The 139,702-nt window shown below is 53.1% G+C and overlaps 2 protein-coding genes and 3 long non-coding RNA genes across 55 annotated transcripts in view; 2 read left to right on the top strand and 3 right to left on the bottom strand.

Annotated features, from left to right (window-relative positions):
* The window catches only part of EPOP (elongin BC and polycomb repressive complex 2 associated protein), a 3,234-nt gene extending 2,558 nt beyond the window's left edge, over positions 1 to 676 (top strand). The window contains exon 1 of the mRNA XM_008997472.4: positions 1 to 676. This exon is cut by the window's left edge and continues 2,558 nt beyond it. The gene's annotated coding sequence lies outside the window, so the exon portion shown is untranslated.
* Positions 677 to 19,979: 19,303 nt separating this feature from the next.
* LOC144582839 (uncharacterized) lies at positions 19,980 to 22,170 on the bottom strand. Its single transcript, XR_013536289.1, has 2 exons — positions 22,007 to 22,170; positions 19,980 to 21,877 (listed from the first exon to the last, which is right to left on the bottom strand). It is a non-coding gene; the product is annotated as an uncharacterized LOC144582839 (long non-coding RNA).
* A 41,847-nt stretch (positions 22,171 to 64,017) lies between these two features.
* On the bottom strand, positions 64,018 to 65,600 carry LOC144582679 (uncharacterized). Its single transcript, XR_013535912.1, has 2 exons — positions 65,466 to 65,600; positions 64,018 to 64,114 (listed from the first exon to the last, which is right to left on the bottom strand). It is a non-coding gene; the product is annotated as an uncharacterized LOC144582679 (long non-coding RNA).
* An 886-nt stretch (positions 65,601 to 66,486) lies between these two features.
* Positions 66,487 to 138,179, top strand: SRCIN1 (SRC kinase signaling inhibitor 1). Of its 50 annotated transcripts, XM_035301413.3 has the most exons (23): positions 67,691 to 67,927; positions 76,220 to 76,282; positions 93,478 to 93,779; positions 97,599 to 97,697; positions 104,323 to 104,346; positions 108,185 to 108,380; positions 108,973 to 109,171; positions 109,596 to 109,689; positions 110,172 to 111,034; positions 112,080 to 112,172; positions 112,412 to 112,455; positions 112,758 to 112,945; positions 114,419 to 114,594; positions 120,308 to 120,438; positions 120,569 to 120,716; positions 121,001 to 121,247; positions 121,764 to 121,998; positions 123,817 to 123,971; positions 124,308 to 124,460; positions 125,133 to 125,255; positions 129,005 to 129,151; positions 129,389 to 129,459; positions 136,235 to 138,129. In XM_035301413.3, the coding sequence occupies exons 1-23, from the start codon at positions 67,804 to 67,806 to the stop codon at positions 136,257 to 136,259; spliced, it is 3,900 nt and encodes a 1,299-aa protein (XP_035157304.1). In that variant the 5' UTR covers positions 67,691 to 67,803; the 3' UTR covers positions 136,260 to 138,129. The 50 variants fall into 50 exon arrangements, 36 of the variants coding, with proteins under 36 accessions (XP_035157294.1, XP_078230421.1, XP_078230431.1 ...); XM_035301412.3 differs by lacking the exon at positions 129,389 to 129,459 and having other exon boundaries at positions 136,235 to 138,179; XM_035301421.3 differs by lacking the exon at positions 129,389 to 129,459 and having other exon boundaries at positions 135,968 to 138,179.
* On the bottom strand, positions 93,762 to 108,369 carry LOC144582678 (uncharacterized). 2 transcript variants are annotated; one of them, XR_013535911.1, is made up of 3 exons: positions 107,998 to 108,369; positions 103,980 to 104,173; positions 93,762 to 93,890 (listed from the first exon to the last, which is right to left on the bottom strand). It is a non-coding gene; the product is annotated as an uncharacterized LOC144582678 (long non-coding RNA). The 2 variants fall into 2 exon arrangements; XR_013535910.1 differs by lacking the exon at positions 93,762 to 93,890 and having other exon boundaries at positions 100,986 to 104,173.
* Positions 138,180 to 139,702: the final 1,523 nt, after the last annotated feature.

The raw sequence follows: 139,702 nt of genomic DNA, 5'->3' as shown, positions 1-139,702 counted from the left end.
GAGGGGGTGGAGGTGGAGGGCAGGCCCGACTTCTTTCTTTGGATACCCAAACTCGGCCCCTTAAAGAGTGGAAACAAAACAAGCTGCGCTTTGCAGAGGTGGTAAATGAGAGGACTCTTGGTCTAACTGCAAGAGTCCCCTGGGGTTTGAAGGGGCAAGTCTAGATGGGACCTGGGCTGAGGAACCTTCAGCTTCCCCCGGGACACCCCAGCCTCAGGCCTTTCGGGAGTTGTCAGGTGTGATGGATCCGAAGGGGGCAGGGCCAGGGGATTAGGTTTGGGGTCAGAGGTTCTGTTTTCCAGGGGAGGGGTGAGTTAGGCCTGAATCATGCCCTCCATCTAGGAGGATCTTCAGTCTGGGTTAGAAGCCCTTTCTCCTCCACCCAGGTGGGGTCAGGGGAGGTTAGGTCTTAGGTAGACGACAAGTTGAGGTATGAAGGAAAGCTGGGGCTTTTGGATCTGCCGATCCACTGAGGGACCCAGTGCCGCGTCCGCCCCCGCACTAGTGAATAGCATCCCCTCTTCCCCCGAAGGCGAGGTGAGAGAAACAATTCCCAAGCTGGGGAAGGACTTGTCTCCTTTTCTGTGAAAATGCTTTGTAAAAAGTTATTGTTTGCATGGAGCAGATTCTGGAGGAAAACTGTTTTGGACCATAAAAGTTTTGTTTGTCTTAAAAACTGTCTCCTTTCATTTTTCTTTACCCGGGGGTGAGGGTGGGGGTGGGGTGGGTGGGCGTGGGGTGGGCACTACTCTCTTTTTCCTTAACATCTGGCCTTTGTGAACCCTGCTGACCTCCCCTCCCCCTCCAGCTGTGTTGTGGGAGGAGGAGGAAGGAGGGGTGGGGGATTGCCTTCCACCCTGTACTTCGGGGGTCTCCATCTTATTTTGCCCCCCAAGAATGGAGAACGGGAGAAGGCAGACACAAGGGGTGGGGAGAGAATCGCGGTGAAGAGGAGGAGCTGTTAGGAGAAGTCCGGAAAGGCAGACTCCCTGCCTTCAAAGTTAGTAACGCGCTCGGGGTCAGCGTCGGCCCCACCAGCTTGCCTGGAGCCGGGTAGGGGATGATGGCGTGAGCTCTGGGTGGAGGAGGAAGGGCTGGTGGGCATGAAATACCCTTTTTGGACTTTCCTCTCCTTCGGGGCAGGAGGAGATGCTGTGAATTTAGCTTCTTTCCTCCCCGCACCACCTGCCCCCATCCTCATTCCCCCACCCCTGCCAGGCAAGTGAAAGAGTTAAAACTCAACCTGGAAGGGGGAGGGGTGGTGAGTTGAAAAACACACCTCTTGGCCGAATCAGATTTAATTCTAGTTAATTTACAGAATAGGGAACTGCGTTAGTTTCCCAGGGCTGCCATAACAAATTACAACGAACTTGGTGGCTTAAAAAACAGATATTTAAGCAGCTGTGTGCAGTGGCTCACGCGTGTAATCCCAGCACTTTTCGAGGCTCAGGCGGGCGGATCACGAGGTCTGGAGATCGAGATTATCCTGGCCAACTTGGTGAAACCCCGTCTCTGCTAAAGACACAAAATTAGCCGGGCGTGGTGGCGCATGCCTGTAATCCCAGCTACTCGGGAGGCTGAGGCAGGGATTGCTTGAACCGGGGAAAGAGGACGTTGCAGTGAGCCGAGATCGCGACACTGCACTCCAGTCTGGCAACAGAGGGAGACTCCGTTTCAAAAACAAACAAACAAAAACCCCCAGATATTTATTATCTTCCGTTTGCTGGGGCCAGAAGTCCAAAACCAAGGCATTGCCGGGCTGCACTCCCTCCGAAGGCCCTGGGGAAGGGCCCCTTCCGAGCCTCTTGCAGCTTCTGTGGCCCCAGGTGTTCCTAGGCTTGTGGCTGCAGAGATCCCACTCTCCCATCATATGGCCCTCCCCTCTCCTATCACGAGGACACTTGTCATTGGCTTTAGGGCCCACTGGACGGACAAGCCAGGATGATCTTGTCTTGACATCTTAAATCACATTTACAATGACCCTCTTTCCAGATGAAGTCATATTCACAGGTTCTGGGGGAGTGGGGGCTGGGGATGAGGACCTGGACGCACCTTTTTGGGTTCTACCATTCAGTGCACCCCAGACGCTAAGTCCCAGGAAAGAAAGAAACTTGCGTAGACTTGCTGGAGGAAGGAAACGGGTACCAGGTGCTTGGGTTGGAATAGGGAATAGCGCCCTCCCAAGTGAATAGAGGCGACCTGGGGAAAGGGGAAGGTGAGCCCTGGCTCTCCCCAGGCTCTGAGCTTCCAGGGATCTGGGACTCCCTCTCCCCCACCAATACTCTGGAGCCTGAGAGAGTCTGAGGAAACCTGCTCTCCCTCCCGGCGTTCTCAGCTCCTGCTTCTACCCTTCCCCTCCTCCAGTTCGTTGCCCTCTAGGGCTGGCAGCCACCACCTTGGTTTGTCAGGGATGTGGCGGTCGCAGTCTTAGTTCTGTCTGGGTCTCTAAGCTTTTACAGGGTCAGCTGTTTTCTTCTGTCTCAAAGGGTCTCAGAGGGTCTCCTCTCCCTGTGCCTCTGGGTCTCTGCCCTCCTCTTCAAGGTCTGGCAGGACACCGAGAGTAAGCCCTCGCTCGCCTCCCCCTAGTCCAGTCCTGTTTACCGACTCCTCCCTCCTCCTGGGAGCCTCAGCCACCTCCAACCCCTCTACCTCTGGCCTCTTAGACCTTTGTAGCCTGACATCTGCCCCTGAAACCGGCTTTTGTCAAGGTCAGCCAGGACAGCCCCCAACCTCGATTTTAACAATTACCTCGCCGCCACCACTCCTGGACTTCTGCACGGCATGTGAAACTGCTGGACACTCACAAGGGTCTCTCTCCCCAAAGGTCCCGCCTCCGTCTTCCGTCTCCTCCTCCTTTTGCCCTCCGGAAGCTTTAATAAGACAGAGCCCGATGAAGTCTGGTAGTGCCTGCCCTCTGCCCCATCTCCCTGCAGGATTCCTTTTCCTCCGCCAGGTCATCGGCTTGCCCCTGTATGGGTAAGTGACTCCCACATGACTGTCCCTGCCTCCTCTCCCTCCAACACCCCTCCTGAGCCTTGGTCCCGCATCTCCACAGGGAGAACGGCAACTCATACTGCCCTTGTCAAAGACCAAGCTCCTGGTCCCTGCCCACAGCTCCGGGCCCACAGCAGTCTCCCTGGTCAAGTCCACATTCTGGTTACAGCTCTGCCTTTCTCTCATTACTTCCTCTGGACTCAGCACCTCGAATTCTCAGCTGGATCCTCCCATTTAACCCACAGCTATCTATTTCCAGGTCTCCTCCTGCTTCTCCTCTCCCGGGTATCTCCTGCGTCTGTAATCTGCAACATGCTGCAGTGCCCACTACCTCTGGACTGGACTACTCCGCTTCGGTAGCCACCTGACTATTACTAGCTGCCCGTGTCTGGTCTTCCCGGATCCGCTCAGATCAGTTTACCTTCTTACTCCATGGGTCCCCCGATTGTAAAAGGCAGCCTCCTTGGCCTGTCATTTGGAGCCCTCTGTGATTTCTCCTTAACCCCCTGCATCCTATCCAACTTGATTCCCATTACTTTGCTTTATACTAGTGAAGGTGCTCCTGGTCTATCAGGCTGGAATGCACTTCCTTCCCCAGCACCCCTGGCACGTCCCTCCCTGCTTTCTTTACCTTCATTCTCCAGTGCAAAATCTCCTCTCTCCCATGAAGTCTTTTTTGATTCCCTCACTTAGATGTGCTCCATGTCACCTCTAGAACCTCTTCACTCTTCTGTGTCTGGTAGGAAAGGACCATGGAGTGCGGAGGACAAGTGTGGCTTTGGAGCCAGACACTCCTGCTCCCCTCTCTCTCTCTCTCTCTCTCTTTTTTTTTTTGAGATGGAGTTTCGCTCTTGTTACCCAGGCTGGAGTGCAATGATGCGATCTCGGCTCACCGCAACCTCCGCCTCCTGGGTTCAGGCAATTCTCCTGCCTCAGCCTCCTGAGTAGCTAGGATTACAGGTACAAGCCACCATGCCCAGCTAATTTTTTGTATTTTTAGTAGAGACGGGGTTTCACCACGTTGACCAGGATGGTCTCGATCTCTTGACCTCGTGATCCACCCGCCTAGGCCTCCCAAAGTGCTGGGATTACAGGCGTGAGCCACTGCACCCGGCCCTGCTCCCTTCTCTGTATGAAGAACCTGAGTCAGGGGCTGGAGGCAGAACCTTCCTGACCAAAGCTTTCACTTATTGCCTGGGCCTTAACTGAGAGTCATTGACAAGTAACAACCACTTCGAAATCACTCCTGAAATTGTAAAAACTGCCTGAGAAGCCTGGCAAAGTGGCTTGTGTCTGTAATCCCAGCACTTTGGGAGGCCAAGGCAGGGAGAATCACTTGAGTCCAGGAGTTTGAGACCAGCCCGGGCAACATAGGGAGACCCTAACACTATATATATTTAAAAAGCTGGGTGTGGTGGTGGTGTGTGCCTATAGTCCCAACTACTCTGGAGGCTTAAGTGGAACAATTGCTTGGGCCAAGGAGATCAGAGCTGCAGTGAGCTGTGATCCCGCCATTGCACTCCAGCCTGGGTGAAAAAACGAGACCCTGCATCAAAAACAAAAACAAAAAAAGCTTCCTGAGAAGGCACTGTCCAGTGTGCCAAGTCCCCCTACACTGTGTTCGGATTTTCTCTAAGATAAAAGTTAGAGTATGATGATAAAGTGATGATTATTTGTGATTTTTCATGGGTCCGTCTAGTCATCTTGTATCTCTTGCTTCATTTTTTAAGGTCCTGGATCAGTGCCTTGCACACAGCAGACACCTAATGAATACTTGTCCAATGCATTCCACCCCACCTCCGTTCCTTCCAACATCTCCACCCTTGCCCAAAGCATTTTTAAAAAGCCTCATTTCAAGGACTGCACAACAGCTTGGCCAGTGACCCTTGGCCAGAATGCAGTTCCAGAGCTTGTCCACTAGATGCTGCTGTCTGCTAGCACCAGAAGGAGGATGGCCGGCTAGAGAAGGGTGGCGGGGGGAATTCTCCCAAGCCAGGGAGTGACTCCCTGTGCTGAGTCCCATGCTAGAGCCCGAGGGGGATCGAGGTGGAAGAGGTGGTCCCTGCACACAAGGCACTAAAGCAGGGGCCAGGTGTTTTGCAGGAATGATTTTGCTTTCATAACAATAGATTAGTATTTGTTTAGCAGATGAGGAAATGGGACTCAGAGAGTTTAATTAACTTGCTTGAGGTCACACAGCCAGCAGAGGAGCAAAGTTCAGCTCTGGTCTGTCTGACTGGGTTTCCTCCTGAGTGGTTATCATAGCAAGCACTATAGTGGCACTTCCTTGGAAACAGACCTTGTTCTATAGGCTTAGTTGCTCCTGTAATCTTCAGGACACAGTATGAGGTAAGTACTATTATTATTATTATTAATTTATTTATATTTGAGCCGGAGTCTCACTCTTGTCCAGGCTGGAGTGCAGTGGTGCGAACTTGGCAAACTGCCACCTCTGCCTTCTGGGTGCAAGTGATTCTCGTGCCTCAACCTTTTGAGTAGCTGGGACTACAGGCATGTACCACCATGCCTGGCTAAGTTTTGTATTTTTTAGTAGAGACAGGGTTTCACTATGTTGGCCAGGCTGCTCTCAAACTCCTGACCTCAAGTGATCTGCCCACCTTGGCCTCTTAATGTGCTGGGATTACAGGTGTGGACCACCATGCCCGGCCATAGCACTATCATTAGCTCCATCTCGCAGATGAGAAAACTGAGGTTCACTGAGGTTAAGCCCATACAGCTACAGAATTGTGCCCTTCGAGTTTGTGCTCTAAATGACCACACTGCTGCCGTGTTTCACCACCCAGCAGCGACTGGTTATGGGGTGGGAGTAGCCCCCACCAATATGCAGAGGTCCCAGAATTCTGTTCCAGAGACACAAAGATGCAGAGTCTGCCCCCAAGGTCCCTAGAGTGGCATGAGGAAAGCAGGACATGCAGCCCCCTCCTTAGAGTGTGGATGCTCCACAGATATGCTGAGTGACTCAAGCTGAGTGTTGAGTGTTTTATACTCTCTGGGCCTCAGCGTCATCACCTAAAATCAGGGGACTCTGTAACAGTGCCTCTCAAACACAGACTTGCCATCCACAATGAATTGTTGTTTTTTTTTGTTTTGAGATGGGCTCTTGCTCTGTCACCCAGGCTGAGTACACTGGTACAATCTCAGCTCACTGCAGCCTTGATCTCACAGGCTCAGGGGATCCTCCTACCTCAGCCTTCTGAGTAGCTGCAACCACAGGCATGTGCCACCATGCCCAGCTAATTCTGTTTATTTCTTTTTTGTTAAAAACAAATTTTTTTTTGAGATGGAGTCTGACTCTCTTGCCCAGGCTGGAGAGAAGTGGCATGATCTTGGCTCACTGCAGCCTCCGCCTCCCGGGTTCAAGCCATTCTTTTGCCTCAACCTCCTGAGTAGTTGGGATTACAGATGCCTGCCACCATGCCCTGCTAATTTTTGTATGTTTTAGTAGAGATGGCGTTTCACCATGTTGGCCAGGCTGGTCTCAAACTCCTAACCTTGTGATCCACTCAACTTGTTCTTTCAAAGTGCTGGGATTACAAGTGTGAGACACCATGCCCGGCCAATTTCTTTTGAGATGGAATCTCACTCTGTCACCCAGGGTGGAGTGCGGTGGCATGATCTTGGCTTACTGCAACCTCTGCCTCCCAGGTTCAGGCAATTCTTCTGCCTAAGCTTCCTGAGAAGCTGAGACTATAGGCGCATACCACCATGCCCAGCTAATTTTTTTTTCTATTTTTTTTTAGTAGAGGTGAAGTTTTACCATGTTGGTCAGACTGGTCTAGAACCCCTGACCTCAAGTGATCCCACCTGCCTTGGCCTTTCAAAGTGCTGGGATTACAGGTGTGAGCTCTGTTTATTTTTTGTAGATATGGGGGGGGTCTCATGTTGCTCAGGCTGATCTTGAACTTCTGGTCTCAAGGGCTCCTCCTGCCTCAGGCTCCCAAACTGCTGAGAGGTGAGAGCCTGTACCCGGCTCCACGATGATTTCTTACAAAATCACAGCACTTAAACAAATAGAGGTGGAGTTACCTACTCTAAAATATACCGAAATTCCAGCTTGATGATAATTACACATGTACATTACCCGTGTGATTGCCCGCCCGCCCACAGACCTAGATAAGTGACATTTCCAGCCTTTGGGAGGCTGTGCAGGGCCTGCTCCCAGGTGATCCCCTAACCCAGAGATGACCAGCCTGCTGGCCTCGATCACAGAAGATCCATTTGGCTTGTTTTTGACTCTCATAAGAATGGAAGGTATGTTTTGGGGTCTGGCTTCTTTCATTCAACATTATGCATATGGGATTCATTCATGCTGTTGTATAAAGTGGGACTTATTTTATCGCGGTATTATATTTGATTGTATGAATATTCTGTAATGTATATGTTCTCTTGTTGATGAATGTTTTATGTATAAAGCTGTGTGTTACAGTTTTTGTTTTATTTATTTATTTATTCATTTATTTAGAGATGGGTTTTCGCCATGTTGGCCAGGCTGGTCTTGAACTCCTGACCTAATGATCCACCTGCCTTGGCCTCCCAAAGTGCTGGGATTACAAGCGTGAGCCACCAGCTCCCAGCCTTGTTTGTTTGTTTGTTTGTGACAGAGTCTTGCTCTGTTGCCCAGGCTGGAGTGTAGTGGCGTGATCGCAGCTCATTGCAACCTCCGCCTCCTGGGTTCAAGCAATTCTCCTGCCTCAGCCTCCCAAGTAGCTAGAATTAACAGGTGTGAGCTACCACTTCTGGCTAATTTTTGTATTTTTAGTAGAGACAGGGTCACCATGTTGGTCAGGCTGGTCTCAAACTCCTGACCTCCAGTGATCTGCCCCCCTCAGCCTCTCAAAGTGTTGGGATTACAGGTGTGAGCTGCTGTGCCTGGCTTGTATGTCACAGTTTCAAAGGAGAAGGGAAAGGAGCTATTTCTCAAGTGTTAACTGTCTCCAGCAATGGGCCAAGGGCTGGAGATGAGAAATGACTAAAACCTCATATTGCTCTCCTAAGGCTCACCACTTAGCAGGGGAGAGAGATAGGTGAGCAAGAAGCACAAGACAGGCATAGAGGTGGAGACTGGAGAGGTTGAGGGAACGGTGGAGCATGTGAAGGAGAAGGATCTGTCTGAGTTGAGTCTTGAAGGATATAGGAATCCCTGAAGTGAAGGTCCAGAGGCACTGAGGGCGGAGCACGTACAAAGGTGTTGAGCTTTGAGTGGCTGGAGCACAGGGTGCATGTGACAAGAGACAAAGTAGACTGAGGTCAGATCACAAAAGGTCTTATATGTTAGGGTAAGAAGTTGATTCTGAAGACAAGAGGGAGCCCCTGAAGGGTGACCCAATCAGACTGTGGCAGCCATACCCTTTTATTTACTTATTCTTTGTTCAGTAAATATTAGTTAAGAGGCCAGGCACAGTGGCTCCTGGCTGTAATCTCAGCCCTTTGGAAAGTCAAGGTGGGAGGATTACTTGAGGCTAGGAGTTTGAGACCAGCCTGGTCAACATAGTGAGACCCTCATCTCTGCAAAAATAATAAAAAAATTAGAGGGGTGTGGTGGCATGCACCTGTAGTCCTAGATATCTGGGAGGCTGAGGTGGGAGAATGGTTTGAGTCCATGAGTTCAAGGCCGCAGGGGGCTATAATCACACCACTGCACTGCAGCATGGGTGACAGTGAGATTCTGTCTCAAAATATATAGGCTGGGCGCTCTGGCACACGCCTGTAATCCCAGCACTTTGGGAGGCCGAGGCAGGTGGATCATGAGGTCAAGACCATCCTGGCCAAGGTGGTGAAACCCTGTCTCTATTAAAAAAAAAAAAAAAATATATATATATATATATAAAAAATACACACACACACACACACACACACACACACACACACATATATATATATATATATATATATATATATATATATATATATATATATATAGCTGGGCACAGTGGCTCATGCCTGTAATCCCAGCACTTTGGGACCCCGAGTCTTGAGGTCAGGAGTTCGAAACCAGCCTGGCCAACATGGCAAAACCCTATCTCTACTAAAAATACAAAAATTAGCTGGGCGTGGTGGTGGGTGCCTGTAATCCCAGCTACTTGGGAGGCTGACGCAGGGGAATGGCTTGAACCCAGGAGGCAGAGGTTGCAGTGAGCCGAGATTGCACTGTTGCACTCCATCCTGGGTGACAGAACAAGACTCCGTCTCAAAAAAAAATGTATATATATATATATATATATATATATATATATATATATATATTTATGTATACACACGCATATATACATATATGTAAATTGAACATCTACTATGTGCTGGGCATCATGCCAGGCACTGGGAGACAATGGCAAGAAAAACGTAGGTCCTGGCCTTCTCAGGCTTGCAACGGGGGGCAGGGAGGGGCAGGTTGTAATAGATAATCCTGAGATGTGGCAAGTACTGTGGAGAAAAGGAGGGAGAGGGGCCAAGGGCTGTGCCAGAAGGGTTTGCCCTAGTCAGGAAGAGCAGAAGGGGTTTCTCCAGGGAGGCGATGCTTGAGAAAAATGACTAGGAGTCAAGGACAAGGGAAAGGGAGGAAGAGTGCTCCAGGCAGAAGGAGCAGCGTGGGTAAGGGCCCTGAGGATCAACAAACTGAGACGCCAGTGTGGCCAGAGCTGAGAGCTGGCAAGGGAGACGTCAGGGCAGGCCAGATCTTTTTTTTTTAGACAGAGTCTCGCTCTGTTGCCCAGGCTGGAGTGCAGTGGGGTGGTCTTGGCTCACTGCAACCTCCGCCTCCCGGGCTCTAGCAATCCTCCTGCCTCAGCCTCCCTAGTGGCTGAGATTACAGGTGTGCACCACCATGCCCCGATAATTTTTTTTAGTAGAGACAAGTTTTCGCCATATTGGCAAGGCTGGTCTTGAACTCCTGAACTTAAGTGATCCACCCACTGTGGCTCTCAAAGTGCTGGGATTAGAGGCTAAGCCACTGCACCTGGCCAAGATCTTGATGGGCCTCAAGGCCACATAGGATGTTGGCTTGTTCTGAGAGCACTGGGAAGCAGAGCTGTGACAATCAGATTTGTGTTTGGAGAGGATCATTCCAGCATCAGTGTGGATCTCCTGTCCACCTGTGGACAAAAGCAGATGTGAGGAGATTGACTAGGAGGCCACTGTCAAGAGGTGTCCAGGCAAGATGTGACGGTGGCCTGGGCCAGGAGGATGGGAGCTGGCATGGAGGCCACAGGGACAACTGACCAAATATGGTGAGGATGAAACCTAGGGGATGAGTGAGAGAGATGACAAGAGTGACTCTTAGGGATCTGGCTTTAAGTACCAGGGTTTTAGCTGGGCGTGGTGGCATGCACCTGTAATCCCAGCTACTCGGGAGGGTGAGGCAGGAGAATCTCTTGAACCCAGGAGGCAGAGGTTGCAGTGAGCTGAGATTGCGCCATTGCATACCAGCCTGGACAACAGGGCGAGACTCTGTCTCAAAAAAAAAAAAAGACTATTTATATATTTATTTATTGAGACAGAGTCTTGCTCTGTTGCCAGGCTTCAGGCTGGAGTGCCATGGTGTGATCTCGGCTCACCGTAACCTCCACCTCCCGGGTTCAAGCAATTCTCTTGCCTCAGCCTCCTAGGTAGCTGGGACTACAGGCGCGTGCCACCATGCCAGCTAATTTTTGTATTTTAGTAGAGACAGTGTTTCACTATGTTAGTCAGGATGGTCTTGATCTCTTGACCTTGTGACCCGCCCGTCTCGGCCTCCCAAAGTGCTGGGATTACAGGCATGAGCCACTGCGCCTGGCAATCCACGGTGCCTTTGAGGTGTCCAGGTGAAAATGTCAAGTGGATATTTGGGTCTGGTGCGCAGAGAAGAGGTGAGGGCCAGAGACGAACCCGTGTGAGTCGCCTGGGTGTATGTGGGGATGAAGTTGGGAGGCTGGATGTAGTCGCCCAGAGAAAGACTAGAAAGGGAGAAGAGAATAGGGCCCAGGACCTAGCTGGTGAATACTCACATTTCATGATTCCTGGGAGGCTGGTGTGGGTGCTGAGGGGAGGGCAGAGGCGACAGGCCAGGGGAGGCTGTGAGAATCCATTTGGGGTCAGCAGGGAGAAGAAGAGGACAGCCTCGGTGGTGGGGGGTGCTTTACAAAGTAGACTCGGTGACAGATTGAGTGTGGGGTGAGGCAGAGGAGGAGTGTGGCTTGAGTCCCAGATTTGGCCCTGGTGCTTGTGTGGGTTTGCAGCTGAGAGAGGCCTGGGCTGGAGGGAGGGAGGCTTTAGGGCGTCAGACAGGAGTGGACGGGAATGGCCAGGGCATGCATGTGGGGTTAGAAGAGGGCCAAGAACAGAGCCCTGGGGGACATCCATGAAGGGGAGCCAGGTGCCACAGCAGCTCAGACCTGTAATCCCAGAACTTTGGGAGGACAAGGAGGGCGGATCACGTGAGCCCAGGGGTTAGAGCCCAGCCTGGTCAACATGGTCAGATTTTGTCTCTACTAAAAAAAAACAATTAGCCGGGTGTGGTGGTTCCTGCCTGTAGTCCCTCCTGGGGAGGCTGAGGTGGGAGGATCACTTGAGCCCAGGAGGTTGAGGCAGCAGTGAGCCATGATACTGCCCCTGCACTCCAGCCTGTGGTGGGCAAAAGAGGGAGACTCTGTCTAAAAAAAAATATAAAGGTGGGGGCTGGGGAGGAATGGCCAGGGAGAGAGGGGGGAGAGAGGAGGAAGAGACCAGGAGAGGAAGGGGGGGGAAAGAGGGAGGAAGAGAAGAGGGGGTGGGGAAGAGAGGTGGGAGAGAAGACAGAGAGAGGGGAAAGAGAGGAGGGAGGCGGGGAGAGGAGGGAGAGACGGAGAGAGCTGGGAGAGGGAGGGACAGAGTGGGGAGAGAGTGGGAAGAGAAGCGGGGAGAGAGAGGGAGGAGAGAGGGGAGGCTCTGCGGGCTCCGGTGACCACTGCTGTTGTCCACCCAAATCTGTGCCCCGTGTGCCGCCTGGGTAGTCCCTTTCCCCAGCCCCTTTGCCGTCTGGTATTTCTTTTCCACCACTGGGCTCTGAAGGGGAAGGGGTGTGTGCCTCTCCCACTCTCCCAGCCTGGGCTTTAAGACCTTGGGCCTGCCCACCCCACACTCCCTTGCCCTTCCTGCTGGCTAGAACCTGGCACGGTGGTCACTCAGCTTCGGTCCTAAGTCACCAGCAGGGCCCTAGGGGGCAGCACAGCAGCAAGTGGAGGAAGCTGGTGCCTGCTGAGCTGGTGTCTTCACCAGCAACACAGGAAAGAAACAGACTCGACATTCTCGAAGGCTCCGTCTTTTATTGGATCTCTTTGTTCTAGGAGTTTAGTCTCTCCAGGACAACTTAGCTAAGCCAATACAGTTTAGCACAGCCCAACTAATACAGAGAATTCACCTAATGAAAAAATAGCCCAACTAATACAATGGAAAATTAAAACACAATAAAATAAAATATTGGCCTAACAAATACAACTCATCCAAGAACTAAAGGAGGAGAACATCAAGAATGGAGGAAGTCGGGAACCAGGGTGGAATGTCGCACAGAGATGGGATAGGCCCAGGTGCGGTGGCTCACACCTGTAATCCCAGCACTTTGGGAGGTCGAGGCAGGCGGCTCACTTGAGGTCAAGAGTCCGAGACCAGCCCGGCCAACATGGTGAAACCCCGTCTCTACTAAAAATACAAAATTAGTCAGGCATGGTGGTGGGTGCTTGTAATCCCCTTGGGAGGCTGAGGCAGGAGAATTGCTTGAACCTGGGAGGCGGAGGTTTTGGTAAGCTGGGATGGTGCCACTGCCCTCCAGCCTGGGTGACAGAGCGAGACTCCATCTCAAAAAAAACCAAGTTAGAATCTGAGTCACAGCACCAAAAAAAAAAAAAAAAAGAGCCTGCCTGGTGCAGTGGCTCACGCCCGTAATCTCAGCACTTTGGGAGGCTGAGGTGGGCGGATCACCTGAGGTTGGGAGTTCGAGGCCAGCCTGACCAACATGGTAAAACCCCATCTCTACTAAAAATAGAAAATTAGCTGGGTGTGGTGGCACACACCTGTAATCTCAGCTACTCAGGAGGCTGACAGGAGAATCACTTGAACCTGGGAGTCGGACGTTGCAGTGAGCTGAGATTACGCCAAGGCACTCCAACCCAGCCTGGGTGACAAGAGCGAAACTCTGTCTCAAAAAAAAAAGAGCCTGGAGACAGACGAGGTGGCAGCTGCGGGAGTGAGGAGGTAGGAGAACCTTCTAGACAGCTTCCATGTTCTCTAAGAAGTGGGGGAGTGTGTGGTGGGGTAGAGAGCTGAGGAGCTGGGAAGAGTGTGAAGTCCCTCTGGAACCCGGGAACTATTGGAGGCCCTTTCTGGGCTGAGGGCTTCTCCCATTGGGACTCAGCTGCCCAGGTCTAGGAATGCAGCTAGCAGGTGAGTGGGCGCAGGGCGGAGAGCTCTTCCCACTTCAGGCCACTTCAGGCTAAGGAGGGCAAGGACCACAAGAATGAGGCAATGAATACCGCTGGGGATGGATGCTGGGGTATAGGTTAGTCAGGGACTGAAGCTGAAGCCAAGGGTGGGGCCAATAATTCAATAGAAAATTGGGAAGCCTGGAGGGTGTGGAAGTGGGGGTAGGGCAAGGAGCAGCTGAGGAGGGAGGGAAGCAGAGGCCTGGGGAGGGGAGGCTGCCTGCCTTTTGGATTTTGCAAGGACCCCAGGCTGCCCACCTTGACAGCAGGACCTCAGGTGGAGAGACATTCTGGGAGGCTAAAGTCAGAGGCTTGGAAACGTGAGGAGTGTAGGCAGGGAGAACCCCCTGGAAAAGCAGGGCGAGGAGTCTTTTTCTCCCGGTGCTTTCACCCTTCCCTCGGCCCTTGCCTGTCTCTGCTGGGCCTCGGCCTGTTTTCCCCTGGGCTGAGAAACTTCTTATGGAACTGGATGAGCTGCTGGAGGCAGAGGCTATGGGAGAGTTACCGCTCAGACACACAGAGTGAATAGCCTGACCATTTATACTCCCCTCCACATTCCCTACCTGGGAAATTAAGGAGGTATTCAGTGTTTTGTTTCTTTTTTTTGGTTTGTTTTGTTTTTTTTGCCTCAGTCTTATTCTTGTCTGCCAAGCTGGAGTGCAACGGCATGATCTCGGCTCACTGCAGCCTCCGCCTCTGGGTTCAAGCGATTCTCATGCCTCAGCCTCCCGAGTAGCTGGGATTACAGGCGTGCACCACCACACCCAACTAATTTTTGTATTTTTAGTAGAGACGGGGTTTCACCATGTTGGCCAGGCTAGTCTCTTACTCCTGACTTCAGGTGATCCACCTGCCTCGGGCTCCCAAAGTGTTGGGATTACAGGCGTGAGCCACCGCACCCAGCCAGTATTCATTTTAATAGAGGAACAGCTGAGAGAGATTGAGTAGGATGCTCAAGGCCCTGCAGATGGTGATCACAAGACCTTCAATTTGTTGTTATAAAAACAAGCAAGGCGTGGGCGCGGTGGCTCACGCCTGTAATCCCAGCATTTTGGGAGGCCGAGGTGGGCAGATCATGAGGTCAAGAGATTGAGACCATTCTGACCAACATAGTGAAACCCCATCTCTACTGAAAATACAAAAGTTAGCCGGGCATGGTGGCACGCACCTGGAGTCCCAGCTATTGAACCCAGGAGGCAGAGGTTGCAGTGAGCCAAGATCGTGCCACAGCACTCCAGCATGGATGACATTCTCAAGAAAAGAAAAGAAAAAACAAAACCAGAAGGTCGGTAGGGAAGTGAAGTGTCCTCCACCCCTGGTCCCTCCCACAGAGAGTCCTATTGTGAGGAAATAAGCACCCCAGTTCCTTCAGGCAGGAGCCTCTGGAGGGAAGTGGGGAGATGGGGGATCCATTCTTAGGATTTCGGCGATCCTTGATTCCATGGCCGTGGCTATGTGGCATCAGGTCCCTTTGCTGTTTTTGTGGCCCAGAGGGTGGGGACAGGGGAGCAGGAGCTGGATAGAGGATAGGGAACGCCTGTGGGAATCATGTTGGCTTATGAGGGCCTGTATGTGTCTGTGTGGCCCTGTGAAGAGGGAGCTCTGTGTGTGTGTCTGTGGGGGGGACCTTGGGTTTGTCGCTGAGTCAGGAAGGAGTCTCTGGATATGTGTGTGTGTGTGTGCACTGGCCTCAAGTGTGTGATCTGCATTTGTCCCACGTGCGTTGCGTGTTCGTCTCTTGGCTCTGCCCAGCTCTGTGTCTAGGAGTGGGTAACATGTGTCCCCCCGCCTTGAAACAGAAACTAGGTCAGCCTGGAGGTGTGTAGGCAGGAGTGCAGTTAGGGATTGATTCTTCAGCGGCGCCAGCCTGGCTGGGGAGCGATGGCAGGAGTGGGGGAGGGCTGGGAAACGTGCCCTTGCAGCTGGGAGCCTCATAGTTCCTTCCCAACACCTGCCCTGGTGGGAGGGGCCAAAGAAGAGAAAGTGGGGGAGAATCTTATCACACAGGGACCAGGCATCTGGAGAGGGGAGACTGATAGAGACCGGGAGGTAATGGTGTCCTGGCCTGGGGCTAGCTGGGTAGGGGACCAGCTGCTGTATGGAAACAGGTGTCTGGGACTTTGGTCATAAAAAGTGTCTCTTCTTCCCTGGAAAAAAGGCTGGCGTCTCTCCTGCCTGATACCACGAGACCTGCTGTAGCAATATTTCATAGCAATCTAAAGAAAAGGAAAAAAAAGCTGGGCAAGGTGGCACACACCTGTAATCCCAAGTACTCAGGAGGCTGAGGCAGGAGGATCACTTGAGCCCAGGAGTTCGACAGTGAAGTGCACAATCATGGCACCTTTGAATAATCACAGCCTGGGAGACAGAGGGAGACCATGTCTCTTAAAAAAAAAAAAAAAAAAAAATTGGCCAGGTGCAGTGGCTCACGCCTGTAATTCCAGCACTTTGGGAGGCAGAGGTGGGAGGATTGCTTGAGGCCAGGAGTTTGGGACCAGACAGGGAAACATAGGGAGACTGTCTCCACAATAAATTTTTTAAAAACTAAGCTAGGTGTGGTGGCTTGCGCTTGTAGTCCCAGCTCAGCTACTCAGGAGGATGAAGGGGAAGGGCCACAGTGAGCTGTGATCATGCTGTGCACTTCGTCTGGATGACAGAGCAGGACTTTGTCTCAAAAAAAAAAGGAATTCATAGTAGCACCCCTCCCTCCATCCCTTCCTCCTCTACATTAACCTTGGCATAAAGAGAAACTGCGGGTAGCCTCTGAGGGGCTTCTCCCCTTGGTAGGGACAAGGACTGAGGCATCTGACCAGAAGTGGGAAGGAGAGCTGGGTTTAGTTAAGACGAGGTGTGGGTGCCTATTTCTAGATCCTGCCAGGGATGTGGGAAGGGGCAGCCTGCATTGTTTTCTGCATTCCCCTGGGCAAGGACATAATAGGTCCAGGGCGCTCTGCCCAAGGACCGGGCTGCAATGAAAGGACCTCCAGTGCCAGGTCAGAGAATCCTTCCTCCTCTGGGCCCAGAGTGCTCCAGCCAGGGAGACATTGGTTTGCCTGCTTCCCCAGCGCTGAATGCTCCTTGATCTGGGGTCCATAAGCCCCAGCCTCATAACCCAGCGCACTGCCCATATATAATGGGAGCAGGGAGTATAAGTGCCAGGATCTGGATAGGGCCCCCATGCCAAGCCCCTACCCAAGCTCTGTGCCCACCCTGCCTCCAGCTTCCCACTTCCTCCTCCATCTGAGCCTTGCAGCAGCACCTCCTCTCTGGGGCCCAGCCAAGTAGCACTCAGCCCACGGCAGGCAGGCAGGCTCATAGCAGCCGCAGAGCAGCCTTGCTCCCCAGCACCTGCTCCTCCCTCTCCCAGACTCCTCCGGCCCCTCCTTTCCTGTCTTCTGCAACCTGGGGCTTCCACGGAGAGCCTCCCTGTCAGGTCTGGGGCTCTGTTTTGGGTGCCTGGTTGATCCAATTCCTGATAAGCTGTGTCACCCTGACCCAATGTGGTTGTCACCTCCATCAGTTCTTTCTGAGTTCCAAAGTCAGTCCAGACCCCTGTGGCCACTGTGGGTTCCATGTCACTCTGGACCAAAGCAGGCACCACTTTAGTCTAATCCCTGTGGTTCTCTGAAGTGACACAGGCACCCTATTGCTCAGTTCCAGCCCCTTGGGCTCCATGTCACTCCAGGCCCTGTGATCCCTGTCTCAGTGTGGGCTGCTACAGGCTTCCTGACATGCCAGGCTGGGTTCTGTGTTGGTTTGGGCCAAGTTAGGTGTCCTACAATTCTAATTCCATGACAGGCTGGACACTGTGGACAGATACCATCTTGGTCAGCACCATGGACCTCTCCTTAGGCCGGGTGCCTACGGGCTCAGCCTCTGAGCCCACTCTGGACTCTTGTGGGTCCCGTGTTCACCTGAGCCAAAGGGAGCTCCATGTTGCTCTAGTTCCTTGTAGGTCCTTGCCACTTGACGGGGACCAGGGGCCAGCAGCACTTGCCAGCAGTGCAGACTCCCAAATCAGAATCCACATTTGTCAGCAAGATCCTAGAGGATCTCGGCACGTGGTAAAGTTTGAGAAGCACCATCGTCAACTTCATGTCGACCTGAGTCAAGGCAGGAGCCTTACTCAATTGCACGTGAGCTCTGTGACACCTGGGCCAGTGTGGTGACAAAAAACCCATGCCCCCGTGCCCCATGCGAGTGGGGTGTCCTCCCCGTGGACACCCTCCCCAGCAGGTCTGTGGCTCTCCTCTGTCTCTCCCCTTCTTTTCTTCCACCCAGAGGCCTTGCCTCTAACCAACTTCCTTCTCCAAAACCAGTGCCCATTCCCTGCCCAACGTCTCTGGCCCCCTCTTCATAGAATCCAAGCACAAAGGGCTTTTGTCATCCCCCACTCTGAGCCTGGCTCTGGGGCTCCTCCCGACCCTCCCTCCCGGCCACCTCAGGCCACCCCAGCTGGAGGCTGCTGCGGTACTTTTCCATCCCTGCTGTTCTCTGCCTTAGACACACGTTGCGCAGATAGATCCAAAGTCTATATCTATATATACCTCTTACCCCCCCACCCCCGGACGTCGTGCGTCTCGTTTGCCAGGCTGTGGTCGTGCAGTCTGTCGCTCGTTAAGGCTCTGTCTCAGATTTGCATGTTTAATATTTTATCCAGGAAGCGCTTCTGGCTGGGGCTCCGGGAGGTGGTGTGAAGCCGACAGAATGTCAGGCCCCGGAATGGTTGCTCACGGGTGGTGGCGGTGGGACAAGCGTCTGCGGGACTGGGGATGGTGACGCCAGTTCCTGGATGCTTGTCTGGGCTTCAGTGTTGGGGTGAGGTGGCAGGAGGTGGGCTTGGGGAGAACTTGTTGGAGATCAGCTCCCCCAGCTGTATGGACGATTTCCCTTCCTTGAGCCACACAGCTATCAGAAGGAGGGACCCTGAACTGGAACTTACTCTTTAGGTTCAGCAGCTCCACTAGGTCTTAGTCACTTCCGTGCCTGGGGATTTTCCAGGAGGAAGAAGCCCTTTGACTCCCGGGGAAGTGGCCATAACTCATCCTCTTCCTGGTTCACCCTGTACCCAGGATAAACCATGTAGGAGAACAGAGTGGGAAAGAGAAAATGGGCTCCTGTGGTGTGACCTTGGGGAGCCATTGAGCCTTTTTTTGTTGTTGTTGAGGTAGAGTCTCGCTCTGTCGCCTGGGCTGGAGTGCAGTGGCGCAATCTTGGCTCACTGCAACCTCTGCCTCCTGAGTTCAAGCGATTCTCCTGCCTCAGCCTCCCGAGTAGCTGGGATTACGGGCACTCACCACCATGCCTGGCTAATTTTTGTACTTTTGTAGAGATGGGGTTTCACTGTGTTGGCCAGGCTGGTCTTGACCTCCTGACCTCAGGTGATCCACCCACCTCAGCCTCCCAAAGTGCTGGGATTACAGGCGTGAGCCACCGCCTGTGTTGAGCTGTTTGGGTTCGTGTGGGTGACTGGGAGGACCACGAGCATCATCACCTCCACTGCCCTACAGCATGTTAGAGACCTGAGTCCATGGCAGGCACTAGAGAGCACTGAAGAAATCCCTTCTGTTCTCAGATATTTGTAAATAACTCAGCATTCACGAGGCGGAAAGGAGGGGGAAAGATGAGGCTCTGGCCCAAGGGCAGATGGAATTATCTGAAGATGGAGAAGGGGAGGAGCGGGGAGCAGACAGACACAGGCCTTTCATTCTGACCCTTGCCAGGCATGAAATGCCTGATTGTGCTTGTATCCAGAGGGTTTAGTGAGGCCTGGAGGTTGGAGGGAGAAGGGAGAGCCCACTCCATCCCCCAGGTCCCTTGGGAACAAGCTCCCCACACAATTCTGCTGCCGTCTGGTGGGGCTCAGACAGAAAGGGATTCTTTTTTTTTTTTTTGAGATGGAGTTTTACTCTGTCACTCATGCTGGAGTGCAATGGCACGATCTCAGCTCACTGGAACCTCTGCCTCCCCAGTTCAAGAGATTCTTGTGCCTCAGCCTCCTGAGTAGCTGAGATTACAGGTGTGAGCCACTGTGCCTGGCCAGAAAGGGCTTCTTAGCAACGGAGGGGGCATGGCCCCAGGTCCCATTCTACCCACCGCTTGCTGAGTTTCAGCACCTGGAGGTTATCTGTGTAGGATTTCTGGAGTCAGCCTTGGTTGGGGCAGGGGCAGAGGGGAGTGTAAGTGGGAGAGTGTACGCGATGATCCCTCAGTCTGCAAAGGGGCCTCCTCCTACCCCACATAGCTCTACCTTTGCTCCCAGCGTCTCCTCCCCCAGGTGCCGAGTTGGGAAGTTCTTCCTGGGTCTAGCCTCAGTTCCTTCCACAGCCATTACTCTCTGTTCTGCTATCCGGGGGCCAGAGGGCAGGCAGTGTTAGGGATCTTCATGTCCTGGGGTTTGTGCCTTCTGGTCTGATGTGGAAGCCCAGAGGCCAGTCTGCCTCTGTGTAGGGCTGTAGGACCCCACAGGGTCGTGGGGTGTCCCTTATGCTGTGCTGAGGTATAGGATCCGAGAAGTAAAGAGACAAGACACTGAAGAACTGGTGAAGAGCATCTGGACTCGGGAAGCCATGCAACCTATGAGCGGAGATCAGTGAGAGCCCCAAATGCCCAGAAGCATCTGTATTTATTAGGTACAAGCAGGGGGCAGGATCATGAGTGAGATCATCATCTATAGGCTTAGTAGTAGGGCATACATAATCACGTGAGTCACAAGTGAGGGGGCCACCCCATTATGTCACCTGGGCAGAGAAGTGGGCCGTGCACAGTAGGGGGACATGCCATGCACAGTAGTAGAGGGTTGTATACAGAAGAGGGGTCCACTCCCATTAGGTCACCGAGGCAAGGAGGTGGGCTGTGTGCAACAGGTGTCGTGCGCAACGATTCTTACCTGGGGGCTGGAGACTTCAAAGGATTTCTAATAGAAGGACACTGTAAGCCAGTGCAGTGGGAGCTGACATACTTGTGCTCTTCTCTCTCTCTCTCTTTTTTTTTTTTTAAAGTTGGGGTTTCACCATCATGGCGAGGCTGGTCTTGAACTCCTCACCTCAGGGGATCCACCCACCCCAACCTCCCAAAGTGCTAGGATTACAGGCATGAGCCACCACGCCTGGCTCTTCTCTTAAGATATTTATGGGAGGATGATTTGAGCTAGCACAGAAGGGAGAAAAGACTGACAGGGTGTACAGCTGCGGTGACTGGTCACACCAGAGGGTTCTTCTCCCTCGGTTATTTCCAGGATCTCAGGCCTGAGGCCTACTTTCCACAGGAACTGTATGCAAGGTACTACAACTCCTTTATCAGGAGGAGAGGCTCTTGCTCCCAGCCTGCCATGCAGTGTATGCCCTTTCAGGCAGGGATGCCACTGCCTGGGTCTTTGGTTCTTGTCCTGGTCTGGCCGTTTTCCCATGTACTGCTTCTGTTCTGTGACTGCTCTAGGCATTCCTCCTACTACAAACTATTATATGGTTATATGGAAGGATTATATAAATCAGCACTAAATGTGTCAGCACAGCTCTGACTACAATGCCTATATGATTATATAGAAAGATTATATGGGGCTAATTATGATTATATATATAAGCTAGGTATAGTAAGCAGTGAGTTATGCTTCAAGCACTAACTGTGCCTGGGGTCTGCACACTTCTCCTTCCTCAGTGCACCTGGGGGGGTGTTACCCACACCTCTGCTGTTCATTCTCTGCCCACATCCATGGAGCAGTGGGCTGAGATGCCAAGGGATGACCTCCTGCCGCACCCCACCACCCACCAGTGACAAGGAGTTGGGAAGCTTAAAGGGCCCCCAAACAGCCGACGCACCAACCCCTGCACCGAAGCACAGGCATTTTATACGAGGGGGCCTCTGCTCCTCACAATTCCTTCCATCTAGGTCAGCGGCTTGCGAACGCCTTTTGGGACTTTTTGTACACTTGGGACTTTTTGTCAGAAGGATATCATGCAGAAGTGGAGAGAAACAAAACCAAGAACAGCCAAGCTGCCGTGCGGCCACTGCGGGGACGGGGTGGGGGCTGGTTCCACTCCTCCAGCCTCCCGGAAGCTCCTCCCCCTCCTCTCCATCTACATCCCACAGGGGCTTCTCACAGGGCCCTGGGGATCCCCAGTGCTTAGCAGGGCACAGTCAGAAAAAGATCTGCAAAACTGAGTTCCTTAACTCCTGGAAGCTGCCAATCAAAGGGAATGGGGGTCAGCGGAGATAGGAATATAACCGGCAGTCCCACAGGGCCAGCTGGATGACAGGGAAAGAGGAGGCAGAGCGACGCTCAAGAGCAGTCTGCAGACCTGACGCGCTCTGCGGGCTGGGGCCATTCGGTCTGGGGGCGACGTTGATTGGTCCTCAAGAATCTCCGGGGGCGGGACTGAATTACAGCACATGCTGGGGCGGAGGCAGGAGACTCCAGGCCTCAAGGGAAGACCATGCTTAGAGAAAAAGAATTTGATGACAAATTTGAGAAAAGCACCTTTCATAGTGGTTAAAATACACAAATAAGAAACAACCGGCATCCCTGAAGGCATGCCCTCCACCCCCCCATGAGTCTCTTGACTCACCTGAAAGGCTCATAGCCTTAGGGTCTTGAGCAGCGGTTCTTCCCTGGGGGGATTTTGCTCTCCTTCCCCATATTTGGCAATGTCTGGGAACGTATTTGGTTGTTAGGACTCAGGAGTTGCAAATGGTGTCTAATGGGTGTGCGGCTAAGTATCTTACAATGCTCCAGAAAACCCCCTTCAACAAAGAATTACCCAGCTCTAAATACCTATAGCACTGAGGGTGAGAAAGCCTGCCCTAGACTCTAGACAATACCGGAGTCTTTACTGTAACGATTTATTTCCCCAGGTAGAGGGTGTGTTCCTAGAAGTTAGAAATAATGACTTTCCTGCTTGTCTACTGCATCTGCCTCAGCACCTTACACTCAGCAGATGCTTTACAAGTATTCCTTAGACAAATGCGAGAACAAAGGACCTACCTTGACATGGTCAGCAGCACTCCTCTTCCTATCCAGAGCTGGGTTTGCCTTGGCAGAGGCACACGATACATGTCAAGTTTAGTTAATAGGTCTTGCAAGGGATCCTGACCCCAGGCAACCCTGGGAGAAAGCAGGGGAGGGCTCCCACAAAAGTGCCTGAGCTATTGACTTCAAAATAACAGATGCTCATTTCTGATGCAATTTACATCTCATATGCATACTGCTCTGAATATGATTTGCAAGCTGCTCCTTTAAAGTCAAAAGACACATGGCTGGGCATAGTGGCCCATGCCTGTAATCCCAGCATTTTGGGAAGCTGAGGCAGGCGGATCACCTGAGGCCAGGAGTTTGAGCCCAGCCTGGGCAGCATGGCAAAACACCATCTCTACTAAAAACATAAAAATTAGCCCGATGTGTTGGCGATGCCTGTAATCCCAGATACTTGGGAGGCTGAGGCAGGAGAATCACTTAAACCCAGGAGGTGGAGGTTGCAGTGAGCCGAGATCGTACTGTGGTGGCACTCACCTGTAGTCCCAGCTACTCCAGAGGCTGAAGCACAAGAATTGGTAGAACCCAGGAGGCGGAGGTTGCAATGAACCAAGATTGCACCACTGCACTCCAACCTGGGTGAGAGCAAGACTTTGTCACACACACACACACACAAGACAGGATCTCCTGGCCTTGTCTTGCTCTTTCTCTATCGGGACTTCAGTCTGCCCTACCCCTCTTTCTTTGTTCAGTCTCTGGTAAACACCCACCTGTTGGGCCCACATTCACTTAGGTGCCCCAGAGCCTGGCACAACTTAGGAAATCTGTGGATGTTGAGACGCAGAAAAGCAGGCAGGCCCCTTGAACTCCAGCTGCCCTCTGTGGTCACCATCACAGCTTTTAGTGCCTCACATGCCTAGTTTCAACTCAGCTTCTGCCATTCCACAAACGGTATGATCTTGAGCAAGTGAGTTAATCTCTCTGTCCCTCAGTCCCCTCATCTGTGAAAGAGGGACAATAAAATTTACTTCATGGAGTTCCTGTGATGATCAATAAGAAAATCTATTAAAATGGCAGGCATTTGGTAATTTAGTAGGCACTCAAGGAGTGGTAACTGATTTTAATTTTTTTGAGACAGATTCTTACTCTGTCACCCAGGCTGGAGTGCAATGGCACAATCTTGGCTCACCGCAACCTCTGTATCTTGGGCTCAAGCAATTCTTCTGCCTCAGCCTCCTGAGTGGCTGGGATTACAGGCATGTGCCACCACACCTGGCTAATTTTTTTTTTTTGAGACGGAGTTTCGCTCTTGTTACCCAGGCTGGAGTGCAATGGCCCGATCTTGGCTCACCGCAACCTCCGCCTCCTGGGTTCAGGCAATTCTCCTGCCTCAGCCTCTTGAGTAGCTGGGATTACAGGCATACGCCACCATGCCCAGCTAATTTTTTGTATTTTTAGCAGAGACGGGGTTTCACCATGTTGACCAGGATGGTCTCGATCTCTTGACCTCGTGATCCACCCGCCTCAGCCTCCCAAAGTGCTGGGATTACAGGTGTGAGCCACCGCACCCGGCCAATTTTTGTATTTTTAGTAGAGACAGGGTTTCACCATGTCGACCAGGCTGGTTTTGAACTCCTGACCTCAGGTGATCCACCCGCCTCAACCTCCCAAAATGCTGGGATTCCAGGCATGAGCCACCGCACCTGGCCCTGGAGTGCTGTTTATGAAGTCTGGTTTCTCTGAAGTCACTATTACCAGGAAAGAATTGCTTCTCTGAACTTCTTGCTCTACTGGCATGTCCTTAATGAATCATTCTTTCCTTCTTGAAACCCTCTCTTCTCTTGGCTTATCTGCCAGCATCTCCTGGAATCCTCCCGACTTGATGGCTACTCTTTCTTAGTCTCCTTTGCTGGTTCCTTCTCCTCTGTCCTACCTCTAAATATTGGAGGCCCCAGGGCTTGGATCCAGGATCTCTCATCTTTTCTCTTCAAGTGTCTGTGACTTTAAACACTGGGGATTCCTGATCATTTCTGCAGCTTGGAGACTCGTAACTAACAGCTACTTGATATCGCCACTTGGATGTCTAAAAGGCACCTCAAGCCGGGCTTAGGGGCTCACTCACACCTGGAATCCCAGCACTTTGGGAGGCTGGGAGTTCAAGGCCAACCTGGGAAACATAGAGGGACCTCCCATCTCAAAACAAACATTTTTTAAGGGCACTTCAAAATCAGCATGGCCCAACAAACTGCACTGTGATTACTTTTCTGACCCTTTCCCTCTCCCAGACTTCCCTGCTGCAGAAATTGGTCCTGTCATCTACCCAGTTGATCAAGCACAGAAACACAGGATGGATCGCCCTCAGCCCTCTATTAGTTATTTATGTGGGGTAATGTATTGCCCCCAAAACTGAGTGGCTTAAAATAATAAACATTTATGGCCAGGTGCCAAGGCTCATGCCTGGAATCCCAACACTTTGGGAGGACAAGGTAGGAGGATTGCTTGAGGCCAGGAATTAGAGACCAGCCTGGACAAAATAGTGAGATTCATCTCTACAAAAAATTAAACATTTTTGATTTTAAGTAGTCCTAGCTACTTGAGAGGCTGAGGCCAGAGAATGGCTTGAACCTGGGGGGTGGAGGTTGCAATGAGCCAAGATTGTACCACTGCCCTCCAGCCTGGGCAAAAGTGAGACTCTGTCTCAAAACAAAAACAAACTAACAAAAACAAACAAAAAACCCCACAAAATAATAAACATTTATTATTTCACATGAAGAACTGTTGCACTGGGTCAGGATTCAGGGTGACTTAGCTGGGCTGGGGTCCCTCATGAAGTTTATCAAGCTGTCCACTGTGGTGCAGTCATTTAATGGCCTGCCTGGTCTGGAGGATCTATTTCCAAGGGGGTTTTTCCGCCTGCTAAGTCAGTGCTGACCATTGACAGGAAGCAACCATTCCTTGCCACGTGGAGTCTCCACAGAGCTGCTTGAGGACTTCCACAGCATGGCAGCTGGCCCCCCAGAACAAGTGACCTCAGAGAAACAGAGCAATGCGGGCTTCAGTGCCTTTTCTGAACTTGTCTCCAAAGTCACACAGTATTACTTCTACTGTATTATTTTATTATATACATAAAATAAGTATAGGTGTGCACCACCACTCCTGGCTAGTTTTTCTTTGTTTGTGTTTTTAGCAGAGATAGGGTCTTACCATGTTGCCCAGGCTGGTCTCGAACTCCTGAGCTCAAGTGATCAGCCTGCCTTGGCCTCTCAAAGTGCTGAGATTACAGGCACGAGCCATCATGACTTGCTATTTTTTAATTTTAACTTTATTGTTATTATTATTTTATATAGAGACAGGGTCTCACTATGTTACCCAGGCTGGTCTCGAACTCCTGAGCTGAAGTGATCCTCCTGCCTTGGTTTCCCAAAGTGCTGGGATACAGGCATGAGCTGCTGTATCTGGCCTACCCTATTCTATTCTATTCTATTTTTTCTACTCTACTCTATTCATTAGAAATGATTCACTAAATCCAGCTCACATTTAAGAAGAGGAGAACTAAGTATCCTTCCTTCCTTCCTTCCTTCCTTCCTTCCTTCCTTCCTTCCTTCCTTCCTTCCTTCCTTCCTTCTTCCCTCCCTCCCTCCCTTCTTCCTTCCTTCCTCATAGTCTAACTTTGTCACCCTGCCCAGGCTGTGCAGTAGAGTGAACACAGCTCACTGCAGCCTCAAACTCTTGGGCGTCAGTAACTCTCCTGCCTCCGCCTTCCAAGTAGTTGGGACCACAGGCATGAGCTCAAGTGATATGCCTGCCTCAGCCTCCCAAATTGCTGGGATTACAGGTGTGAGCCACCATGGCAGGCCTTTAGTTTCCATTTATTGAGGGGAGACATATCAAATAATTCGCAGCTACATTATAACCCTTCTCCCCATTTGATCCACTGGCAAGTTCTATAGGCACTGTTTTCTAACTATATCTTAAATGAATCACTTTCTTCCATGTCCACTGCTACTATCCAAGTGATCCTTCTGCCTCAGCCTCCCCGGTAGCTGGGACTATAGGCACATGCCACCACTACACCCAGCTAATGTTTTTAATTATTATTTGTTTTTGTAGTGACAGGATCTCGATGTGTTGTCCAGGCTGGTCTTGAACTCCTGGCCCCAGGTGATCCTTCCACCTTGGCCTCCCAAATTGCTTAGATTACAGGAGTGAACTACAGTACCCAGTTGGAAACTGACAATTAAAAAAAAAATTTTACATCCAGCCTGGGCTGGATGTAAATACAATACCAGAAAATACAAAAATGAGTTGGGTGTGGTGGCACATGTGCCTCTAGTCCCAGATACTTGGGAGGCTGAGGTGGGCAGATTGCTTAAGCCCAGGAGGTCAGGAAGTCAAGATTGCAGTGAGCCGAGATTGCACCATTATACTCCAGCCTGGGCAACAGAGCAAGACCCTGTCTCAACAACAACAAAAAACATGCGCAGAATTGTAGGACATGAATCTTCAGAATGAATGAGCTGTGCTTCTGCTTGTGTCTAAGATGGAGTAACAGAGAATCGATTTGCCCTCCCAGCAAAAACAACTAAAAAAACAGACAAAATATTCAGAACGATGGGGTTCAGATATTGGACATCAGGCAGCACAGCCAGTGATCCCAGAAAGAAGAGAAACAAAGCCGCTGCAATTGTCCAAGTCTATCACCTGGAGTGTTTCTACTCACAGTACAGGGCGGAGTAACACAGGCAGAGTCTCATGGGCTACCTGAGTTAAGGAGGTGAAGCTGGGAGACAAGAGAGGCCCAGGAGTTCACAGGGTAAGGTATTAGAAAAGAGTTCTGCATAGGCCGGGCGCAGTGGCTCATGCCTGTAATCCCAGCACTTTGGGAGGCCGAGGTGGGTGAATTGCCTGAGGTCAGGAGTTCAAGACCAACCTGGCCAACATGGTGAAACCCTTTCTCTATTAAAAATACAAAAAATTAGCTGGACATGGTGGCAGGTTCCTGTAATCCCAGCTACTTGGGAGGCTGAGGCAGGAGAATCGCTTGAACCTGGGAGGTGGAGGTGGCAGTGAGGTGATATTGCGCCATTGCACTCCAGCCTGGGCAACAAGAGGGAAAGTCTGTTTAAAAAAAAAAAAAGAGTGCCGCACAGAGAAAGAGACTTCTGAAAATTTGCAGGGGATTCCCACTTGAGTGTTCAGCCAAATACTAATCAGTGCATGTGTGTGAGGAGACCGTCTGAGGCCAGTCAAGCCCACCCAGCGGAGGAGAGTGAATGATTCCCAGACTCACACAAGGCCAGGAATTGGTTATGGTCTTAGAGAGACAAGAGATTATATTTAACAGGGCATCTGATAGTACTCAGAGGGGTTCTGACTCAGCAATGGGGCCAAATTAGCCCTGTCTATTCTGGTCCCACCTAACAAAGCTTAAAAATAAGCCTCAAAGGGACCAAAGTATTGCAAAATAACATCACTTCATCCCAGAAAAAAGCTCAAGAATAGTTATTAGAAAATAAATCTAGTCCAGGCATGGTGGCTCATACCTGTAATCCCAGCACTTTTGTGGGGCTGAGGCAGGTGGATCACTTGAGCTGAGGAGTTCAAGACTAGCCTAGTCAATATGGCAAAACCCTGTCTCTCCTAAAAATAGAATAATTAATCTCGACACTGCACTCCAGCCTGGATAATAGAGTGAGACTTGGTCTCAAAAAAAAAAAAAAAAAAAAAAGAATTAGTCAAGTGTGGTGGCACATGCCTGTAATCCCAACTACTCAAGAGGCTGAGGCAGGAGGATCACTTGAACCCAGGAGGCAGAGGTAGCAGTGAGGTAAAATCAAGCCACTGTACTCCAGCCTGGGGGACAGAGTGAAACTGTGTCTCAAAAAAAATAAATAAATGAAAATAAAGAGCCACGTGCGGTGGCTCACGCCTGTAATCCCAGCACTTTGGGAGGCTGAAGTGGGAGGATCACCTGAGGTCAGGAGTATAAAACCAGCTTGGCCAACATGATGAAACCCCATCTCTACTAAAAATACAAAAATTAGCTGGGCATGGTGGTGGGCACCTATAATCTCAGCTACTCGGGAGGCTGAGGCACGAGAATCGCTTGAACCTGGGAGGCAGAGTTTGCAGTGAGCCAAGATCATGCCTCAGCACATCCATCCTGGGTGACAGACGGAGACTCCTCGAAAAACAAAACCAAACAAAAAAAACAGCAAGATGGTAGATTTTTAATAAACAGTTTAATGATACTTAATAAATTTATACAGTTGTGCAACCTAGGTGGTAGATTTAAACTCAATCAGATTAATAATTACAATAGATGTACACAATCTAGACAACCTAATTAAAAGGCAGATGAAAAGCAACACCCATCTATATGCTAACTACTAGAAGCCCACTTTAAAGAAACAAGGCTGGGCACGGTGGCTCGTGCCTGAAATCCCATTAGTTTGGGAAGCTGAGGAGGGCAGATTCCTTGAGTCCAGGAGTTCTAGACTAGCCTGGGCAACATGGTGAAAACCTATCTCTATTAAAAATACAAAAACTCAGCTGGGAAAGGTAGCATGTTCTGATAGTAACAGCTACTAGGGAAGCTGAATCTTGGAATTTGAGGTTGCAGTGAATCAAGATCGTTCCACGGAACTGTAGCTTCAGTGATGGGAGTGAGACCCTATCTCAAAAAAAAAAAAAAGGCACAAATAGGCGGAAGGTACAAGAATATGCTAACACTAATCAAAAGAATGCTGGAGGCTATGTTAATATAGGATAGGCCATGTTAACATCAGCCAAAACAGATTTCAGAGCAAAGATTACTACAAAGGATGGAGAAGGGCAATTCATAATAAAGTCATTTCAGGCCAGTGTGGTGGCTCACACCTGTAATCCCAGCACTTTGGAAGGCCTAGGCGGGTGGACCACCTGAGGTTGGGAGATCGAGACCAGCCTGACCAACGTGGAGAAACCCCATCTCTACTAAAAATACAAAATTAGCCAGGTGTGGTGGCACATGCCTGTAATCCCGGATACTCAGGAGGCTGAGGCAAGAGAATCGCTTGAACCTGGGAGGTGGAGGTTTCGGTGAGCCAAGATTATGCCATTGTACTCCATCCAGCCTGGGCAACAACAGTGAAACTCCATCTCAAAAAAATTAAAAAAAGAGTCACTTCAACAAGTGCATATAATTCTAAACATTTATTCACCCTAATAATGAAACTTTAAAATACATAAAGCAAAAACTGATAGAACTGCAAGGAGGTATAGACACGTTTACAAGTATAGCTGGAGAATTTAACACTTTTCTCTTAATAATGGATAAAATAAGTAGATACAAATCAGTAAGAATATAGAAGCATAAACAATTATTTAAATGATACTATTCCTGAGACTTAACAGAATTGTGTTAGAAAAAATAAAAAAACCCAATACTGTTAACTAATTTGACCTATATACATAATACATATTTATATTATATATTTTTTCTATTACACAGTTGTGTTATCTGTGAATAATGATTATTTCTTTTTTAATCCTATGTCATATAATTTTCTTGCTTTATTACATTGACTAGAACTTCTAGTGTGATGTTAAATACTAGTGATAGAAACATCTTTATGGCCGGGCGTAGTGGCTCATGCCTGTAATCCAAGCACTTTGGAGGCCAAGGTGGGTGGATCACCTGAGGTCGGGAGTTCAAGACTAGCCTGACCAACATGGCGAAACCCCATCTTTAAAAATAAAATAAAAATAAAAAAAGAAATACCTTTATTTGTTTTCCTTTTCTTTTTTTTCTTTTCTTTTTGAGACAGCATCTCACTCTCACCAGGCTGGAGTGCAATGGCAGGATCTCAGCTCACTGTGGCCTCCATCTCCTGGGCTCAAGTGATCCTCCCACCTCGGCCTCCCAAGTAACTAGGATTGTAGGGGCAAGCTACTACCTCTGGCTAATGTTTGTATTTTTTGTAGAGACAGGGTTTTATCATTTTGCCCAGGCTGGTCTTGAACTTCTGGGCTCAAGGAATCCATATGCATCGGCCCCCCATAGTGTTGGGATTACAGGGGCGAGCCACCTCACCTGGCCATTTCTTTTCTGTGTAATATCCTTATTATGATTTCAATATCAAGGTTATAGCAGCCTTGTAAAATGAGTTGGGAGGTGCTTCTTCTCTTTCTATTCTTGAGTTTACTGTGTAAGTCTATCTCTTTCTTTTCTTTTTTTTTTTTTTTTGAGACGGAGTTTTGCTTTGTTACTCAGGCTGGAGTGCAATGGCGTGATCTTGGCTCACCGCAACCTCCGCCTCCTGGGTTCAGGCAATTCTCCCGCCTCAGCCTCCTGAGTAGCTGGGATTACAGGCACGTGCCACCATGCCCAGCTAAGTTTTTGTATTTTTAGTAGAGACGGGGTTTCACCATGTTGACCAGGATGGTCCCGATCTCTTGACCTCGTGATCCACCCGCCTCGGCCTCCCAAAGTGCTGGGATTACAGGCGTGAGACACTGCGTGCGGCCCTGTCTATCTCTTTCTTAAGTATTAGGAGGAAATTACAGGTGAAGCCATCTGGGCCTGGAGTTTTCTTCATGACTAGGCTTTTTTTTTTTTTTTCCCAGACAGAATCTTGCTCTGTCACCAGGCTGGAGTGCAATGGCACAATCTCAGCTCACTGCAACCTCTGCCTCCCAGGTTCAAGCGATTCTCCTGCCTCAGCCTCCCAAGTAGCTGGGATTACAGGCACCCGCCACCATCCCTGGCTAATTTTTATATTTCTAGTAGAGACAGGCTTTCGCCTTGTTGGTCAGGCTGGTCTTGAACTCCTGACCTCAGGTGATCCACCTCCCTTGGCCTCCCAAAGTGCTGCGATTACAGGCTTGAACCACTGCACTCGGCCTATTATTATTATTATTATTTTTGAGACAAGGTCTTACTGGGCTGCCCAGGTTGGAGTACAGCAGTGACGGCAGCTCACTGCAACCTCCCAGGCTCAAGTGATCCTCCTACCTCAGCAGCCTCAATAGCTGAGACTAGCTAATTTACGTAGTTTTTTGGGTAGAGACAGGTTGCAGTTTGTCATGTTGCCCAGACTGCTCCCGAACTCCTGGGCTCAAGTGGTCATCCCACCTCAGCTTCCTGAGTACCTGGACCATAGGCATGTGTCACCACGTCCAGCTAATTTTTTTTTATTTTTGTAGTGGTGGCTTCTCATTATGTTGTCCAGGTTGGTCTCCAATTCCTGGGCTCAAGCAATCCTCCCGCCTTGGCCTCCCAAAGTGCTGGGATTGTAGGCATGAGCCATCGCGCCCGGCCCATTTTCAATGGTTAATGGAATTCCATTGTGTGACTATAACACTATTTATTTATCCATTGTACTATTGATGGACATCAGGTTTGTTCCAGTTTTTTGGCTATAAATGATTTTTACTGGAACTATGCCTTTATGATTCTCATGGACTTACCTGAGAGGAGAGTTGCTAGATCACAAGGTATGTTTATCTTTCATAGAAGCTGTCAAAGAGTTTTCCAGAAGAATGATGCCAATTTATACTCCCATCATAAATTTTCAGTTTTTCAAATTTCGGCCACACTTCTCGATGTGCAGGATAGGTATCTCGTCGTGGCTGTAATCTGCATTTTCCTGATGCCTGGTGGTTTGAGTACTCACATATTTGTGGGGTATTTGGAAAACTCTTCTGTGAAGTGTATTCAACTCTTTTGCCTATTTTTTAAATTAGATTTTTCACTTTTTAAAATTAATTAACGAGTTGTTTATGTATTCTATGATTTGATTTTTCATCTTTATGGTATTTTTTGATGAACAGAGGTTTTTTATTTTAATGAAGTCAAGCATATCAGTCTTTCACTTTATGGTTAATGCTTGTTGTGTCCTGATCAACAAATCTTTGCCTACCCCAAGGCCATGAAAATATCCTTCCATAATTTTTCTAGAAGCTTTATTGTTTTTATCTCTCACACTGAAGTCTATTTTTTTTTTTTGAGACGGAGTTTCGCTCTTGTTACCCAGGCTGGAGTGCAATGGTGCAACCTCGGCTCACTGCAACCTCCGCCTCCTAGGATCAGGCAATTCTCCTGCCTCAGCCTCCCGAGTAGCTGGGATTACAGGCACGTGCCACCATGTCCAGCTAATTTTTTTTCGTATTTTTAGTAGAGACCGGGTTTCACCATGTTGACCAGATGGTCTCGATCTCTTGACCTCGTGATCCACCTGCCTCGGCCTCCCAAAGTGCTGGGATTAGAGGCGTGAGCCACCACACCCGGCCATAATAATTTTTAAAACTTAAAAAAAAAGTTTAAAAAAATGTATTAATGAATTTGGTTCACTACATATTTTTTTTGTTATTGTTTTCTTTTTGTTTTTTTGAGACAGAGTCTTGCTCTGTCACCCAGGCTGGAGTATAGTCGCGTTCTTTTGGCTCACTGCAACCTCCATCTCCTGGGTTCAAGCAATTCTCCTGCCTTGGCCTCCCTAGTAGCTGGGATGACAGGTGTCCGCCACCATGCCCAGCTGATTTTTGTATTTTAATAGAGATGGGGATTCACCATGTTGGCCAGGGCTGGTCTCAAACTCCTGGCCTCAAGCAATCCACCCACCTCAGCCTCCTAAAGTGCTGAGATCACAGGCGTGAGCCACTGCGCCTGGCCTAATTTGCTATATTTTGTGTAGGATTGTGTATATGTATTTATGAGAGATCCTGGCCTGTGACTTTCCTTTCTTGTACTAACCTTGTCAGCTTTTGGTATTACAGTTATGCAAGTCTCATAAGATGAATTGGGAAGTGTTCCTTTTTTCTCTATTCTCTGAGTTTGTATAAGATGGTATTATTTTTTCCTTAAATGTTTGAATTGCCTCAGTGAACCTACTTGGGCTTGAGGTTTTCTCTGTGAGAAGATTTTAAATTAATTCAACTTCTTTTTTTTTTCTGAGGCGGAATTTCGCTCTTGTTTCCCAGGCTGGAGTGCAATGGCTCGATCTCGGCTCACCGCAACCTCCGCCTCCTGGGTTCAGGCAATTCTCCTGCCTCAGCTTCCTGAGTAGCTGGGACTACAGGCATGCGCCACCATGCCCAGCTAAGTTTTTGTATCTTTAGTAGAGACGGGGTTTCACCATGTTGACCAGGATGGTCTTGATCTGTTGACCTTGTGATCCACCTGCCTGGGCCTCCCAAAGTGCTGGGATTACAGCGTGAGCCACCGCGCCTGGCCCTAATTCAACTTCTTTAACAGATATAGGCATACTGTGATCTCAAAAATCAGAAAATTCTTGTAAAATTTTTAGATATTCCTATGATGCTTTGTGTTTTCTCTTAAGGAATTTGCCCATATTATCTCAATTTTCAAATGTCAATGTACAGTGTTTATAATACCCTGTTATTATCTTTTTAACATCTGTAGGGTCTATAGTAATGTTTCCTTTTTTATTTCTTATTCATTTCTTTCTTTTTTCTTCTTTCTCTCTTTCTTTCTTTCTTTCTTTACGGAGTCTCATTCTGTTGCCCAGACTGGAGTGCAATGGCACGATCTCAGTTCACTGCAACATCCACCTTCTGGATTCAAGCAATTCTTGTGCCTCAGCCTCCCTAGTAGCTGAGATTATAGACACCCACCACCACACCTAGCTAATTTTTTCTATTTATAATAGAGACGGGTTTCACCATGTTGGCCAGGCTGGTCTCAAACTCATGACCTCAGGTGATCTATGCCTCAGCTTCCCAAAGTCCTGGGATTACAGGCATGAGACAGTGCCCGGCCTTTTATTTCTAATATTTATTATTTGTAATCTCTTTCCCTCCTTCTCTTTTTTCCTTGATATTTCCTGCTATTAATTAATTGTAGAAGTCTTTAGTAATTTTTTTAAAATTAAAGATGGGATTTCACCATCTTGGCCAGGCTGGTCTTGAACTCTTGACCTCATGATCCACCCACCTCAGCCTCCCAAAGTGCCGGGATTACAGGTGTGAGACACCGCACCTGGCTGGTCTTTAGTAATTTTAGAGATCTTTCCAAAGAACCAGTATTTGTCTTTGCTGACTTTCTCCATTCTGTATTTGTTTCCTATTTTACTTATTTCTTCTCTTATCTTTAACATTGTGTTCCTTCTACTTTTGGGGAAAGGGGAGTGTTAAATGCTCTTCTTTTTAAAGTTTATTTTAATGGATGCTTAAATCATTAATTTTTGTTCTATGAATTTAAGTCTATACATTTCTCCTTAAGCATATTTTATACAATGTATAAAATTATCATTCAGTGTAAAACACTTTATAACTTCCATTGTTATTTCTTCTTTGACCCCTGCGGCCTATTTAGAGGCCTAGTAATTAATTTCTGAACTTTTTGGGAGAATTGTCTAGTTATCTTTCAGTTATTGACTTCTAGCTCAACTTCACAGAGTCCAGAGAACATGCTACGCATGATTTCAGTAACTGGAAATTCATTAACACTTGCTTTATGGCCCAGCATATGGTCAATTTTGTTCAGTGTCAAAATTGGTACTTGAGAAGCATGTGCCTTCTGTAGTTGTTGGTTTCCTCCAGGTTTTTAAAATAATATCCTATAAATGTCAGTTAGGGAAATTTGTTTAATTATATTATTCAAATCCTCTACTGGCTTAAAAAAAAATCTACCTAACAGCTCCTGGGAGAGGTGTGTCAAAAATCTCTAACTATGAGGCCGGGCGCGGTGGCTCACGCCTATAATCCCAGCACTTTGGGAGGCCCAGGTGGGTGGATCATGAGGTCAAGAGATTGAGACCATCCTGGTCAACATGGTGAAACCCTGTCTCTAGTAAAAATACAAAAAATTAGCTGGGCATGCCTATAATCCCAGCTACTCGGGAGGCTGAGGCAGGAGAATTGCTTGATCCCAGGAGGCAGAGGTTGCGGTGAGCCGAGGTTGTGCCATTGCACTCCAGCCTGGGTAACAAGAGTGAAACTCCGTCTCAAAAAAAAAAAAAAAATCTCCAACTATGATTGGGAACTTTGAGGATTTGCCTATTTCTTCTTTAATTTTTTTTTTTTTTTAGTTCGGTTCTCACTCTGTCACCCAGGCTGGATAGCAGTGGCATGATCATGGCTCACTGAAGCTTTGAATTCCTGGGCTGCAGGAATCCTCCCACCTCAGCCTCTTGAGTAGCTGGGATTACAGATGCACACCACCATGCCCACCTATTTTTATTCTTGTAATTTTTTACTTTTTATTTATTTATTTTTTTTGAGACGGAGTTTTGCTCTTATTGCTCAGGTGAGAGTGGAGTACAGTGGTGCGATCTCAGTTCACTGCAACCTCTGCCTCCTGGGTTCAAGTGTTTCGGTCCCGCCTCAGCCTCCTGAGAGCAGTTGGCCAGGTGAGTGAAACTGGCATCTTGAATTAGATTCATGGCGATGAAGATAAGGAGATGTGAACAAATTAGGTATTTGAGAAGTAGGAAAAATAGAACTTAGTGTTTATGACCAGGCACGGTGGCTCACACCTGTAATCTCAGCACTTTGGGAAGCCAAGGCAGGCGGATCACTTGAGGTCAGGAGTTCGAGACCAGCCTGGCCAACACGATGAAAATACCCCACTCTACAAATATTCAAAAGTTAGCTGACCATGGTGGTATGTGCCTGTAGTCCCGGCTACTTGGCTGAGGCAGGAGAATCACTTGAACCTGGGAGGTGGAGGTTTCAGTGAGCGTGAGCTGAGATCGTGCCACTGCACTCCAGCCTGGGCAACAGAGCAAGACTCTGCCTCTAAAAAAAAAAAAAAAACCTCAGTGATTGCCTTTAGAGCAGTGGTTTCCAACCTTTTTGGCAATAGGGACTGGTTCTGTGGAAGAACAGTTTTTCCACAGATAGTGGGGTGGGAGATGGCTTTACACTTGATCTTAGCCAAAAGGCCGAGAAGTGATGGGGGCTGGTTTTGGAATGGAACTGTGCCATAGCCAACCCAGAGTTAGAACCTAAGCAACGCCATCTTAAACCCTGTACCTTGCAAGCACCAAGAAAACCGTTTGTGTTTTTTTTTTTTTTTTTTTTTTCAAAAAATAAGTTGTAACTGCTGCCCCGTTTCCTTTGTGATAACTCTTTTGCTGCCCCGTTTTCCTTGCAATGACTGCTGACCTTGGTTTCTGTAAATAAAAACAGCTAGCTGGCTGTAAAGTTGATTGTCCTGCATCCCCTCACCCTCTTGGTCTAAAACCAGGATGTGGTTTTTCAGTTTAAAAATCCTGCTTTCCCTGAGCTCCGGGCCACGGGTTGGAGAGACGTGAGTCCTCTGTGGCCGCCGGCAATAAAGACCCTGCAATTTGGCATACTTTTGCCTTGGTGTTAATTTTTTATACTCGATCTGGTATAACAGAACTGTTCCACCTCGGATCACCTATCAGGCATTACTTAGACTCTCATAAGGAGCGCGCCACCTAGATCCCTCGCATGCGCAGTCACGATAGGCTTTCTGCTCCAATGAGAATCTAACGTCGCTGCTGATCTGACAGGAGGCGGAGCTCAGGCGGTAATGCTCGCCAGCCGCTCACCTCCTGCAGGGTGGCCCGGTTGCTAACGGGCCACACGCAGTCCTGGGTCTTGGGGGCTGAGGGCCCCTGCTTTAGAGTATAGAGTGAAAGAGTAAAGAATCCAGGAAGACTCTCCTCTTTCTAGTTTAAGAGTTTTGGTGGATGGCACCACTATTTATTTTGAAAATCCAGGAGGAGAAACGGAACTAAGGGGATAAGCGAATGCCATCAGTTTTGGACTAGCCTGGTGGAGAAAGGCCTGGTGTGCAGTTCAGTATATAGGACTTGAGTTTATATCTGAGCTGGAGATATTAATTGGGACCTGCTAAAATATGGGTGGTAATTAAGGCCGTGGGAGTGTTAGGGAAACAGGCCTAGGACGAAAAACGGAGGAACATTTCATAGTTGGGTTGAGCCAAGGAGACTGAGAGGAAGTAGTCAGAGAGGTTGCTAGAAAGAAACAGTATCCTGGCCGGGTGCAGTGGCTCATGCCTGTAATCCTAGCACTTTGGGAGGCCGAGGGGGGTGGATCACGAGTTCAAGAGATCGAGACCATCCTGGTCAACAAGGTGAAGCCCCGTCTTTACTAAAGATACAAAAAATTAGCTGGGCACGGTGGCGCGCGCCTGTAGTCCCAGCTACTCGGGAGGCTGAGGCAGGAGAATTGCCTGATCCCAGGAGGCGGAGGTTGCTGTGAGCCGAGATCGCGCCATTGCACTCCAGCCTGGGTAACAAGCGAAACTCCGTCTCAAAAAAAAAAAAGGAAAGAAAAGAAAATACATTATCCTAGAAGCTGGGAAGAGAGTGCTTTTGTAAGGGGAAAAATGGGTGACTGCTGTACGCTGCTGAGAGGTCCTATTAGGTAAGGACTAAAACAGGTATGCCACAGCCTAAGGAAGAGCAGTTTGAGTGGAGTTATCGGGGTGGCACCAGCGTGGAATAGGTTATAAAGTAGGAGACGAAGAAATGAAGACAAATAGGCTGGGCCCTGTGGCTCACACCTGTAATCCCAGCATTTTGGGAGGCTGAGGCAGGTGGATCACCTGAGATCAGGAGTTTGAGAGCATCCTGGCCAACATGGTGAAACCCTGTCTCTACTAAAAATACAAAAACTATATGGGCATGATGGTGGGCTCCTGTAATCCTAGCTACTTCAGAGGCTGAGGCAGGAGAATTGCTTGAACCCGAGAGATGGAGGTTGCAGTGAGCTGAGATAGTGCCATTGCACTCCAGTGTGGGTGACAGAGAGAAACTCCATCTCAAAAAAAAAAGAAAGAAAAGAAATGAAGACAAGTATAGATAATGACACTGGTAAGAATAGCCTAGGTTTTGCCATGACAATAAACTACTCCCAAGTATCAGTGGATTGAAGTAGGAATTGGCAAACTTTTTCTGTAAAGGGCCAGCTAGAAAGTATATTAGGGGTCCCAGGTCACAGCTATTGTCACAGACAACAGAGACTATTACCTCTGTTGCAACTACTTAACTCTACCATTGTAGTACAGCACCAGGCAGAGGCAACATGTAAACAAAAGGGTGCAGGTGTGTTCCCATTAATACTTGTTTACAAAACCAGGGAGCTGGTTGGATTGGCCCCACCTTGGCAGCAGGTTGGATTTGGGCTATAGTTTGCTGACCCTTGGGTTAAAGCAACTCTGGTGGTCACTGAAATGTGCCGCTCAGATTTCCTTCGAGGGAACCTCCCACATGGGGCAGAGTGGACTGATGGCCCCCGCTGCTGCCTCGGGCGTCCTTCACCATGTTTGCATTGAGGCCATGTTTCCTGGGGCTGATCCTGGCCACTGGCTGAACATGGCAGGGAAGCAGGGCTGGCCCATTCCTGTGGGACTTGGACTCCTATAGTGGGCAGTCTTGGCTTTGAGACTCTCCCCACCAGCCTATCTGAAAATTTCTTAGAATTGTAAGGCCGGGCGTGGTGGCTCATGCCTGTAATCCTAGCACTTTGGGAGGCTGAGGCGTGTGGATCACTTGAGGTCAGAAGTTCAAGACCAGCCTGACCAACATGGTGAAACCCTGTCTCCAAAAAAAAAAAAAAATAGAATTGTGGTGCAAAATATAAAAATAAATACAAAACAAAAATATAAATAAATAAATAAAGGGGCCAGGAGCTTTGGGAGGCCGAGGTGGGTGGATTGCTTGAGGCTAGGAGTTTGAGACCAACCTGGCCAACATGGCAAAACCCCATCTCTACTAACAATATAAAAATTGGCCGGACGTGATGGCTCACGCCTGTAATCCCAGCACTTTGGGAGGCTGAGGCAGGTGGATCATCTGAGGTCAGGAGTTCAAGACCAGACTGGACAACATGGCGAAACCCCGTCTCTACTAAAAATAGAAAAATTAACTGGACATGATGGTGGGTGCCTGTAATCACAGCTACATCGGGAGGCTGAGGCAGGAGAATTGTTTGAACCCAGGAGGTAGAGGTTGCAGTGAGCCGAGATCATGCCACTGCACTCCAGCCTGGGTGACAGAGTGAGACTCCATCTCAAAAAAAAAGAGAGAATGATGTATTTTGGAGACTCTGAAGCAGAATGGGTGGGAGTGGGGTGAGGGATAAAAAGCTATCTGTTGGGTACAGTGTACACTACTCAGTTGAGGGGTGCACTCAAATCTCAGATTTCACCCAATATAAATCATCCATGTAATCAAAAACCACTTGTACCCCCGAAACTACCGAATTTTTTTTAAAAAGCATTGACCTGGAGGTAACACATACTTCCATCCAATTTTCATTGACCAAACCAAGTTACATGGCCATTCCTAACTTTAAAGGAAGTAGCATCTAGATTTGTGCCTAGAAGGAAGAGACACAGAATATTGACAAACTGTCCTAATGACAATTGCAATCACTCTCTCTCTCTTTTTTTTTTTTTTTTTTGAGACAGAGTCTTGCTCTGTTGCCCAGGCTGGAGTGATCTTAGCTCACTGCAACCTCCGCCTCCAGGGTTCAAGCGATTCTCCTGCCTCAGCCTCCCAAGTAGCTGGGATTGCAGGTGCCTGCCACCATGCCTGGCTAATTTTTGTATTTTTAGTAGAGACAGGGTTTCACTATCTTGGCCAGGCTGGTCTTGAACTCCTGACCTCGTGATCCACCTGCCTTGGCCTTTCAAGGTGCTGGGGTTACAGGTGTGAGTCACTGCACCTGGCCTCTGCAATCACTCTTTTAAACAGTTTAAGGAAGGAGAATGGGAGATGTTGGAAATTGTCACTCTGAAGAGCAGGAAGGGAGTTAATCACTGAAACACAGCCAGGATTGTCAAGCCATGTTCAGGTTCCATAAAACATAGAGGACCACCATTTTCTTTGGACTCAGTCTTCTCAGCTATGGGCTTTTCTCTAGTGATACTCAGCTGCCTGGATGCAGGCACAATGAAAGCCATGAGTTGGATTCATTAATTGTTAAGATATTATTTTATTTTATTTATTTATTTTTGAGACAGAGTTTCACTCTGTCACCCAGGCTGGAGTGCAGTGGCACGATCTTGGCTCACTGCACCCTCTGCCTCCTGACTTCAAGCGATTCTCCTGCCTCAGCCTCCCAAGTAGCCGAGACTACAGGCATGTGCCACCATACCCGGCTAATGTTTCTGCGTTTTTAGTAGAGATGAGGTTTTGCCATGTTGGCTAGGCTGACCTCAAGTGATCCATCTGCCTCAGCCTCCCAAAGTGCTGGGATTGCAGCAGGAGCCACTGTGCCCACCTAGATATAATTTTTAAAATATATTGATGTTCCCTCCCACCGTGAAAGCAAGGATTTTGTCTGTTTTGTTTAATGCTATGGCCTTCTGGAACACTGGTCAAGACAGGTCCTATTTAAATATTTGTTGAATGAATGATTCAATGCTCTTTAGAAGAATTCAGGCTGGGCGTGGTGGCTCATGCCTATAATCCCAGTACTTTAGGAGGCTGAGGGGGGAAGATTGCATGAGACCTGGAGTTCAAGACAAGGCTGTACAACACAGCAAGATCCCATCTCTACAAAAAAAGAAAAGAAAAATTCAAATCACGGCCAGGCATGGTAGCTTATGCCTATAATAGCACTTTGAAAGGCCGAGGAGGGCAGATTGCCTGAGGTCAGGACTTTGAGACCAGCCTGGCCAACATGATGAAACCCTGTCTCTACTAAAAAAAAAAAAATAAATACAAAAAATAGTTGGGCATGGTGGCGTGGGCCTGTAATCCCAGCTACTTAGGAGGCTGAGGCTGGAGAATCGATTGAACCTGGGAGGTGGAGGTTGCAGTGAGCCAAGATCGTGCCACTGCACTCCAGCCTGGACGACAGAGCGAGACTCAGTCTCAAAAAGAAAGAAAGAAAGAAGAAAAATTCAAATCATAAAGATGTGTATAGGATTAAAAGTGGATTCCTGGCCAGGTGCGGTGGCTCAGACCTACATTCCCAGCACTTTGGGAGGCTGAGGCAGGTGGATCACCTGAGTTCAGGAGTTCAAGACCAGCCTGGCCAACATGGTGAAACCCCCTTTCTACAAAAAAAAAAACCCATAAAAATTAGCCAGGCATGATGGTGGGTGCCTGTAAGCCCAGCTACTCGGGAGACCGAGGCAGGAGAATCGCTTGAGCCTGGGAGGCAAAGGTTTCAGTGAGCCGAGATTGAGCCACTGAACTCCAGCCTGGGTAACAGAAAGAGAATCTGTCTCAAAAAAAAAAAAAAAAAAAAAAAAGAAGTGGATTCCTTTGTTCCTTTGGGACAGGTGTGGTGACTCATGCCTATAATCCCAGCACTTTGGGAGGCTGATGTGGGCAGATCACTTGAGGTCAGGAGTTTGAGACCAGCCTGTCTAACATGGCAAAACCCCATCTCTACTAAAAATAAACAAATTAGGTTTGGTGGTTCATGCCTGTATTCCCAGCTACATGGGAGATTGAGGCATGAGAATCTCTGGAATCTGGGAGGCAGAGGTTGCAGTAAACTGAGATCTCATCACTGCACGCCAGCCTAGGTGATGGAGACTGTCTCAAAAGAAGAAACACACACACACACACACACACACACACACACACTGGATTCCTTTGGCTCCCATTGCCACTCCCTTAGGATAACTACTGCTAATAGTGTACATGTGCATGCGTGTGTGAGGGTGTGGGTATGTGTGTGTGTGTGTCTGTCTTTCCAGACCTTTTTATATGCATAGTCTTATAGTAGTTCTACCTGATCCACAGTTTCACCTTCTACAGTTTTAGTTACCCAAGGTCAACCAAGGTCTCAAAATAGGTAGGTGGAATACAAGAAGTATATTGTTATAATTGTGCTATTTTACAAATTGTTGTAAATCTCTTCTTGTGCCTAATATTAAAATTAAACTTTGTCATAGGTTTGTATGCACAGGAAAAAACATAGTACATATGTGATTTGATACTATCTGCAGTTTCAGGTATCTACTGCGGGTCTTGGTCTACTTTAAAATTTAAAATGAAGTAGTATTTCCGTATGGTTCTAAGAAACTTTTTTCCCCTCAAGTAAATATTTTATTATTTATTTATTATTTTTGAGACAGGATCTTCTCTGTTGCCCAGGCTGCAATTGAGGAGTGTGATCTTGCCTCACTGCATCCTCAACCTCCTGGACTCAAGCGATCCTCCCACCTCAGCCTCCTGAGTAGTTGGAACTACAGGTGCCCTCCACCATGCCAGGCTAATTTTTGTATTTTTACTAGAGACAGGGTTTTGCCATGTTGGCCAGGCTGGTCTCGAACTCCTGACCTCAAATGATCCACCCACCTTGGACTCCCAAAGTGCTGTGATTACAGGCATGAGCCATTGCACCTGGCCATGGAGGGTATTTTATTGGTTCATATAACTAAATTCCTAGGGACAGCTAACTTCAAGTATAGCTGGGTCCAGGTGCCTAAACCGTTTTCATAATCTCGCACAAGCACTTGGATTTATTTCCTTTGTTTTGGCTGTATTCTCAGATCAACTCTTGCCTGGGGCGTCAAGATGGCCACACTCCACCCGCTCCTCTTCTCTGGGAGACTGGGAAAGTCACAGGGTGGTCTCTCATTCGGCTCTCATTTAGAACACATGCCCTGCCCTCAACCAATCGCTTTGCTGGAGTTGGGGGATGGAATACACTGATTGGGCAAGTCTAAGTTACAGAACTCATCCGGGGAACTGGGAGGCGGAGCAAGCCCACACAAACGGCTTGCCAGACAGTAGGAGAGAAGTGGTTCTCCAGACAATCTGGGGTGAGGGAAGGGCAGTTGCCGGAATTCTGAAGGGGTGGTAGGTGCTGGGAAAGCTAAAACAACAGATTTTCACTAAAAAGGAGTAGCTTTCTCAAACAAAGGGTTTCTTTAACATTTTGGTGAGTACAAATCCCAAACTGTCACTCATTTTGTATATTCACTTATAATGTTTGAGAGTTCCCTTTTATCCACACTCATGTGAATACCGAATATTATCATTGTATTAATTTTTTTTTTTTTTTTTTTTTGAGACGGAGTTTTGCTCTTGTTGCCCAGGCTGGAGTGCAATGGCACGATCTTGGCTCACTGCAACTTCGCCTCCTGGATTCAAGTGAATCTCTTGCCTCAGCCTCCCGAGTAGCTGGAATATAGGCATGTGACACCACGCCTGGCTAATTTTGTATTTTAATAGAGTCAGGATTTCTCCATGTTGGTCAGGCTGGTCTCAAACTCCTGACCTCAGGTGATCCGCCTGCCTCGGCCTCCCAAAGCGCTGGGATTACAGATGTGGGCCTCCGCTCCCGGCCTAATTGTATTAATTTCTTACTAATTGGATGGATAAAAATATATCTCTACTAGGTGCAGTGGCTCATGCCTGTAATTCCAACGCTTTGGGAGGCTGAGGTGAGAGGGTTGCTTCAGCCCAGGAATTCGAGGCCAGCCTGGGCAATATAGTGAGACCCTGTTTCTACAGAAAATAAAAATACAAAAAATTAGCTGGGTTTTGTGGTGTGCACTTGTAGTTCTAGCTACTTGGGAGGCTGAGCCCAGGAGGTTAAGGCTGCAGTGAGCTATGATCGCGCCACTGCACTTCAGCCTGGGCAACACACTGAAACCCTGTCTCAGAAAAACAAAAAAAGTATAAATTGTCTTGTCATTATCTGTGCCCTTTGTCCTATTGGATTTTCTGACCTTTTCTTACTGATGTGTAGGAGCCTTTTGTATATTAAGGGCAATAATTAGCAGCTAACTCTATCTGTGCTTTAAATACTGCCAAACTCCCACTTTAGCATTCACTATTTTTTTTTTTTTGAGATGGAGTTTCACTTTTGTTGCTTAGGCTGGAGTGCAATGGAATGGAGTCTCTGCTCACTGCACCCTCTGCCTCCTGGGCTCAAGTGATTCTCCTACCTCAGCCTCCCAAGTAGCTGCAATTACACGCCTACCACTGCGCCCGGCTTTTTTGTATTTTTAGTAGAGATGGGGTTTCAGCATGTTAGCCAGGCTGGTCTGGAACGCCTAACCTCAGGTGATCCACCCGCCTCGGCCTCCCAGAATGCTGGGATTACAGGCATCAGCCACCACCCATGGCCTAGCATTCACTTTTTTAACTTTATGATATCTTTTACTGTGATCAAATCTTTTGATATTTATCATTATAGTTTATGAATTTTGTGTCTTATGAAAGTCCTTCTTATCCCCAAATTACAAAACTGTTTTTCTTCTGGTACTGATTTAAAAAACCCTCCTGTATTTCTTCCTGGTGCTTTTGTAGTTTAGTTCTTTGTATACTTAGTTAATCCATCTGGAATTCATTTTATGTATGGATCTAACTTAAGTATTTATTTTTCATAAATGGATAGCCACTTGTTCCAGCACGGTTTCTTTTCCCTGCTAGTTTGAAATGCTGTTTTTATCATGTGCTAAATTTCCATGTGGTGGGAGGTGGAGATTGAGAAATATCTTAAAAGGTAAAACTGAATGAGAGAGTGAGTGGGAGGGATCCAGGGTGACTACTTTTCTTGGTTGAGTGATTGTCTGGAACTGTAGAGTAGGAAGAGGTGCATGAATAGGAAGGCAGGTCAATTTGGGGCATATTGCTTTTGAGGGACTCATAGATATCAAGGACATTTAATAGAGATACATGCCAGGCGCATTGACTCATGCCTGTAATCGCAGCACTTTAGGTGGCTGAGGCGGGTGGATCACTTGAGGTCGGGAGTTCGAGACCAGCCTGGCTAACATGGTGAAACCCTGTCTCTACTAAAATATAAAAATTAGCTGGGTGTGGTGGTGAGTGTCTGTAATCCCAGCTTCTTGGGAGACTAAGGCAGGAGAATCACTTGAACCCAGGAGTTGGAGGTTGCAGTGAGCTGAGATGGAGCCACTGCACTCCAGCCTGGGTGAAAGAGTGAGACTCTCTCAGCAAAACAAAACAAATAATAATAGAAATACACGAGAAGCCTTTATACTAAAATATTCACTACATGAAAAGGTTTTGGAGACTGTTTCTGGACGACATGCTCTATTGTTCTGTTTGCCTACTCATTTACTTGGCTATTTCATAAATATTTGTGAAGTAGGAAAACAAATCCTATGCTTGCTGTAATAATAATTGTTTTCTGGTACATTTGGATTAGTGGCAATGGAAGTAATTCCCACCGGGTCCATTATCCTTACTTTTTACTACTTTTGTTCTTGTTGTTCTTGGTATCCATTTACTTTTCCAGAATTTTAGAATTATCTTTCTTAGTTGCAGTTAAATAATTCCATTGGAAATTTAAACTGGACTTGCATTGAATTTATAGAGTAATCCAGGGGAGAATCGAGAGCTTTTCCAGAGTGTTCTTCCATTTTGAGAAGATGGCATAGCTCTCTCTATTTATTCAGGTCTTCTTGTATGTCCTTGGTACAGTTTATTCCTGGGTATTTCATAGCTTTAATTGCTATCATGAATTAGATAATTGTTTTCTAACATTTTAAAATTAGTTTTTCTTGCTTAAAAAAAGTTATTGATTTTATATATTTTTCTTTTAACTGGCCATTTTACTGAACCTGCTGGTGTGATCTAAATGGCTTCAGTGGAATCTTTGACTTTTCTAACTAGACAATAATGTAATCTGCATGTACTGATGATTTTGTTCTTTTTCAAATTAATTAATTAATTAATTTTTTGAATAGAGACGGGGTTTCATCATGTTGGTCAGACTGGTCTCAAACTCCTGACCTCAGGTGATCTGCCTACCTCGGCCTCCCAAAGTGCTAGGATTACAGGCATGAGCCACCACGCCTGGCTGATTTTGTTCTTTTTGTAGTATTTATGTCTCATTTCTTTTCTTAGACTATTTTATTTGATTTTTGCTTCTTTTTATTTCCCTTTTTATAGCTTTATTGATGAACAATTGACAATACAATAAACTACACATATTTAAAATGTACGATTTGATAAGTTTTCACATATGAACACATCCTTGAAGCCATCAAGTCAAGATAATGAACATATCATCCCAAAAATTTCCCCATGTCCCTTTGCTCCCCCCACTCTCCACCCGCTCCCCTTATCTCTAGGCAACCATTGATCTGTTTTCCATCCCTATAGATTAGTTTGCATTTTCTCAGTGAAATCATACAGTAGATACTCTTCTTTTTCATTTGTCTTCTTTCACCCAGCATAATAATTTTTTATTATATGGCCGGGTGTGGTGGCTCCCACCTGTAATCCTAGCACTTTGGGAGGCTGAGGCAGGTGGATCACTTTAAGTCAGGAGTTTGTCACCAGCCTGGCCAACATGGTGAAGCCCTGTCTCTACTAAAAATAGAAAAATTAGCTGGGTGTGGTGATACATGCCTGTAATCCCAGCTACTCAGGAGGCTGAGGCAGGAGTATCGCTTGAACCCGGGAGTTGGAGGTTGCGGTGAGCCGAGATTGCACCACTGTACTCCAGCCTGGGTGACAGAGCAAGACTCCGTTTAAAAAAAAATTAGCCAGGTGTGGTGGCAGGCACCTGTGGTCCCAGCTACTCGGGAGGCTGAGGCAGGAGAACTGTTTGAATGCAGGAAGTGAAGGTTGCAGTAAGCTAAGATTGCGTCACTGCATTCTAGCTTGGGCGACAGAGCAAGACTCTGTCTCAAAGCAAAAAAAAAAAGAAGACACTGCCAAACTAATTTCCAAAGTGGACGTACCATGTTACATGCCCACCACCAGTGGATGAGTTTCATTTTCTCCTCATTCTCACCAGCGCTTGGTATTGTGCTGTTCCAATAGCAATATCTCATTGTGAAACCATAATTTGCATTTCTCTAATGACTAGTGATGAGTATCTTTTCGTATCCATCTACATAGCTTCTTTGTTGAAGTGTCCAAAATCTTGTGCTTTTTTCTTTTTTTGAAACAGGGTCTTGCTCTGTTGCCCAGACTGGACTGCAATGGTGCAATCGTGGCTCACTGCAGCTTTGACCTCCTTGGCTCAAGGGATCCTCCCACCTCAGCCTCTCTAGTAGCTGAGACTTCAGGTGCAAGCCACAACGCTCAGCTAATTTTTAAACATTTTTTGTAGAGACAGGGTTTCATCATGTTGCTTAGGCTGGTCTGTAATTTCTGGGCTCAAGCAGTCCTTCTGCCTTGGCCTCCCAAAGTGCTGGGATTACAGGTGTGAGTCACTGCACCCAGCCCTTGTGCCTATTTACTTATTTATTTATTTGAGAAGGAGTCTCACTTTGTCACTTTGGCTGGAGTGCAGTGGCACAGTCTCGGCTCACTGCAACCTCTGCCTCCCAGGTTCAAGCGATTCTCCTGCCTCAGCCTCCCAAGTATCTGGGACTACAGGTGCACACCACCGTGCCCAGCTAATTTTTGTATTTTTAGTAGAGACAGGGTTTCACCTTGTTGGCCAGGCTAGTCTTAAACTCCTGACCTCGGGTGATTCACCCGCCTCAGCCTCCCCAAGTGCTGGGATTACAGGCATGAGCCACGGTGCCCGGCCATTTATTTATACTTTATTTCAGATAGGATCTTGCTCTGTTGTCCATACTGGAGCGCACCAGCATGACCATGGCTCACTGCAGCCTCGATTTCCTGGTCTCAAGCAATCCCCCCACCTCAGCTTCTCAAGCAGCTGGAACTACAGGTGTGCACCACCATTTCCAGCGAATAAAAAAACAATTTTGTAGAGATGGGATTTTACTGTATTTCCAGGACTGGTCTTGAACTCCTGGACTCAAGCAGTCCTTCTGGCTCAGCCTCCCAAAGTGCTGGGATTATAGGTGTGAGCCATTGCATCCGGCTATTTTTAACTTTTTTAAATATGGAAGTCTCCTTATATTTCCCATGCTGGTCTCTAATTCCTGACTTCATGCAGTCCTTTCACCTCAGGCTACCTGAGTAGCTGGAATTACAGGTGTGAGCCAGTAAACCTGGCTGTTTTTATTTTAACAGTGTTTTTCATATAGCAGAAGCCCTTACATTTGATGGAGTCTAAGTTTTCACTGTTTCCTTTTATGTTATTTTATCCCAGAAATCTTTGCCTAACCCAGCATCACAAAGATTTTCTCCTATGTTTTCTTCCAGAATTTTTATACTTTTAGGCTTATGTTTAGGTCTATGATCCACTTTGAGTTAATTTTTGTATGTGATGTGAGGTATTTTGTCTTGTATATGGATGTTCATTTGTTCCAAGACCATGTGTTGAAAAGATTGTCTTTTATTTATTTATTTATTTATTTATTTTTGGAGACAGGGTCTCGCTGTCCCACCTAGGTTGAAGTATAGTGGCTCAATCACGGCTCGCTCAGCCTCCACCTCCTGGGCTCCAGTGATCCTCCCACCTCAGCCTCCCAAGTAGCTTGGGCCCAAAGGCACATGCTACTATGACTGGCTAATTTTTGTATTTTTGGTAGGGATGAGGTTTCACCATGTTGCCTAGCTGACCTCAAACTCCTGAGCTCAAGTGATCTACCTGCCTTGGCCTCCCAAAATGCTGGGATTACAGGAGTTAGCCACTGCACCTGGTGAAAAGAACATCGTTCTTCGACGAGATTGCCTTTGCATCTTTGCTGAAAATCAGTTGAACAAGCCAGGTGCAGTGGTGGCTCATGCCTGTAATCCCAGCACTTTGGGAGGCCGAGGTGAGTGAATCACCTGAGGTTGGGAGTTCAAGACCAGCCTGACCAATATGGAGAAACACCATCTCTACTAAAAATACAAAAAATTAGTGGGATGTGATGGTGAATGCCTGTAATCCCAGCTACTCCAGAGGGTGAGGCAGATGAATCACTTGAACCTGGAAGGCAGAGGTTGCAATGAGCTGAGATCATGCCATTAGGCTCCAGCCTGGGCAAGAAGAGCAAAACACCATCTCAAAAGGAAGAAAGAAAGAAAGAAAATCATTTGAATATATATGCATGGATCTGTTTACAAACCTTCTATTCTATCCCTTGATCTGTTTTCCTGTCTTGATGCCAATATGACGCTATCTTGATTGTGCTATCACTTTATAATCATCTCGAAGTTAGGTAGTATAAGTCGTCTAATTTTCCCATTTCTTTTCCAGAATTGTTTTGAGTATTCTAAGTCCCTCATTCGTTCGTTCTTTTTCCCTTTCTTTCTTTCTTTCTTTCTTTCTTTCTTTCTTTCTTTCTTTCTTTCTTCTTTCTTTCTTTCTTTCTTTCTTTCTTTCTTTCTTTCTTTCTTTCTTTCTTTCTTTCTTTCTTTCTTTCTTCTTTCGTGTCTCTCTCTCTTTCTCTTTCTTTCTTTCTTTGAAACAGAGTCTCACTCTGTCACCCAGGCTGGAGTACAGTGGCATGATCTTGATTCACTGCAACCTCCACCTCCCAGGTTCAAGTGATTCTCCTGCCTCGGCCTCCTGAGTAGTTGGGATGTGCCACCATTCTAAATTTTGTATTTTTAATAGAGATGGGGTTTCACCATGCTGGCCAGGCTGGTCTCCAACTCCCAACTTCAGGTGATCTGCCTACCTCGGCCTCCCAAAGTGCTGGGATTATAGGCATGAGCCACTGTGCCCAGCTTCCATCAGATTTTCTACATAGAAATTCATGCCATATGTGAATAATGATCATTTTGCTGCTGCCTTTCAAATCTGATGTCTTTTTCCCTTTCCTGCACTGGTTTAGCTACAGTGCTGACTAGAGGTGATGGGGGCGGACATCCCTGCCTTTTTCCCATGCTGAGACGGATAGCGCTCTTTGGGGAAATTCGCTCTTAGTGGAGCCCTCTATGGTGTCATGGATTCCTTCTCTGTTAGATTGTGCTACCAGTATAATCCGACCTGGTTTTTGTTGTTGTTGTTCTTGAGACAAAGTTTTGCTCTTGTCGCCCAGGCTGGAGTGCAATGGTGTGGCCCTGGCTCACCGCAACCTCTGCCTCCCGGGTTCAAGTGATTCTCCTACGTCAGCCTCCTGAGTAGCTGGGATTACAGACATGTGCCACCATGCCTGGCTAATTTTTTTGTATTTTTAGTAGAGACGGGGTTTCTCTATGTTGGTCAGGCTGGTCTCAAACTTCCAACCTCAGGTGATCCGACTGCCTCGGCCTCCCAAAGTGCTGGGATTACAGGTGTAAGCCACCGTGCGCAGCCTAATCAAACCTGTTTTTGAGCCACTGCACCCAGCCTAATCAAACCTATTTTAAAACCCCAGGATATTTTCTGTGTGATTTCAAAGGGATTGTCCAGGATGGAGGGTAAACATATGTGCTAAGGTAGCCATCTTGAACCAGAAGTCCAGTGTTAGGGTTTTGTCAGGGAAGTGTAACCCCAAAAGACAGAGGGTGGGGATTAAGATGATCTGACTCTAGGCTGACAAGAGAAGACAGTGGGCCAGGTGTGGTGGCTCATGCCTGTGATCCCAGCACTGTTGGAGGCTGAGGCAGATAGATCATTTGAGGTCAGGAGTTCAAGACCAGCTTGGCCAACAATGGTGAAACTCCGTCTCTACTAAAAGTACAAAAATTAGCCAGGCGGTAGTGACCCAGGCCTGTAATCCCAGCTACTTGGGAGGCTGAGGCAGGAGAATGACTTCAGCCTGGGAGGAAGAGGTTGTAGTGAGCAAAGATCTTGCCACTGCCCTCCAGTCTGGGTGACAGAGTGAGACCCTGTCTCGTTAAAAAAAAAAAAAAGAGAAAGAGTAAAGGCAGAAGGGAACTGATAACTGATGGATGGGGACAGCACTTCCAGATCAGTTGATGGGAGATTGAAGAACAGCTGTATGATGAATAATTGAATAAAGGGAGTGGCTGATGCTCCAGAGAGGAAAATGTGTGCACACACAGGTGGTAACAGCGCCCAGATGGGAACAAGGCTGTGAGTACAGTGGAAAGTGATTAGGAATGTGAAGGCCATGGCACTGAGAGACTGGGACTTTGAAATTACCCAGGATATGCTAGGACTTGGGATGTCAAAAGCCTTCAACAAATGAGAGGCAGTACTATGGGCTCAATGGACAAGGCCGCTGTGGGTGGCACAGTGAGGGTGGCACAGTGAGGGTGGCACAGATAAAGCAGAGGCTTTGGCAAGAAAGAAACAGAATGATGTTTTGGAAGCAGCAATGGGGACCTAGGAAGGGCCTGACCCCACCTCCTGATGGTGGCCCCACTTCCTGACCCTGAGGTTGGGGATGAAGGAGATTGAGCAGCTGTTCCTGGAAGGGACAGTGTGAGCTGGGATGGCCACAGGGAGGTGCCAGACTCTTTCTCTCCAGTCCTGAGGTCACAGCTCCCCTGCCTGTGATTCTACTTGGGGACTGGAGTCCAGCCACGGCCTGGAAGTTGGACACACAGTCCAAGGACTGCAGAGCTGAGTGTGCCCAGCGGCCTGGAGGTAAAGATGAGCAGGGGCTTTGGATGCCTTGGGCAAGTGACTTCACTTTTCCGAGCCTCAGTTTTATTAACTCTAAAATGGGGTTTTATTCACGCAGATTGAATTAAATAAAATAATATCCCAAGTGCTTAAGAATGACCTCAACTGTGATTATTTTATGTTCCTAGAGCTAGACCTTGATTTCCTTGTCCTTCTGTGAGGAGCTCCTTGATTTGGGTCGGAAGTACACCTCACCCCTTGGAAGTAAGGAGCTGGAGCCTGACGCTCACGGCAGTGTCAGGGCCTCAAAGGTGTCTCCTGAACACCAGCCCTTACAGCCTCCAATGAGATGCTTGTATCTGATTCAGGGCTGGACCTGGCCAGGGGCTGGGCAGCTGTGAGTCTGCAACAGGACAAGGAGCAGAACTATGGGTCCTGGAAGAGAAGGAACACTCCCTTCCAGAGGCATCAAAGCCCCTGCTCTTCTTTACCTCCAGGTTGCTGGGAAGGGCAAAGGGTGCACCCATCTGCCTGACCCAGATGTGGCTGAAAACAGAGCAGGGTCGGGAAGGGCTTTGCTGGTCTCACAGGGGTTGGAGCAGGGCTGCTCACCATGGAGGCTGGCAGTGACAGTAACACATAGTGGATATACTTCCAACTTCCACAAGTGCCAAGTTGGAAGCTTGTTCTTCCAACTTCTTACCAATTTCTAGATCCACAAGAAGAGAACGCCAGAGTGACTTGCTCAGGCTCCCACAGCCAGAAGGTGGGACTTAGTGGGAGCATTTATGGGCACATTCCCTGTGCCTGTGGCCCATTCTCCTCTCAGTCTTCATGTTAATGTCCACTTTGGGAGAGCAGAAGGTTGTTTCTGTTTCCGGCGGCGCCCCAGCCACTGAAAGATGATCCTGCCCCTAGTAGGTGCTCAATAAACATTTGTTGAATTCGTTGAGCACATACCAGGCAGTGTGCTGAGTGGCTTGTATCTGTGCACTCTCACCAACCCTCCCAGGCCCATTTTACAGATGAAGAAACGGGGAAACACAGAGGCGGAGTGCTCTCAAACATGCCAGATGCCCCCTCCGGGCCAAATACACTGCTAGAGACACAGGGCTGTAAGTTAGAGTAGGTAGGTGTGAGAAGGGATCTGGGTCTGACTTCCGCCTACATCACAAATCAACTTGTGTTGTCAGGCAAGCCACTTGATGCTTTTGAACATGTTTCTTTCTTTTGTTTTTGGAGACAGTCTCAGTCACCCAGGCTGGACAGTGGTGAGATCTCACCTCACTGCAGCGTCCACCTCCTGGGCTCAATTGATTCTGCTGCCTCAGCTTCTGAAGTAGCTGGGACTACCTGCACCACCGCACCTGGCTAATTTTTGTATTTTTTAGTAGAGATAGGGTCTCACTATGTTGGCCAGACTGGTCTTGAACTCCTGGCCTCAAGTGATCTACCTGCCTTGGCCTCCCAAAGTGCTGGGGTTACAGGTGTGAGCCATAGCTCAGCCTCAGTTTATCTGAGTATAGTGGGGGTTGTGGGGTTGCCGTGGGGCCCTGGAGGCCTGGATCTGGGTGGAGATGGTGAGAAGGGGTAAAGGCTGGGACTTTCTTTGGAAGGAGTCGTGTCTCTGTTCTGGGAGGTGATAAGAGATGAAGGGGATGTACTGGGCTCTGGAGACACATAGACCCAAATTCTTATGTCACTTACAAGCTGTGGGGCCCTGGGGATGGGACCAGAACTTCCTGAGCTGCTGTTTCTACCTCAATAGAAAGGGCAAAAGCATATGCACCTCTTGGGCTTGTTATAAGCTTAAATAAGGCCATGCTGCCAAGTGCCTATAGCAGGTGGTGCTTAGTCAACACAAGCGTGTGGGTGCCCCTGGGCCAGCCTTGCCAGGGCAATCCCCTGAAATGCACCCCTGACCTGACCTTGGTCCGCTTGAGCTAGTAAGTCTCTAACATCCCTCTTTCTCTCTCTCTCTCTCTCTCTCTCTCTCTCTCTCTCTCTCTCTCTCTCTCTCTCTCTCTCTCTTTTTTGAGATAGGGTCTTGCTCTGTTGCTCAGGCTGAAGTGCAGTGGTGCGATCATGGCTCACTGCAGCCTTGACCTCCTGAGCTCAAGCAATCCTCCCACCTCAGCCTCTCGAGTAGCTGGAACCACCATGCCTGGCTAATTCTTCCATTTACTTTTGTAGAGATGGGATTTTGCTGTGTTGTCCATGCTGTTCTCAAACTCCTGGGCTCAAGTGATCTGCCTGCCTCAGCCTCCCAGATGCTGGGATCACAGGCGTGAACCACCTCGCCTGGCTGTCACTAATATTCTATGAGAAATTTACTTCTTACATTGGCTTTCTCTTCCCAATCAGGAGAGTGAACTGATTCTCTGCTAGTGACCTGGAGAAGGATGTGGTCAGGGTGTCTGCTGTCCAGAAGACACTCACTCAACCCCTGCACCTCCCTGGGCGACTCCTCCCTGCCCATAGTTAAATGGTCTTCCTGAATCACGTGACCTAAAAGCCTCTGTGGGCACCTGCAGGGCCCACCCGAAGCTCCTTAGCTGGGCATCCACCATTCACAACTCCTGCAACAATAGCCCGCCCCTGCCCAGGCTCTCCTGCTGCCACTGTTCTGGGCAGCCCCAGCCCTCTACCCCGAGCCACACTGGCTCCGGCTTTCCCAAGGTTCTCCCTTGGCTGGGAACACCCTCCACCTCTTTTCCACTCTGCAAAATCCTGCTTTGCTTTCAGATTTCAAGACCCAACTCAGATTTCAGCCACCTCTCCCATAAAGCTTTTCCAGATCCCTTTCCCCAAGACTGATTGCTCCTTCCTCAGTGCCCCACCCCCAGGCAAGCAGGCCGAACTGTCTTAGGGCAGCGGAATGGTGTCCGCAGGTCCCAGCTGTTCTGCTCCCGCTGCTCTGGGAAGAGGACCGACACGGCTGGCCTCCCGTCCCGCCCTATCCTGACTGCTGGATGCCTGGCCCTCCAGAGTCCCCTGTGCATGTCTCCAGCCCCCATCTGGGCTCTGAGCCCCAGAGGTAGCAGGTGTATTCCTCATCCGGCAGGAAGCCTCTGGCTCCACCCCTCTAGGCTGTGCACAAAGCTATAGTACAGATGGGGTGGTTGAAAATATCCGTGACATATTCCAAACTGGCCTACTTTCCTATCACAAGAGTCTGAGACGGAGATGGGCGAGGACAAGTGAGATGGAAGTTTGGGACCTGTTCCCACCTCCTTCCTCCCTCAGTTCAGTTGTTAGGAGAGGGATTTGCAGGCTGTCCCAGCAGTCCCTGCCCTGTTCTGGGGCTGTGTGGCTGTGTTGGTGGGGAGGGTAGCGTGGGGGGATGAGGGGGCAGAAGGCCTAGGGAAGTTGATACAGCCACCAAGAAAGGCGGCCTGGGTCCTACCTGGGAAGCTTCTGACCCAAGAGGCAGGGCAGTGGGGGTCATCTCATGGACTTAAGAACTTGAGGGTCTGGGCTCAAGTCCTGGCTCACCTGTGAGGCCCCAAAGTTTCTTAACTTCTCTGGGCTTCAGTTTTCTCATCAGCAAAATGGGTTATTCATAATCCTGGCTTGCCTCCTTGAAGCCTTGATGATGGGGTTGCTTTGAAGACTCTAAAGCTCTGGACCCTGCCTTAATAATCTGCTTCTCAGCCTCTCCCTGTCAGCGAGGCTCTGCCCTCACATGGCAGCTTAAGTGGTCACCTGCTCGGGTCCTCTGCCTCCCAGCAGGCCTGGCTGGGCCTCCACCTGTAATCCTGCTTGAATGACCTCTGAATAGGGAGTCATCCAGAGTCCTCCCCCTGGTGCCAGGCCTTCATCATCCCTCCTGAAATGAGCTTCACATTCAGAGCTCATTTCAGTCTCTCTTGTGGACACAAAACCCCTAGAGTGTCCCCGGCTTGTCTCCTCCTTCACACACGCAATGATCATTATTTTAGTTTCTCCCGTTTCAAATGAAACATGCTCTCTTTCCCTCTGTTTCTCAAGGTGGGCAGAATTCTTGAGGCATTTTTCTATTTTTTTTTTTTTTGAGACAGTCTTACTCTGTTGCCCAGGCTGGAATGCAGTGATCTCAGCTCACTGCAACCTCTGCCTCTCGAGTTCAGGCAATTCTCCTGCCTCAGGCTCCTGTGTAGCTGGGACAACAGGTGCACGCCACGATGCCCAGCTAACTTTTGTATTTTTAGTAGAGACAGTGTTTCACCATGTTAGCCAGGATGGTCTTGATCTCTGGACCTCGAGATCCGCCCGCCTCAGCTTCCCAAAGCATTGGGATTACAGGTGTGAGCCATTGTGCCTGGACTCTTGAGGCATTTTTCTAACTCTGATGAAGCTGGGCTGCTTCTTCGTCTTTTTTTTTTTTTTTTTTTTTTTTTGAGACAAGCTCTCACTCTATTGCCCGGGCCGGAGTGCAGTGGTGTGATCGTGGCTCACTGCAGCGTCTACCCCTGGGCTCAGTTGATCCTGTCTCGGCCTCTTGAGTAGCTGGGACTAGGAGCATACATCACCATACCTGGCTAATTTTTTTAATTTTTGCTTTTTAGAGGCAAGTTTTCAGCATGTTGCCCAGGCTGGTCTTAAACTCCTGGGCTCAAGCAGTCCTCCAGCTTTGGCTTCCCAGAGTGCTAGGATTACAGGTGAAGCTGAGCTGCTTCCTGCTTTCAGGCCCAAATTTGGATTCTATGCAGGCCCCTCTCTGCCTCTGTTTCTTCAGTTGGCCAAATCGAGAAAGATTGGTTGCTATGGATCCACTAATCAGGGCAAAACTAGAAATAATGATTCATTTGAGACACTTATGGGCTGGGTGCGGTGGCTCACACCTGTGATCCCAGCACTTTGGGAGGCCGAGGCAGGCAGATCACCTGAGATCAGGAGTTCCAGACCAGCCTGGCCAACATGGGAAAACCTTGTCTCTACTAAAAATACGAAAATTTGCTAGGCATGGTGGAGGGAGTTTGTAATCCCAGTTAGGAGGCTATGGCAGGAGAATCGCTTGAACCTGGGAGGTGGAGGTTGCAGTGAGTCAAGATCATGCCATTGCACTCCAATGTAAGTGACACGGCAAGATTCTGTCTCCAAAAATAAAATTAAAAATAAGCAAAATGTATTTTTACTTTTTTTGTTTTTGGATACAGGATCTCACTCTGTCACCTAGGCTGGAGTATAGTGACATAGTCTCGGCTCACTGCAACCTCTGCCTCCCAGGCTCAAGTGATCCTCCCACCTCAGCCTCCTGGGTAGCTGCGAGTACAGGCATGTGCTACCAGGCCCAACTAATTTTTCGAATTTTTAAATTCCCTGCTCTCCACAGTTTTGTTGTATTTTTAATAGAGACAGGGTTTTGCCATGTTGCCCAGGCTGGTCTGGAACTCCTGGGCTCAAGCATCTGCCTGCCTCAGCCTTCCAAAGTGCTGGGATTAAAGGCATGAGCCACTGTGCCCTGCCAGTATTCTTTTATAGTTCTTTTTTTTTTTTTTTTTTCAGATGAAGGCTCGCTCTTGTCCCCCAGGCTGGAGTGTAATGGCACAATGATTCTCCTGCCTCAGCCTCCTGAGTAATTGGGATTACAGGCACCTGCCACCATGCCTGGCTAATTTATGTTTTTGTTTTGAGATGGAGTCTTGCACTATTACCCAGGCTGGAGTGCAGTGGCGTTATCTGGGCTCACTGCAACCTCCGCCTCCCAGGTTCAAGTGATTCTCTTGCCTCAGCCTCCTGAGTAGCTGGGATTACAGGCACCCACCACCACACCTAGCTAATTTTTGTATTTTTAATAGAGACAGGGTTTCACCATGTTGACCAAGATGGTCTTGATCTCTTGACCTCATGGTCCTCCTGCCTCAGTCTCCCAAAGTGCTGGGATTACAGGTGTGAGCCACCCTGCCCAGCCTATAGTTCTTAACATGGCAAGATGTCGCTAATTTTTGGCCCCAGTCATATACAGCAGTTATTGCTGAGAGGGTCGGATCTCCCAGACCAGGTGTAGTCAGGAGTTGAGCAGGGAGTGGGATGGCGCCCTCGCTGAGGGGAGCTCAGAGGGGCCAGCACAGAAGATGGGTGGACACAGAGGAGCAGCCACAGGAGAGGCCAGGGGAGCGGGGTGCGAATTAGGACAGCCATGCCCAGAATCCATGCAGCAAGGTGCTGGACACCCCAGAGGCCAGGAGGCACTGGCAGAGAGGACCACAGCTCTGCCTCAGCTAGGAGGAGACAGACGCCCACAAAGAAAGCTACGTGGGTGTCAGGAAAGCCCAGGGAGTGCGGAGTTCAGCCAGAATATGTCTGTATGTTTGCTCATGTGTGTCAGGAAGGAAGGGGGTGGAATTTGGAAAGGCTTTATTGAGGAAATGGAATGTGAGCTGGGCTTTGAGGCCAGTCAGGTGTCAACAGGTGCAGAGGAAGGAAAGGACAGCCCCATGGTGGGGAACAGTAGGGCAAAGACATGCAGTGTGAAGTGAAGGCACAATGTGTATATGTGTGTGAGTGTGTGTGTTGTGCTGTGTTGTGTTGTGTTGCAGGAAGTAGCCAGAAATAAGGCTAGAAAGATTAGAGGGTGGGGTCATGGAGGCCCTGGAATGCCAGGCTGAGTTTATCAAGTAGGTCAGCATTCTCACCAAAGGTGAAAGAGTCCTTAGGGCAGTGTTTCTCAAACTCTGATGAAGGACTACCCCTGCCTTTTAAAAAATTTCCAATTGAGCCAGGCGTGGTGGCTCACGCCTGTAATCCCAGCACTTTGGGAGGCCAAGGTGGGTGGATCACGAGGTCAAGAGATCGGGACCATCCTGGTCAGCATGGTGAAACCCCATCTCTGTTAAAAATACAAAAAATTAGCTGGGCATGGTGGTGCGTGCCTGTAATCCCAGCTACTCAGGAGGCTGAGGCGGGAGAATTGCCTGAACCCAGGAGGCGGAGGTTGCTGTGAGCCGAGATCGCGCCATTGCACTCCAGCCTGGGTAACAAGAGCGAAACTCCATTTAAAAAAAAAAAAAAATCCAGTTGGGGCCAGGCGTGGTGGCACTTTGGGAGGCCGAGGCAGGCGGATCATGAAGCCAGGAAATCGAGACCATCCTGGCTAACACAGTGAAACCCTGTCTCCACTAAAAATACAAAAAATTAGCTGGGTGTGGTGGTGGGCACCTGTAGTCCCAGCTACTCCGGAGGCTGAGGCAAGAGAATTGCTTGAACCCAGGAGGCAGATGTTGCAATGAGCCAAGATTGCACCACTGCACTCCAGCCTAGGCCACAGAGCAAGACTATGTCTCAAAAAAAGAAAATTCCAATTGATTGTACACCCATATTTTTGTAAAATACAGTAAAAGTGGTCATGTGCCTAGATGTACAGACAATCACTGTAAAGATTTCTCAATGCTTACTCTCCATTTCTGTATTCTTGTGAACCAGCGGCTGGCACTGGTTCGTGGACCACACTTTGAGTAGCTCTGCTCTAGGAGTCCTTGGATGGGCTGCAGAGGTCAGGGAAGCTCACTCATTTCTTGTAGATGGGCACATGTGTTCATTTATCCACAGAGAATGCAAAACTTTTGTTAGGATCTCAAAGGGTTCAGGTTCCTATAATCCCTTGGTGTGAGAATGAGGAGCCATGAAAGGTCTTTGAGCAGAAGGGGCTATAGGAAGCTTTGGAGCAGGGAGGAGCAGTGAACAGCCTGATTCACCCTGGAACTCCTCCCCACCCTGCTGCACCTGGAACAGGCAACCCAGGGCCTGGCACATGGGGAGAGAACTGTGGGGAGAGCACTATAGGGAATGTGAGATTCCAGAGGGCAGGAGGTTCACTTAGGGGTGATTACAACAATCTGTGGTAGACCTGAAATCCCAGCACTTTGGGAGGCCGACATGGGTGGATCACCTGAGGTCAGGAGTTTGAGACCAGCCTGGCCAACATGGCAAAACCCCATCTCTACTAAAAATACAAAAATCGGGTGGGCATAGTGGCACTTGGCTGTAATCCCAGTTACTCAGGAGGCTGAGGCAGGAGAATCACTTGAACTCAGGAGGTGGAGGTTGCAGTGAGCCAAGATGGCGACACTGCACTTTAAAAAAAAGTCTGTGGTAAAGAAAACCAGGGGGCTTTGAAAGCTATGTTTGGAGCAAAGGAGCAGGGAGGGGTGGACCTGCCACTGGGCAGATGGCACGATGTTAGCTGAAGAAGTGAAGCTGAGCTCCTCAGCACAGATTGCCTGTCTGCCACCTGCCTGCAAGGCAGGAACCTGAAAGGGAGGCCCCCGTGAAGTGGGGGTCAGGCAGAGGAAGAGACTGCACGGAGCAGCGTGGGGCCGGAAAACATCCCAGGGCCCTACGAGCATCTTCTGAGAGTCCTCAGGGAAGTGCCCAGTGTTCCAGCACATCCAGAAACGCTGTGACTCACATGGGCACAAGCTCTTGTTCCAAGGAAGATAGGCTGAACTTTTCAGATGGTTCTGCTCATTGAATTCCCTGGCAAACTCCTACTTCCATTTTTACTTTGTTTTTTGAAGTGTGATTTGTATACTATATTAATAAAACTAACCATTATGGAGTGAACAACTCAATGCATTTAGAGCTTTTATAATACTGTGCAACCATCAACTCTACATAGTTCCAACACCCCAAATGGAAACCTCATACCCATTGACAGCATGCTCCATGTTCTCCCATTTCTCTGGGCAAATCTCTATAGATTTACCTCTTCTGAATATTTCATATAAATGGAATCATACGATGTATGACTTTTAATGACTGGCTTCTTTTACTTAGCATGTTTTGGTGAGGGTTGGGGATATTTTTGCAAAGATAGGGTTTACTGCAATGCCCAGGCTGACTTTGAACTCCTGGCCTCAAGGAATTCTCCTGCCTTGGCCTCCCATAGCACTGGGATTATAGGCCTGAGCTATGGTGGCCAGCCAGCATGATGTTTTTGAGATTCATCCATGTTGAAGCATGTATTAGTGCTTCATTCCTTTTTATGGATGAATATCGTTCCATTGTATGTATGGATATACCACAATTGGTGTATCCATTTGTCCACCAAAGGACCTTTGGGCTGTTGGATCACAGGATCATTCTATGTTTAAGGAACTGCCAAACTGCTTTCCATAGCTGCCGAACCATTTCACATTCCCATCAGCAATGCAGGAGAGTTCTCCCAACTTTTGTCATTAAGTGGGGGATTGATATAACCTTGGAAGGCAAGGAGATGGTTATCAGGTGCTAGCAGGGGTAAATCAGATCAGGATAGTACCGGCTCCATTTTCCGTACCTTCTACCATATCTTCTAAGGCTGGTTGGCAGGCCTGGGAAGGCTGCTAGCTGGAGGCAGGGGAGTCTTCTATTTTTTTCCCCAAGACATGTGAATCAGATGGTGAAATCTACAGCCATAAAGTCAAGCTGTATGTGGCCCTGCAGGAGTTGGGCTTGTGGTCCACCTGGGCCACAATGGCTCAAAATATGTCCTCTTAAGGACAGATACAGATTGTACCTTCCTTCTCCTCCCTGCCCTGGCCTTCTTGTCTTCTTCCCTTGAATCACCTGAGGTCAGGTCAGGAGTTCAAGACCAGCCTGGCTGACATGGTGAAACCCCGTTTCTACTAAAAATGCAAAAAATCAGCTGGGCATGGTGGCATGCACCTGTAAGCCCAGCTACTTGGGAGGCTGAGGCAGGAGAATCGCTTGAACCCGAGTGCAGTGGTTCATGCCTGTAATCACAGCACTTTGGGAGGGTAAGGCGGGTGGATCACCTGAGGGCAGGAGGTTGAGACCAGCCTAGCCAATATGGTGAAACCTCGTCTCTATTAAAAATACAAAACTTAGCCAGACGTGGTGTTGGGCACCTGTAATCCCAGCTACTCAGGAGGCTGTGGCGGGAGAATTGCTTGAGCCTGGGAGGTGGAGGTTGCAGTGAGCCCAGATCACACCACTGCACTCCAGCCTGGGTGACAGAGTGAGACTTCATCTCAAAAAAAGAAAAAAAGGCTGGTAGTGGTGGCTCATGCCTGTAATCCCAGCACTTTGGGAGGCCAAGGTAGGTGGATCACCTGAGGTCAGGAGTTCGAGACCATCCTGGCTAACATGGTGAAACCCCCGTCTCTATTAAAAAAAAAAAAAAAAAAAAAAAAAAAGCCAGGCATGGAGACTCATGCCTGTAATCCCAGCACTTTGGGAGGCCAAAGTGGGTGGATCATCAGGTCAGAAGATCGAAAGTATCCTAGCTAACATTGGTGAAACCCCATCTCTACTAAAAATACAAAATATTAGCTGGGTGTGGTGGCACATGCTAGTAGTCCCAGCTACTTGAGAAGCAGGAGAATCACTTGAACCTGGGAGGCAGAGGCTGCGGTGAGCTGAGATCGCGCCACTGCACTCCAGCCTGACAAAGCAAGACTCTGTCTCAAATTAAAAAAAAAAAAGAATGAATGAATTCTCAGGGCCCTCATCAAATCTGTTGAATCTGAGACCCTGGGGCGGTGGTTGGCAATCCCTAGATTAACACACTCTCCAGGCTATTGGGCTTTTCCTTTGAGAGCCACTGCCCTACGGTGAGGGGAACTCCGGCTTCATGAGGGAGACAAGGCGCCTGACTCAAGGAGCTCCTAGTCTGATGGGACAGGTGGATCCCTTGCCATCTGACAGCGAAGAGAGCCTTGTGCTCAGGAAATTCCCGCTCGGAGGGGAACACCTTGGCTTTTCACTCGGAGCCCCTACAAGGGGTCCCTCCCAGCCAGAAGCATCAGGATAAGGTTCTCTAGAGGAGGCTGGCTCCACTTTCTGTCTACATTCTTCCGAAAGCGGGTTTGATGTGCTAATGAGGGCATCAATTAGGGAGCACATTAGCATTCATTACAATAACAAGCAGGGAAGGGGGAGGGTCTTTAAAAATGTATTGCCACTCACTCCTCTCCTATGGCGTGGGGGGAGGAGCAGGAGGGCAGGGAATGTGGGTGGGGAGGTTTAGGGGGTCTGGAAGCCCAGGCTGTGTTCAGAAAGCCCCAGATACAGGTATGTGGCAGGGGGAAGCATCCTCCTCCCTCTGGGCTCCCCCTACCCCTCTTGTGCCCCAAGTACTGGGTTACTGCCCCCGGTCACTTGTCACAGAATAGGAGAGGGTCACCGGGCCCCCATGGCCTGCAGGCCACCCTAGTGGAGTATGGATGGTTCCTTGGGGGTCTCATGAAATGCCTGGCTAGGGGGTCAGCCCCATGGACTGGGGGCTTTCTCAAGGATACTGGGGGGGGTGGTGCTCCAATGCAGCAGAGTGAGCAGTGTGGGGTGTCCCAGCCATCATTTCCACATTACCTGTTTCCCTGTGCCTTCTCCTAGAGGCCCAGATGCCACCCCCCCCCCCGCCACCCACCCCAAAGCCCATCTCCCTTTGCCTGCCCAGCTGTTGGTTCGGATGCAACCCCTGTTCCTATTGCATCGTGGGAAAAGAGAGGCAAGGCTGAGAATTCACTCCTCTGGGATGCACCCCCATAACCTCTATCTTGCCGGCTCCCAGGAACAGGTGAGGGCTGGGTGGCACATTTGGGGAGGCCAGGTAAGTGGTTAGGATCTGCTGTTCCAAGCCCCACCCAAACATGCCAGCTGCCTCCTCACGACCAAATACACTGCCAGAGACACAGGGGAGGAGGGCCAGAGGGAAGTTACCTGTTGAGGAATGAGAGTGGGGGTGGGGTGGCACCTGAGGCATCTCAGGTGGAGGCAGCTGGCACATTGGTTGTGCCTGGGCACCATGCCAGCTTACAGGAGCAATTCTCATCTCTCAGCTGAATACCTGTGTTGCTTTCACCCTGATCAGTGGAGATGGTGTCCCCAGCCTTCTTGCTTCATCAAGAACCCCTTCTTTTGAGATCTGATGGGAGGAGGGAAAGGCACTCATGTTTCCTGGGGTCAGTGAGGAGTGGTGGTGCCAGGTCATCTGTCCTCTGGCTCCACATTCAGCCTTGGGGCCTTGGCTTCTATTCAGGGAGCTGTATCCCATCTTACCCTTCTGGGGGACCCAGAAAGTCAACTGGGTGGGGTGGGTGTGGACAAAACATCTTTGGGGAGGAGAGGGGAGAAGGGTCTCAAGTGAGCTGACAGCTATGAAGATGATCAGAAATGCTAAGGATTCATCATTAAATTGAGCTTTACACATTAAAAATATTACATAAATCTGATTTTAAGTTTCTTACTATGGAGGTGGCCTTCACGATGAGCGAGCTCACCTTAGGGCAGGCAAGAATGGATTCTTTGTTCTGGTGACACCTTTGGAACTGTTCCCCATCCTGGGGGCTGCTTCACAGAACCTTTCCACCCAACCCCGAGCCAGTGGGGTTGGCAGACAAACCTCCACTCGATGGCACAAGCATCTTTTCTTTTCTTTTTCTTTATTTTGGGGACGGAGTCTCGCTCTGCCATCAAGCTGGAGTGAAGTGGCATGCTCTCCTCTCACTGCAATCTCCACCTCCTAGGTTCAAGCAAGTGGTTCTCCTGACTCAGCCTCCTGAGTAGCTGGGACCACAGGTGTACCACCATGCCCAGCTAATTTTTATATTTTTAGTAGAGATGGGGTTTCACCATGTTGGCCAAGATGATCTCTTGACCTTGTGATCTGCCAGTCTTGGCAGCATCTTTCCAAGTGTCAGCTAGAGGTAATGCCTCAAGTCACTCTCCCCACGACAGGACCCGATCCCTGTCCCTGTCCGGATTATTGGCATGGCTGAACATCTGAACTCTCAGCCACATTCTTTATCCCAGGCCAACTGTATGGTTATGAGATTTTGTGTGCCAGGAGTTGTGCCTGCTGTGGCGGCCCACAGGGTTATGAGAGGATGGTGATAGAAGAAAGGCAGGGAGCTTTGGCATAAGGCAGGTGTGGGTTTGAATTTCAACTTTGTTGCCCTTACAGTGGGCAATTGGCTATACCTCTCTGATACGGGGTTGACAATGCTCACTTCTGTCAGGCTGTTGAAAGGGTTAGAGATTATGGGTAGAGCACCTGCTGATTTTCTTCCCCTTAGGCTCAAAGTGAAGGAGGGAAGAAATCTTGTCCCTTGGGGGGAATCCGAGTTTCGGGGAGGTGAAGGGCAGTAGTCCAGCACAGTCGGTCTGTGGGGAGTCTGAATGGAGGAGCAGCTTATGCCAGAGTGCTGGGCTCCCAGCTGCTTGGGAGGTGGTGTCCGTGTGCTGAGGGGAAGCTACTCCTGCCTCCCCTGAGCCTCCCCTACATAGAGCCTGATGCCTCCCATGCCCATCCTGGGCAGGCAGCCAGGCAGGGTGCTGGATGGATGCCCACTGTGCATTCAGAAGCCAAAAGATGGGCACCATCCAGTTGGCAGAGGGAAAGGCAGTTGGCCCAGGAGGGAAGAAGTCAGGGTGCCGGCCGCTGGGGTCGTGTGCCCAGACCGTGTGTCCAGGACACAGCTCTTGGCTGTCCTCCTGATCTGTCCCGCTGGGGCTGGAAAGGGCCTCTCCTCCTCTGGTCCTGGCCCTGCCACCTGAGTTACTGCAATTGGTTGTTGATCTCTAAGGGGCATCTGGGATCTTGTTCCTAGCTAGGCATGTGGCTGGCTCAGGGGCAGGCCTGGGGGTGGACAGGAAATTGGGAGAGCCCAGATTAAGGTTGCAACTGGGTAGACCAGGAAGTGGGGAAACGGGTTTGTCATTTAGGCCACTTGGGGTAGGGTCTCCTCTCCTGGGCTCTCTGCCTGCCTGCCACTGCCTAGTGAATAGATATGTACGGTGTCCCCTCTCTTGCTCATCTAAACTGCTTTTGGAAACGCCAGAAGTAAATAAAAGGGGCAGGGGACTCAGCCCACCTTCTCCTCTCCAAGAAAGCTTGAGAAAGAAGGGACTGGCCAGAGAATCGGAGCGAGGGAGGGAGGAGGCCGCTGGAGCACGAGGTGTCGGCGCGGGCCCGGGTCCGGGTCTGGGTCAGCGCTGGAGAAGTCTGCAGAGCCAACAGGTAGGCCAACGAAGGCGGGGCGCGGAGGGGCGGGGGACGCCGGGGTGGAACAGAGCTGGTGCTCTGCGGGCTGCGGTAGAGGCGGCAGTGGCGCCGCCAAGCGATGCTTGACCAGGGACAGTCGCTGGGGCGTCCTTCCATGGGGTCTCACAGGCCAGAGGAGCACGGAAGTCCTCTCTGCCAGCACTTTCGCCTGCAGTTCCCGCGCACGCCTGCAGGAGGGGCCGCAACCCGGAGCGGGGGCCAGGAGGCGGCCCAGCAGAGGGCGACGGGGAGCCCAGTCCCTCTGACCTAGCCGCGTTTAGCCGCCGGGGGGTGAGGGGTCTCGCGGCAGAAGAAGCAGAAGCAGAAGAGGGTCCAGGCGCTCCCGGCCTGGGGCGGCTGTTGGTTTCCGAGGTCACCTTGACTGAAGAGAGCCCCCAGTCTCGCCGCTCCGCCTCCCCACCCCGCCTCGAGAGCCTTTCCATCTCTAGGCAGGCCGGGGCTGGGAGACTCAGGAGTCCTCCATTCTCCAGGTGTCCCCGCTCCCCCGGTTGCCACCTTCGCGCTGGTTCCCGGTCAATGCATTTGTCTCTATAGTGGCGCGAAGACTGCTAGGGGTGGAAGAAGCAGGTTGCGCGGGGAGGAGAGAGTGAGCGCACTCGGCGCCCAGCCCCGGCCGCGCGCTGCGGGATCCCGCGGTGCAGCCCGAGGGCGCGAGAAGGCGCAGTACCCTCTCCCCTCGCCTTCCCTCGCCGCCCCAGGCGGCCCTTTGTACGTTCCGGCCACACGCGCGCGCCCGCGTCGCGCGCGCGCCCGCCCGCAGTGACACACCCGCGCCGGCCCGAGCGCGCGCGCGCGCACACACACACACACACACACACACTCGCTCTCGCACACTCGGTGACACGCCCGCGCGCGCGCGCACCCACACGCCCGGCCGCCGGCGCCCTCCCAGCTGGTCCACCCAGGCGGGGCCCGCGCCCCCCGCCCGCCCGCCTGGCACCGCGCCCCAGGGCTGGGGCCGAGCGAGGAGCCCGCGAGGCAGCGAGAGGGCGAGCGCCAGGCAGGCCGGCCCGGGGCCCCCGCCCCCCGCGCCCCCGCCCGATGGGGAACGCTCCGTCCCAAGGCATGTCCCTGTCTCTCTCCTCCCTAATGTGCCTCCATGCTTAAGTGGAAGGTATTTCTGTTTTCTTTGTGTGTTTTCCCCCTCGGCCGGGGGCGGGGGCGGCGGCCGGGCCGGGGAGGCGGTGGCCGGCGGGGCGAGGGATGCTGGGCGCAGGTGTGTGGGGGGCAGGGGACCGCTGTGCGCCGGGCTTGGAAGAAGGACCAGGGCGAGAGGAGTGCTGGGACCAGAGAAGGGGGCAGGGTGGCGAGGCAGGAGACTGGGTGGGGAGGGCCTCGCGGCGCCACGGGGTGGGGGCCAGAGGGGTTCTGTAAAGGGGCTTATGTGGAGGGGGCAGGGGAGGGGAGAAGAAGGAGGATGGATGGAGAGGAGGGTGGAGAGAGGCGGGCGTCCATCCGAGGTGAAGAAAGAGGAGGATGCAGGGGGAGGGGAAGAGGATGGAGAAGTGAGGGGTGCTTCAAAGGCCTCCCTCCCCCAACTCCAAGAATGGGATGCTTGCGCTGGGATGGTGGCGGTGGCCCTTTGCGCCAGCCCCCAGGGAAGGAAGGGGATGTGTGCGTTCTGGGGTTGGCCGCGTTGCCAGGATACAAGCCTGTGATTCCACACACCGCCCCCCCCCCCCCCCGCACCTCGAGGCCCTAGCCCTAGAGACCTCTCAGCCTCAGCAGCAGTTGCAGAAACTGGGGACCAGCTCCCCGCTCTACCGGCGGGTAGGGAGGGCCCACGAGAGGGAGGGGTTTAGGGAGGGACTATTTGATTTTAACCCCTCCCCTGCAGAGGCCAGAGGGCAGGGGAGGGCGCCCCCAGCTGGGGAGGGCATCTAGGGTGAGTGAGAAGATAGGAAGGCAGGCGGCTGAGGAGTATAGGGTGGGGCTGGGAAGGGGACGCACCATGGCCCCCCCTCCCCTCCCACGCACCCCCCTGCTACGTCAGAAGCTCCCGGGCCAGCTCTGAGTCCTGTCGGTGGGGGCAGCAGGATGCTGGTGGAAGCAGAGGGGACCGGCCGGGTGCCTCCGCAGCTCGGCTGGCAGGGCCCGGCGGGGCGTGTGTGGCTGCTGGTGCGCGCCCCCCAGCCCCACGCCTCCCCATGCAGCCCTGGCAGTGCCTCCGGCGCTTTGCCCTGGCCTGGTGGGAGAGGACGGCGGAGGGCAGAGCCCGCTCTCCCAGGGAGGAGGCTGGACCGAGGGACTCTGGGGGCCGAGGGGAGCCAGGTGAGCAGTCCCCGGGAAGTGTGCAAGGAGGGGGATCCTGGACTGTCTTCCCAGCCCCCTCCTCAAATGTTGTGGGACCAGGAGGTCCTGCAGCACCCCAACTTTAAGGGAAGTGGGCTCCCTGAGCTGGGAGGGTTTCTGGCAGCAGCCTTTCAAGAGGAGATGGAGGAGCTGCTGTCTCTTTCAGGGAAGGGGGAAACAGGTGAGGGTTGGGAGTGAGGGAAGCTGACCAGACTTCCAGGTTTGTGGGCCCGAATGTTCCTTTGGGTGGGGTTTGAGCACTTTTGAGGGGTCATCAGGATACCTTCTTCCCAACTCTTGGTATCTTGGTCTGGATGACCTTGAACCAACTGCTTTGCTGTCTAATTCCGTGCCTCAGTTTCTTTTATTCCCTTCCTGTTCCCTCTTGTTGGTCTTTAAAAATTGCTGATGAATTTGCTGGAGATTGTGAGGCTCCATCACCACTGGTGGCAGCTGTGATGGTGGTGGTTTCTGGTGTGGTTGTATGTGGGGAGCAGCTGTGGTGCATGTGAGGGGTTCTGCTGGTTCTGGTTGGTGATGGGCTACTCCATACAGGTGTCAGGGACACAGGAAGGAACATTCTGACAGGGAGGAATGCTCCAGGCAAGCTGAGAGTTGCTGAGGCAGAGACTTAGCTGGTGGCCTGGGTAGAGCAAGGGATGGGGTGAGGGCAGGGGAGGGGTTCCAAGAATAAGATCCACCACCACCACCACCACCACCCTCCTCCCCCCGCCCCCACCATCCCCACCCAGACTGCCTGGCACCCAGGCACCATTGGTAACAAGTGCAAAGGCTTTGCCCTGGCTTCCTGCCACCATGCCTTGGGGACAAGAGGGTCTTTGTCCAGTACCCCCCTACAACAATTCCTGCTCCTTCCGCCTTTTCCATGATGGCTGGTTCTCTGTGATGACCCTCAGAGCTGGGATGGAGGCGCAAATCCCCCTTCTGGCTCCCACTGTCTGTGTCCTGGAGCTCTGTCTGGAAGAGGCAACTGTGGTCCTCCGGGAGTGCTGAGTGGAGGGGGACGCTCCTCTAGGGGAAGAGTGGCTAGAATGAGCCCCTCCGACAGCTACCCTCACCTCAGGCTTTCACCCTGCCCTTCTCCTTGCCTTCTTGCCAAACGCAGAGGGTCTGGGGTCTTCATGGCCTGACCCCTGCTGGGTTTCAGGTGTCTTAAAAGATGTGCAGGGTACTGGGTTAAGCGATGGGATGCAGGGCCTCTCTGATTCTCGCTCTCTCCCTCTCTCTCTCTCTCTCTTTCCCGCTCCTCCCCCAACTCTCTCTTTCTTTCTCGCCAGGGACCCACCCTGGAAAAAGGGTTTAATTAGAACCATTGATTCCATCTTTGGCTGTGGGCATTGATCTCGACAGTGTGGTCAGAGCTAGAGGATGGGGTGGCATGGCTGCCATCTGCCAATGCCAACCTTGGCATTCTCTGCCAAAACCCCAGCCCTGGAAGTGCTTAGGAGGGAGGGGGCTGGGCTCTTTGAAGTACCCAGTTTGTTGAGCCCCACCCCCACTCCAGGTTAGGTTTTGGGGAAAGAAGGGAGACAGTGTTGAGGATTTGAACTGAGGGAGCTGAGTTTGGGGGCCCAGGAAGAACAGTTCATGGTGTCTGTCATCCTGGGTAGTGGGCATGGGGCACAGGAAGAGGTGGTTGTGGTAGGGGCACCTCCTGCAGAGGGGCCTGTGAGTGCTGGGCAGGCAGGGACTTCAGGGGAAGGAGCCAGGGCTTGCCACAAAAGCTGCTCTTTCGAGGAATCCCAAGCACTTATCTCCTCCAAGCCCTGGCAAGGAGATCTGTTTTCTTCCTTCATTTATGTCCTTGAGGTCCAGAGAGGGACAGAGACTACCTTAGAGGCCCAGCAGACTTAGGTCTAGCTTCAAGCCTGGTTTCCTGGCCGAGGGGCCCCTGCTGGGCACAGGGTGCTGAGGGTGAGGCTCCTGGTAGCCTAGGCTCTGGACTCTAGGAGTGGGGGTGGGGTGGGGGGTCAGGTTGTGCCCCCCCCCCAGTCCTGGCTGCCTGCTGTGGGTGGGCTGGTGCAGGTGCAGGCTTCAATGAAGCACTCAGACGCTCTTTGAAGAATCCCTCATTGGCTTCCTAGGGCCCATTCGAGCAAAGATAATAAAAATCTGGCCGTCAGCGGGTTTGAGGGCTGTACTGGCTTCCCCTTCTTTCATTTCAAGCTCTGAAAAGCGGAGATGAAGGCTTTGGATTTGGCTGGGAAGCAGTGCCTGCCCCGAGGGAGGAAGGGAGGGAGGCAGTGAAGGAGGGAGGACTGAGTTCCTGGCATGGGGGGGATGTTTCTAGGGAAGTGGGCAGAGGGGCAGGGGCATGGCCCCCAACACCTGCCAGGCAGCCTAGAACCTCAGGGTCAGAGTTCCTGTAACCTAATACCTGTTCTCCAGCATCCTCCTCAGTTCTGGGGGCTCCAGAGCACTCCCCTGGATGCCCTCAGTCTTCCCCCTCCCCCATCTCTCCTGCTCTCCGGTGTGCCATTTCATCTCCCCATTCCTCCCATCCCGCTCCCTGCCCCTCAATTTCTCCTGCACTGCCCTTCCTGCTGTCTCTCTCTCTAACCCTGTCTCCTTGTCTCTTCTGCCTCCCCTTTCTCCCTCTGACTGCCCCTCCCATCGCCTGCCTCTCCTTCCTTTCCCCAGCTCTGGCCCTGCTTTCAAGGACTGAAGGTTGAGAAGCCAGGTTGGGGGCAGGAAAGTGGCCTCAGAAGGGATGGGCCTGGGTTAACTATTATGGTCTGTCAGGTCCCATAATTGTCAAAGTCCAGGCAGGAAGGGCTGCTGAGCACTTAGGAGTGTGTGTGTGTGTGTGTGTGTGTGTGTTGAGGGCGCCATCCCCGTCCCCACACCACTGCAGGCACCTTGCCCTGACTTTGGGCTGTTTCTCCCCTGCCTCAAACACTCTAGTTTCCCTGCTCTCCTCCCCTGCCCCTGGGATTTCTCCTTGCCTACCTCCATCCTCCCACCCCTCCGCCCGTTGTCGTTGTCGGCCCCGCAGGTGCTATGCTGCCATTGCACTGCCCCTCACACCCAACAGACCATCTCCAGGCTCAGAGGCAGGGAGAGAGGCATCCAAGAGGCCTCTAAGCTCCATCTCCCACCCTTGTTTCTGATGGGCCTGCCTGGAACCCCATCCACACTGTGGGGCCCCTGTGCCATGTTGTAAACCCCCCAGCAGAAAGACAAGACCCTGGTAGAAAAAGCAGTGCGCTAAGTCAGGAGAGCTCATTCTTATCCTTCCTCAGTGCCCAAATGTCTTCGTGACCTTGAGCAAGTCCCTTCCCAGCTGGGCCTCTTTTCTCACCTGTGAAATGAGGGGGCGTGGGCTGGCTGATCTCCAAGGTCTCTTGTGACATTCCAGCAGTGTTGTGTCTCTCTTCTGGGTGATTTGCATATGCTTTGCATATATTAATGGTGCCTGCTTGAAGGGGGAGGGTGCCGCCCACACCAGGCCCAGAGTCCCACCCACCATTCCAACTCCCCTTGCCCATTGGCCCATGCTTTTGCTGCTCTGATTTCCCAGAGGGGTGAAAGCTGGGCCTGAGCATTCCCTGGGGAGGTAAGTCCGACCGCTGTGTTCCATCCATGCTGGGGCAGGGTGGGCCATAGAGGAGGTGACCCCTGCCCTCAGCACTCCTGCTCCAAAAGGTCAAAACAGAGAAGCCATGTGGTGGGTGAATTCACCAAAGTTGCCTGTGGCTAGGATGGGGTGTGCAAATCCCCACGGAGGCCGGATCCTGCCACAGGCAGAGGGGCTTGTGGCTGCATGCCCTTCCAGGGCTGTTCGTCCTCTGCCGGGAGTCAGAGCTTCCCCTCTGGCTTCACCTCCCAGGCTCAGACAGGGCAAGTCCTGTCCTTGTCCCCCTGCCTGCTTTTGCCCATTCCCCTGGGCTCTGAGTATGTGTGTGCTGAAACCTGGGCCTCTGAGATGGTCACTGAGAAGGACTAGGTCATTCATTGCCTCTCTGGGCCCTCTGTGGCTCACAGAGAAGGTGGGGCCCAGGCCCCCTGCAGGGGTCATGGACATTATGAGGGAGGAGAACCTGCCACCTCAGTCCTGCCCCTACCTCCAGCAGCCCCTCCTGATCTTGTGGGGACCTTCCCCAGAGCCTCCTCCCATGCCACCCTCAGCTCTTCATTGGTTCGTTTTATCTACATATCTCCCCTCACCTGGGTCCACTGGGTCATGAGAAGAGTCTCTGAAGACAGGAACAGAAATGCCCTCCCCCACCAAGGAGGGCTGGGCCAGAGAAATGCAGCAAGAGAGATCAAGGTTAGACTTAGTCTTAAGGAAGGACTGTCCCAGGGGGCAGATTTGTTTCTGATCCTGGAATTGTTGTGAGATTAAATGAAACAACAGATTTTGAAAACATCCCTCATAGTGCCGGACACATAATAAACAGTCAATAAATGTGATGGGATGGGGGACAGATGTCTCTGAACCCAGAGAAGACTCTTCTCTAAGCCTGAGGCTTAGTCAGGATTTTGCAGAGGATGAGGACTTGGAGGGGCAATTCCTAGAAGAGCTGTTTCCCCATACTCAGGCTGCTGCCCCTCACCCTACTCTTCCTGGCCCCACGCATGCACTGGGCTTGGAGCCCAGCCACCCTGGGACACCCTGCCCTCATCCTCTCTGCTGGGGGTGGGCAAACAGAAGGGTGTGGAGGCTGGAAACCTGCTTTTCTCCCCCTGCCTCCATCTCTGCATAGGACAGCTTGAGAGGAAGCAGGCCCACGCTGTAGTAGGAGGAATCAAGGTTAGATAGGAAGATAAACCTCCCGGCATGTGGCCACTTCAGGATGGGAGGCTCTGGTGGTATTTTTGCGTCTTTCACCTCAGTGACAGTGGTCTGTGAGCACTGTAGGCTAGTCTTGGACCTAGGGGCAGGGGACTGGTCAGCATGACCTTTCAGATGACCTCTAGGCATCCTGAGGCATTTGGCTGGTGTGGTGGACAGAGTGCAGGGGGCCCTGCTGGGGAGGAGTCCAGTGCTTTGGGAGAGGGAGAAGAGGAGGAGACAGAGAAGCTGCTCCTCTGCTCCTCAGAGCAGAGAGGTAAATTGTAAAGAAGCATTGGGCTGGAGTCAGCTGGCCTGTCTCCCCTACTGCTGTGTGACCTTGGCAATTTAGTTGCCCCCTCTGGTCTTCAGTGTCCTTGGTATAAGAAAAGAGGGTGGGACTAGAAGACCTTCAAGCTCCCTTCCAGCACTCCCAGGCTCTCTCTACCTCCTCTCCTTTGAGATAATATTGCTTTGCCACATGGAGGGTGGGAAGATTGTTTCCCAGCTTCAGCTAAGCAAAAGAAAAAAATGGAGATTTGGCCCAAGAGAATATTAGAATACATACACACACACTCTCACTCATTCCTTACAGATAGCCTCCCTCCTGTTGTGAAGACACACCTTGCCTACAGCTGCCCTCCCAGTCCAGGGGATGGAGAAGGGAGTGGCTAGAGGATTCAGCTGTCCTCTGAATTCTAAACGCACTGTTTTCCTCCCACCCCAGCAGAACTGGCTTTGCCACACTCCATTCCATCCAGGGACTAAAATCCAGTCCGGGTTTTCTTCCACCAGGCCCTTCCAGCTGGTGGCTCAGCTTCCCCACAACCTTATCCTGGCTCCTGGTAGCCTCGGCCACCCACTTCGGTTGCCTGCATGTCTTGGTGTGAAGTAAACCAAGACTGGAAGGGAGTTGGGTTTTCTCTTGCCTGTCTTCCTCACCTCTGCAAACGAACTCATTCCAGAGCACTGGCTTCTTTTCCATTCCAGCTGGCAAAACATGCTGAAAACCACAGACCCAGGGAGTCACAGAGGGTCCCCCAGACTCAGTTTATAGAGAGATCCCAGACCCAGAGACGCCGCAGAAGAGCCTAGCTGTTTCTGTGCAGAGCTGGGGAGATTGGGAGATGGGGACGTGTTCTGCAGTCTCCCCTCACCCCTAGGGTGCATAATGGCAGGTGCAGCAGGCACCACTCCAGGCACCAGCCTTTGCTTCTTATGGGAAGAATGAACGACCTCGGCTCGGCTCGTTGGGAAGGCCCTCCATGTCTTCTTGAAGCCTTTGGGTTGGGCCTTGCTGCCTTCTCTCCTGGGTCATCCTCTGCCTATTCCACCCCACCCAGTGACCAGGCTGGCCTGATGAGTCCCCCATTCTTGTCTGCAGACCCCTTTACCCATGGAAAGTTAGTGCTCTGTGGAAAAGCAAGGGCTGTGGGGACTGCCACAGTCTCACTTTGTCCACCCGGGAACTTCCGCACTGTCCTCTACCTGAGCATTATGGGGACTTCCGGTTGGTTAAAAAAAAAACAAAAACAAAAAGGAGAAGGGGCTTGTGTGGGGCTTCCTGGAGCTTACTCTATCCTGGAAGTGGGAGGGACAGGAAGGGGCTCTTAGAGAGGCAGAAGTCAACTAAAGATGAAGCTCAGGTAATCCTGGACCTGCCTCTCTCCTCAACCCGATGGCTCACCCTTCTGCTGGTCCATTGGCAGCCTGGGGTTAGAACAGTCTGCCTCCCACTCTTAGGATGAGGCAGAGTCCAAAGAGAAATCTTCTCTTCTACCTTAGTGCCCATAGGAGATAATTTCTGCTGGAGCAGCCACTAGAAAGAGGTTAGACTTTAGGAAGAACTTCCCAGAGGCCACCAAAAAGGAGATGGCCAAAGACTGGGGAGGTTGGATAGGAGACAGTTTAGCTCAGGGTCTAGAGTCGGACAGCTCTGGGATGCAGTCGCAGCCCTGACAGTCACTCACTGTGTGGTTTTGGGCAAGTTGCTTCACCTCTCTGAAGCGGTTTCCATCTCTGTAGATTGAGGGCATTAACTGGCTTCCTCTCAGAGCGGGTAGCAGGATTAAATGAGATAATTTAGGCAGAGCTCCTGGCACACAGTAGACATTCAATGAATAGTCATTTTTGTCTTCCTCCTCTTCCTCTGTCTGACTGAATGATTGAATGGGAGCCCACCCTCCACTGAGGAAGGGGCATGCATAAGAAATCTCTTTAGATTTTTCTAGAACCCAGATTCTCACTGCAGCCTGTCTGGGGCTGGGCCCCTGGAGCTGCCACTTAGGGCTGGTGGTAAGAAGGAAGCTGGAGCTCCTGAGCCTTCACTCCTGTGCCTCTCACTGCCTCATCCAGGAAGCCCTCTAGGGCTAGACATGTTAGTGAGCATTCTTAGTATTTTCTCCCAGTCCATGTCCCAACAGCTGTTTCTCCCTGTGATGTCCGCGTTTTGGGTAATCGGTGGGAAAATTGGAACTATGAGATTGGCAGGGGGCTGTGAGAATGCCTGTAGCCAGACGTGACGTGGGAATGGATGGGTCTGAGCCAGCCAAGGGAGGGCTGTGCCCGAGTGGGTGCCAGGCCACCGAGTCTCCAGGCAGGAAAGGTCTTACTGCTGCGTGCCCCAGGGTAAAAGGCTAATAGGTATGGCAGCATGAGGGAGATGGGGTAGGTTTAGAAAGGACTTTCCTGCAGGGCCGGGCATGGTGGACAGCTGCAGGGGACCCTGCCTTGGTAGGTTGAGGGTTGGGGGCATGGGGGCAGGAGCTAGGTGAAGGACTTCAGACCGGTCTGGGCGGGGCGTCCTCCTGCACAGCTCCTAGCACATTGTGCACCTAGGAGTGCCTGTTGGGTGGGAAATGCCTGTCTGGTCAACGCAGGCAGGGGAAGTGGGGCTTTCTCAGGGTTAGTGGGGAGTGGAGCAGATGGGAGTCTCTTAGCCTGGGGAGAGGGTTGTCACCAGGGCAGTGATGACAGGCCTCTCTGACCCTGAACCCATCAACCTTCCAGAATGACGTGACCTTGCAAGAGGGAGGCAGACCGGTTATCATTTGGGGTCTAGGTTGGGCCCCCTAGTAAATCGTCTGCCCCTGTTTCTGGGAGGAGAACCAGGCATGGCTTGTCAGCTGTCTGTCCTGGGAACCCAATTCTGGGGACCCTATGTTTTTTGTGTTGTCCTGTTTGTCCCCCTGTCTGTCTCCCACCAGTGTCTCTGCCCACTCAGTCCCTGCTCTTCCTATGACACCCAGTCTTTATCCTGTCTGTCCTGGGGGGCCCACCCCAAAGGGAGAGCTCTTAAGGCTCTGCCTTGCTCTATCCCTGCTCCCCAAACCATGGCCCATGGCCCTGCCCCGGCCCCGGCCCACTTTGGGAGCCCCTGCCCCAGCCCCCTCCTCTCTCCAGCTCCTCTGCTTCAGCTGGCCCTTTCTGGGTATTCATTCATTCACGACTTTCCTCCTTTCCTGTCCCTCACCCAGGGCTCCAGCGTGCAGCGGGAGGGAAGCCTCCAGGACTCTGTTCCCTCTGTTTAAAGTCTCCAGGTTAGTAAGCCAGGAGGGAGGCCCCCACCATTCCCCCTCCCGCCAGCTCTCCATAGTCAGATGCCCCTCCCCAGCCTGGAGGGCCAGAAACGGGGAGGGGGCTATCCCTGGTGGGCCCAGTCTTTGCCAGGGGAGGGGGCAGCAGATAGCTGACTCTGGGGAGGGCACTCTGGCTGGTAGAGAACATGTCCGTGTGTGCATGTGTGTGCATGAGTGAATGTGCGAGCGCGAGCACAAATGCATGTACATGTGTGTGGGCTGCAACACCACCATGTAAGCAAGGGCCGGGGGGAACCCTCTGCTGACGGAGCCTGTGGCCTGGGGAGAGGGGTTAGGAGCAAAGGGCACCTCTTATTGAGGAAAACTGAGGTTCCAGCAATGCCCAGAGGGTGGAGGAAGGGAGAAGACAGGACCGTTTTATTTAGCTTACAGGCACTTGCAAACTTGTGATCTCGTTTCATTTATTCAATTGTTTGCTTGTTCATCCATTCATCCATTTATTCAATAAAGACTTATTGAAGGCCGGGTGTGGTGACTCACACCTATAATCCCAGCACTTTGGGAGGCCAAGGCAGGTGCATCATGAGGTCAGGAGTTCGAGACCAGCCTGGCCAACATGGTGAAACCCTGTCTCTCATAAAAATACAAAAATTAGCCATGTGTGGTGGTGGGCGCCAGTAATCCCAGCTACAGGGATTTGGGAGGCTGAGGCAGCAGAATTGCTTGAACCTGGGAGGGAGAGGTTGCAGTGAGCCAAGATTGCACCACTGCACTCCAGCCTGGGCAACAGAGTGAGACTCTGTCTCAGAAATAAAAAAAAAAAAAAGAAAGACTTACTGAACACTTTCTCTGTGCCAGGCACTGAGCTAAGCTTAGAGTCCAGCAGCAACCAAGACAGATAGGTTCCTGCATGCTTTGCTTACGTGGTGAGTTGGAAGATTTCCTGGCTGTGGCGGCCTGTCCTCTGTCTGTCTGTCCCTGCCCCCCTGCTGGCAGCTCCTTTGTAACTTTGTCCCTAAAGAGTGTCCCCTCATAATGTGACCCTGCCAAGCAACTTGGCCTCCAAGTCCGGGGTGACCCTGGATGACTAAGGGCAACACTATTAGGCTGCTTCTGAGGCCGCTGCAGAGGACATCAAGGAGCCTGGCTGGAGGAGGGGGTGTGGGTGGGGGAAGCCACCCCTGCACATCTGGGCCCAGGACCTGCAGCCTGGAGCACTGGACTTTAGAGTCAGCCTGCCCTGGGTTCAAACCCCCACTTCAGCCATGTCCTAGCTGTGTGACCTTGGACAAGCCACTCTCTCTCTCTGAGCCTCAGTGTTGGTGCCTGTAAAGTGGTACAAGAATACCTCCCAGGTAGCATTGTTGAGAAAAGTCAAGAAAAAGTAGTGACAGGCCCACAGCATGGGCTGCCTAATTGCAGGTGCCCTTTGCATCCCCAGCTGCTGCCCGGGGTTGGGTAGGCCATACCCTGATACTATCTGGTGCTGCCCTGCCTTCTCAGGAGAAGGGCTGTTTTCAGGTTCCATGTCCTCCAGCCCTTCTCCAGCTCTCTGAAGTGTTCAGCTCCAATCCAGGTGGGCAGCTGGGGGAAGCAGCTCTCCTTGCCACCATGGCTGCTGCCGCTTTGATGGCTTTTTAATAACTTTGCTCTGAGACAATCTGCAGAGCGCTCATTTGTCTGCCTCTTAATTAAAATTACCGTTTTCCTAAAAGAGCAATGACACTGCTCCCCCGCTCCCCCATCCTCGGCTGCTAGGAGAAGCTGGAAACGAGGAGGGACTGGAGATTGCAGCTCTTTCCCTCCTTCTGGCTCCCGTGAGTTACCCCCCAACCACTTCCCCACACAGACAGCAGAGGGGCCAAGCTCAGGCTGCAGTGGGGGCTCAGGGGCAGTGAACCAGGCAGAGGGGCCCAGGGCAAGGGCCTCTGAGACCTGAATGTTCTTCTCTTTCACCTGCCCTCTTCTGGAACATCCCCAGTGATGGGGAGCTCAGTGCCTTACAAGACTTACTTTCTACATCTGTAAAAAGGTGAAGCAGCCCCTGTCCTGGCTTTATCAGCCAGAGCAGAATAAGACATGGATGGGTTCTGGAAGAGTGTGATAAAGGTTACTGAAATGCCTGGTGAGGGTAGAGGGGTGGGAGGCGGGCGGCTACGTGCTAGTGGACCCTGGGTCAGCCCCTCACTGTTGACTCTGGTTTTGGTTAGAAGAGACCTGTGCTCCCTCTGTGGGCTTTCAGAGGATGGGCTCATTTAGTCATGGCTGAGTTTTGAGGAAAAAAATTATCGCCGCTAATGGTGAAAACACTGCTGGCCGGTATTTATTGGGTGCTTTCTGGGAGCCACCTGCTGGGTCATGCGCTGTACAGGCATTAGCTCATTCCATTCTCACAGCTGCCCTGTGAGCCCAATGCTGCTGTCTCTGTTTTGCGGGGGAAGGGCCAGACAGACCTGAGGGTTTAAGTAGCATGTCTGGGCTCAGGGAGATAGTCCCAGTGCTTAGCAGGGCAGCCTCAGCCCCACACCCTCCGCCCTCCCCTCTCCTCCCTCTGCCTTCGCCTGAAGCTTTGCATGGGTCTCGCCTCATTCCCGCCTGCACCTTTGCCTCGCTCTCTGCACTCCGGAAGCAGGGCTCTCTGTGGCCCAACATCATGAAGAATTGATGCTGGGATTCATCACCTTCCTCCCCGACCCCGTTCCTCCTGAGGAGTCTGTGCTGCAGCCAGGTGGGGCCCCTACCAGCCCACCTTGGGTCTGGCCTTCTCCCCCATGGGCCTTTGCCTCTGCGGCTTGGATTGCCTTTATCACCTCCCACTTCTGCTCCTCCTTGAAGTACCCTTCCCCTGACCACCACCTCTGGGCTTGCCCCTGGGATCTCCCGGAGCACCATCAAACCTCTGGTGGCTCCTAATGTGACCTTTCTTGAACAGTCACCAGTTCTGGACATAACTAAGCCCACTAGCCTACTTTTGCTTGTAGGGGCAGCAAACTCAGCACCTACATCTAAAAAATGGGGTGCCTGGAGAGGCAGCAAATGAGGGGTGCTAGGAAATGTGGGGACTGTGGTGAGGAGAGGGGCGCTTTCCCGCCTCTGCAGCCCGTACTGCCTTACCTCACTTTCTGTGCTCCTTAGAGGTATTACAATTCAAAGAAATAACACCAAACACCACCAGCCCCTCCCCCCAAAAAAAAGCCTGTGCCTCAGTCAGTGTGGCCACAGTGTGATCCTTGCTAAATCATCTCATTCATCTTGGCATCCCCATATTGCCTAACACATAGTAGCTGTGTATGAATTGTTTGTTGAATGACTACCTAACCACATGTGTGCCACACACTGTGCTAGATACTTTACACATTTATTTCCATCTTCACAAGGGAGGCACTATTTTCGCCATTTTGCCATTGGGGAAACTGAGGCCTGGAGAAGTGAAATGACTTGTTTAAGGTCACACATATGGGAAGTGGCCAAGGTGAGATATGAGTCTTGGCTCACTGTGTCCTTCTGCCTGTTCTCTTTGGTCATGGGGGTGCCTACATGGGACACGTGGCCCCTGCTTTCAGTACCTCGGGTAACAGGAAGCACTTGTGTGGCTGGTGACCACCTGGCTGCTATGCATTGCTTACCTTGAGGAGGCACGGTGGGGAAGTGAGGGCTGCAGAGCCAGGAAGGGTGCGGATGCTCCTCACCCCAGCATGCCCCTCCTCCCTCAGCTTCCAGTCCCATCCCAGCAGCCTGGGGATGGTGGTGTGGTGACAGGTGCCGAGCTGCAGAGATGACAGCACTGCTGATTCCCCCATAATTACCGTCTGATGAGACACCAGAATTAGCCACTGTGCAAGCATGGGATGCAGACGTGGGGTACTCGCAGGGAAGCAGCTGAGGGTGGGGGAGCCTCTCCTTCAAGCCTGGGGCCTGCTGGCTGCAGGATAGGGTCAGCACTGGGAGGAGGAAGTAGGTTAGCAAGGAGGAAGTACTGTGTGGTTAATATGCCTGAGATATTATCATGTGGGCTTGGGGTTTTCCAGTTCTCAGGGTGGCTGACTGCCAGATGGGGGCATCCAGGGCCTCAGGCCACTAGCCAGAGAATTCCAGGCAGAGCAGGCTGCCCACTCAGACTCCTGGGCACACCTTTTGGTGTCTGAAGCTGGAGCTCTGAGGGGCGTAGTTGCTGGGAAGCGCTAAGATTCAGACCAGACCCCTCAAGGGCCATTAGCAAGGCCAGGCACCAGAAAGCACATGGAAGTGACTGGAAGGAGCAGTTTCAACTGACTGGACCAGGAACTTCACCCATCCCAGGTGGGAGGAGTCGGGCTGGCCCCTGAGGTCTGAGGCTGGGGGAGGCCTAAGAGTTAGGAGCGGGAGCCAAGGAAGGCCCGTGCTGGCCCAGGAGAAGGACTCTTAGGCCCTGCGCATTTGTTCCTCCTGACACATGTACCGTGGGCAGGAGGGGCACTAGCGAAGGCACTTTAGTAACAGAAGCAGAGAGGAGGCACCTGAGCTGCTCAGACCTCATCTGGACCATTGGAGCAGTTCTGAAGGCCACCGGCCAAGAAGGGTGGTGACAATATGGGGTTTACCCAACAAAGGGTGTGCAGATGGCCAGGGGGCTGGGCCACACAGGAAGGACCTGAGGGCTCATGACAGAAGCTTCCGGTTCAGGAGCCTCCACTCTGCTCCACAAGGGGAGGTCATGACCTTCCCCCAGGTTCCTCTGAGGGCCCTGGGCACAGACTGTGGCTCATTTTAAGGAAGTAGGAAGATGATTGGTGCCCTGGATGTAGTGAGTTCTCCATTCGTGGAAGTATCCAAGACCTGGCTGGCTGGAGCTCCTCATCTGCAGTTCTGTCTTCGCACAGCCTGTGGCAGGGGCTGGGAGGGCTTCATATCCAGCGCAGGCATGAGAAGGCTGGGAGGAGGGCTGTGGAAATGAGGGTCCCCCAGAAGGTCTTTCAGGACTGTGGGACCCCCTTCCAGCCTGGGTTTCTGTGATCTAGGGTTGGCTCTGCTTCCTCCCTCTCCTCCAGCCCTGGGGAATAGATTCCCCCTAGGAGGACTGGGCTGAGGCTCTGTGATTAGCTGGGAAGGAGGGTTGTTTCCGTGTTCTCTTCTTAGGGTGTACGACGGACAGAGGGAACCCGTGGGGCTCTGGCCCCCTTAGATGAGTACTCACAGACAACTTCGTGGCAGGATCAGCATCTTCCTCAGGGGAACAGTGTAGGGGAAAGAAAGAGGACCTGGGTTAACCACCCCCGCAGTTGAAATCAGCCTCTTCCACTCAACTCTGACCTTAGACAAGTCACTCCTTCCTGAGCCTCAGTTTATTCACCTGTAAAATAGTGGGGTTGCAACCTCACAAGATGACTATGAGAATTAAGAGAATGATGGCTGCACAAGCCCTTTGCAGACTGTCATGAATATGTGTGGGTGTTCAAGAGTGCTTATCATGGCCGGGCTCGGTGGCTCACGCCTGTAATCCCAGCACTGTGGAAGGCCGAGGCGGGTGGATCACCTGAGGTCAGGAGTTTGAGGCCAGCCTGGCTAACAGCAAAACCTCTATTGCTACTAAAAATACAGAAATTCCCTGGATGTGGTGGCATGGGCCTGTAGTCCCAGCTACTCAGGAGGCTGAGGCAGGAGAATCGCTTGGACCCGGGAGGTGGGGGTTACAGTGAGCTGAGATTGTGCCACTGTACCTCCAGCCTGGGTACAGAGCAAGACTCCATCTCCAAAAAAAATAAAAGTGGTTATCATTTCATGGCTGGCCCATATTTCCCACGACTTCCAGCAAGCCTGATGCTGGGTTTCAACTCGTCACTCAAGATGGATGTGTGGATTGGAGAAGGGAGGATGGGGGGCTTTGTGTATTTTGCAGAAGGGGAGGTGGGTTATTTTTCCCCTGCTTAAAGCCTGTGCTCCACCTTCCCAGATTCTGCTCTGAGGGGAGGGTTCAGGTTAGACAGCAAAGAGAACTTCCAGAAGATGCCCCTGGTATCTGACCAGGTCCTGGCTTCCAAAGACTGCCTGGACCCAGAGGCCAAGCAGGAGACTCACCAAGCCTCCTCCTGCCTTCTCCAAACTCTGAACCCTGGGCTCCCTTTGCCTCATCCTCCATAGTCTCTCGGGATACTAACGAGATGTCCTTAAGGGAGAGAGAATCATGGGCTGCAGATTCAGCTATTTGATCTCAGCTGGTTTGCAGGGTGGCAGAGAAATTAACCCATGAGGTGAGGGCGGAGCCTTGGGGCCCAGCAGACCTGTTCTTTCCTGTTAGCAGAGCTGGAAGCTGAGCAAAGGCCCGTGGGCCCCTTTGCCCTGGTGGAGGCACTGAGCACCTGTAAAGGTGGAATGAGGGCTGGAGGCACCTAGGTCCCGGAGGAGGGTCTCACTCATGGGCATCGTCTCATTGGCTAAACACTGGTCAGAGTGGGTGGCCTTGACGTTACTGGGCCGATTCCTCTATTTTAAGACTGTGTAAACACCTTAGCAAGGAAACCCCGCAACTGGCAAAGTGGAAAAGGGGCTGAAGATGCCGCCTCCGTGAGGGACTCAGGATAGGCAAATCCCCACCATCTTCCACCCCAAGCTGGAGATGCATCGACCTGGCACTTTAGGTAGCCCCAGATGCACTGCATGAGGTGTGTGCACTGGCATGGTGCCCTCCCTGTCCATGTGGCATCTAAGGTGGCAGAGGCAGATGCCCTGGTGGGCCCAGGTGTACCCCTGCATGTAGACTCATGCATATGTGTGGGTGTTCAAAAGTGGTTCATGGCTGGGCACAGTGGCTTACACCTGTAATCCTAGCTCTTTGGGAGGCCAAGGTGGGCAGATCGCCTGAGGTCAGGTGGAGGGTGCAGGTGAGGGAGGGTGCAGGTGAGGCAGGCTGTGACGGGCCTGCTCCGGTGAGCAAGTGCTGGGCAGCCAGGCACGAGCCGAGGTGCACAGGTTTGATGTAGAAGCAGGAGTGAGCAAATGTGTGTGCCTGGGCGACTGGGGGTATGCTGGGAAGCTGGAGGAACCCTGATGGTTCTGTGGCCAAGGGAGCTACCTGAGTGCTAGTGTCATGGGGCTAGGACAAGGCCTCCTAGGGAGGGCCTGTCCCCACAAAAGGTGGTGTCTCTGAGGAGGATATCGAGGGCATCTGGGCAAGGCTAGGTCTCCTGCCCAATATGTATGAACCCTTTGATGAGGACTTGGTGTTGAAAATGCTTCCCTATGGGGAGGCAGGATGGTGGGTGGGGCTTCTACCACTCACTTCCAAGGGACTGGAATCTCCCCTGGGAAACAAGATGCTGCCCCCTGGGCATGCTTTTAGCCGGAGGCAGCTGCAAGGAGGGGGCAAAGATCCCTTTCACACACAGAAGGCACAGCACTCTGAGGCTGGAGTGCCTCTCGGGGAGAGGACGCTCTGGCAGCCTCCTCAGAGTGAGGGCAGAGCCAGGACAGGTGCCGGCCTCCCTCCCTTCCCACCCTCCTCTATTCCCCCCACCCTTCCTGCTCGGCCTGTGTTCCCTCGGCTGCCTCGCCATGGAGATGTGGAGTTGACAGGACACCTTCTCTGGGCGTGTGAGCAGCCGAGATGCCACACCGGAGTTAGCTGGTTTACACAGTGCCACGTGGGCACATACCAGGGCTGCTCCCAGCCTTTCCAGCTCCGGCTTCAGACTGGGAGTGGCATGCTGCCCCCCACGTCTCTGCCCCCTCCCTTCCCAGGGAAACCAATTAGCCAGATCTTCATTAGAAGCCAAAAATGACAAGCCCACAGTGCTTGGTCTGATAAAACTCTGACAGTGGGGTGGAAGGAAATCGGACTCTGGGGCGATCAGAAGGAACTGGCTCTGCTCAGCCGGGGTCTGCAGTCTGCATGCCTGTTGCCTGTCATTAGCTTCTGCTGTTTTTTTTTTAAACAAATGAGAGAACTAAAGCTCTGAGCGTCCCCTGACCTGCTCAAGGTCACATAACTAGTCAGTGGATCCAGTGGTTTTTGGTAAGTCACAGCTTGGCCTGCTGTGTGTGAGAGAGGCGGGGCGGGGGAAGAAAGGGGGTTGTATATCTGGAATTCTGGGCAAGGGGCTGACTTGCACGTTTTACAAGGACCGGGAGTCTTGTCTGAATGTGCAGTTGGGGTGCCCTGCGGGGACCCTGATTTCTGTGTGGTGAGCATCCCCCTGGGCTGGGGTGAGCACCGTGGCCCCCAGCCTTTCTCCCTGTTGGGGGCTGCTGCAGTGTTTCTGCCTTGCTGTGGATCCTTCCTAAGGAGGTTGTTAGTCTTTGTCCTCCTGGGGCCCGTGGCCTAGAGAGGGGCTCCCCAGGCAGCTGCTTTCCGGGAAGTGGCATCGTAGAATGGAAAAAGCCTTGCCCCTGAGGGCCAGGAACCGTGGGTTCCACTTTGGGCTCTGCCTTCAGCTCCTCTAGATGGGGTCAGGTTTGTTCGCTGGGCCTCGGTTTCCTGCATGGGAAAGGCATTTGGCTGGAGAGAGAGCACTGTGGTTTCCTGACACAGGACGGGTAGGCAGGGGGACACCTCTTCCCCAGAGATGAGAGCTGAAGGGGGTCCCCACCTCACCACCAGGGTCTGAGAGCTGCTGTGCTGTGGGGCCTGCGGCACTGGGGGAGGGACAGCTGCAGGCAGTGCAGTTGGTGGAGGTGGCACCGAGAGCAAGTTTGAGTGTCCCCAGGACCTCACCCCACTCCTGATGTGGTTGGTGGTCCTCCTCTTCTGGGTGGAATGGCCCCTCTGCCATCAGGGAGGCCCCAGTCTGAGAGAGGAGATGAGGGCATGTGACCTGGGAATGTTCTGGTCTGTGTGAGTAGACAGTCTGCCTGGGATGGGCAAGTAGGAAGAACTATGCCAGGGAAGCATCTGATGGGGCATCCCCTGTCCCCAGGCGCCCACCTGCAGGGAGCTTGACCCCTTCAAATCTGCTCTCCCCAGGGAGAGCCCCAGCAGCTTCACCAGTAGCAGCTAGGGCCCAGGCCTGCAGCCTCACCGCTCCTCCTAGGCAGGTGACAGCGCCTTCCCCCAGCCTCGAAGAGGTCCCTTAATTAGATTCCAACTCGTTTACCAACTAAGTGGCCTTCAGTGAGTTTTAAATCTGCACAAATTGGCTTGTGTTTTTCTGCTTGCACAGAGCTGTGACTGGCAGTGCCCTCACCCTCCCCGGCCTCCCTTCATGTCACCTCTGCTCCCAGCTCCCTCCAGGGCTCTGTCATCCCCCATCCCATCTAGATGCCCAGCTTCTGTGGAGCTTGGGAAGGGGGTTGCAGGATTCCCTGGGCAGAGGGATGTAAGAGACCACAGGGTCAGAGGCCACAGTCCTAGCCCCTCTTTCTACCCCTGCCCCTGGGGAAGGGAGTCCATGTGGTGACTCAGGTTAGATCACTCAACCTCCCTGAGCCTGTTTCCCTGGCTGTATAGTGAGGAGAATCGGCCTGCTCCAGATGCTTCTCCATAGTGGCTTTATATATCAGTGCTGGGAGGTGGGGAAGGAGGCAATGCATGTGTCACCTGCCATGAACCACCTGACACCTCTTGCCTTGTCCAGGGAGTGGGCATGACCCATGCTGGGGGGATGGGCTATGCCTGGCCTCCACCCTGTTCTCTGTTCTCCTTGTCACCCGTGGTGGGGAAGGGAACTGGTGTTCCTTGGAGACACCTTGCCTGGCCTTGCCCCATGTCCCTAGTGCTCTGCCCCCAGTCACCAGGAGTCTGTATCTTCTAGGAATCTCCTCCACGCCTTCAAGTCATCTCCTTCTCCTTCAGGCCCTGCCTCAGGCCTTCTGTCCAGTGGGTTCCCTTCCCCCTTCCTCTCTGTCTCCCCTCCTAGTCCAGGCAGACTCTCCTGAAGTGGAGGCTGACATTCAGGGGGTGGTGCTGGGCTGGCAGGGAGTGGGGAGGTTTGGTGTTCCTGGCCCACCCTCTGTGCCAGGAGCTAGGCAGGAGCCCCCCCGCCCCTGCCCCGCAATCCTCAGTCCAGCTGCCTCCTCCCCTCCCATTGCCCTTCCCCCATCAGACACCCCCATCTCTGGGGCTCCAGTTGGAGTGACGGGGAGACTCAACAGGGTGCTGGGTATTAGCAATTTGGGGGGATATTACACAGGAATGTTTACAGAAAGGCAATTGCCCGGAAAATGACTTTGGTTGCTGTGGTATGGGGCGGAAAAGATGGTTGTAGAAAACAGACACAGATGGGCTTCTGCTCCAAGGACTGACAGCCAGCCAGCAGAGATGGAGGGGTATGGGCACATGAGGAAGGCAGAGCCAGGGGCACCCAGGGACGGGAGAGGCCTATTTCTTCACTCACAGGGGAACCAAAGGGTCCCCTCCCCTGATCTAGGTTCCCAGAGCCTCTGCCAAGCTTAAGACATATCTGGTCCCGGTTGACCTTTGTCCTCTGCCCTCCAACCTCCAAGCACACAGTGTGCTTCCCAGAGTAGCAGGCACCCAGCAGGATGGAGCTGTCAGGCACAATCGAAGGTGGCAGTGCCTCAGGGCTCCTCCTGGGTGACGTGGGCTCCTGAAGCATTGGCTGCAGAGGAGGGACTTGGGGAGCCTCATGCAGTGTGTTTGTGTGTGCGCATGGGTGTGGCCTGAAGCAGGTCCTCCACCCTTCCAGCTGCCTCCACGCTCCCCTCCTGCTGCCCTGCCCAGCCCCAGGTCTTGTGGGCTTGTGCGTTGGTGTCTTCACCCTGAGTGCTTCTTGCCCTCCCTTCCCACCAGGGCTATACCCCAGCTGCCACCCCTGCCCAGGCAGTGGGTCAGGGCACACATGTGACATCCTCTCAGGTCCCCAAGGGAGGGGTTTTATCCAGCCTCCTGATCTCCACAGAGAGGGTGACAGAAACCTGAATTCCAAATCCTGAGTTTGGGGCTTGGAAGGACTCATGTCAGGGGCCCCAGAGAGTCCTCCCTTTCCTGAAGCTGGTGGCTTCGCTTCCTCTACTTTGCCCCTTTGCCTCTCTCCTTCCTTCTCCCTCCCTCTTCTCCCCTCCCCATTCTCCTCCTCTGCAGATGACATCATGTGTGAATGTCGCCCAGGGGCAGCCAGAGGACAGAGTAGAGGGTTACATCTGGGGTAAAGATGCCAGGTGGGGACTGGCTTGAAGGCTTATGAGATGGTGTCACTAAGATGTTGGGATCTTAATTATAATGAGTTACAGTGATCTCATGTAAAAGAATGTGGTGGAGGATAAAAATAAATGAGGCTCATAAATAAACGTGGAATTTGGAATTGTTTGAACATATGACAACCTCACTCTTCCCAAGCACCTGTGCCGTCCTCCCAGCTGGCCACTGGGGGGCGCCTGCCACTTCCCGGCCACCCCAGCCTCAGGCCACCTTCACCTTCGGAGTTTCCCAGGCGGGGCAGGCTGAGCCGAGGGTGGGAAACCCACCTTCCTCACCCTGCCCTTCCCCTCATTCAGATTCTGGATCTCGCCAGTTTTCGAATCTTCCCTGTGGCTTGAATCTTGGACTCAAAAAATATAGTCAGCCTTGTACACTGAGGGTCCTTGGAGAAAAGAGAAGGCGTGCAGCGCCTCCCTTATCTCTCTGGCTTCCCCAACCCCATCCCTGGCCCAACTCCCCTCTCCCAGGGTACTCCAGCCTTGCTTCCTCTCCCCCAGAGTTCCCAGCCTCCGTCTCTCTATCACAATCTCCCTCCCCCAGGAGAACCCAGCCCTACTTCAGACCCCTGCCGGGGTCTCTCACGCCCTCCCTGCCTGGAACAGGAAGCATTGATCTGTACTGGGCCGGCCAGTGCGCTTGCGAGATTGGAATCGATCTGTGTCTTTTCCCTGGGCTGCTCGGGTCCAGGGAGGGTCAGGGCCACTCTGAGGACTTGCTGGTGGCTGGAACAGGCGTAGGGGTAACAGGGAGGTCATGCTGCTGCGACCCCACGAGCCCATGGAGCCCATCACTGCTCAGGAATGTCTTTCATTGAAAACAACCTGCTTTCTCCACCCTGGTCTTGCTCGCCTCTCACTCTGTGCCTAAAGGCAAAGTTTAGACATTAACATCCCCATTTTACAGATTAGGCCCTTAGGCTCAGAGAGGGAAAAGATCTGTAGACTGAATGAATAATTCAATTAATGAGGCTGGGTGTGGTGGCTCACACCCCTAATCCCAGCACTTTGGGAGGCTGAGGTGGGTGGATCTCTTGAGCTCCGGAGGTGGAGACCAGCCTGGGCAACATGGCAAAACCCCATCTTGACAAAACAAAACAAACCCCCAAAATTAGCTGGGCATGGTGGCACGTGCCTATAGATAGTCCCAGCTACTGAGGTGGGAGGATAGCTTGAGCCCAGGAGGTCGAGGCTGCACTGAACCATAATTGGACCACTAAACTCCAGCCTGGGCAACACAGTGAGACCCGGTCTCAAAAATAAATAAATGGCTAGCCTGGGGTCTCTCAAAAAAGTTGCTAAGACACCCAGGGTGCCTCTGGCATGGCTTTTCTCTCCCCGTGTTCTGATTTCAAGTGCCTGGCCTGCTCAAAGAGTTAAAATCATGTCTTCACAGCCTCCCAGGAGGCTGGGCACTCACTGGCCTCCCTCTCCCAAAGACAGAACACTCCCCCACCCTCAACCAGAAGCCCAGGCTCTTCCTCCCAGCTCAGCTGGGGCCCCGAAGAAAGAAGTTAAATCTGTACAAAGTAGGAAGCCAGGACAGCTGGTTACCCAGCGCTCCCCTCTCCCAGAGCCTCAGCTTACTTTTTTGTTATATAAAGCCAAGGATCTCAAAGGTTCTTAAACAGATTCTAAAGCTTTTCACATCAAAGCTCCTCCTTGCCACTGCCCCTCAGAGAGGGCAGATCTCTCCTGCCTCCTCCCCTCTCTCTCTGCCACCCCTTAGTATCTAGCTCCTGCCCGCCTACCCCAATGCCAGAGCACCGGAGGAGTGAGTGGGGCCTGGAGGAGGCACGAGGGGTTCGTCTCTGCTCCCCTCTCTGTGCAGGCTACTCAGCAGCCCCTCCCCACTGCGGACTGTGAGGTTTGTGTGAGACTGCAGTCATAAAGTGCAGCTGCCATGAGCTCCATGCCTTACCCTCTGCCTGCTCCAGCAGCTAGGAGCTGGGGCCTCTCCCTGCCATAATCTGCCTGGGAGAACTGGGTGACCTGGGGACCCTCCCACCCCACAGTCATCATCCATCTCAGGCTGGTACACTGTTTGCTCCATCCCAGACACACTGAGATCCCCCAGGAGGTAGGAAGGCGGTGCTGGCATGAGGCGGGGTAGGAGAGGGGATGAGGAGCTCTTTTGGCTCCAGGAAGGAAGCAGCTGGGAGATGATAATTGGAGACCTGTCCCGATGTTGTCCAGAGCCCTAGGAGGGCAGAGGAGGCTGACTGTCTGGCATAAGGTGGGGTCCTTCTGGCTCAGGCAGGACTAGGTCTGAGCTGTGGAGCCGGATTCCAGCAGCAAGGCCATGGCAGGATCCACAAGGCCTGGGCAAAAGGGGGGCTCTTGGCCTCAGAGGGTCCCCTCCTGCTCACTTGTACCCATTGCGCTCTTGCAGACCTCCGGCTGGGGGCGAGGGTGAGTGGAGGTGGCAGAAGGTCAGGGGTTACAGGAGGCAGCCCTCTGACTGTGGTTGAAGCTGTTTCTCCAGCACCCAGGGAACCCCTGCCTCCTTCTGGAGGCATGATTCAGGCCACTCCTCTTCAGCCACACTTCTGGCCACTGTGGGTTGCCACAAGTACCTCAAGGGCAGGGATTGGGCCCTCTGGAAGATGACTCCAGTGTCCCCAGCATCACTCTTTCAGGGCCATTTCACACATTTCCTTCATATCAGGAAACACTTTGTACTATACTGATGCAATATATATTTTTTGTTAGCTTACTTTGAACTTTAAATTTACGTAAAAGAAAACTTTATTTCACTACCATCCACTATATCTATAAAATCACTGGTTTGACCTTCTAGTTGGGGGTTTTTCTAATCCTTATGAAAATGAAGGTATTTAAAAAAAAAAAAAAAAAGAGGCTGAGTGTGGTGGCTTACACCTGTAACCTTATCACTTTGGGAGGCCGAGGTGGGTGGATCACCTGAGGTCAGGAGTTCCAGACCAGCCTGACCAACATGACGAAATCCCATTTCTTTAAAAAAATAAAAATAAATAAATAAATTTTAAAAAGTTGGGTGTGGTGGCTCACACTTTTTTTTTTTTTTTTTTTGAGAAGGCGTCTCACACTATCGCCCAGGCTGGAGTGGAATGGCATGATTTCAGCTCATTGCAACCTCTGCCTCCTGGGTTCAAGTGATTCTCCTGCCTCAGCCTCCTGAGTAGCCAGGATTACAGGCACCTATCACTACGCTCGGCTAATTTTTTGTATTTTTAGTAGAGATGGGGTTTTACTATGATGGTCAGGCTGATCTTGAACTCCTGGCCTCATGATTTGCCTGCCTTGGCCTCCCAAATTGCTGGGATTACAGGTGTGAGTCACTGTACCTGGCCTGTGGCCCACACTTTTAATCTCAGCACTTTGGGAGGCTGAGGTGGGAGAATCACTTGAGCCCAGGAGTTTGAGACCAGCCTGGGCAACATAGCGAGACCCCATCTCTAAAAAAAGGAAAAAATTCACTGGGCATTGTGGCATGCACCTGTAGTTCCAGCTACTTGGGAGGCTGAAGTGGGAGGATCTCTTTTTTTTTTAAAGACAGGGTTTCACCATGTTGGTCAGTCTGGTCTTGAACTCCCGACCTCAGGTGATCGCCCGCCTTGGCCTCCAAAGTGCTTGGATTACAGGTGAGGTGGGAGGATCTCTTGAGCCCAGGAGCTTGAGGCTACAGTGAGCTATGATCACACCATTGCACTCCAAGCTGAGTGCCAGAGCAAGACCCTGTCCCCGCAAAAAAAGAAAAACAAGGAAGGAAGATAAGAAATAATGTTCTTCCCAAAGTCATCTCTCATGTACTTTGACCTTATTTTGGGGAGCACAACAGAGGATGGTGACCATGGTAAGAGGGACCACCCTAGACCCAGGGTCACGCTGGTGAGACCTGGTCTATGAGGATGTCTACACAGTGCCATGTGGTACTGTCAGTGCTCACTCAAGAAATGGTCATCGCCGAGGGTGTGGTGGTGCAAACTGAGATTAAATCAGGCCTCTACCACTCAGTGTTGCTTTATGCTGGTCACTGGACTTCTCTGAGTCTTGGTAGCGGTTTCTGAAATGGGGACCATGCCAGGCATGGTGGCTCACGCCTATAATCCTAGCACTTTGGGAGGCCGAGGCGGGTGGATCACCTGAGGTCAGGAGTTCAAGACCAGCCTGACCAATATGGTGAAACCCTGTCTCTAGCTGGATGTTGTGGCTCACACCTGTAATCCAAGCACTTTGGAGGACAAGGCAAACAGATCACCTGAGGTCGGGAGTTCAAGACCAGCCTGACCAACATAGTGAAACCTCATCTTAAAAAAAAGAAACAAAGAAAAAAGAAACCCTGTCTCTAAAAAAACAAAAACAAACAAAAATGAAATGGGGACCATGATAACACCCACCTGATGAGGTGTAAGGAGGCACGCAGGCCATGAGGCAGGTGGTCAGGCCCTGGTAAGCTGTGGCTCTTGTGCCCATGGGTGTTCTTCTTTCCTTGGTTTGGGTGGGAGGTGCTGGGTCATCTCAGGCTCTGTGCCCGTGATGGACACACCCCAGCCATAGACCAGGGAGGGGTGTGTGCATGTGTGTGTGTGTGTGTGTGTGTGTGTGTGTGTGTGTGTGTGTTGGGGGCGATGGCTTTTCTTGAAACCTGGCTGAATTTCCTCTTTCCTCTGTGGCTGGGCAGGGAGTGGCAGGACTGGCATCTGTCCACAGACCTCCTGACAGTGGAGGCTTGGTGGGAGGAGGCTTGTGACGAATCTGGCTGGGTCCCAGTGTTTCCAGCCGGGTCCCCTGTTGCCCTGGGCTGACCTTGGAGGAGCCCTGTGAGTCAGGCCACACCGGGGGCGGGAGTGCATGTGCCTGCTGCAGCACCTGATGCCCCAGTCCTAGGCCACACTTGGGGTGCTGCTTTGGGGCTGGTGGATTGTGGGTGTGCAGGAGAGGCTGTGCTTGTCTCCCTATGGGCTGACTTCTGGGGGGACAAATCTATGCTTTATGCCCAGAAATATGGATGAGGTAGGCCCCCAACAACTCCTCCCACCCCCAGGGTCATGGGTGACCTCTGGAACCCCTGGCCACTGGCCGCTGAGTCTGGAGGGTGCAGGACAGCAGGGCTGGGCCTGGGGAGGACAGGAACTCAGGGATGGTGGGCATCTGGGAAAGGGATTCAGAGTTCCGCGTGGGACCTCAACCCCCGGCCTTCTCTTTCGCTTCTGTGTTGTCCTTTGTCCCCTGTGCATCTCTTATGGGTCTTGAGCTGTGTGTGTGTTGAGAGGAGAGACTGAAGAAGGGAGGGAGAGGTGGGGGGAGGCCCCGAGGAAGGACTTCAGCTGTTCTGTCTGCTTTCTTTCTCCTTTGAGTTTGTTCCAAATCCATCTCTCACTGTCCTTTCTGTGCCCAGCCTCTCCTGTCTGTCCATGTGTCTGTCTCTGGGGAGGGAAGGGAAAGGGGGTCCCACTGTCCCAGGCCCTGGGCTTCCATCTCCTTGGGAAAACTGAGAACAACGTTTGCCCTCATTCTCCCCCTGTGTCCCTCCCCTGGCACTCTTGCCGGCTGGCCCCCAGCCTTTCGGATAAGTATGTCCTGGACATGCTGGTCTCAGGGAGGAGGAAGAGCTCCCCGCACCCAACCTCAAAGGAAGACTACAAGCTCATTTTCCCATCTTTTTTTAGGGAGCATCTAAAAGGCACTCCCCCCTTTCCTCACCTGCTGGCACCAGCTTTAAGAGGGTGTGTGGCTGGAGAGGGTCTCAGGACACCTTCTACCCCTTTCTTCCAAAACCCTCCCCTTGGCCTCAAAGGGTGGAACTCCCTAACTGTCATTATCACCCCAAACCCACGGAGAAGGAACAGGAAGTATCCAGCCCTTGATCCTCACCCCTCCCTGGAGGCCGTAGGCACACTTTCCACCCATCCACCCTCCTCCCCATTCAGTCCCTAGTAGGGGCTGGGCGGCCCCTGCCTCGCCCCAGGCGCCTCTCCACTCCCCTTAGACCCAGGCCCCGCCCCTCCCCGCAGGGACCCCGGTGGGGGATGGGCAGCCCCCAGGCCCTGCGCGCCGTGACCCCGCCGCGCCCCTCTCACCTCTCACAGATCCGGAGCGGAGCAGCCCCCCCATGCTGTCTGCGGACGATGCCGAGTACCCGCGGGAGTACCGGACCCTGGGGGGCGGGGGCGGCGGGGGTAGCGGGGGCCGGCGCTTCTCCAACGTGGGGCTGGTGCACACGTCCGAGCGGAGGCACACGGTGATCGCGGCCCAGAGTCTGGAGGCGCTCAGCGGGCTCCAGAAGGCGGACGCCGACCGCAAGCGCGATGCCTTCATGGACCATCTGAAGAGCAAGTACCCGCAGCACGCCCTGGCCCTGCGAGGCCAGCAGGACAGGATGCGAGAGCAGGTGAGTGGGCGACCGGCTGCGGCTGCGACTGCGGGCGCGGTCAGGCGGACAGGGGAGGGGGTCTGACCCCGCGTTCCGTGCTCCCAGGCTCATTCCAACTCTGGGAGGCATCTGGGGCAGAGAGGGGAGAAGGGGAAGAGTTGGGAGCTGTCCCTCCAAGGCAGTGGCCCGGGTTGGCCTTTTCTGGAGCCTGGGGAGGAAGGGGTGGGGGCTTGGCCTCCAGACCTCTGCCCGCAGCCCGGAAATTGAGAGCGTGTGTTGAGTTAAAGAGCCCAGCCTCTTTAACTCAGGCTGTTTGGGCAGAACGCTTCTGGGAGGAAAGGAGAGGACAGCCTTGGGGACTGATATTCTGTGCCTGAGTCCATCTGGTGGTGAAATTGAGATGCTGGGGTCCGCACCTCTGTGATATGGTCCCTAAGACAGGGTGGGGCCTTGAGAGCCTCAGTAGGTTGGGTCAGATGTGTTCCCAGTCTCTGCAACCTGCAGGAATGGAGCCCAGAAGTGCAGCCTTTGGCTTCTTTCCTCCCTGTTCCATCCCGTGACTTGCTGGGTGACTTGGAGCTGGAGGCCTCCTCCCTGTTCCTGGGTGTCTCACCTGCCAACAGTAGGGCTTAGAGAGGAGGCACAGGGTCTGTCTCCTTCCATAGCAGGTGGGATACTTTTTTTTTTTTTTTTTTTTTTGAGGCAGAGTTTCTATCTTGTGGCCCAGACTGGAGGACAATGGTGTGATCTTGGCTCACTGCAACCTCTGCCTCCCTGGTCCAAGCAATTCTCCTGCCTCAGACTCCCGAGTAGCTGGGATTACAGACATGCGCCACCACATCCCGCTGATTTTTGTATTTTCAGTAGAGATGGGTTTCTCCATGTTGATCAGGCTGGACTCAAACTCCCGACCTCAGGTGAACCACCTGCCTTGGCCTCCCAAAGTGCTGGGATTACAAGTGTGAGCCACCATGCCCAGCCCAGGATGCTTCCTTTTTAAACCTCTCTCAGACCCTCCAGGTCCTGAATGCATCTCTCCACCCACGGGTGAACTTCTTGTCTGTAAGAATGTACTTTCTGGGTCTAGCATCCTGTGTACCATTCTGCACTGGTGAGGCACCTGCATGGTTGCTGCATATTGCCTACTGAGACTCAGCCATTGTCCCCTCCGGGTGAAGGGACGGAGGGAAGGCACGCACATCCCATCAGCAGCCTTTCAGTCCAACCTGGGGGTGTGTCAGTCCCTGCTCCCACACCTCTCTTGCACTGTCTCACTCTTCCGGGTTCTACTGGATGTACCTGGGGATGGGAACGAGTGTCCCCACTCCCATCCTTCGGTGCAGGGAACAAGACACATTGACACATTTCTGGCATCTTATCTGCCCCACTAGTGTCACTTCCAGTTCTGTCTGGCTTTTGCCTTTTCCCAGCTCCAAAGTCGTTCTGAGAGCAGGATGCAGATCAGGGTTAGAAAGTGTTGATGAAGCTGTGACCCTCACCCTCAGGGAGCCCCTCTCATTGGGTTCTCCCTGTGTACACTGGCTTGGGGAGAAGGGCAGGGGTATTTGTCATCTAGCTGGGGAGGGGAACAGCCAGTTGGGAGGGGTTTAGAAGACAGAAGATCAGGTAGGCAGTCCTGATCAGGGAAGGCTTCCTGCAGGAGGATGTATCTAAACTGGGCTTAGAAGGATGAAAAGGGTTTGCATAGGGCTAGAGGAAGAGAATGTTGTTTTAGGAGTGGTGGGGGTGTATGGCATGAGCGTAGGCCTGGGTTGGTTTGGGAACTGGCACAGAGGTCCACCTGGCTGGTGGAAAGGCTCAGGTGGGAGGTAGTGGGACATGTGGGGACAGACTGAAAAAGTGGGGCAGATGGTGGTGGCTAGGATGGCTGTGGTTGCTTTGGGATGGGGAATAGGAGGGGAGAAGCGGGGCTGGAGGCAGGGGAAGCAGAAGACAAAGACAGTGTCTCAGGGGCGATGAAGGGGAAAGAAGGACAGTGGGGGTTGGGAGAAGACCAAGCAAGCCCAGGTCTAAGGCTAAGCTGCCTGAGCCTAGAAGGCAATGACAGAAAAAGCTGGGTGACAAGGAGATGTTGGTGCCTTGGAGAGAAACAGGAGGGCTGGAGGGAAATGTCTGGGGGAAGGGGAGAGGAATATGAGGAGATGGGTTTGAGGCATGGGCAGGGCATTCTTGGGGATGCCTTTAAGGTGCCACATGCACCAGTCAGGACTCCAAAGAGGCCGAGGCTTCAGGAGGAGAGTTGAGCACAGTCACGGCAGATAGAAGTGTACCTGGGATTCGGAGTGGTCATCAGGGCGGAATGGGGTCTAAGAAGGGAGAAAGCCATGATATTTGGGGAAAGGGGACCAAGAGTTTTCTGTATCCATGAGGAAGTCCCAGGGGAAAAGGGCCCTGGACAAGGGGCCAGCAGGAGGGTGACCAGCGCTTCAGAAGTCCAAAGGGATGGGGAGAGAGAAACCAACATGGCTACTGGCCATGACCCGTGGGCGCAGAGGGTGCCGAGAGCTTGTGTCTCCCGGTGTGGCGAAGGAATGGGCAGTTTCAGGGGTTGTGGAGATTGGGGTTGGTGGAGGATCAGGAGCCCCAGCCACAGACCTATTTTGGGAGATTTGGCCAGGAAAGGGATGAAAACAGCTGGGTGGAGCTTCCAGGGGCAGCAGGCCTGGGAGGGAAGGTGTATGCATGTTGGAGGGCCTCCTGTGTTCTGGCATGTTCAGCACAGAGTGTGGAACTCAGTGAATACTTAGGAAATGAATCAAAGCCCAGCCACCCACAATTTCATTCCTTTCTTCTTTCATTCATTTGCTTCCCCGCTTAGAGTGTAAGTGGGCAGGATCTATACCCCATTCACTTGCCAGGGAATGCTCGGTGCCTAAGCATGGTGCCAGCTCAGGCAGTGTTTGCGGAATGAATGAGAGATGAGGGAGGAATGAATCTGAGGATGCCAAGGGGAAAGAAGCCTGTAGGAAACAGGTCCTAGAAGAATCTGGAAGGATGGTCTTAGGTGTGGGGTGGCCTTGGGGAAGGAAGGGGGTGGAGTCACTTCCGCTGAGAAACAGGAGAGAAAGATGTGCTGTAGGACTGAGACTACTTGGGGGGAGGCTTCTCCCTGTCCAGAGGTCCCCATTTCTGTAAGGTAGGTAGTGAGGACACCTTCAGTGGGGAGGGATGAAAGCAGGGGAAGGGGAGATGGTAAGGAGCGGCTTCCTTGCCAGTATGCAGAGGGGCAGCCTAGAATTGGACACGAGGCAGGGCATGGTGGCTCACACCTGTAATTCCAGCATTTGGGAGGCTGAGGCAGGCGGAGCGTTGAGCCCAGCCCAGGAGTTTGAGACCAGCCTAGGCAATGCGGCTGTCTCTACAAAAAAATTTGTTTTGATTAGCTGGGCATGGTGGTATGCCCCTGTAGTCCTAGCTACTCAGGAGGCTGAGGTAGGAGGATCACTTGAGCCCAGGAGATTAAGGCTGCAGTGAGCAGTGATCATGCCAATGCACTCCAGCCTTGGTGACAGAGTGAGAACTTGTCTCAAAAAAAAAAATGAGATGGGGATTTTAGGAATGTCTGATAGGGAAGGCCCTGCCCTGGGCTCAGGGAACCCCCAGGTCTAACATGAAAGGCAGCCATCCAGAAACAGCAGGGCTCTAGTTAGAGAGAGACCCAGCCTAAGTAAGGGACTTGCCAGCATCACTAGACCTGTCTGCAGTATGAGCTCTGTGCCAAGGCTTGCCCCAGGAGTGCCCTCCCTCCCAGTCCCAGTCCCCCAGCGGCTTCTGCCCGCTTCCCCTAATGGGGTGTCCCCCGCTTCGCACACACAGGTTGGCGGCTGGACCGTGGACCCCGTGTGCCTCCTCAGCTCCCTCTGCTCCCACCTCCACGGCGACTCCGCCCCCTCCGGGGCTGGCCAGCCGGCCCAGGTGAGTCACCCACCTCCACCCCACTCCCCAAGCCCATGGTGGAGTTTGGCTTTGGGGAGAATTTTTTTTTGGAGGGGGGATGTTCAGGATTTTTATTTTGCAACCTTTTCTCTTTGGTGTAGGAGCCCCTATTTTCAGGAGACTTCTATGCCCCGTACTCACATCTGCCTGATCATCTAATCCCCTGCCACTACCTCCCCACGCCTGGTTGGCTTTGGAGCAGGAGTTTTTGAGGGAAGATACTCAGGATTTTTAAAAAAGTTTTTGTATCCCTTTCTCCTTTAAACAGGAGTCCCATGACCTTGCTCTGTGGGTTTCATGCCCTCCTCCCACTGAGGACCATCTTATTCCGCTCTCCACACCCTCCCCTTCCATTTCTGAGCAGACCCAGCCTTCCCCTGATGTCCCACCATCAGGATGATCTGCATGAAGTCTCTCTCTCTCACCCTTCTTGTTAAGTTCATGGCTTAGTCTCTAGTTTTTAAGAGGACTTGGGCATCAAGCCATCTGTCCTGAACTTGTTCTCCTCTTCCTCATCAAGTTTCAGTGTCCCTTGTGGGAGCATAGATCTTAGCTTAGACAGGGGAACATGTAGGCAGGATACTAGGGGCCTGGGTTCACGGCTAGGCCTGGACATTGCTATGGGAGAAAAATAGGCATCTGAGGCCCCAAATAGGCATCACAGTTGCATTGGGAAGGGGACAGCCCAGGGGAGGTCTTGGCTCGAGGCTGTTCAGCTGTAGGAGGTGCAGGAGGGGTAGTGGCAGGGAATCCAGTGGGAGCAGAGTGCTCAGGTCCTTACATGCCCTGCTTCTCCCAGAGGACAAAAAGGCTTGGCTTTTTCAAACAGAATTAAGAGAAAGAAAATTGTGACCACCTAGGAAGTGACAGGTCTTCAGAGGGAGGACGTTTTAGCCGAGTGTAACTCAAGTCTAGTAACACGCTTGGCATCACTCACAGGGCACTCAGCCCAGTTTCATTCCCAGTTCTCAAGCCCCATCTTGGCTGAACTTTGGGGTCAAGATGGGGCTTGAGGGCAGAACAGGGATGTGTTTGCCCCCAGGGTTGGATGGCAAGTGGGACAGACTTGTCCTGAATGGCTGAGTGCATGGTGGAGGCCAAAGTGGGGCTGGGACAGGGATGGTGATAGGACAGAGGAAGGATATGATACGCATGGGCAGGTTGGGGTGCCTTGGCTGCCCAGAGGTCCTCTCCACATGGAGCGTCTTGGGGCTGTGATAGGGGCTGGGTGATGAACAGGAGTGAGGCTGGACTTGGTGAGCTCAGTTATCCCAGGTCAGGGGATTGGGGGCTGGGGATTTTGGCCTGTCCACATCTGGGATCTGCTCACATCAGGGAAGGGGGAGTAATTGAGCAGACCTTCCTCCTGGGGCTCTGTAATTAACCAGGAAAGTGTCTGTGCACAGGATCTTGTCATCACTTGATACTTGTCGCACTCCCTGCCTCTAGGGCTGAGTCTGAGGTTTCCTTTTGTCAAGTTCTGGACCAGAGACTTTGGAAAGGCCAGAGCCACACAGCAGGGCAGGATCAGAGGCCATCTAAGAAAGTTAGGCATCCCAGGCCTCCCAGCCTTGGCTAGGGATTAAGCCACGGGAGAGTTAAAAGGACAAAGGTGCGCAGCGAAGACCCGGGTGGGGAGAGCCTGTGGGCTCTAAAGGTGTCAGAGCAGGAGGCAGAACACTGTCCCCTCCCTGACCCTCCACCAGGCGGGACCTTTAGGGATGGAGGCAGTGAAGAGGATCCTCAGAGGGGACCAGAGGTTGGACTCCAAGCCACAGCCCCTCCCCCGGCTTCCACCAGGCTGTCTAACCTCCCTCCCTCCTGCTGCAACCCGAGTCCTGGGCGCTGGGCCGGCATATCGGGTGACCGCGGCGACGCAGCCACCAGCCTCCGCCGCTCCTCGGCGGGGCTGCGCCGGCGGGGCCGCGCCGGGGGAGGGGGCTGCGAGAGGGGATGTGCACGGCGGCGCGCCGCGCCGCGCCAGGTGGAGTCGCGGTTACCGGGGCGACCGGGGCCCGGGCTGGCTCGGCGGCGGCCGCGGCGGCTCTCGCATTGCAGCAAAGGGCACCAGCGGCGGCGGCCGCGGCTGCGGAGGCGGCCGGGGGAGAGAAGAGCCCGGGCAGGTGGGAGTAGGGGCCGCCCCCTCTCCCCCGCCCGACGCGGGACCTGGGGCTGGGGGCCTCGCACGTACACCTGTGGCCGCAGGTAAGGGGGAGCGCCTGTGGGGGCCCGGGATCGCCGCCTTGGGTTGGGCGGGGGGCGGGGACACGGAGATGCGGGCCCGCGGTACCGAGAGCCATTCAGGGGTGGGGGACGCCCAGGCCATTGCGGGTTTCCTATCCCTGAGAAACGCCTCCTCCCCTCCCCCACCGCATTAGGTGCCTTCCGTGTGGGCCGGCCCCCACTCCAAAATCAGGCTGGCGTCCCCTCCCCCAACCTCGAAAAGTCATGACCTTCCCGGGGTGCGCCCTCGCCCCCAGCGCAGCGCAGGTTCCGCAGCACCCCCCACCCACACACACACTCAGCATTGGGAAGGAGATGAGGGAGTCATCCGTGCACCTGGGAGAAAGGGTCGTGCCTGTATGTCGTGGTAGGGGCAGGAGCCTGAGGTGGGGGGCGAGTGGCTTAGCCCCAGCCCGGGGGACGAGTGTTTACGCGGACTCGTGTTCTTGGGAGTTGAGAGGTGGGTGTGTGCACTGGTGCAGCAGAGCCAGGGGATTAAGAAGCCGGTGCGGACCGTGGATTTTCCTCCCTCCTTGAAAGATGCGTGGTCCGGGTTTGAGGTCAAGGAGGGGTCATGCGCTCATTGAACCCGCTGGGGATGCCTGCCCAGGGAGGAAAGAGACCTCAGCTGGCTGGGCCAAGCCTCCCCAGGGGCCCTAGACCCTCCCCTCCCAGGGCGCAAGGGCTGAGGCGGGAAAGACCTGCGGGGTGAAGGGGTGGGGGGGCGGGTGGAGGAACCCTGGCTACCAGTGGCTAGGATGGAGGAGAGAGAAAGGGAGTTAACTCCTTAGCCCCCAGAGGGAAGAAGCTGTGTTTTCTTCTCACCAGGGAGTTTGAGGACTCCCTGGCCTGGCTTCCTTGGGCCTTGAGAGATGCTCCCCTCTGCTGTTTCTCAGAGCCTCATCCCTAGGGTCCTATGCTTCCATCTTACCCTCTAAAGACACCTCTCATTTTGCCCCAGCTCCTTTAAATTCTTCCCTACAAGTGGGCCCCTGGTGGGGTCTCCCCTATTCACCCCTTTCTTTATTTTCCCCTTTCACTGTCTTTTGGGAAGGTGAGGCCCGCCTCCCTGACTATGGGGGTGGGAGACAACTTTGGCACTGGAAGAGTTGGCTTGGGGTGGACAGCCAGACCTTTCCTGGCCCTTCCTGCTCTCTGCCCTCCCATCCTGGGGGTTTCTGGTGCTGGGAAATTCCCAGGGAAAAGGCCCAGCAGGCTGAGCAGTGCTGGGTGCCAGGAGATGGAGGGAGTAGTGCCAGACCAGAGTATTCAGAGATCCCACCCTCCTCCCATGACTTCGTCCTATTTTGTTGACATTCATTCATCATCACATACTTGTTGAGCGCCTGCTATCCACCAGGCACCTTATTGGCACAGCATGAGGAACAGATACCCCAGAATGGGGTGAGGAGGTAAAAGGTACTGGAAGTTGGAAGGGGAGTGACTGGGAATGGCCCACCTTAGAGAACAGGGGAAGAGCCCTTTGCTCTCAGTCACCCTAGTCTGCCTCATGGGTTAAAATCCTGGAAAGGGACAGAGAAGGGGATGGACGATATCCCCAGAGGTTTCCCCTACTACAGTTTCTCTCACCAAAGACACTGAGTTGCCAAGAGACTGTGTCTCATTCCTGGTGGGGCCAACATGAAAGAGAAGCATTCTTCCCGCTCTCTGGAGGGAGGACAGAGAATGGAGGGCAGGATTCATCAGAGCCTAAAGTTCCAGGATTTTGATCTCAACATCACTAGTGCATCCAGGTGACCAGCACAAGCGCAGCTCCTCTAACATCTTTATCCTTTGAGGGGCTTGGCTGGCCTTTCCTATGGCACTGATGCCACCCAGTCCTCTCCCTTGGCTGCCGCTAGTGACCCATCCCTTCTAGGTGACTGCCCCATGGATATGCACAGCCTTGGGACCGTGGGGCAGGCCCATGTGGAGCCCATAGCCAGTGTGGCTGTGGCCAGGCCCTGTCCTTACCTCCCTCCCAGGACCATGAGGGGGGCCCCAGTCATCCGAACAAGGTACCTGAGTCTGTTGACATTGGTGGCAGGGTGGGGGACAGGACATCTTGTATTTCTTTTGCATCAGAGGTTACCTCACTGACTGATAATATCTGGGACATCATAGGCATGGGACAGTGGCACCCCGACCTGGGGCTTTCTCTTTGTACATGGGTGGCTCTGAGGCCGTGTGTGTGTGTGTGTGTGTGTGTGTGGTGCATGCATTGCTTTGTGTGTGTTTTGATAGCCCGGGTGTGTGTCTCACTGTGAGTGGGCACCCGTGTCTCTATTTCTGTGACTATGGTGTTTTGAGGGTGAGTGTGAATGCCATCAGCACCTCTTGTGCTCTGCGACTAACTGGTGCTTGTGAGAGTATGTGAGCGAGGCAGGAGTCTGGGGGGGAACACATGTGTGTATGAGTGGGGGCGGTCTATGTGTGAATGTCTCTGTCTCTGAGTTTCTGTTTGTTTCCGGGGGCTGTCTGACTGGGGAGCCCCTCCCTCAGTAGGGGTTCGTGTGTGTCGCTCAGAGTGTGTCTGCGGAGATGTCCTTATCGGAGGATGTGTCTGAGAGTCTGTGCTCGGCTGTGCGTGAGCCTGCATGTTGTGGGAGCTGTGGGTGGCCCATGTGTGTGCTGCCCGTGCCCAGTGTCATGGTGGTAGTGGCTTAGGGACTTGAGGCCTGCTCTGCAGAGCCGTCCATCACCGCTAGGTCTGCAGATGTGACTCCTCATAAACCTTCTGGTGCCCTCTGCCTGCCTCCACATGTCCACTCCCTCTGCTATCCCTCCTCTTCCCCAGGCCACCGGCAGCTGCCACTGGAACGTGTTTCTCAGCTCCGGGCCTCCCTATCCTCAGTACCTGTGGGCGTCCCTCACACCACTGGGGGTGACCTCAGTCCATAGATGATTCCAGATATTGGCTGGGACACAGACTTTGCTGTCCCCTTCTCCTGCCTGGCTTGTGACTGGTTTTTGTTTGTTTTCTAGGGCAAATGGAGGGGGAAAGATGGGGATGGTGGCTCAGGAAGGGGTTGTCCTGGCAAATGACCCTCTTGGTCCCAGCCCCAGCCCAGTGTCACCCCCACCACCCCAAAGGTCTGCCTTAGGTAAAGCCTCTAGCCAGAGTACCCCTCTACTCAGCCCCTTCCCACTTCTCCCTGCCAGGAAGGCCTTCAGGTGGCCCGGGACACCCTGGCATAGTGTTCTTCCCCCATGGGCACCCTCGATGTCCCTCTCCTCTGCCAGTGGCTCTGAGGCCTGGGGATCTTGTTTGCTTGTGCCAGGCACCCCAGGGCCAGGCCATCTGCTGCCTCTCTCTCCCTGCTGAGGCTGGCACCGGTCAGCAGGGTGCCTCAGCTTTGCCAAGAACCAACTCGGCCCCAGAGCTGTTCCCTCCTTGTCCTAAGCCATCTGGAAGGGCCTTCTGGTCTCTAGGGAAAGCATGGCGACCCTGGGTTACTGCAAATGAGGGAGACTCTCCAGCTCCCCATTTTAGGGATACTAGGAGGGATGCAAGGAGCCCTCCTCAGTCTGCCAGCCAGCCACAGTCCCCAGTCTCCCCAGCCCCCTTCACTGCCCCCAGCTCCCCAGCCATTGATTGCCCAGTGAGTGAGGTTCCTGGCATCTGGCCCCTCTGCTCTGTAATCTACATCCAGCATGCTGGATAGGCCTCTGTCTCTTGGTCTTGGCCCCCAGCCTCCCTCCTCTGACCCTTGCCCCATCCACCCTGCCCCACCCCATCCACCTCTGCCCCAGAGCCTAGTTCTGATCCCACTCTGCTCCATTCAGACAGTTGTCCAGGCACTTAAGTCTAAATACTTTAAACACTTACGGTCACTCATCATCCAGCCTCAGCATCCCGCTACCCGACCCTTTGCAGCCTAATCTGCTACTTTCCTGGCTGCACCACAGCCAACGTGGACTAGCACCTTTACTCAACCCTCTCTCCACTTGTCTGCCCCTGGGCACTTGCCCATGCCATCCCCGCTGCCCAGCAGGCCTCTCCTCCCAGTCTCCAGCTGCTCGTTTTTCCAGACCTACCTCAAATGCCACCTCTTCCAAGCACTGTTCCCTGGTCTGCCATTTCTCTGGCCCCACAGCTCAGCTTTGTCGCTGCCTCTCTTTTGACTGCCTCATGGGTTGGCTCTATCACTGTCCTCCGTGCCTTTTCCCCGTGGTTACTCTGCAAGGAGTCACTGTAGCACCTGCTCGGGGCTGTCCTGGGCATTCTGGGTCTGAGTAGAGAATGGAAACAGGAGAGAATGGATGTGTCAGGCATGACTTCCTTCCTCCTGGGAGGGTGGAGGGCCCATGACCCAGGGCTGAGTCCCCTCTTTTCCCCGCCTGGTCCTCTCATAACCATCTCTTCTCTTATTTCCATCAGCAGCCAAACTACTGGAGTTTCAAGGTCAGTGTGTGATGCCTCTGCTTCCATGACATCTGCATGTGCTGTCCCTCCCCTCCCCCTGCCCCTCCCTTGCACAGGCTTTGCACCGGGTGCGAGTCTGCACGGGCACCTTCTGGTGTGGGCGGTGGGCCTTGGGGCTGCAGGCTGTGGCTGCTGCTTTGGGAGAGTCGGGTTTGCCCATCAGGGGCTTGTGGATGGAGTGGGAGTTTGGGCCACCCATGCAGGGGATCTGGTCTAGAGGTGCTCAGTTCCTGGGGCATCCCCACACCGTGAGGGGCATTTTGGAATGACATTTCCTCCAGCCTGGAGAGATTGCTGGCTCTGAGTTAGGGACCTAGACCCTTGTTGTGGGCTCAGTTCTTTGAATTCAGATCTGACCTCCCAGGGAGGCCCTGTGACTGTGATGGGCCCCTCTTCCTTTCCTTACTCTCCACCATGGGGGCTGGTCAGTGCTAGGCAGGAAACTCATGGCCCTACACCCTCAAGCCTGCTGTCTAAGCAGAGGGCTAAGCTCAGGGATAGGGGCCTTCCTGCCTCCTCCTGGGCTCTGCCCTTTCCAGAGCTGAGAAAGCTGTCTGCCCCTCCAAGGGTATCCTGTTTACCCCCAGGGGAGCACCCTCAGGCACCTCTTCCATCTTCCTTGGCACCCAGGCCCAGCGCTGAGCAAACCAAGTGAGACTGCTGCTTGCCTCCTGTAGTCTCTGGCCTCCCAAGTCCCAGCATCTTGACAGCGGGTGGGAGGCATCCCTCCCAGACTCCCCAGGTGTCTTATTTGCATGCATTCTTCCTAGCACTGCAAGAAGTCCTTAAATCAGAGTCATGGAGTCAGAGGAGTCCTGGTGTTGAGCATAGCCTCTTTGGAGGTGGCAGTCAAGGGTCATGGTTCAGTGCATGGGCCCAAGAGCCAGGCTGCATTTTGGTGAATTCCATCCAGTCTGCTGCTATCTAGCTTGGTGACCTGGGGCATGTTACATATCCTCTCAGCCTCAGTTTCTCCTCTGTAGAGTGACAATGTCTGCATCATAGAATTGTTGTAAAGATGGGGGAAAAGGCCAGATGTGCTGGCTCCCACCTGTAATCCCAGCACTTTCAGAGGCTGAGGCGCGTGGAACATTTAAGCCCAGGAGGTTGAGACCAGCCTGGGCAACGTAGTCAGCACTTGTGTCTGCAAAAAAACTTTTTAAAAATCAGCCTAATGTGGTGGTGCACACCTGTAGTCCCAGCTACTCTGGAGGCTGAGGTGGGAAGATCACTTGAGTCTGGGAGATTGAGGCTGCAGTGAGCTTTTATCACGACACTGCATTCCAGCCTGGGTGACAAACACACAAACAGAAGGCGGGATGCATGTTCCAGGCTGTGCCTGGCTCCTGGTGGGCCCAGCATGGTAGCTTACCTCATTAGCTACTGAATCATGGACTCTGCCTTGATTCTTAAACCTAGAAATCAGAATCGCCTTAGGAACTTGTTGAAAATCTCAAACCCAAGCTCCAACTCCCAGAGATTCTGGTTCAGTGAATGTGGGGTCGTGGAAAATGTGGTTTTAAAAGCTCCCAAGTGATTCTTCCCTAGTCTGTGTCCAGCCTCTGGAATCCATGAGCTGCTCCCTAGAACATTCTGGTGACAGGCGCTCTCTACCTCCCATGTAGCCCTGTCCTATCTTTGGAGAGCTCTGCTTGAATCACTGTTTTGTTCCTCTGCCATCTTCCTTATGGTGGGGAAGTCCTTCTGGATGTCTCACTTTCCTCTGCCCTGTTTTCTCAGCCCAAGGATGGAGAGAAGCACCAGCAGGTTTTCTCTCTTCTCGAGAGGGTTTTCTGTACAGGCTGTCAGAATGCAAAGGTGCCCATGGGGCTAGGAAGTGATGGAGCAGAGAGCTTGAGCATCTCTTCTCCCAGGGTTTCTGCCTTCTTGGCAGGTAACAACCCCCAGGATCCCTGCCCCGCCTCCCTTCATTCCAACCCCTGTTCCTTCTCCTTGCTAGCACCTCACTGGTGTCCCTCCTGGCACCATGGCCACCCTTTACTCTTCATTACTGCTGGCTGCCTCATGCTGCCTGAATTCTGTAGCCCCTCATCCGCACCAGCCTGGCAACAACTGACCTTTTAGTTGCCAAGCAACCCCATGACCACCAGACCAGACCTGGTTCCCCACACTGCCACAGAGCTCCCAACCTTCAGCTGGGATGTAGGTGAGACAGAGGGGCGAGGGCTGGCACTGGTGATCAGCCTAGAGCTGAGCCATAGCCTCTCCGTCACAAGCACAAGTGGCCCCTCTCCCCACCCCCACCCCAGCCCATTTCTATGCTGCCTTCCTCCTGCCAAGACTCACACTCGCCCAGTGGTCGAGGCTTTGTGCTTGAGAGGGGAAGCTCCCTGATGTCCTCACATCTGATCTATTATGGCCCCCAAACTCTCAAGGCCACGAGGAGGACAGCTGGGCATACTGACCATCAGAAGAAGATGCTCTCCCTTTAAGAGTGCTAATCCAATTGGAACATTAAATAGAGTTAACATGAAGATGGAGATTAATTAGAGGTAAATCAGGAATTGGGGAGAGAGGGAGCTAAAGAAGAGAATAAATGATTCCTTTTAAGAGATACTTTTATTGTTTTTTTTTAAATTATAAAATGAATCTATTCACACAGTTTTGTACAGAAATCTATAAAGTAAAAAAAACTGTCAACCCTGAGATAACCAGGATTAATGGTTTTGAGTGATTTGTTTTTCAAAATAGACAATTTGTTTTACCAAAAAAATACAGTTGGACAACAGGATTATTTCTCGAAGGTATATGTATATGTGACATATATATGTATATAATGCACATAACATGGAATGACATAGATCAGATTCATTATCCCACTCCCTGGAACAGTTTCTATACAGCAACCAGATTTCTTGCCCAGGGCCTAGGACAGAATGGCAGGGGTTGTGGCCTTGAGTGACAGCCCCAGGTTTCAGCCGAAAGTAGGCTCTTAAAGTGCAATTGAAATCACCCTGACTCTCCCTCCCCCACAGAGAGCAATCAGGCTGTCCTGTGACATCCTTCCCTACCCCCAGCCAGAATCAGCCTCAGCTACGGCTTCAGAGAAGTGGCTGTCGTGGCTCAGAGGGTCCTGGGGGAGGCTGGCTGGCTGTGTGGCAGCACGTACCGTGCAGGGAGGGGCTGAGGCCTGACACCTGTGTCGTGTGCCCATGTGTGTCACATCAGACTTAATATGTGCATTGTGGGCACTGGGAAGGTCGTCTGAAATTGGGGTCCAGTTGGCTTCGAGGCGTTTGGGATAGTTTTCCCAGTCACCCTAAATCAAGGAGATTCCCTGTGTCCAGCTGTGTGAGGGTCCACATCCCCCCAAAGCTGGGATCCTGGGGTCCCAGCTCTCTTTGCTTTCTCCCTGGGCCCTGCTTCCTGCCCCCACCCCCACCCTCTGAACTCCATGAAGAATAAATTCACCACTCACAAACCCGACACTTAATTAACGTCTGGAACTAATGCCCCAATTTGCTCAACGATTCTGCTGCTCACCTCAGGTGACAAATTTGTGTTGTTGTTCTTCCGAAGCTTGAAATAGCAGGCGCACCCATAGCCCCCCACTCACATGGCCTCTCGTCTGGCTTCCCAGGGTCCCTGGGTCCTCTGCCCACTCCTTACCTGAGGGGTGTCCCAGGGAGGCCAAGGCCGGGAGAGGCTGGGGAACTCTCTTGTGACCACGCCAGGCGTCTGTAATCTGTGTGGGTGTCGCTGGCTGGCAGGACCTACCCAGGCCTGGACATAGGCAGTGATGAGCAAAGGGGGGTGCTTATCCTTGGTCCCTTCTCACCCTGCCTGGCCCCTGCAGACCCGCAGCTCACGCCACACTCAGGGAGCCCAGCCTGGGCTGGCAGACCAGGCGGCAAAGTTGTCATACGCCTCCGCCGAGTCGCTGGAGACCATGTCGGAGGCCGAGCTGCCCCTGGGCTTCAGCAGGATGAACCGCTTCAGACAGAGCCTGCCTCTCTCCCGCTCAGCTAGCCAGACCAAGCTGCGCTCCCCAGGTACTGCCCGCCCTGTCCACCCTCTCTCCCTGCACAGGCTCCTCCCTCTGCTCATCACTCCCTGGAGCCCCCCCCTCCCCTGCAGCACTCCAGCTCGCCTCAAGCTCTGCTCTTTCCCATAGCCCCTTCTCCCCCAGCAACCCCAGCTCTCTCCATCTCTCTCACCCTCAGCATCCCCAGCCGACCCCTTTCCCTCCAAGCCTCCTCTCTCCCTTTGGCTTCCTCTTTGGTCCCTTTCCTTCATCCCTCCCTTCTCCCCTATCAACCTTCTCTAACTCTCCAACCTCTCTCTCCCTCAGCTCACTTCCTCTCAGTTTTCGCCCCACCTGCTCCTGCTCCCACTTCCATTTCCTTGTCCAAATTCCTCCAGCTGCCTGGAGTCCAGTGGGTGCCTTGAGAGGCTGGAGACGGCCTGGTGCCCCGGCCAGCAGCATGAGGGGTGCTTGGGTGCACCTGCACTCAGGGGCGGAGTCTGGCCTCAGACCCTGCCTCTGCGGGGCTGGCGCAGCTCCCGAAAGCTCCCGGCGGCCTCCCGGAGGGCGGAGTGGAGACGGCGGCGGCAGTGACAGCGAGGGTGGCGTCTCCTTCACAGGGGTGCTGTTCCTGCAGTTCGGGGAGGAGACTCGGCGCGTGCACATCACGCACGAGGTCAGCAGCCTGGACACGCTGCACGCACTCATCGCGCACATGTTCCCGCAGAAGCTCACCATGGGCATGCTTAAGTCGCCCAATACTGCCATCCTCATCAAAGACGAAGCTCGCAACGTCTTCTACGAGCTGGAGGACGTCCGGTGGGCTTGGCCCCGGGGGGATGAGGGTGGGCTTCCCCACGCTCCTCCTCTGCAGGGTACTGGACCCTGCTGGCCCTTCCCCAGCCCCTTCCTGATCCGACCTCAGCCTTTCCCCTCCCTTCCTAGAGCCCTACCGCCCCGCCCTCGGCCATCTCAGCCCCACCCCCTCTCTAAATCATCCACTCCCGCCGGTTCCCTTTGCTTTGAGCTAACCTGAAAATGGCGCCTGAGGCCAGGAAGAGGCCAGGGTGGAGGCTGCTGGGCCTGTATGCTGGTGGCTGGCAGCCTGAGTGAAGGATTTAGGAAGGAGCTGGGGCTCCCGGTTCCTCTAGCCACCCCTCTTCTCTCTGCCTGGAGTAGCCGCTCCTCCTCATTGTGCACGGCTGGGGAATGGTTGGTGACCCCTCTGTCCCCCCCCACCCAGGGACATCCAGGACCGCAGCATTATCAAGATCTACAGGAAGGAGCCCCTCTATGCTGCTTTCCCTGGTTCACACCTCACCAACGGGGACCTCCGGGTATGGCTGGGCATCCCCAAAGCATTGGGGAGGCTGGGCACATGGGGTACAGGGGAGCAGGGTCCGGGCAGTTGTCGGGGGCCAGGGCCAGCTTGGGAGAAGCGAGAATAGGGCTGAGGGATTAGGGAAGAGCCCCTCTCCCACCTGCTACTTCCCTTCTACTCCTGACCTGTCCACTCTGGATTCCACTAACTTGCCCCCAGATAGTCTAAGGCCTCTCAGGAGCCATCCCTTCCCCTTCTACTTCCTACCCCTCACAGTAGCTGAGCTGAGGGTTACCCCGCTGGTGCCTCTCCATCGGCCACCTTTTCCTCCATGCTGGGAACCCTGATGGAAAAGCGGCCCTACTGCAGCAGGATAGAGGGAGGGCAGAGAGGAGAAGGGACTTCCTAAGCGCCAGGGAGGAGATGCTGGCTTCTCAAGCAAGGGGCAGAGGTGTCCTTGGTGACCAGCTGTGGGGGTCCGGGCTGTCTTCTGCGCAGAGAGAGATGGTGTACGCGTCGCGGGAGTCGTCGCCCACGCGGCGCCTCAACAACCTGTCACCAGCGCCGCACCTGGCATCCGGCTCGCCGCCGCCCGGGCTGCCGTCGGGGCTGCCGTCCGGGCTGCAGTCGGGCTCGCCGTCGCGCTCGCGCCTCTCGTACGCCGGGGGGCGCCCGCCCTCATACGCCGGCAGCCCGGTGCACCACGCGGCGGAGCGTCTGGGAGGCGCCCCGGCCGCCCAGGGCGTCAGCCCCAGCCCCAGCGCCATCCTGGAACGGCGCGACGTGAAGCCAGACGAGGACCTGGCGGGCAAGGCGGGCGGCATGGTGCTGGTGAAGGGCGAGGGCCTCTACGCCGACCCCTACGGGCTACTGCACGAGGGCCGTCTGAGCCTGGCGGCCGCCGCTGGCGACCCGTTCGCCTACCCGGGCGCCGGCGGCCTCTACAAGCGCGGCTCGGTGCGCTCGCTCAGCACCTACTCGGCCGCCGCGCTGCAGTCCGACCTGGAGGACTCCTTGTACAAGGCGGCGGGCGGCGGCGGCCCGCTCTACGGCGAAGGCTACGGCTTCCGCCTGCCGCCCTCGTCGCCGCAAAAGCTGACAGACGTGGCGGCGCCCCCCGGAGGCCCCCCGCCACCTCACAGCCCCTACTCGGGGCCGCCCAGTCGCGGCTCGCCGGTGCGCCAGTCCTTCCGCAAAGACTCGGGCTCGTCCGTCTTCGCGGAAAGTCCTGGAGGGAAGACCCGCAGCACCGGGAGCGCCTCGACGGCCGGCGCTCCACCTTCAGAACTCTTCCCTGGGCCCGGGGAGCGCCCGCTGGTTGGGTTTGGGCCGCCAGTGCCAGCTAAGGACACGGAGACCAGGTAAGGGACATTCACCAGGCCTCAGGGATGGGGTGGGGGGCTGGGGGGGGGGCGCTGCAGAGAGGGGGCACGGCAGAGTCCGTGGCAGGTGTGTAGCCTGGACTGAGATTCCGTAGTCCTTTGGAGACCTTGTGTAGTCTTGAAGGATCGCCAGAGAGCATCTTGGATGTGGCAGGGCAGGCATTGGAGAGACCAGCCTGCCATTTTCCTCCAATCCGCAAGACTTAAGAGGGTGGTTGAGAGGTCCCCAGATGAGGACTCTGGAGACCTAGCTTTGCATCCATTTTCTGAGCCTCGGTTTCCCCAACTGTAAAATTGAGGGGCTGAACCACTTTCAGTGCCTTTCCAGCTTAGAGTTCGCAGCCGTGAGAGCTGTCCAGCACCAGGACAGCTGAAGTCCACTGGGGAGGAGGGTGCTGTTGAGAAATAGTGACGGGAAAGGAGCACATTCGGGTACCTAGCCTCCAGGCTGAGGAGCCCCTGCCCATCACCCAGTCCCTTCCTAAGGGTGCAGGGCTGGAGGAGGTACCCAGGGCAGTAGATAACCTGCGCCTTCATGCAGCACTGCTGAGCCATGAGGAGAAGCCTTGGCCTTCACACAAATACAGTTCCTCTCCTGGTCTAGTGGAGAGACACTCAAAATACTTTCCACTTCCCTTGGGTGGCATGGAAGGAGGAGTTCTTTGGGGCTCCTGGAGTCTGTGTAATGGTTTCGGGAGGCTCCTTTCTGAGCCCCGACAGTTTTCCCCACCCTGCCTGGTAGATGGTCCCACCTGTCAGGAGGAGGTTAGGAGAACAGCAGAGCAGGTAGGGGAAAGCACTGCCAGGCATGGAGAGATCAGCGTGCAGCCTTGAGGGAGGGAGCGAAAGGTGAGGTGGGAGGCTGTGGGCTTGATCCTTAGGCATTGGGGCCCTTTGAGTTGTGTGTGGGGGGGCAGCCAGGGATGGGACAGTGTTTCTTCTGGTCACCAATCTTAGGAATGGGGGGCTGGACAGGAGGGACTCTATGCTAAAGTGAGGTTGCTCAGACCCCCTTCCTCCCCAGGGAGCGCATGGAGGCCATGGAGAAGCAGATTGCCAGCCTCACAGGCCTGGTACAGAGCGCCTTACTCCGAGGCTCGGAGCCTGAGACCCCCAGGTGAGGCCCCTCTCCCAACACCACTGCCAGGGCCTGGGGGTGGAGCAGGAGGAAGGGGAAACCTGGGTCGGCTCTGCCAGTGTCTCACTAGGTGACCCTGGGTGAGTCCCTTCCCTTCTCTGGGACTCCATCTTGAGATCAGAGAGCTGGAGGAGATGACATCTAAGGTCCCACCCAGCTCTGAATGTCTGGGGCTGGCCTGGACCCCCTGATGCCTATCCTTTTTCCCTGTGCCACAGTGAGAAGATTGAAGGCTCCAATGGAGCAGCCACCCCCTCAGCAAGTGAGTGACCCTCCCCCTCCCCCATCCTTGTTCCCTCGGAGTTTGTTTTCTAATCTATAAAGTGGGGATTAACCAATAGCTACATTACTGGGCTTTCAATGAAGGCATGAGTGGTCACCTTAGCCCAAGAGGTCTTTGCCCGGGCACTTTCGTCCCCACCCTTAGGGCCTTGCGCAGGTAGTCAGAACCATGGACTTCTCTGACTATTGTGTGGGGTCGGAGAGTAGGGAGGACCTTGCTCCAGTCCTTCCCAGGCTTACAATTTCTTCATTTTCTCCCATCCTCGTGGTTATTCTCTGCAGCTTGCGGGTCAGGCGGCCGGAGTAGCGGGGCCACCCCGGTGTCCGGCCCGCCCCCACCCTCGGCCGGCAGCACCCCCGCAGGGCAGCCTACCGCCGTTAGCCGGCTGCAGATGCAGCTGCACCTGAGAGGCCTGCAGAACAGCGCCAGTGACCTGCGCGGCCAGCTCCAGCAGTTGCGCAAGCTCCAGGTACCGCCCCGTCCCGGGCCCCGCCCCACCAACGCTCACCTACTGGTCGAAGTTCCTTCCCACAAGTCCCGCCCCATCCCCTACTCCTTTATCCTTTCCCCAGAACTCCCACGCCCGAGTCCTTCGCCGCTCACTGGTCTCTCTCCGAACCCTTTCTCCCCTTCCCCTTTCTTGAGCTTCCGCCCCCTCGCTGAACCTCCGCTCCCCTCACCAAGCCCCTACCCCTCGCCCGTGTCCCCCTCATTGAGCCTTCCTTCCCCTTCCCTGAGTCCCCATAGAACTCCTGGAGCCCCAGTCACCCACTGAGCCCCCTCCCTCGTCAGTATCCCTCGGGGCAATTCCAGTTCCTTCCTGCCCTGCATCCCTTTCATGCAGCGAGAACCCTTCCCCCAAGTCCCCTCAGCTCCTCCCTCCTGATCCCTGACAGCCTCCCCCGCCCTGCCTGGCAGATGGTCCCACCTGTCAGGAGCTTGGCATTGCGGTGTCCGCTCCTCAAGCGGGCCCAGGGCCCGTCAGGTGAGGATAATGAGCAGAGACAGGCTGGGGAGGGGGGCAGAGAATTGCCATCTGGGCAACGGGTAAGATCTCGCCCACCACGCCATTCAGGCTTGTAATTCGGTTGGATCAATCGTTAACTTAGTCTTCCTGTCCCAGCCACGGAAACTCTATCAAACGCCAATGCTTGAGTCCTTCATTCCAGTCCCGTCCCCATTCAGGGATGATGGAAGCCACAGCCATGGGGCCCGCACTGTCGGCAGGGCCCTACGTAGGGCCACACCCTGTCCCGCAAATATCCCCACCCCCTTCTCCTGCCTCATATTCCCCAGAACTTAACCTTGCCCTCCCCCCGCTGTAATACCACCCCCTCACTGCTGCTTGAGGCCACAGCCATGCAGCTGCCCCTTTGCATGGCCCTTTTTTTTGAGACGGAGTTTCGCTCTTGTTACCCAGGCTGGAGTGCAATGGCGGGATCTCGGCTCACCGCAACCTCCGCCTCCTGGGTTCAGGCAATTCTCCTGCCTCAGCCTCCTGAGTAGCTGGGATTACAGGCACGCGCCATCATGCCCAGCTAATTTTTTTTGTATTTTTAGCAGAGACGGGGTTTCACCATGTTGACCAGGATGGTCTCGATCTCTTGACCTCGTGATCCACCCGCCTCGGCCTCCCAAAGTGCTGGGATTACAGGCGTGAGCCACCGCGCCCGGCCTGCATAGCCCATTTTAACGCTCCCCGCTCCACGATCTCCATCCGTTCTCCTCCTGCCTCTGTTCCTCCCCAGAACTTAGCCCTCTGCCCCTGCCCTTCGCCATCCCACCCCTTCGCTGCTGCCCGAGGCGGAGCCAAGCAGCCGCATCTTCTGCAGAGCCCTGCCCTGCAGCATTGGGCAGTCCTCTACCGGCCTTCTCCCGGCCCTTCCCCTGCCGCGCGCCTCCGCTCCCCCCACCCGGGTCCATCCGTCCGTGCGTCCCGCAGCTACAGAACCAGGAGTCGGTGCGCGCGCTGCTGAAGCGCACGGAGACAGAGCTGAGCATGCGCGTGTCGGAGGCTGCGCGGCGGCAGGAGGACCCGCTGCAGCGCCAGCGCACCCTGGTGGAGGAGGAGAGGCTGCGCTATCTCAACGACGAGGAGCTCATTACCCAGCAGCTCAAGTGAGGCTGGGCGGGCGGCGGAGGGAGGGGTGGGGGTGCGGCCGGAGTGACCCGCAACCTGATTTCCCTGGGAGGCGCAGCTCCCTTCCTTTTGAGTCACAGGTGACGTTGGTCTGTTCTGAAGCCTGATTTCATTCTCCTCTGGCCTGATTTATCTGTGACCCACAGACCTTTGACTGGCATTATTCCTGATTCCCTTTTTCTGGCTTGATGCCTGCTTTTGCTGTGGTCTTGCTTCATATTGATCCACACGCAAGCTTCCTGCGGCCTGCAGCTTCCCTGTCATGTGACCAGCTGCCTGATTTTCCTCTGCCCTCTGCCTACTTTCGTTCTGGCCTGTAACCGTGCACAGTGACCCTCGGGTAGTGTGTTCAGGTGGAGCGTTCAGGTTGCGCTGACCAGCCACCATTGGCGACCCGATTCCCTGAACTCGGAGTCCAGATATAGCCAAGGAAAACCCATCTTCCTTCCTAGTGCAGCTGGAACAGGGCTGTAGTGTTTTCAGAAAGAAGGAGGAATTGCGAACACTCCGCCTCCACATGCTTAGACATGGAGGGGTTAACAGAAGACAGTCTTCTGATCCAAATTTAGCAAATGGCTGTCTGGCCAATGATTTCATTGTCTGGCACCTTTGAAGGGAGAGGCTGCCTTTCGGTGTCCATTCAGGGAGTGAGCATTCCCACCCTGCTTTCCCTCACCAGTGATAGGGATCTGAGACCCAGGCCCCCTGCTCCTTCCTGTGGGCCCCCTCTTGGTGACACAGGGCACTAGGGGATCTGGAGTCCAGTGCCAGCACTGAGGGATGGAGTGATCAGGGCAGTTCCTGCCCCTCTCTGTGCCCCAGTGTCCTCATCTGTACCCAGCATTAAGCTTTTTGCCTCTTTTCAACAAGGTGTTGAGTTGTACTGGCCAGCGACTCCAGGAGCCAGGAGAGGCTGCCCTTGGAACCCAGCTTCCTCACCAACTCATAAATCAGCCTCTTACAAGGGGCTCCTTGAGATGGGTCACTGCTCCTCAGGCTGGGGTCCACATAGACTAATGGTACATGTGCATTTCAGCAAGGCCCAGGGCAGTGATTCCTATGATACCATGTGGCTGAAATAGGGTAAGGGGACATAAGCCAAGGGCAGCCACTCCATCATTCTAGGTGTGACAACTTAGTGACTCCAGCCAGATCTCCAAGCAGACTGGCAGGTGCCGTCTCTCCTCATCCAGGGAATTCTATTTCCCCAGATTTTCTATCCGTTCCTTGTCCCTTTTCATTCAGCCCAGAGGAGGGGGGTTGGAATTTTCAAAAGCAACTTCACCAAGACATTAAAGGGAAATTAAAGGAGATCTAAAAGCACATAGGCAGATGTGAAAGGACAGATTTATGCTATTGTCATTATAAGTGTTTGGTCCTTGGCTCCCTGAGGGCCTTGGTTCTCCAGGAACAGACTCTCCACCCTCTGCCCCATCATCAAACCCATTACTCAGACTGTTTACTTGAGAGAGCTTGGGACCTGCAGTACTGTTTCTGGCAAAATTCTCCATCCTCCTGAAAGGGGGCTCCTGCCTCTTCTTGGTTGGGCAGATAGTGGGCTCTAACCTGGCCATGAAGGCCCTCCCTTAGCCTCCCCAGGCTTTAACCCTGCAGCCCCCCTGCCCCACACTCTGGCCATAGCCCCTGTATACTTACTCTTGCTCCAATTTGCTATGCCCCTTCCTCTTTCCTGGCTACTTGCTGGAAGTTAAAACTGGTTCTGTTCATTCCGCTTGGCTCACTCACTTGTCTGTCTAGCCCAGCACTTAAGGTCTGTGTGGACATTGCCTTTAGGGGTAGTCTCTGCTGACTGAAACCTTTTAGGTCCTGGAATGTACCTTTGCCTAACCCAGGGCCAGCTTCATAGGTATGCCACCTGTGCAGTCATGCAGGGTTCTGTGCTCGGAAGGGCCCCACGCTTGGTGTAATGCTCTGCTGTTGCCATCTTGAAATTTTTAATCATTTTTAAACTAGAGGTAACATTTTCATTTTGCATGGGGCCCCATAAATTATTTAGCTGGTTCCATCTTGACTCTCCCCTCTTGACCCCTCCAAGACTAAACCTGGGTTTGGAAAGCCCAGTGGCTTTTTAATCCAGTGTCTAGACTAGCTGGTCTGGAACTCATTTGCAGAGCTTGCCCAGGTCAGAGGCCCCAGAACTTTGGCAGATTGGATGATCAGAAGATCAAGGTGCCGATGGAGCTTAAGAGAAGCCTAGTTCCTCCTGCCTGGGAGTTGCAGTGTTGTCACCTCCTGAAGGCTTATTTGAATCCTTTAATGAAAGTCTCTTTCCCCTGTGAGTGATTTTATAAAACTGGCACAGCCTGGACCAGTCAGATGTCACACATATGAGGAGGGGACTTGTTCTTACTCATTTGGTAGAGTGAGGGCTGAGCTGGACAGCTTTTGGATTGGGAGCAGCGTGGGTGATGTTAATCTAGTGTGGAAATGAGCGCGGCAGAACCGATGGCTGAAGTCAGATGTGAGTAGATCCTGCTTTGCCACAAAATAGCTGTAAGACCTTTGACTAACTAGTGAAAGTCTTTGAATATATTTTTTCCTTTTTTAAAAAATGCCAAAGCTTTAGTTAGGAGAGCTAATTAATTAGGGTACCTTGTTCTAACAAATAAGCTCTCAAATTGTTTAATAATTCAAAAGTAATAAACATATCTTTCTCATGGAACAGTATTGGGTGGGTTCGCAGGGTGGCTCTTCTCCATGCAGTCATTCAGGGACCCAGGCTGATGGAGGTTCTGCCATCTTCAACATGTGTTTTCCAAGATCACCCAGAAAGTTTCCAACCCACAAAAGAGGCGAAAGGAGTGTGGAGGAGCTTACATGGAGGTTTTTGTGGGCCAGGTCTAGAAGCAGCATGTGCCCCTCCCACTCACCTTCCATTGGGTAGACTTTAGTTAAATGGCCACTTATCACCGCCAGGGAGACTGGGATATGTAGTCTAGGATCTGAGCCACTGTATGTCTGTGTGTAAACTGGAGATAGTAACTGTTCCCACCTCCAGGATTAATTAAAGTAATGAAAGCCAAGGTCTGAGTGTGGCACCTGGCATACAGTAAGTGCATAAATACAAGATAGCTCTTTAACCGGTAGTGCTGCTGAGTCACAAGTTTTGCCCTTGACTCCTCCAACCTCGTCTGTCTTTTCACCTGCTAGTTGGATGAAGACGTGTAAGGCATGCTGATAATGCTGATGACACAGAGATTTAAGGGGGAGCAAATCTGTTGGATGGTAGAACTGAAATTCAGAAGTTGTTGGCGCCCAGATTGAGCTGAAATCCAACAGATGGGATTTGACAGAAATGTACATAAAGTCCCAAATGTGGGTCAGGGATGTCAGCGACTCAAGTACCGAACTGAGACGACCTACCTGGGTAGCAGTTCCTTCTCTCCCTTGTTCATTCATTCCACAATTATTTCCCAGACATCTACTCTGCACCAGGTACTATGCCAGGTGCTAGAAATTGGAGCTGTATCTGGAAGACATGGTCCTTGCCAGCCTGGGGTTAGTAGTCCAGAAGGTTGCTCAGCCGAGCCCACAGAAGCTTCAGAGGTTCGGATGGCAGGAAGCAGATCCGACAACCACAAGGGGAGGGCTTGGAGGAGAGCTTCCCATTGAGACCGGAGGACCACCGGGAGTTAGCACATGTGTTTGTGTATGTATGTGTATGGGTGAATGGAATATTCTAGGCAGAGAAAATAAAGAGCCAGAGAGGGCAGCACATGTAGGACCTCAGAGCTCAAAGCAGTTCTTTTTTTTTTGAGATGGAGTTTCACTCTTGTTGCCCAGGCTGGAGTGCAGTGGCCTCAGCCTCCCCAAGTGCTGGGATTACAGGCATGAGCCCCTGTGCCCGGCTGGACCTCAGAGCAGTTCTGACGGGCTCTAAGCAGAAGCCAAATGGGATGGGGGACAGCGGCACAGAAAGCTAGAGCAGCTCCCAGCCACTGAGCCCTTGCCGCCTGCTTTCCCATCTGCATTCGCCCCCGTGAAAGGGAAACTCTTTTTTTTTTTTTTTGAGATGGAGTCTCACTCTGTTGCCTAGGCTGGAGTGCAGTGGCATGATCTCGGTTCACCCCAACTTCTGCCTCCTAGGTCCAAGCGATTCTCCTGCCTTAGCCTCCCAAGTAGCTGGGATTACAGGCGCATGCCACCATGGCCAGCTAATTTTTGCATATTTAGTAGAGATGGGGTTTCACCATGTTGGCCAGGCTGGTCTTGAACGCCTGACCTCAGGTGATCCACCCACCTTGGCCTCCCAAAGTGCTGGGGTTATAAGCATCAGCCACTGCCTGGTGGGGAACTCTTGCCATCCCTATTTTTTGGACAAGGAGGTCGAGGAGGTCCAGAGATATTACTTAACTTGCTGAAGCTCTCTCCTCTGGGAAGGGCAGAGCTAGGATAGGAGCTGGATCATTCTGACTCTAGAGCCAAGTTTTCTTTCTTTCTTTTTTTTGAGACGGAGTCTTGCTCTGTCACCCAGGCTGGAGTGCAGTGGCGTGATCTCTACTAACTGCATCCTCCGCCTTCCAGGTTCAAGCAATTCTCTGCCTCAGCCTCCCGAGTAGCTGGGCTTACAGGTGTCTGCCACCATGCTCAGCTAATTTTTGAATTTTTAGTAGAGTTGGGGTTTTACCATCATGGCCAGGCTGGTGTCGAACTCCCAACCTCAGGTGATCCACCCACCTCGGCCTCCCAAAGTGCTGGGATTATAGGCATGAGCCACTGTGCCCAGCCTAGAGCCAAGTTTTCAACTACCACCTTCCTGCTCTTCTTGGTTGCATTGAAAAGTTTGGATGTTACCCTCAGGATGATAGGATTCATTTAGGGTTCAATGGCAGGAGTGATGACCTGGTCTGATTTATATTTTAGAGGAATATAGGGTCTTAAATGAAACAAGTTCAGCACATGCCAGCTGAAAAGCTAAAGCAGCTTTGGCCCTCAGGAAAGAGGCTGTGTGGCTGGATCATTTGGGAGAAGGGCAATGGACATGGCAGTTTCCCCTGAGACAAGAGACCTCCCCAGGGGCATGTGCTGCTTCCTCCAGTTCTCTGAAAAGCAACCAAGTTCTCTCTGCTCCGTTAGCAGAGTAGAATCAGGGAATGCAAGTTACAATGAGAGATACCTGGCAGATATTGCTGAGGATCAAAGCTTCCAAGGGGGGCAGATAGAGCAGGGCACCTCTTAGGGAGCGCTTCTGAAGTCTCCTCATCCCTGAGATTTGGCATTGCAGGTTTTGCTTGAGTATGTGGCCTGCTGGCTGGCTTTTATGTTTGTTTGTTTTTGAGACAAGGTCTCCCTCTGTCACTCAGGCTAGAGTGGAGTGGCACAATCATGGCTCACTGTGGCCTCAACCTCCCGGGCTCAAGCGATCCCCCTGCCTTAGCTTCCCAAGTAGCTGAGACTACAGGCGCCACTACACCCAGCTAATTATTTTAGTTTTTAATAGAGACGAGGTCTCCTTATGTTGCCCAGGCTGGTCTTGAACTCCTGGGCTCAAGTGATCAGCCTGTCTCAGCCTCCCAAAGTGCTGGGATTACAGGCATGACCACCATGCCTGGCCTCCTGCTTTTAATTTTGATCCACTGGTGGCCTGATTTCTTTCCAGCTGCCCAATTTCAGGGGGCTAGGCTGGCATCTCAGACCAAAAGGGCTGAGAGGGTCTCTCTGTGACTGCAGTGACCTGGAGAAATCGGTGGAGAAGATCCAGAGGGACGTGTCCCACAACCACCGGCTGGTGCCTGGCCCTGAGCTGGAGGAGAAGGCGCTGGTGCTGAAGCAGCTCGGGGAGACTCTGACGGAGCTCAAGGGTGGGTCTGGGGCCTGTGAACACTGTGCGAGGTCCAGGGCGGGGGAGTCTGCTGTACTCCCACCACCATCCTCTCCTCCCAGTCGGCAGTACTCCCTCTGGCCCCGGCTTACACCTTCCTGTCTCCCTAGCTCACTTCCCAGGCCTGCAGAGCAAGATGCGGGTGGTGCTGCGCGTGGAGGTGGAGGCGGTGAAGTTCCTGAAGGAGGAGCCTCAGCGCCTGGACGGGCTCCTCAAGCGCTGCCGCGGGGTCACGGACACACTGGCCCAGATCCGAAGGTCATTCTGTCCCTGACCTCTAATTTCCCATGGGATCACACACCCGGCCCAGACCCATAGGTCAGATTGAACCCTTACTTCAACTCTCCCGAAGGTCACTGGCGTGCCAATGGCGTGACCCCTGCTTGCTGTAGACTCAGCTTCCTCTTACTGGGGGGCAGTCACTCCTCCCCAGGCCCTCCACCTCTCCTGCAGCATCCCAGAGACTGCCTCCCACCCCCTGTCCCTGCTGCTGGGCTCCCACCTGCTGGGCTCACAGCTGCTCCCAACTCTCCCAACTTCAGGCAAGTGGATGAGGGTGTGTGGCCACCTCCGAACAACCTCCTGAGTCAGTCCCCCAAGAAGGTGATGGCAGAGACTGACTTCAACAAGAGCATGGACTTCGAAATACCACCTCCCAGCCCCCCGCTGAACCTGCACGAACTGAGTGGGCCAGCTGAAGGAGCCTCTCTTACCCCCAAAGGGGGCAACCCCACCAAAGGCCTGGACACTCCTGGCAAGAGAAGCGTAGACAAGGCTGTGTCTGTTGAGGTGCTGGGGCCAGGGATTGTGGGTGGTGCCCTGAGGCAGGTTCACACATTCTTACCACCATCCTTCCTAGGATGGGGAGTGCCAATCATGTGGGTCTTTTTCCTTGGGGGAGGAGGGCCAGTGCCCTCATGGAAGTCTAAGAAGCATAATGAGGATAACATTAGTCCCGATAGACAGAAAGCATATTACAAAGCTGCAATAATTAAAGCAGTATGATGTTTGCCTAAGAATAAACTTTGTAGTCAAAGAAACAATAGAATGCCCAGTAATAAGTCTAAGTTTATCACAAATGTAGTATATAATGAAGGTTATATACTCAGACTGACGGGGCATTCCTAACCCACGGGGATGGCATGTGATACCCACATGAAGTCGAAGGGTCCTCCTGGAGGTGGGATCAAATAGGACGCTTCCTTTTCTATTCCCTGCCTGTATGACTGTGGGGAGGAGGCTGAGGCTCCAGAGGTCCTGGAGCAGGAGAGCTACCTCAGTCCTGACTCCTGGCCCCCTCTCAAGGCTGCAGAGCGAGACTGGGAGGAGAAGCGGGCAGCCCTGACCCAGTACAGTGCCAAGGACATCAACCGGCTGCTGGAAGAGACACAGGCGGAGCTGCTCAAGGCCATCCCTGACCTGGACTGTGCCAGCAAGGCCCATCCAGGCCCAGCCCCCACTCCAGACCACAAGCCCCCCAAGGCCCCCCATGGCCAGAAGGCAGCCCCCCGAACAGAGCCCAGCGGGAGGAGAGGCTCAGGTATGGGGAGCAGTAGGGATGGATGGTGGGGAGCCCACCGTGGGGGAGTGCCCTCCTTGGGAGCTCAGGCTGACGGGGCAGCACTGGAGCATCAAGATCATTGTGGTTGGGCTGCCAGACAAGGGAGTCCCTGTCTCACCACTAAAGGGAGACCAAGACCGAGAGGGACAGGGCAAGCTGACTTCATCCCAGGCTTTTCCCACTGTCCTGGGAAGGGAGCCACTGAGAGGACCAGGCAGGGAGGATGAGCAAGTCCAGGCAGAGTTATCTGCCTCCACGACTTGGCTGGGTGCATGCCACAAACCAGGCTGTGCTGAGGGCAGGCTCCAGTGCTGATACTGACACGGTTCCATGCTCCACTCCCCAGCTTAAGTCATGGCCGCAGGGGAGGCAGAGATCCAGACCAGAAGTGGCAGTCGTCATTCCTTCATTTTATTAATTCTTTCAGTGCATATTTGTTAAGCACCTACTGTGTGCTGGGTGCTGGAGATATGGAAATAAGACAGGGCTTGCTTTCAAGGAGCTCAAAATTTAGTGAGGGAAATAATACCGCCATTTGTGTTTATCAAGCACTTACTCTGTGGTAAGAACTGTTCCAATGCTTTTAATGTATTCGTCCTTATAATTTTATAACAAGCCCAGGAGGCGGATATAGTAGCTAGTCCCATTTTACAGATGAGGAAACAAGCTCAAAATGATTAAGTAGGCCAGGCACGGTGGCTCACGCCTGTAATCCTAGCACTTTGGGAGGCCGAGGTGGGTGGATCAACTGAGGTCAGGAGTTCAAGACCAGCCTGGCCATCACAGTGAAACCCCATCTGAAAAAGAAAAAAAAAATGATTAAGTAATCTGTGCCGGGCCATGCCTAGTGTATAAACAGAACCAGCATGCAGGTGCTAAATAGAGTAGCAGAGGTGAATGCCGGTGCTGTGCAGTCCTGGCAGAGGCCCTGCGAGGGCAGGAAGCCTTCCCAAAAGAGGTGACTTTCCAACCCCCCACCCCACTCCACCCCCACCTTTCCCCCTCTTTAAAAAAAAAAAAAAGAGGTGACTTTTCGCTGAAGTCTTGCAAATGAGTGGGGCACTTCCCTAGCCAGTGAGAGAGGGCACTCCAGGGTGAGGGAACAGCATGTGCAAACCCCTGGAGGTGTGTGTGTGGCATGGCCTGAACAGGGTCTAAGCCGGGGTGCAGCAGGCAGAGCTGAGGCTGAAAGCTTGGCAGGTGCAGAGGTGCTGGCCTAAGGAGCTCAGACATGGTTGGGGTGATGGGGAGCCACTGCAGGATCAAAGGCAGGGGAATGGCACGGTGAGAGTGACCTCTCTGCAGGTTACCCTGGGAACAGGGCTGGAGGACAAATTCAGGGAAAGGAGAGCCCAGTGGGAGGGGCCAGGATCCTTGGAGGAGCATGGAGAGCTGAGCAAGGGTGAGGGGCTGGGGGGAGGAGGGGGTTAGAGCAGTGCCTCTCCAGTTTGAATGTGCATCCGTCACCCTGGGATCTGTTCAGCTGGATTCTGGTTTAGCAGCCTGGGAATGGGGCGGGAGCAGCAGTTCTGACAAGCTTCCAGGTGCTGCAGGTGCTGCTGATCCACAGACCACCCTTGGAGTCAGAACAGTGGGTGCTGTCAGGAGAGGGCCAGGGCTAGGGCTGGAGTGCAGGAGGAAGAGGAGGAGGGCCCTGTGTTCTTGCCCCCAGGCCTTCCCCTCACCTCCTCCTGGTCCTCCCTGGAGGAAGAGGCAAGGTTTATCCCCTTTGAGTTAGATGCAGTACAGACTCCAGGATTGCAGGCCCTCTGACCCCCAGCCCCTTGGTGCCCGCAGATGAGTTGACAGTGCCCCGATACCGCACAGAAAAGCCCTCCAAGTCGCCCCCGCCGCCCCCGCCCCGCCGGAGCTTCCCCTCCTCTCACGGCCTGACCACCACACGCACTGGAGAGGTGGTGGTCACCAGCAAGAAGGACTCAGCTTTCATCAAGGTACCACTCCCGCCTGGGACAGAGGGCCCTGGGACTGAGTTAGGATGAAGCCTCAGATGAATTCTGCAGACCCTTTGGGGTGGGAAAGAGACCCCTTTCTCAGAGGACGTGGAAGGAAAGAGAGGGTGGCTGGTGGTAACTTTGTTGTGCTAGTTTGGGACCCTGGGTATGTGTATTTGCCTTAATTTCATGCCAGGCCCCTGCCCGTTCGGGGACACCCTGGCAGGGGACAGCAGAAGTAGCCGACAAGAAGCTGGGGGGATGGGAGACGGGTGAGGTGAGCTGGTGCTGAAGGGAGGTAGAGCCTGGCCCTGACAGGGGTCCCGGGCCTTGCAGAAGGCCGAGTCCGAGGAGCTGGAGGTGCAGAAGCCCCAAGTGAAGCTGCGCCGGGCGGTGTCCGAGGTAGCCCGCCCGGCCTCCACACCACCCATCATGGCCTCGGCCATCAAGGACGAGGACGATGAGGATCGCATCATCGCAGAGCTGGAGGTGGGTCAGGACCTGCCTGGCCACCGAGGCCTCAGCCAGACCCCCTTCCCTGCCAGGCTGCCCCCAGGCCAGGTGACATGAGGCGGAGGAGGGGCTCTGGGGCTCCCTGTGGAGCACTGGCTGTTCAGACCCCAGGCTTCTTGCCTCCATTTCTTCACTGTGAAATGAGAGGTGGGGGTCTAAGGTCTTCTCTCCTTGCAGGTCTGAGTTTTTAAATTGTAGTCCCCGAGTCCCCCAAGTATCTGCAGACCTCGTGCACTCTGAAAGCCCCACACCCAAAGAATCTGAGATCACCGAGTTTGGAGACCCCCAGCCCCGAGTGTTCCAAGATCAGCTCATGCTTGAGGCGCCCCCATGCTTGAGTATTCTGAGGGAAAGCTCTGAGACTCAGCCTCATGCCTCCACTCTCCCCGCGGTGTTGGTCACCGCACTCGAGTGTTCTCAGCCACCCTCAGCCCCAGTGCCAGAGACCTGGACTACCAGGGCCTCTGGAGGAGGTGACCGAATGAGGCCAGAGAGGGATGATGGCCATGGCAAGGGACCAAGGGGTGAGGCTAGGGGCCTGATGCCATCCCAGGCCACCCTCCCCAAGGGTGCCAGGGCCACAAGCCAGCACCCCCATCCTCCCTGGTACCCCCTCCTCCAAACCTGTCCCCACCTTCTGCTCCCCAGGTGTTTGAGAGAAGCTCAGTGTCTTCCCTCCCCCCCACGCCCCGCCGCCAGCTGATCCCCACCTTGCTGTCCCCCCAGGACCTGGGGCCCCCCAGGGGCTCAGCCCTGGGCCCTACACGGAAGGTAACGGGGCTGCCCCCCACTTCTCACAGCTCTCTCTCTGCCTGTGCCTCCACAGCTTCCTCTCACCTCTCACGCTAACCTGCTAAAACGCCAGTCACCGTCCTGAGTCCCGCCACGGCCACAGCCACTGCCACAGCGTCACACGTGGACTCACCCCTCCCCTACTCCAAGGACAGGCGCATAACCCTTCCTCCCTGCTGCCTGCTAGGGGGGATCCCCGAGACTCCAGCAGCCTGGGTGTCTGGTGGCCCCTTGTGTCTGCATTTTCTCATGGGCTTGCTGATGGGGGCCAGAGTATTTTGTTCTGGTTCACAGTCTGAGCTTAGGTCTGGCCTGAAAGCTGACTATGGTCTTGGGCCAAGACTGGAGTTTGGATCTTGCTGACAGGATGACTTTGGGTCCAGCTCAAAATCTGACCTTGTCCTGAGCCCTTGCCTAGACCCCACCTCCATCCCCACTGCTCTGCTGCCTGTGCTGGGAGGGGCTCTGTTTCCCCACTAGAATCTATGCCTTGTGCTGGGGGCCAGGACACCGCAGGGGCAGGCACATCCACAGCCTAACCATCCCCATGGCCCACGTTGCTTTCTTTGACAGAGAGCTTGGAGTGGAAGAAATCCATGCCAGTCCTTGGCTGCCAGTTCTTTCTGCCTTGGGAAGTTCTTCCTTCTCTCTAACCTCAGTTCTTGCTGCTGTCCTGCTGAACTTATTTTCTCTTTATTCCTTCCTGGGAATTTGGGGGTGAACCTGCTGCCAGCACCCCACCCCTGGGGACTGTGCTTGGGGAGGAGGGAAGGGGGAGGATCTGGGAATCCGGCTGAGGCAGGGGGACCTTTGCTCTGGGGAGGGATAGCCTCCCATGTGCACACACTCCCTTTCTGGGTCTCCCCGGCTCACAGTAGACTCTGGGCTGGCAGCCACCTGATTTCTAGCCTGGTTGGAGGCCTGGTGGCATTTTGGTTTCCTGGCGGGGGAGGAACAGAGAGGCATCAGACAGTGGACAGTGCCTCCTGCTGGGCAGGGGATGGGCACAGGGCAGTGCAAGGAACCTCTAGGATGAGCTGTGTGGAAGGGGCGCCTCCTGGGCTGGCTGTGCCCGCAGCACTTTGGCCCCTCCCATCCAAGCCCTGCCCCTTTCCGGCTCTGGAGGCCAATCCTGAGGGGCGCAGTGGACAAGGCCTTTTGCCCCTGGCCAGCCCTCTGCATCCTGCAGCCGCATCGGGCAGTGGAGCTGGGCGAGCTTGAGGTCGCCCTCTCTGCCTTCCCAATCAGCACCCCCAGCTTCCAGGTAAGTAGGTGGTAAGGCTGGGTGGGTTCCTTTGCAGGGGGGTGGTTGGGGGTCCCTGCTACCAGCTCCCATCTTCCCTTTAGTGGAAGGAGCACTGGCCTTGGAGTCAGATTATCTGGGTTCAAATCCAGGCTCTGCCACTAACTAGCTGTGGGTGGGTGACCTTGGGTGAAGCGTGTAACCTCTCCCCCTGGTGAGAGCAGCAGTCACTTCATGGGTTAAGGTAGGCACTGAAGGTGAGGATGGGTGTGGCAGCGCCTGGCACAAGCCTGGTGTTCAGAGTTAGACCAGGATTTCACTGATGTTGGGAAGTGGTACTTGGGGCCTCCCTCTGCATCCTCACTGAGGCCATGGCCAGGGATGCTGGCACTAGAGCAGGTGCCCAAGGAAGCTTTGCCTGAGTGTGTGCAGCAGAGGGTTTGGCAGGAGGCGAGCCCCACCCATTTGGCTGTGAAGCTCTTGGGGAGAGCACACAAAGTTGAGGGGGACCAGAAGTCTCTGATGGGATGTGTCCCCACCCTCCAAGGCCAGAGGCTGACATGTGGTCTCTGTCCACACAGGGCCGAAGGTCTTGGTCATTCCATTCATTTCAACAAATAGTTAATATTTCTGAAGCACTCACACCAGGCCCGGCGAGCTCACTTAACCCTCCACCAGCCCCATCTTGGTGCTGAGTCACAGATGGGCACACTCCGGGGGTCAACACTGATACCGGCTCCTGGAGCTCACATGGGCGGTGTGAACTAAACGTTGCCTGCCCCTGGGCAAACCAGCACCTTTCCCAGAAAGCAGGGGGCCATGCGGTATGGAGGGAAGAGACCTGAATTCTGGTCCCAATTCTGCCTCCAACTTACTGGGTAGCCTCTGTCAGGACCCTCCCTGCCTCAGTGTCCCCATCTGTGAAAGAAGGGGGCTAGGCTCACCTAACTGTAACCCCCCTTGTAGCCTGGGGTTTGGTTGTAGGAATCACATACTTCCTCATCTTCCTTCTGCCCCCAGGCTGTCCCAGGTCCCAGGGCCTTCTGCATCCCAAGGATCATCTTGACACAGTGTGCCCCCAACCCTCCCTCCATGCCAGAGGCCAGACTTGAGGACCCAGGACCCAGGACAGCTCCTATCCCAAGACCTCGGACGCTGGCTGACAGCAGGAGAGGCTGGAATGGCCCACAGGTCCTGCCAGGGGCAGTCGGGAAGACTCCCAGGCCAAGGAGCAGGTTCATGCCCCAGAGGGAGAGGGCAGTTCTGAAGACACTGGGCAGAGGACGCTGCAGCCCAGAGGATAAAGGAGCCAGGGTCCCCGGGCCTCAGGGACCAGCCCAGGATGGGACTCCGGAGACCTCTACTGCTGACACCTACCCAGAAGAGACCCTCAAGGACTCTGGACATGATGCCCAAACGTGCAGTAGGGAGTGCCAGGGCCAGGTTGCCGCCAGCTCAGGCTGCACTGCATGGGGCGCCACCGCCTGGCGGATGGACAGCCTGGAGGAGACGCTCCGGGAGCTGGAAGCCACCCTGAGCAACATGGGCACAGGCCCTGCTGTGGGGCCCCCTGACAGCCCTCCATCCCTACCCCTTTGCCCCCAGGTGGCTGTCCCCTTTTCATCTTCCCCTGCTGCCTTCCTGCTCCATTTCCAGAGTCGGACGGAGTAGTGGGCGGCAGGAGTGCCAGGCCAGCCCCCTCCTCCCACCAGCCTTCTCTCAGCTCTTACTGCTCTGCTGGAAGCCTGGTGCCAGAGCAGGGTTTGCAGGCAGAGTCCGGGGGAGGCTGGGAAGCCGGTCTACCCAGGGGTCGGCCAGCCCCCAGCTTCGGCAAGAACCAGGGCCGCTCCCCTTCTGCCCTATATCTGTAAACCAGCTAATAAAGTTTTCTCCCCACCTTCCATCCCCATGCTCCCCTCCCCCTCCTGTCTGGCTTTCTGTCTCTGTCATCTCTCTGCTCGCGCCTCTGGATCCCCAGTGTCCCCTGGGCAGGCCTGGTACTTGGGGAGGTTCATGGGGGCCAAGCTTGCCTCCATGGGAAACCTCACCTCAATCCTCCCATTAGGAGGAGGATGTGGCCTGGGGCCACCCGTCTGCTCTGTGTGCCGTTATAGATGGCCCCTCGCTAGCATGTGCACCCAGGTCTAGATGGTGCCCCTTGCCGGGAGCGGGGTCGCTGCTGGGGACCCTCACTTTAGCAGAGGCTCCCCAAGGAGGGTATCAGCTGCCCCTGGGCTACTCAAGGAAGCCACCAAAAAGTCTCCCTCAGGAGCCGCTGGGAAGCTGGCTGAGCAGCACCCCCCACTCTCCTGCAGGGAAGCCGTAAATGGGGGCTCAGAGGGTGGGCCTGGTCCTGGACTGGGATGTAGAGCCAGAGAGGGGTCTCCAGGTCTCAGAGGGCCCTGCTGAGGAGGTCCCAGCCCGTGCTAGGTTCCTGTGTGATTCACCCCATGCGGACCCTGCAACCCTGTTCCTCTTCTTGCAGAGTGGCGGAGGCAGTGTACCACCCATGAAGGTGGTGACTCCGGGGGCCTCTCGGCTGAAGGCAGCCCAGGGCCAGGCGGGCAGCCCCGACAAAAGCAAGCATGGCAAGCAGAGGGCCGAGTACATGCGGATCCAGGCCCAGCAGCAGGTGAGGGCAGGGACTGTGGGGCCACCTGGGCCCGCTCCTCGGCATGCCGGGCCCCAGTGCAGGGCACCTCCTGCCCCTGCTCCCATGACCAGCTTCCCCCATCTCTGCCCAGACACACCCTCCCTGCCGGGACCACCCCACCCACCCTCTGAACCATCTTCTCCCTCCTCCTCCCAATCCCGGAGCTTTGGATCTGGATTAGAACATGAGTTCCCAACCTGGCACCTCCCCTCTCAGGAGTCCCCTCACTCAGAGACAGAAGACTCATCTCCAGCTACCACTGCTGCTCTTGGAGGAGGGGTGAGCTGGTTAGTTTGAGACTCCAGAAGCCCCTTCTCAGGCCCAGCCTACCCTGGGATGCATAAGGGGGATTTGGGGCCCTCTCCTTCCTGCCACTCCAGTTCTCTCTTCTGCTTCCCCTCCCTCTTCCCAGCCTGCTCTTCCAGATCCCACTCTCATCTCAGGCTCCCTCTGAGCTCTTAGGCCACCCCCAGCCGAGGGAGAAGCCAGCTTTGCATCTGCCTTTCAGCCTTGTGTTTGGGTTTCAGTGGGGTCACCTCCCATCTTTGCAAGGTGAGGTGGGGACAAGGGAGAGGCACTTTGGCCCTCAGGAAGGGCAGGGGTGCCAAAGGAATTGCAGGGCTGCTGCAGTCTTTCAGATCCAATGAGCAGGTGCGGGGGCCACGTAGAGAGTGGACAAACCTCACCCGTGGGTGTTTATTGCCCATGGCCTGCCTGTGTGGCCCAGTTAGAGGCTGCAGGGTGGCCCCCAGACTTACTTGTGAGAGACAGTGTGCTCATTTGGGTCAGTGAATATTTCTGAGCAGCTCCTGTATGCCAGGCCCATCCTGGTTGTGAGGGTGGGGGCTGTGTTATGTCCAGATGCTCTCACTTGAAGAAGGTTCTAGATTTAGAGGCAAACGGTTAGAAATGGGTGAGTCCACCTCCTTTTCAGATGAGGGGACAGCTCAGAGAAGGGACGGGCTTCCCAAAGATGCAGAGCAAGGGGGCATCACAGCCAAGATCAGGACCCAGGAACCCTGGAACCTTTCCCTTCACTGGCCCTGGGACAGCCCTGGGCACCCAAGGCCCTGCCTCCGTGCTGGCTCCCGGGAGAACCTCTCAAAGACCAGCCCTCCAGCCCCCTACAGCCTCTCCACAGCTTCCCACCTGCCAACTCATGGTCCCCAGACACCCCTCGAGTCTCACCCGCAACTCTTTTCCTGCCACTGCCATTCCCCCGGTCCTGTCCAGGTGCCCAGCATAGCAGCTGACACTGACAGAGCTTTCGCTGGGGCACCTGTGTTACCTCATCTCACACTCACCACAGGAAGGTCTCTTACCCCCATGTGACCAGTGAGGAAACAGACTTAACCCAAGGCCACACAGCTGGCAAGTGGGGGGCAATACCCCAGTCCAGACTGCCTCCCTCCCCACCACAGAGCTTCATCCTCCCCAGCAGGCCCTTCCCTCAGCTCTAATCATGCTCCCGTTTCCCACCCTAGCCCCTCGATCCCCAGAGCCCAGCTCCTTGGCTGTGGTGTCAGCCTCCACCCTTCCCGGGCTTGCCTGGGTCCCCAGCGGCATCCAGGTGTGCTCTTTCCACCCCCTCCCACACTGCTCTGCAGCATATGGCTGTGTAGACCCCCCCACCTGCATAGGGCTGTGCAGACCCTCTGTTCCTCAGCATCCTCTCTGCAGCCTCCACCCCAGCCTCAGGGCTCCTTTCTGGGTGGGTGACTTTTTTTTTTTTTTTTTTTTTTGAGATGGAGTCTCACTCTGTCATGCAGGCTGGAGTGCAGTGGTACAATCTTAGCTTACTGCAGCCTCCACCACCAGGTTCAAGTGATTCTCATGCCTCAGCCTCTTGAGCAGCTAGGACTACAGGCGTGTGCCACCAGGCTGGTTAATTTTTGTATTTTTAGTAGAGACGGAGTTTCACCATGTTGGCAGGCGGTTCTCCAACTCCTGAGCTCAGGTGATCCACCTGACTCAGCCTCCCAAAGTGCTGGGATCACAGGTGTGAGACACCACACCCAGCCTGGGCAACTCTCCTCTTCCCGCCTCTTTCCTTCCCTGTTCCCTTCTCCTCAGCCTCTCCTCACACCATTCCTTCCTCTCCTTGGGCACCAGGCACTGCTTAGTCCCTGCCCCCACCCAGGTCTCCACTCCAGTCATCCATACACACCTCCCCAGGCTCCTCGAACAGACACAATGCCCCCCTCCCGCCCCAGCCTATACTAGGCTTACTAGGCTGCCCCAGCTGCTGTCCCGCTCAGGAAGGGTCACCTACCCCAGACTTGCCGAGCCCCTCCCTGCCCCTGTCTCACTTCCAGTGCTTCAGTAGGCTTTCTTACAAACGGCTTTTTTTTTGTTGCCCAGGCTGGAGTGCAATGGTGCCATCTCGGCTCACTGCAACCTCCACCTCCCGGGTTCAAGCGATTCTCCTGCCTCAGCCTCCTGAGTAGCTGGGACTACAGCCGAGCATCACCACACCTGGCCAATTTTTTTTTGTGTGTGTATTTTTAGTAGAGATGGGGTTTCACCATGTTGGTCAGGCTGGTCTCAAATTCCTGACCTCATGATCCGCCCACCTCAGCCTCCCAAAGTGCTGGGATTACAGGTGTGAGCCACTGTGCCCGGCCACTACTTCTTTCTGGTAAAGTAATACATGTTTCCTGTGGAAATTTTAAATAGTAAAGTATAGAGATGCAGGGGGAAAACCATCTATGTCTTACTATCCACATGCATGGGCTTCTAAGAGCTCCCTGTGACTTCTGTCACCTCTAACTGATTTCCCAAGGCCTGCGAGTGGGAAGGGAACTTTGTAAAATGCAGATTTGATTGTCTCTGTGTGTGTCAGACACACACACACACCCCTGCCAGCTTAAAATCCCTGCCCCGATCCCCGGTGGATGATAAGCCCAAATCCTTCCTGTGCGGCCCAGGCCCTTCACAGCAGCCTCAGCTCACCCTGCCCCTCCGCTCCACGCCCTCCGTGTGCTCCAGCCACACCGGCCACTGGTGGGACATGCTCCACGCCAGCTCAGCCTGTGGCCTTGGTCAGAGTCTTCTCTCTTCTCAGGCCTTTCCTCATCTGTACAATGGGGACAGAAGTATCCAGCCGGGTCCTGAGCTCACGTAGTGCCAGGTGCAGGAGAGAGCTGGGAAAACCACAGCGAGCTCTATGGCGGGGGGTCGGCGCCCAAGGCCTCTCCTTCACCCAGTGAGCCTAAGCTGTCAACAATGTTGAGGTGGAGGGGACTAGAAGTGCCGGGATCAGGGACACGGAAATTGGGAGTGAGGAAGTTCTAAGGTGCAGGTGCCTTGCCACAGTGCCTGACCCCACGGGGCAGTCAGAGGAAGAAAAGCCCGTGAATGTTGTGCTTTGAGATGGGGGCCAGGTTCCCAGGCGTGCAAGGATCAAGGGCTTCGTGGCGACCTGAAGCTATGGACACCCCTTCTTCTATTAGGGCTAAGAAATCTGCCGTGACTCAGTGTCCTTGTCTGTAAATGGAGCTAATATTGTGAGCTAGGGCTCATAAGCCTATTACTAAGGATTAAATATGATCTAAGTAAAGAGTGTACCCAGTGCCCGGCGCGTGGAGCTGCTTTCTTCTGCTTACTGCTATTTGTTTTCTTCGAGACTGAGTTTTGCTCTGTCACCCAGGCTGGAGTGCAGTGGCATGATCTCGGCTCATTGCAACCTCCACTTCCCGGGTTCAAGCAATTCTCCTGTCTCAGTCTCCCAAGTAGCTGGGATTACAGGCACGCGCCACCACACCAGGCTAATTTTTGTATTTTTAGTAGAAACAGGGTTTCACCATGTTGGCCAGGCTGGTCTCGAACTCCTGAACTTGTGATCCACCCGCCCTGCCCTCCCAAAGTGCTGGGATTACAGGTGGGAGCCACTGCGCCCAGCCTTTATTTATTTTTGTATTTTTTTAGTAAAGATGGGGTTTCACCATGTTGACCAGACTGGTCTCAAAGGCCTGCCTTGGCCTCCCAAAGTGCTGGGATTCCAGGCGTGAGCCATCACATCCGGCCCCATATGAAGAAACTTTAATCAAAGGACCACACCAGAGGATTAAGGGAGCAAACAAGGGATGTCGAGGCACCCATGGACATCCCAGTGCAGGAGGCTGTGACTCCCTGGGTGAAGAGCAGTGGGGCAGGTGTTTAGTTGAGTCCCAGAGGGCAGGAGCAGCAGAGCTGTGCTGTAGATGGCACAGCTGCAGCCTGTGACACTGTTCCAAGGTGGAGAGAGCAGGGAAGGAACTTCACCCCCTCCCTCTCTCACCCTGCCATAGACCCCATGCCCAAAACCCAACCAGAGGCCAGTCAGCAAAGGAATGACCGGAGTCAGCCTCTCAGGGTACAGAGCAGGGCAGAAATTAGTTCTGGGAGGGCGGGGGCAGTGGCTCAGGCCTGCAATCCCAACACTTTGGGAGGCTAAGACAGGAGAATCACTTGAGGCCAGGAATTCACGACCAGCCTGGGCAACACAGTGAGCCCCCATCTTTAAAATAAAAAATGAAATACAGAAATTGGTTCTCGGGCAAGGAGAGACAAGTGAAAGACATAGCATACCTGTCAGGTACCAAGTGTATATACCTGTTTCTTCCTCATAACAACTGTATACCTTAGAGGAAACCATGTTGTCGCAGCTGCATCCCCAGAACACCTAGAATAGTGCTAGGCATAAGTAGGTACTCAGTAAATAATTGTTGGGTGAATGAGCGAATGAGTTTGCCACTGATTAGGCCCAATCCAGATGGAAACAGACAAAGCGAATCTGACAGGTGAAAATAGCAATCACTATAATGGCTACCATTTGTTGCACGTATCCTGAGGGTGCTGGGCCCCGGGCTTCACGCCTGTTGGCTTCATCACATCCTGTGCATCAGGTGCTGTGGGGCCTGTTATCCTTGTCTGCAGGTGAGACACGAAGGCCCAGAGAGATACACGATTAGGGTCATATGGTTAAAAAGTGACGGAGCGGGGATTTGAACCCGTCTGCCTGCTACAAATTCTGCTGCCTTAGTGCTGGATTCTGTTGGCCTACCAGGGAGCATAACCTCGTGGGTGTGAGCAAGCCTCTTTGAGATCATGAGAATTCTAGAAGGTGGCACCTTAAAAAAAAAAAGACAGTTGACTAGAGCAGTAAAGCAATGCTGGGCCTCACGTGTGTCAGTGAGAATGCTTTCAGCTGCAAGGAACAGGCACTCCGATTCAAAATGGCTCAAACAATAAGGAAAGGTATCCTCTAACCAGGAAGGCTGGAAGCAGGGAGATTCCAGGGTTGGCGCATTCAGCAGCTTGAGGATAGCAGGACTGAAGTTTCTTTGTATTTGGTCCTGTTGTCATTTCTATTATTATTATTTTTTTTTTGAGAAAGGGTCTTACTCTGTCACCCAGGCTGGAGTGCAGCGGTGCGATCACAGCTCACTGCCACTTTCACCTCCTGGGCTCAGGCAGTCCTACCTCAGCCTCCAGAGAAGCTGGAACCACAGGCACACACCATCACACTCAGCTAAAAAAAAGTTTGTTTTTTGTTTTTTTTTTAAGTGGAGACAAGGTCTTGCCATGTTGTCCAGGCTGGTCTTGACTTCCTGGGCTCAAGCAATCCTCCTGCCTCGACCTCCTAAAGTGCAGGGATTACAGGTGTGAGCCATCACACCCGGCCCTTGTTTTGATTTGCATAAAAGGGAAATGTAGACAGCAACCTACGCTGTGGCGAGCAAAACCCAGGTGAATCGCGGAACCAGCCATTCGCGCACCTGTGTTAGAAGAAATGGTGATTGTAGTCAGGGTGGTTCTTCACCATGAGCGTGAGCCGGGCAGGCTGCTGAAGGCAGGGCGTGCCTTAGCTGCTGTCTTCGCTGCTGGAAGGCCTCTGAAAGAACCCCCTGGCAGCAGGGTGACAATACAGAAGTGAACGTCCCTGCCCAGACCTAACCTCAGGGTGGTCTCTGGTGACTCGCCACAGCACCCTGTCTCATCTTTTGGATCTTTTTTTAAATCAGGGTGGTTCAGTTCTCACACTAGTAGCTAAGCAAGGCCAGGAGGGACAGTGAATACAATTCCCGGGAGAGACCAGGTCCATGTAGCCCTAACCCAGTGGATCTCAAAGGTAAGTGTGCAGCAGACTCACGTGGGTGCCTGCTTTGAAAATGCACATTCAGGAGCCCACACAAGAGACAGGGGAGCCCAGGAATATGCATTCACGATGCATGCTACAGGGGGTCTGTCCCCTGGAGGTGATGAGGTGATGCACGATGCACATAGCTCTCAAACCATACTTTGGAGACCAAAGCTCCAGATGCCGAGCCTCTGGGACTGGGGGAGACACGGCCTGATGTAGGGGTCCACCGAAGGTGGGAGGAGGCTGAGGGGCCAGTTCTGACCACCAGAGCTGACCAGTGAGGGCAGGCAAGTCATGAGGGAGTAGCCCCCATGACCAACTGGGGCAACCAGGAGCACTTTCGGTGCTTCCTGTGCTGGGTGGGAGGCTGTGTGGTAGCACCGTCCCAGATTTCCAGGTGGTTTGGGGGGGGGTCTTCAACGTGTTTATTCCCGACTCTGTTGCCACCAGGATGAGGTTGGAAGGGGCCTTGGCCATACGGCAGGCCAGTTGGGACTAGGAGCCTTTCCCCACCCTGCCCCCCTCCCCCCAAGGCTGGGTGTCCCTGTGGCAGCTAACGTTTCACTTCTTCTTCCTTCCCTCCTCTGCCCTCCCCCACCGTCTCCCGGCCCGGCCTGGGCGCGGCCTCTCCTGCGCTTCTCTGGTCACTCTGCTTCTCTCTCTGCTCACAGTAACTGTGGACCTGCCCTCCGGCTCTGACTGCCCAGCCCAGGCCCTTTGTCCCATCTCTTGCTCCCTCCCCACACCCCGTTTCTGCCCCTGCCCCTGCCCCTCCCCATTCAGGGGATTCCTCTCTCCAGATGCTCCTCTGGCTTCTTCCTTTTGCAGTTAATTTCCTTGGATTTGTGGAGGTTTTCCACTTTTAAAACTTCAGCTGGGGGCCAGCATGGAGGCGCTCCCTTCCGCTCTCTGACCCCTGACCCCTGTTTTTGTTCCAGGCCACTAAACCATCTAAAGAGATGAGCGGGTCGAATGAGACCTCGAGCCCAGTCTCAGAAAAGCCCTCGGCTTCCAGAACCTCTATTCCCGTATTGACTTCCTTTGGGGCAAGGAATTCTTCCATCTCCTTCTAGAAGCCCCTCACCCACCACCCCGCCTGTCCCCCTCCCTCATTCCTGCCATTTCTCCCCTTTCTTCCCTTCATCTCAGCCCCACCCCACTCTCCAGACCCCCAGGGATGTGCCCTGCAGAGGAGGGGCAGCCCTCCCCAGCTCCCTCTACCATCCTCTGTTGGTGTTTTTGGGTTTTTTTTTTTAACGGTTCACTTTTAATTATCTTTTTTTAAACAGTCAAACTAAAAACCAAACACACCACCTTCCTTGATGGTTCCCAGCTGGCCTCTCATTGGCTGCACCTGTCACGTCTCTCCCTCTTCTCTTTCACCACTCTCCCCGCTCAGAGTCCATCCTGAAGCTCCTGCACCCCCTTCCTGCCTTCCCCTCACTTCCCAAGAATACTCCAAACAAACTCTGAGCCACGGAGACTGGGAGCAATGGGAGACCCTCTCCCCTTTCTTGGTACCTACCTGGAGGAACTCGGGGACATCGGACCAACCCCTACATCAGGCTGGAGAGCGGGGCGCAGGGAGACTGGCCTTGGAGACGCCCCACTCCCTGTCCCAGCTTGGACAAGACTGTGACCTCTGTGGCTGCTCTGTGCCCTCCTACTCACACCCTGGGGGGGCCTGAAGTCCAGATGGACAGGCTGGAGGAGGGGCTGGGGCTTGAGAGGCCTCAGGGTGGGTGTGAGGTCAGTCATGGAGTCTGTGTCCCTGGGGAGGTGCTGGCCTGCTGGGTCTCACCGTCCTGTGGGGAGTGGAGGACAGAGGCCCTTTGGACCGCTGGATGTGAAGGGTGGGTCATAAGGACAGCTGGACATCGGGGACACTGCCTTGGAAGAGGGTGCCCCGGACAGGTATTTGGTACTTTTAGTTTCCTGATTTAGCACTTTAAATGACATTAACTTATTTAAGGGGGGTGGGGTGGGCAAGAACGAGGGGCCTAGAAAACCAGGTTTTGTGGCCTGCAGGTTGGGGAAGGGTCTGGTTTGGGGAGAATGGGAGAGTCAGAGGGGCTTGACAGGGAGCAGTGAAGACAACTGGGACCCGAAGGTGGGGTGACTTGACCTTCAGGCGTCCTCTTTGTGATATGAGGGTTTTCTGGGAAAGGGTGAGATGTAGTTTTTCAGTGGGGCTCTGGTGACCCTGGTGAGATGTCTGAAGGTCCCTGAGGCCTGACCGTCCAGCCAGCACCCCCAGCCTGTGGATGCCAACCTGCCCTGCGGAGGCGGTTGGCAGTGCCACCTGGCTTTTGGCCGGGTCTTGGGGAGCCAGAGAGAGGCCAATTCTGGTTCTCTCCTGGCCCCCCAGAAGGCACAGTGAGGAGCCAGTAGGGAGATGATGGGAGAGGAGATGGAGGAGCAGCGGGATTCCCACCTGGAGCACAAAGCAAAGCAAGCACAGGGGAGGGACTGGAGTTGGTCCCCCCAGCAAGCACAGAAAGCGGGAGCCAGGGAGGCAGAGCCCCAGCCCTGGGAGCCTGGCTTGGGAAGGTCCGAGCTTGGGGAGCTGGGAGCTGTTGAAGGTCTGTGGGGGAGGGGAAACGGGTTGTGTTTCTTCATTTCTCTTTTTTTCTTGTTTTTGCCTTTGTTGGTTCATCCTTGTTTTCTAGCTTTGGATCATTTTTGTACGAAGGCGAGCAAGCCTTTTTGAAAAATAACAAAAGAGGGAAAAAAAATCCCTCCTGAAAAAAAAAAAACCCTCCTGAAAAAAAAACCCTGGAAAATAGGAAAAAAAGGACCTCATAAATGATGCAATTACTTTTAATTGCAGGCAACTCTTTACATTTAAGTGAAGTGTCTTAACATTTTATATTGTTTTAAAAATATATTTACATATTATATATATAATATACGTAATATAAATATATATAAATATTTAAAAAAAAAAAAAAAAACCACGGCACTCTCTCCCTGGCCGCTGTTTTGGTGGGGGAGGGGGTCTGGGGGGCGGGCATGTCGGCCTGGCTTCTGTGGTCCCGGTGAAACGGTCTGGTTTGATTTGGCTGTACAGAGACCCCCTGGCTTGGGAGGGGAGGGGGGAGTGGTGCCCCCTCCTCCCTCCACTCATTACTCTGCTTGCTACTTCGCTTGCCCGCAGCTCCCACCCTCAGCCCTGTCACTGGAATGTGTGCCCCACCGTCATTGTCCTGAGTTGAATGTCCCTTTGTAGGGGAGGTAGGGGGACACTGTCCATCCATGAAGGGGCAGAAGGAGGGAGCCACGCGCCCCACCCCACCCACTCGGGGGAAGCCCAGTGGGTTTGCATCTTTCTTTCCCTTTGGTTTCGGCACATTTATGGGCTGGGAGGCACCCATGTGGAATCATGTGCAGCCTGCGTGTGTGCAGATGCATGGGGCCTGCATTAGCAGGCGCAGCCGAGCACTCGTGGGGGGGGGGGGCGTGTGCACATCTGTGCATGTAACCTGTTCAGGCATTGGCACGTGCCTACCTGCATGTTATCGTGAGAGGAGCTTCATGTGTGAGAACAAGTGTGATGTGTGTGCAGACACACCTAGTGCCGGAGACATGTGCGTGGGCCACAAACATGTAGACAGAGGCTCATACATAGAAGTGCATGTGATCTGTCTGCCAGTGTGTGTGTGCATATATGTGTGCTGGTGCAGACCCAGGCGTGTGGGTGGGCCTCTGTGTGTGTGTTCACATGTGTTCACATGTCTTCCATCATCCCTGCACTGCTGGCTCCAGCTCCCTTCCCGAGCCCCTGTTCCCGCTGGCCCTCTCACAGCCCGCAGCACGTCAGTGCCCCCAGCTGCATGCGCCTCGCTGCTCTGTCCATCAGTGTGTGCTTGACCAAGAGAAAACGAAGATGTCTGGGGGGACCCCTGTACCTGATCCTCTCAGCCCCCGCCCACTGTGCTGTGTTACTCGCATGGGGGATTTCTCTCCTGCCCCTTCCACAATATGCTGTTTCCCCTGGAGCCTCAGGTCTGAGGCTCTGAGTGGGGTCCCCAGGGGGCCCCTGCTGGGGTGAGCCCCGGCTCCACACCCTGCCCCGTCCACCCTGTAGGGCCCGTGTTGGTGTAGCAGTGATGGCTTCTGTGGATATTCTGTGACCTCTGTTGGTGTAACTTGACAATTTCTAAATGGAAAAGGGTTGCTGTGTTTTCTCTGTCTCTCTTTTTTAATGTCCTTTTTTCTTCTCACCTCCCTGCTCTTTCCTTTTCAGTTTTTCTAGCCAAGTGTTTGGGGCTTTAATAAAACTTGTTTCTTTTTCCTCTCCTGGATTTCCTTCCTACAGACTGATGTCTCATTATTTCTCAGCTTCACCCTGGAGGGTCTGGAAGGTGCTAGAATGGGCCGGGTGGCAGTTGGGGAATCCCTGGCAG

The sequence above is a fragment of the Callithrix jacchus genome, chromosome 5 (assembly GCF_049354715.1).
Source record: "Callithrix jacchus isolate 240 chromosome 5, calJac240_pri, whole genome shotgun sequence".
In the NCBI taxonomy this organism is placed as follows: Eukaryota; Metazoa; Chordata; class Mammalia; order Primates; family Cebidae; genus Callithrix; species Callithrix jacchus.
This window is presented reverse-complemented; position numbering and strand designations above follow the sequence as displayed.

Coding starts and splice junctions, on each gene's coding strand:
- SRCIN1 (XM_035301399.3), top strand. CDS start 67,804: ATGCAGCCCTGGCAGTGCCTCCGGCGCTTTGCCCTGGCCTGGTGGGAG. Junction 108,381..108,972: donor GACCAAGCTGCGCTCCCCAG/GTACTGCCCGCC, acceptor TCTCCTTCACAG/GGGTGCTGTTCCTGCAGTTC. Junction 109,172..109,595: donor TACGAGCTGGAGGACGTCCG/GTGGGCTTGGCC, acceptor CCCCCCACCCAG/GGACATCCAGGACCGCAGCA.